The following is a 144179-nucleotide window of genomic DNA, read 5'->3' on the forward strand; positions in this document are numbered from 1 at the left end:
AGACTAAGGCAAGTATAAACCTATGGGACTACATCAAATTAAAAAGCTTCTTCACAGCAAAATAAACCACTACCCAAATCAAGAGACCCCTCACAGAATGGGAGAAGATCTTTACATACCATACATCAGATAAGAGTTTAATAACCAACATATATAAAGAGCTTACCAGACTCAACAGCAAGACAACAAATAACCCCATCCAAAAATGGGGGGAGGAATTGGACAGAATATTCACCACAGAAGAGATCCAAAAGGCCGAGAAACACATGAAAAAATGCTCCAAGTCTCTGATTGTCAGAGAAATGCAAATCAAGACAACAATGAGATATCACTTCACTCCTGTGAGAATGTCACACATCAGAAAAGGTAACATCAGCAAATGCTGGAGAGGGTGTGGGGTCAAAGGAACCCTCCTACACTGCTGGTGGGAATGTCAATTGATCCAACCTCTGTGGAGAACAGTCTGGAGAACTCTCAGAAGGCTAGAAATGGACCTACCCTATGACCCTGCAATTCCCCTCCTGGGGATATATCCTAAGGAACCCAACACATCCATCCAAAAAGATCTGTGTACACATATGTTCTTGGCAGCACAATTTGTAATAGCCAAAACCTGGAAGCAACCCAGGTGTCCAACAACAGATGAGTGGCTGAGCAAGTTGTGGTATATATACACAATGGAATACTACTCAGCTGTAAAAAATGGGGACTTCACCGTTTTCAGCCGATCTTGGATGGACCTTGAAAAAATCATGTTGAGTGAAATAAGTCAGAAACAGAAGGATGAATATGGGATGATCTCACTCTCAGGCCGAAGTTGAAAAACAAGATTAGAAAAGAAAACACAAGTCGAACCTGAAATGGAATTGGAGTATTACACCAAAGTAAAAGACTCTGGGGTGGGTGGGTGGGTGGGGAGAATACAGGTCCATGAAAAATGATGAATGAAATAGTGGGGGTTGTATTGCTAAATGGGAATCTGGGGAATGTTATGCATGTAAAAAAAAAAAGAAGAAGAAGTAGAAACGCAAAGCAGAAATTGACTGAGTTTGGAGTATGGCACCAAAGTAAGAAAGCAGAAGTATACTAGAGTTTGCAGTGAGTACCTCCCTAATACTTCCTCTCCACTTTTCCAAGCTTTGGGTCCATGATTGCTCAACAATTTGTTTGGCTTTGTATGTTAACTCTCTTTTCAGTCACCAGGTTCCAGGTGTCATCAGGATGCCGGCCAGACTTCCCTGGATCGAAGACACCACCAATGTGTCCTGGAGCTCAGCTTCCCCAGAGACCCATCCTACTAGGGAAAGAGAGAGGCAGACTGGGAGTATGGACCGACTAGTCAACGCCCATGTTCAGCGAGGAAGCAATTACAGAAGCCAGACCTTCTACATTCTGCAACCCTCAACGACCCTGGGTCCATGCTCCCAGAGGGATAGAGAATGGGAAAGCTATCGGGGGAGGGGGTAGGATATGGAGATTGGGCGGTGGGAATTGTGTGGAGTTGTACCCCTCCTACCCTATGGTTTTGTTAATTAATCCTTTCTTAAATAAAAAATAAAAAATAAAAAATAAACATTAATTCCTCAATAAAGAAATAAAAAAATAATAAAGGACAGCAGCAACAAATGCTGGAGAGGCTGTAGGGACAAAGCAGCCCTTCTGCACAAAGGACATAAAAAAAAAATAAAATAAAATAAAAGTCCTGGACCAGATGGTTTTACAAATGAATTCTACAAAACTTTCAAAGAAGAACTAATACCTCTACTTTTAAAAGTCTTCCAGAAGATTGAAGACACTGGAATACTCCCTGCCAGCTTCTATGAAGCCAACATCACCCTGATACCAAAAGCAGACAGGGACACAACCAAAAAAGAAAACTACAGACCAATATCTCTGATGAACATAGATGCGAAAATATTGAACAAAATTCTAGCCAACCGGATACAGCAGTATATCAAAAAGATTGTTCATCATGACCAAGTGGGGTTTATCCCAGGCATGCAAGGTTGGTTTAATATACGTAAATCAATCAATGTGATCCACCACATCAACAAAAGCAAGACCAAAAACCACATGGTCATATCAATAGATGCAGAGAAAGCCTTTGACAAAATACAACATCCCTTTATGATCAAAACACTATAAAAAATGGGAATAGATGGAAAATTCCTGGAGATAGTGGAGTCTATATATAGCAAACCTACAGCCAACATCATACGCAATGGTGAAAAACTGGAAGCATTTCCACTCAGGTCAGGTACTAGACAGAGCTACCCACTATCACCATTACTATTCAACATAGTGTTGGAAGTTCTTGCCATAGCAATCAGGCAGGAGCAAGGAATTAAAGGGATACAAATTGGAAGAGAAGAAGTCAAACTCTCCTTATTTGCAGATGACATGATAGTATACATAGACAAACCTAAAGAATCCAGCAAGAAGCTTTTGGAAATCATCAGGTAATACAGTAAGGTGTCAGGCTATAAAATTAACATTCAAAAGTCAGTGGCATTCCTCTATGCAAACACTAAGTTAGAAGAAATTGAAATCCAGAAATCAATTCCTTTTACTATAGCAACAAAAACAATAAAATATCTAGGAGTAAATCTAGCGAAGGAAGTGAAAGACTGGTATACTGAAAATTATGAGTCACTACTCAAAGAAATTGAAAAAGACACAAAGAAGTGGAAAGATATTCCATGTTCATGGGTTGGAAGAATTAACATCATCAAAATGAATATATTACCCAGAGCCATCTACAAATTTAATGCTATCCCCATCAAGATCCCAAGCACATTTTTTAGGAGAATAGAAAAAATGCTACAAATGTTTATCTGGAACCAGAAAAGACCTAGAATTGCCAAAACAATCTTGAGAAAAAAGAACAGAACTGGAGGCATCACACTCCCAGATCTCAAACTGTATTATAGGGCCATTGTCATCAAAACTGCTTGGTACTGGAACATGAATAGACACACTGACCAGTGGAATAGAATTGAGAGCCCAGAAATGAGGCCCCACACCTATGGGCAGCTAATCTTTGACAAAGGTGCCCATAGTATTACATGGGGAAATCAGAGTCTCTTCAACAAATGGTGTTGGAAACAATGGGTTGACACATGCAGAAGAATGAAACTGAATCACTGTATTTCACCAAATACAAAAGTAAATTCCAAGTGGATCAAGGACTTGAATGTTAGACCACAAACTATCAGATACTTAGAGGAAAATATTGGCAGAACTCTTTACCACATAAATTTTAAAGACATTTTCAATGAAACGAATCCAATTACAAAGAAGACTAAGGCAAGTATAAACCTATGGGACTACATCAAGTTAAAAAGCTTCTTCACAGCAAAATAAACCACTACCCAAACCAAGAGACCCCTCACAGATTGGGAGAAGACCTTTACATGCCATACATCAGATAAGAGTTTAATAACCAACATATATAAAGAGCTTGCCAGACTCAACAACAAGACAACAAATAACCCCATCCAAAAATGGGGGGAGGACTTGGACAGAATATTCACCACAGAAGAGATCCAAAAGGCCGAGAAACACGTAAAAATGCTCCAAGTCTCTGTCAGAGAAATGCAAATCAAGACAACAATGAGATATCACTTCATTCCTGTGAGAATGTCATACATCAGAAAAGGTAACAGCAGCAAATGCTGGAGAGGGTGTGGGGTCAAAGGAACCCTCCTACACTGCTGGTGGGAATGCAAATTGGTCCAATCTCTGTGGAGAACAGTCTGGAGAACTCTCAGAAGGCTAGAAATGGACCTACCCTATGACCCTGCAATTCCCCTCCTGGGGATATATCCTAAGGAACCCAACACATCCATCCAAAAAGATCTGTGTACACATATGTTTTTGGCAACACAATTTGTAATAGCCAAAACCTGGAAACAACCCTGGTGTCCAACAACAGATGAGTGACTGAGCAAGTTGTGGTCTATATACACAATGGAATACTACTCAGCTGTAAAAAAAAAAACGGTGACTTCACCGTTTTCAACCAATCTTGGATGGACCTTGAAAAAATCATGTTGAGTGAATTAAGTCAGAAACAGAAGGATGAATATGGGATGATCTCACTCTCAGGCCGAAGTTGAAAAACAAGATTAGAAAAGAAAACACAAGTCGAACCTGAAATGGAATTGGAGTATTACACCAAAGAAAAAGACTCTGGGGTGGGTGGGTGGGGAGAATACAGGTCCATGAAAGATGATGAATGACATATTGGGGGTTATATTTTTAAATGGGAAACTGGGGAATGTTATGCATGTACGAACTATTGTATTTACTGTGGAATGTAAAACATTAATTCCCAAATAAAGAAATAAATTATTAAAAAAAGAAAGAAAAACAACAACAACAACAAAAAGAAGGATGAATATGGGATGATCTCACTCTCAGGCAGAAGTTGAAAAACAAGATCAGAAAAGAAAACACAAATAGAACCTGAAATGGAATTGGCATATTTCACCAAAGTAAAAGACTCTGGGGTGGGTGGGTGGGGAGAATACAGGTCCATGAAGGATGATAAATGACATAATGGGGGAGCTGGGCTGTAGCTCAGCGGGTTAAGTGCAGATGGCACAAAGCACAAGGACCGGCATAAAGATCCCAGTTCGAGCCCTGGCTCCCCACCTGCAGGGGAGTCGCTTCACAGGCGGTGAAGCAGGTCTGCAGGTGTCTATCTTTCTCTCCCCCTCTCTGTCTTTCCCTCCTCTCTCCATTTCTCTCTGTCCTATCGAACAACGACTACATCAATAACTACAACAATAAAACAACAAGGGCAACAAAAGGGAATAAATAAATAAATATAAAATAAAATTAAAAATAAAAAAATGACATAGTGGGGGCTGTATTGTTAAATGGGAAACTGGGGGATGTTATGCATGTACAAACTATTGTATTTACTATTGAATGTAAAACATTAATTCCCCAATAAAGAAATAAATTTTTTTAAAAAGTGGCTGCTGGGAGTGGTGGATTTGTAGTGCTGACACCATCACCTGGCCCCTTCTTCCATTTTCCTCACAGTTCAGATTCTGTGGGTCTGTTAGTTGTAGGATCTAATCAAGTTTGGGTATGTAATAATTGGATATAGGCTTTAAACCATTTTTTTTTACCAGTACAGTGTTCAGCTCTGGCTTATGGTGGTGTGGGGGATTAATCCTGGGACTCTGGAGCATCAAGCATGAGAGTCTCTTTGCATAACGATTATGCTATCTACCCTTACTGCTCAGGCCCTTGAGTTCTCAGACTTATAGTGGGTCATCAGTTATGGTGGATCCTACCTCATCCCAGGGGTGCAGGAGAAGTTTCAGTCACACAAAATGGTGCCCCAATTATTATGATCATTTAAGTACCTTATAGGCCTACATTGTATAGAACTTTTCCCCTTGTCTTTGAAATTCTTAGTCCCAGGGATGGGTAATGGTATACTCAGTTGAGCACACATATTACCATGTGAAAGGACCTGAGTTCAAGCCCCTGGTCCCCACCTGCTGTGGGAAAACTTCATGAACCGTGAAGAAGTGCTGCAGATGTCTCTTTTCTTCACTATTTTCCCTTCCCCTCTCAACTTCTCTCGGTCCTGACAAATAAATAAATAAGATTTCTCTTTAAAAAAAAATTCCTACTCCCCATCCTGGAATTCCTAGAACATTCTCTCTCTCTCTCTCTCTCTCTCTCTCTCTCCCTCTCTCTCTCTCTCTCTCATTTTTTACTTATTTACTTGTTGAATAGAGATAGAGAAAAATTAAGAGAGAAGAAGTAGATAGAGAGATACCTGCTTCATCACTTGAGAAGCTTTCCCATCTGCAGGTGGGGACTTGAACCCAGGTCCTTACACACTGTAACATGTGTACTCTACCAAGTGTGTTACCTCCTGGCCCCTCTGTCTGTATTTCTTCATGATCTCCTGCAAGACTGTGCTGCCTCTACTTATCTCAACTGGACTGTCATTGCCTGTGCCACTATGTCAAGCCACACTCTTACTGCCTTTGCTGCTTATTGTCTCCTGAAATGTCCACCTTCTTTTGCCCAGTGAGATCTTTGCTGACACAAGAGATGTATTATCCAGTTCAGTCTCTACTTTCATGTTCTCTAGTGAAATGACAGATCCTAGACAGAAACTAGGGCCTAAGATACTTTGTCTATGTTGGGTACTATGGGCAATTCTATGTTTTAAAGTAGAAGTGTTTAATAATCCTCTGTAATTAGACTTAGACTCAGTATAATCTTGGCAGCCTAGTAGTATGACCTAAGGATGGCATCATACATTCTTCAACTAAGTATCTATTGCTGAGCGTGGGTAGATAGTATAATGGTCATACAAAGGGACTATTGTGCTTAAGGCTACAAAGTTCTAGGTTCAGTCCCCAGAACCACCTGTACCACCTGCTGAGCAGTGCTCTGGTTAAAAAAAAAAGTACCCAGCTCCCCACCTGCAGGAGAGTCACTTCACAGGCGGTGAAGCAGGTCTGCAGGTGTCTATCTTTCTCTCCCCCTCTCTGTCTTCCCCTCCTCTCTCCATTTCTCTCTGTCCTATCCAACAACGACATCAATAACCACAACAATGTTAAACAACAAGGGCAACAAAAGGGAAGATAAATAAATAAATATAAAAAAAGAAAAAAAGTATCTATTGCTTAGCCCTAGACATCTTATCACCCCCACTTCACTACTCTCATCCTGCACCCTATCTATTCAAGTCACTATGCAAGAGGTAGTGAATGGGGACAGGGGGATCATATATACTTCCCTTTCCCCATTAAAATTAACTAAATTAAGAACAAATTGGTAATTTTGAAAAGATGTATCCCATTCCATCTTCTATTTTTAAATGTTTTATTAATTTTTTTTTTAGATAGAGACAGAGAGATATTGAGGGGGAAGGGGCAGAAAGGGAGGGAGAGAGGGAGGGTGAGAGAGGGAGAGAGAGAAAGAGAGAGACCTGAAGTACTGCTTCACCACTTGTGAAGCTTCCCAATCTGCAGGTGGGGACCAGGGGCTTGAACCTAGTTCCTTACATACTGTAACATGTATACTGTACTAGGTGTGCTACCTTCTATCCCCTCTGAATTCTATCTTTTAGTCTAATCTGGTAAGACGTTAACGTTATTGTCACTACTTGCTGAGCCTTACAATCTGTCAATATTTAAGTTTTACAATTTCTATTTTACTGTGTCTTTGTTTATGTTTGTATTTGTTCTTAGGGATCTACATAGGCTTTGTAATTTTAATTGTTTAAAACTATGTATTGTTATTTTTACTGAAATAGATATTAGAGGTTATATATTTATGAAAATATTTATCTAGGGATTAAACAAAGATTAGTCTACATCAATTTGTTAAATGTTTACATTTATACTTTAATTCACTTGGAATTTCTATGGAGTATACTCTCAAGGAGAATTAAATTTCTAAATTCTTTTCTTTTTTTTATTTAAGAAATGATTAATTTCTAAATTATTTTCTAAGTTTTCTAATGTTATGTAGTTAAGAATGATAAGAAATCTCACTTTCTGAGTTAAAAAATATTTTAAAAAATAGTTGAAAAATAAATGTTTATCTGGAACCAGAAAAGACCTAGAATTGCCAAAACAATCTTGAGAAGAAAGAACAGAACTGAAAGCATCATACTCCAAGATCTCAAATTGTATTATAGGGCCATGTAATCAAAACTGCATGGTACTGGAACAAGAATAGACATACTGACCAGTGGAATAGAATTGAGAACTCAGGGGAGTCAGGCGGTAGCACAGCAGGTTAAGTGCACATGGCATGAAGCGCAAGGACCGGTGGAAGGATCCCTGTTTGAGCCCCCGGCTCCCCACCTGCAGGGGAGTCACTTCACAAGTGGTGAAGTAGGTCTGCAGGTGTCTATCTTGCTCTCCCCCTCTCTGTCTTTCCCTCCTGTCTCCATTTCTCTCTGTCCTATCCAACAACAACAACATCAATAACAAAAACAAAAATTGCAACAATAAAACAACAAGGGCAACAAAAGGGAATAAATAAGTCTTAAAAAAATTTTAAAAAAAGAATTGAGAGCCCAGAAGTAAGCCCCCACACCTATGGGCAGCTAATCTTTGACAAAGGTGCCCAGACTATTAAAAGAAAAAAGAAAGCAGAGTCTCTTCAACAAATGGTGTTGGAAAAAATGGTTTGAAACATGCTGAAGAATGAAACTGAACCACTATATTTCACCAAATACAAAAGTAAATTCCAAGTGGACCAAGGACTTGAATGTTAGACCACAAACTATCAGATACTTAGAGGAAAATATTGGCAGAACTCTTTTCCGCATAAATTTTAAAGACATCTTCAATGAAACAAATTCAATCACAAAGAAGACTAAGGCAAGCATAAACCTATGGGACTACATCAAATTAAAAAGCTTCTGCACAGCTAAGGAAACTACTAACCAAACCAAGAGACCCCTCACAGAATGAGAGAAGATCTTTACATGCCATACATCAGATAAGAGGCTAATAACCAGAATATATAAAGAACTTGCAAATCTCAACAACAGGACAACAAATAGCCCCATCCATAAATGGGGGGAGGACATGGACAGAATATTCACCACAGAAGAGAACAAAAAGGCCTAGAAACACATGAAAAAAATACTCCAAGTCTCTGATTGTCTGAGAAATGCAAATTAAGACATCAATGAGATATCGGGATGCATTGGATCGACCTTCTCATGGTGCATCCCATGAGTACCCATTCATTGGGGAAACTGATGATCCTTCCTAGCCGACTGAATCCACATGGATCCCAGTCACTTTCAAAGCCAGCAACAAGCAGCTCCTGACAGTTTTCAACCTGACCTGTTGACTGGCTACGGAAGAAGGGCAAATGCTAGAAGAAGAATGAGATATCACTTCACTCCTGTGAGAATGTCAAACATCAGAAAAGGTAACAGCAGCAAATGCTAGAGAGGTTGTGGGGTCAAAGGAACCCTCCTGTACTGCTGGTGGGAATGTAAATTGGTCCAGCCTCTGTGGAGAACAGTCTGGAGAACTCTCAGAAGCTTAGAAATGGACCTACCCTATGAACCTGCAATTCTTCTCCTGGGGATATATCCTAAGGAACCCAACACACCCATCCAAAAAGATCTGTGTACACATATGTTCTTGGCAGCACAATTTGTAATAGCCAAAACCTGGAAGCAACTCAGGTGTCCAACAACAGATGAGTGGCTGAGCAAGTTGTGGCATATATACACAATGGAATACTACTCAGCTATCAAAAATGGTGACTTCACCATTTTCAGCCGATCTTGGATGGACCTTGAAAAATTCATGTTAAGTGAAATAAGTCAAAAACAGAAGGATGAATATAGGATGATCTCACTCTCAGGCCAAAGTTGAAAAACAAGATCAGAAGAGAAAACACAAGTAGAACCTGAACTAGAATTGGCATATTGCACCAAAGTAAAAGACTCTGGGGTGGGGGTGGGGGGAGTACTGGTCCAAAAGAATGATAAAGGACCTAGTGGGGGTTGTGTTATTATGTGGAAAACTGGGAAATTTTATGCATGTACACACTATTGTATATACTGTTGAATGCAAAACATCAATTCTCCAAGAAAAAAAAAGAAAAACTGTATATAAAATTTGCAAAAAGAGAGGGGCCAGGCAGTGGTGCACCCAGTTGAGGTCACACATTACAGTGCGCAAGGACCTGGGTACAAGCCCCTGGTCACCACTTGCAGGCGGAAAGCTTCACAAGTAGTGAGGTAGTGCTCTTTATTTCACTGAAACAAGTAAAAAAATTTTAATTGACCAAAAAGTATACTGCCAAAACATATAATTAAAATGAAGGACAATTATTCCTAAGACAACTCTGGTTGTAATTACCAAGCAAATAAAAGTTGACATTAACCTTGACTCCATTGAGAACCTAGCTATATTTCTTTCCCAGCTCAAGGCCAGACTTTGTAAATATACTGGCTTTTCCCTGAGCTCAGTAAAAGATAGTCATTCTTGTTAATGCATGGTATTAGTCAGTACTAAACATTAAATTAGAAAAAAAAAGACCTCAGATTTAAATGAAAGACCAAGTAAAAATAGCTTTCAAGGCTCTAACAACTGAGAGGAGGTTTATCAGAAAGGAGTATGTTATATAAAATGGATAGGGGTGGTCCAGGTGATAGTGAAGTGGATAAGGTATTGGACTCTCAAGCATGAGGTCCTGAGTTCAGTCCTTGGCAGCACATGTACCAGAGTTATGTCTGGCTCTTTCTATCTCTCCTCCTATCTTTCTCATTAACAGGTAAATAAAACATTAAAAATGGATAGGGACAGGGGATTGGCTCATTTAATGATGGCCATCATGCTATCTCATCACTTGGGGTCCAGTCCATCAAGGAACCCTAGAGTCCCTCATAGATATTATTGGTCTAAACCTCTTAGCCCTAGACCTCTGTTGTCACTGTTAACAGTCTGGTTCTTTTCATTCAGATTGCCTTCACCAGCCTTCTTATTTTATTTTATTTTATTTTATTTTATTTTATTTTATTTTATTTATAAAAAAGAAAACATTGACAAAACCATAGGGTAAGAGGGGTACAACTCCACACAATTCCCACCACCAGAACTCCATATCCCATCCCCTCCACTGATAGCTTTCCTATTCTTTAACCCTCTGTGAGTATGGACCCAGGGTCATTGTGGGATGAAGAAGGTGGAAGGTCTGGTTCCTGTAATTGCTTCCCTGCTGAACATGGGTGTTGACAGGTCAATCTGTACTCCCAGCCTGCCTCTCTCTTTCCCTGGTGGGGCGGGGCTCTGGGGAATTGAAGCTCTAGGACATATTGGTGGGGTTGTCTGTCCAGGGAAATCTGGTTGTCTGTCCAGGGAAATCTGGAACCTGGTGGCTGAAAAGAGAGTTAACATATAAAGCCAAACAAATTGTTGACTAATCATGAACCTAAAGGCTGGAATAGTGCAGATGAAGTGTTGGGGGGGTCCTCCATTTTGTAGATAGCTAGTAGACATATTTTAGTTATATTCCAAAGAGCCTGTGGCTATACTAGTTTTTTTTTCCCTGAGCCTTAAATCTGAAATGCAGGTGGATTCAAGTTATTGTATGGTGAGATGATTTCATGGCTGCATAAAGGAACAGAAAGCTGGATCAGGGAAGAGAATAGCTCCCTAATATGGGAAGGGTGTATAGATATTATTGACTGTAAACCCCATCGATTTGGTGTGATCTGGAGCCCATATTCAGCTTAGGAGCCTATATGACCTCTGCATCCCTCTAGATCTGAGCTCACATTCTGTGGTCATGAGTAGGAACATTCCAAGCTGCCCCAATATCGATCCATCTTCCTCAGACGTAGCATAGAGTATGTTGTCCATCCTCCGAGGATGGAACATTCTCTACCGTTGTTGATCCAAGTTGAGGGCAAGGTCCTATGGGGGGGTCAACAAAGGGGTCTTTTTTGTTGTTCCTGATAAAGATGACCTGTAACAATGGAGAGAGGGATTTATTCCAGGTCTAGTCCCACCATGTCTGTTTGGGAATCTCAGGACTTCCTGAATAGGGCCGCAGCTGATAGGGTGACCTGATAATGACTAAAGAGTCTTCATTAAAGTATGCCAGTATCTTGCCCTTATTCAGCTTTTGCAGTCCTTGCTTTGATAAGGTTAGCTTTGGAGTGAGTTAGGGAAGTATAATAGGAAGTAGGTGAGGAGGGTATCTAAGTCTAAGTAGACACTATTTCATTATAAACTTTATACTGACTCACTGCAGACTGTTGTGTAATTTTGCTTTCAGGTATATATTTTGCCTTAAATTATGGATACATGTGGACATATGCTCTATCTCACGGGACCTGATCTATATCTAGGTTTGGGGACTTTGTTAGCAAGTGAACCACCTGAAATGGAATTAGAGAATCCTATGAAAGGAAAGGTCTCACCTGAGTAATGAGGCTGAAGGGTTGACATTCCACGCCTGATGTCTCTGGACACAGTCTGAAGTGAAGGATGCTGAGGTGGTACTCATTGCATTGATTAGGTTGGGATTGGTGGATGCAATCTCATTTGGTATGAATTGAGAGAAGCATGCAGGTTAGTGAGCCCCATCCTAGAGGTTCCAGGACTGGGGGAAATATAGGCTCTATAGAGGAAGCAGGAGGTTCCTGCTGTCTTTGGGTTTAAGAAGGCAATACATAGTTGTTGCTGTAATCACATTGTTTGGCAATTGGGTTAACTTTGAACTATCCCTTTATCAGGATTTGCTGTATCATACACAATATCATAAAAATTTATGTCCTTTGACATTTGTATATAGCTGTGCCACCACATCAGCCTTCTTATAGACAGTCTCTCTTTGCTATAAGTAGTGACAAACTGGGTCACTAGGAGGAAGGTTTACTCACTCTCTTAAGGGAAATAAAGTCCATTTTTCACTTGTCCAGGGGAGAGTGGTCCTGCTACTTGAATAGCATGAAATGTCCTCAGCTGTGACCATGGAGTGTGAAATTAGATAAACATGGACCTGGAAATCATACAGGCTCCTGTGCTAAATATTAATATTCACAAGCCTCAGGTCATATTTGATACAGCAAAAGATAATTATTTAAAATTTTTTATTTTCTTTATTTTATATACTTGATAGAGATAGCCAGAAATTGAGAGGGAAGGGGGTGGTAGAGAGCGAGAGGCAGAGAGACACCTGCAACACTGCTTCACCACTTGTAAAGCTTTCCCCCTTTCTCAGAGCTTCCAGAAGGAATCAATTCTATTGGCACCTTGCAGTCAGTCTTTTAGCTTCTAAACTGTGAAGGAATGAATGTCTGCTATTTCAAATTTGTGGCTATTTGTATGATGCTCCTAGGAATTCAGTGTAGCGCTTCACCTGGTTTCCTCTAATGTCTATATTTTATTGATGTTTCATTTATAAAAACTAAGAAAACAACAGTAGAATAGTATATTAAATAAACTCTAGTCTTTATTTGACATTCTGAAATTTTTCCCTAGCAGCATTTTTTTCTGTTTCAGAAACCAATGTACAACACTATATTAAATTTAATTATCATGTTTTCTAGTCAAAAAAAAAAAAAAGCATTCCCCCTACAGGTGGGGACTGGGAGCTCGAACCCAGGTTCTTGAGCATTGTAATGTGCGCTCAGCCAGGTGTGCCACCACCAGCCCCCCCCCCTTTTTGAGATATGGGAGCCACTCTCTCTGCCACTTAATTAATTATTTAAAAAACATTTATTTATTTCCTTTTTGTTGGCCTTTTTGTTTTTTATTGTTGTTGTAGTTATCATTGATGTCGTCGTTATTGGATAGGACAGAGAGAAATAGAGAGAGGAGAAGAAGACAGAGAGGGGGAGAGAAAGATAGACACCTGAAGACCTGCTTCACCGCCTGTGAAGCGACTCCCCTGCAGGTGGGGAGCTGGGGGCTCGAACTGGGATCCTTATGCCAGTCCTTGCGCTTTGTGCCACATGCGCTTAAGCCGCTGAGCTACCACCCAACTCCCCCGAATTACTTTTTTATATTAAGACTTACTTAATAAAACTTTATTTAAAAAAACTTATTTAAGTTTTTAAAATTATTTATTGGATAGAGACAAAGAAATAGAAGGAAGGGGAGATAGATGATAGATAGATAGATAGATAGATAGATAGATAGATAGATAGATAGACCTACAGCACTACTTTACCAGTTGAGAAGCTTCCCTCTCCCTGCAGGTGGGGACTGGGGATTTGAACTTGGGTCCTCGCACATTGTAACATGTGTGTTCAACCAGATGAACCACCATGTGGCCCCTATTTATTATCTTTGTTTATTGGATAGAGACAGCCAGAAATCGAGAGGGTAGGGGAGATAGAGAGGGAGAGAGTAAGAGAGACGCCTGCAGACGTGCTTCACCACTTGCAAAGCTTTCCCTCTACAGGTGGGGACTGGGGGCTCGAACCCAGATCCTTGAGCACTGTAACATGTGCGCTCCACCAGGTGCACCACCACCAGGTCCCCCCCCTTTTTTTGAGATATGGGAGCCACTCTCTCTGCCATAAGCCAGCTCTCAGGTTCCATTTTTCTACTCTTGCAACCTCCTCACAGGAGTATGAGAATTTCACTCATTCACTTCCATGCTACAAAGCAAAAAGTCTGATGCTATAAAACTGGATAGCATTAGATATACTAACTGCAGCTCAAAAGGACACTTGCAACATTATCAATACGGAATATTTTGTATATACACCAGGTTATTCCTAAAAAGAAGGTCTCCTTCTTTTTACAAGGTATACACTCACAGGTACAAGCAATTAATAGCCCTAGAAATTTTGATTCTGAATAGTTTCAATCCTTGTGAGACTGGAGGAAAAATAGATTATGGTAGGGAAAGTTATTAACCATATTAGTGGTCACTGTATTACTAGGAAGTATGTTTTGATATTTGTTTCCATTCTGCTTAAAATTATATTTTCATTAATTAACAAATTTGTCTATTCCCAAAGGGTCACAGGCTCCTTATGCCCATGGATATGGATTAAAAATGAGAGGGACAGAATATCCCATTCCATTATAATTAATCCCTTATGTTTGGATTATAATTTGTTTCCTTTTTGCCTATCTACTAGTTGTAGATTCCCAGAAGATACTATGCCAGTGCTAATCATCACCAAATGACCGTGTCAGTTAGCTAATCTTCAACCAAAAGGAATGCCAAGGCCTCAACATAGAGGCAATTACCTAGGAACATGTTAAAGTATCTACAGTTTTGGATCAACCAGACCACATTTCCATATTCAGGAGGAAGTAGCCATGGAAGTTAGACCTTCATCCTTTATCATCCCAAAGTGAATTTGATCTACAATACTGGGTGGGGGTGGGGGCTATAAGGCACAGATTAAAAGGGATAGATCCAAGGGAAAATGGATGAATTCTCCTTCCCCGAGGCTGACATTGCAAACTTGTCTGTGAGCAGGGCTTGAATGTGGAATGTAGAGGTATGCTACTACTAACTGCAGGCCAGGCATCCTCCCCCAGAAACAAAATAACTCATGGGGAACCCATACTGCCTGGGTACCTTGCCTCTGAGCAGGGCAACAGATATCATGTTATCATTATACTGCCTATGTAAGAGTCATTAGTTATTGTGTGTCTACTCTATAGCTTCAGAAGAGAACTTTTTAAAAAATTTGTTTATTTAAAAAAGGAGACATTAACAAAACCGTAGGATAGGAGGGCTACAACTCCACACAATTCGCACCACCAGATCTCTATATCCCATCCCCTCCCCTGATAGCTTTCCCATTCTTTATCCCTCTGGGAGTATGGACCCAAGGTCATTGTGGGTTGCAGAAGGTGGAAGTTCTGGCTTTTATAATTGCTCCAAGCTGAACATGGGCGTTGACAGGTCGATCCATACTCCCAGCCTGCCTCTCTCTTTCCCGAGTAGGGTGGGTCTCTGGGAAAGTGGAGCTCCAGGACACACTGGTGGGGTCGTCTGTCCAGGGAAGTCTGGTCGGCATCATGCTGGCTGGAATCTGGAATCTGGTGGCTGAAAAGAGAGTTAACATACAAAGCCAAACAAATTGTTGAACAATTATGGACCTAAAGACTCACCACTCTAAGCTAACTTTTTCAGATAGAAAGACAGTGATAGAGAAGCGGAGTGGAGTGGAGGATACCACAGCACCAAATGCAGTGAGGCCAGGCTCAAATGTGGTTGGCACACATGGTAAAGTAGGTGCACTTTCCAAGTGAGCTATTTTTCCAGGCCTATAGTGTCTTTTATAGTTTTTATATAGGGCCTGGGATGGTATATAATGGCTATAATGAAGACGTTTATGCCTGAGGTTTCGAGGTCCATGGTTCAAACCCTATCACCACCATAAGCCAGAGCTGAGCAGTGTTCTGGTTAAAAACAAACAGTTTTTGAGAGTGTTCAGTTCATTTATTCTTTTTTTATATTTTTATTTATTTTATTTTTGAGAGAGATGCAGAGAGAGAGAGACAGAAACACCAGAGCACTGCTCAGCTCTGGCTTATGGTGGTGCGGGGGACTGAACCTGGGACTTAGGAGCCTCAGGCATGAGAGTCTGTTTGCATAACCATTATGCTATTTCCCCAGCCCATTAGTTCATTTATTCTTAATAATCCTAGAAAACAAATTATTTTACTATACCCCTTTTACATAAAAGGAAATTGAGGCAGAACAGTTAAGTAACCTGACACAAATCATCCAGCTTATAGATAGAGCTGAGAGTCAAAAGCAGGCATAGTTCAAAGTCTATGCTGAAAAGTCAAGGTGTTAAACTGGTAGAATGTCAAAAGACTGGCTGTGTGGTAGAATACCTGGTTAAGTGCACGTGTTACCATGCACAAAGATCCCCATTCAATCTCCTGCTCCCTACCTGAAAAGACACCTCAGCTTCATGAGCAGTGAAGTAGTGCTGTAAGTCGGTCGGTCTCTCTCTCTCTCTCTCTCCCTGTCTCTCGTTCTCCTCTAGATTTCTCTCTGTCTCTATCCAATACAAGAGAAGGAAAACAAAAAGAAAGGAAAAAGTGACCACCAGAAGCAGAGGAGTCCTCACATAGGCATTGGGTCCCAGCAATAACCCTGGTACAATAAATATAAATATGAATGTCAAAGGACAAATGGGTTGAAGGTGCCAGGGAGAATGAGTACAGACAGAGGTGAACGAGACAAGAATCAACACACTGACCCAGAAGAAAACTAGAAAAAGAAGTTTAGCTTGAAAGAAAGCAGAAAGACCTGGACAGAATTCAAAACATTTGAAAAAGTGACAGAAGGTAGGGGCCAGGTGGTCATGCCAAGGTAAAGCATTTATGTTACCATGCCAAGGACCTGAATTAAAGCCTCTAGTCCCGTCCCCCACCTGCAGGAGGAAGCCTCATGACAGTGAAGCAGTGCTGCAGGTATCTGTCTCTCTCCCTATCTACCCTTCTCTATTGATTTCTGTCTGTCTTCATTCAATAAATAAGTTTAAAAAATTTTAAAAAGTGACAGAAGGGAGAAGACCTGAGATAAGTGGAGGAATATTATTCGAGTGAGAGATGTGCTGATTTTGGGGAAATAGAGAAGTCATTCCAGAGCATGAAAAATTAATAATATAACCTAACTAGAGGTAGTTAAAGTAGAGAGGGGTTAAATGTTCCTGGAGTTAAGCAATGGAGATATTATTAAACTGCACCCACAAGTTGTCCCAGAATTGTCACACACATTCCTAACCAACTATCTAATATGTTCCAGCACACAGTTACAGAATAAGGGAACGTTCTTGGCAGTCCACAACCCTGACATCTTGGGTGCTTACCTTCCAAGAGGGATAGAACCATGTCCACAAAGAAGCCAGGCTAGACAAAGGTACAAATGCAAAAGCCATTAGGCATAATTATCCATGCCAAATGTTCTTCAAAGCATAAAATTGGGTTCTTTTTTCATATTTTGTAACCCAAACTCATTAGATGAGAAAACATGACCTGAAGTATCATGAAACTATCTGTACTTTTCTATAGAATATTAATGTATAACTAAAAGTGATTCTTTAGACATTCCTCAGTGGGTATGTATATGGTTTCTTTCAAAAATAGAAAAAAATGTGAATTTCAAGACACATCTGACCCCAAGTTTGGGGGAGAAATAATAATGGACCTGTAAGGGTTGTGCAGAGACTTCAACAGGATAGTGACTAGGTGATTGTACCTTGAGTGGTTAGAGAAGGGAGGTGACAGTTAAGATTAGTTTTGAGTGACAAGAAAAGTAGGTATACAAAGATCAGAACTGGAACATTCCAATCAGAGGCAACAGTTAATACCAACTTGAGCACAAAGGGGCCACTGTGGTTGGAGCCTACTAGGTCCAATGCAGAGTGTTATAAAATGCTGAAAAGACATTATGTAGCTGAAAAAGGGTGAATCTGGTGTTAACTCCTTTGAAGAATATGGTGTAGTGACCATCAATATGGTGGTTATCAGGATGAGATTGGCAATATAGATTACCTGGGAAGGTTCTTGCTTTGCTAAGCATGTGACCTAGGTCTGAGATAGCTCAGATAGTACTTCTCTGTCTTTGTCTCAAATATTCTATCTGAAAAAAAGTCAGCTCATAGCAGTGAAACCCCCCACAATCACCAAACAAGACAAAGCAAGCAAACAAAAAGGAAGGTCCAGGGCACAGCTTTTCCTAAGTGGGAAAGACCATGGAAGAAATGCTTCAGACAGAATCACAGAGCTTACTGAAAAATGTAAACCAAAGTTGCCAGGGAGGTGGTCATGTGGCTAGAGCTTTGGATGTAAAATCTTGAAGTCCAGAGTTTAATCTCTAGCATTTTAATATATGCCAGAGTGGTGGAGCTCTGTTTTTTTATCTTTTTTCCTTCCTTCCATTCTCTTCTTTCTTCTCTTCTCCCTCCCTCCCTCCCACTAATAAATAAATCTTTGTGAAAAAAAAAAAGCAAATATAAATGAAGTTATAGCCTGAAGGTCTTAATTTGTAGGAAAGTGTAGAAATAAGTCAGAATGGATGAACTAAGTAGGGTGTTAGGTGGGATCAAGACTCTGATTGTAATGCTGGTTGAAATAAGTTCTAAAGGGATTGGGATGGTAGCTCAGCTATAGAGTGCAGGACTTACATACATGAGACCCTAGGTTAGTCCCTGGCAGCACCTATGGTGGAGCAGTGCTCTGCTCTCCCTCTCATTAATTTGTTTTCTTTTTATTTATTTTATTTTGATAGGACAAAGAGAAATTAAGAGGGGGGGGAAGATAGAGAGGGCGAGAAAAAGAGAGACACCTGCAGCACCACTTCAGCACTTGTTAAGTTTCCCTCCTGCAGGTAGGGACCAAGGCTTGATCCCCAATCTTTGGGCATGGTAGTGTGTGCGTTCAACAGGGTGTGCCACTCCCAGGACTTTTCTTTAAAAAAAAATACATTTGAAAAAAGGAAGGTATTCCTGAATGTTCAAAGACTTCGGTCTTAAATAGCAATCTCTGATTGAGGTTCATTGGGAAATGTGGGATCTGAGTTTTAGAGTTTAATATAGATTAGACACAGACAGGGGATAGCAGCAAATACTGAACTACTGGAAAATGTTTTTACTTGTTTACACCTCTATGGAGTTGTTCTTCTCAGCAGATCTATCTTACTCCTAGTAGCTCCTTTTTTGTGGTTCTCCACTACGATTCTTTCTGCCTTTTCTTTTCTCTGTGCCAGCTCTCTGAATCTTCAAATCTTTGAATTTCCATGCCCATATTCTAGAAATTGATTCTCCAGCCTTACCTTTGTCCATGTCTATGTTTTTGTAATAATCTCTTTTTCCTAATTCACTGTGTCCTCCGAGAAGGCACGGAACTTTTATTATTCCTCTAAGCATGTTAGCAGCCCCACACAGAACCTGGCATGTAGGCGTCTCTCAGATATGCTATGAGAAATATATTTATTTATTTTTAATTCTTTGGAATCCTGGGTAAAAGGTGCTTTTTAAAAAAAAAAAAAAACTCCCTGATGAAACTTATAGCCATACAATCACATATTAAACAACAAGAAAAAGCTCAAATGAACGACCTTACTGCACACCTCAAGGACTTAGAAGAAGAGGAACAAAGGAACCCTAAAACAACCAGAAGGACAGAAATCACTAAAATTAGAGCAGAAATAAACAAGATTGAAAATAAGAGAACCATACAAAAGATCAATGAAGCCAAATGTTGGTTCTTTGAAAGATTAAACAAAATTGACAAACCGCTAGCCAGACTCACCAAACAAAAAAGAGAGAAGACTGAAATTCATAGAATTGTAAACGATGGAGGAGATATCACAACTGACACCACAGAAATCCAGAAAATCATGCGAAACTTCTATGAAGAACTATATGCCACCAAGCTAGAGAATCTGGAAGAAATGGAACAATTCCTAGAAACATATGCCCTTCCAAAACTGAACCAAGAAGAACTACAAAACCTAAATGCACCAATCACAGACAAAGAAATAGAAGCCGTTATTAAGAATCTCCCCAACAACAAAAGTCCTGGACCAGATGGCTTCACAAACGAATTCTACAAAACTTTCAGGAAACAGTTAGTACTCATACTTCTTAAGCTTTTCCATTCTTCTACTTCTAGCGTTTGCCCTTCTTCCGTAGCCAGTCAACAGCGTCAGGTTGAGCCTGATGTAAAGTTTCGAGACCTCCTTTGAATCTGGAGAGGTGGCAGTCGTTGACCATGTGAGTCATAGTCTGTCTGGAGCCGCAGGGGCAGTTCAGGTCGTCTCTGGCTCCCCAGCGATGGAACATAGCGGCGCACTGGCCATGGCCTGTTCCATAGCGATTGAGGAGGGCCCAATCATAATGTGCTAGGTCAAAGCCGGGTTGACGCTTGCAGGGGTCTGTGATGAGGTGTTTGTTCTTTACCTCAGCTGACTGCCAACTCTGTTTCCAAGAGTCTGGAACAGAGAAGTTCAGTGTAGGCGTAGGGGACCAGATTGGGTGACGAGACGTCAAGCGTTGGACAGGGTGGGCAAAGATATCCGCGTATATTGGCAGGTCTGGTCGAGCGTAGACATGGGAAATGAACTTAGATGATGCAGCATCCCGACAATATCTGGCGGGGTGATGTTGCTAAGAACTGGCAGCCATGGAACCAGGGTGGAACGGTTGGTTCCAGAAATTATCCTCATGGAGGAATATAATTTGGAATCGACCAAGTGGACATGGGGGCTACGGAACCATCCTGGGGCACAGTATTCTGCAGTGGAATAGCATAATGCCAGAGAGGATGATCGTAGTGTGGAAGCGCTCGCGCCCCATGAGGAGCTGGCCAGTCTTGCAATGATGTTATTCCTCGCGCCCACCTTTGCTGCAGTTTTTATGAGATGTTCGTGAAATGACAGAGTGCAATCGAGAGTAACGCCAAGATAGACTGGTTGGGCTTCATGCCGGATTCTCGTATCGCCAAGCTGCACATTAAGCTCACGCGAGGCCGAGGCATGGTGTAGATGGAAAACAGATGATACCATTTTTGCAGTGCTAAGAATTAGTCGCCATTTTTTACAGTAATCAGGTATCAGAGACATGTCTTTCGTGAGTGTTTCCTCGAGGATGTCGAACTTGGATGCCTGAGTTGCACAGCAGATGTCATCGGCGTAGATGAACTTCCTTGAAGAAGTTTCTGGGAGGTCATTGATGTAAATATTAAATAGCGTAGGAGCCAGAACAGAGCCCTGGGGGAGGCCACTTGAGAAAAGTCTCCATCTGCTAGACTTGTCACCCAGATGCACCTGGAATCTTCTGTTTTGGAGAAGAAACGATATAGTGTTGGCCACCCATGGAGGCAGGCATCTTGAGATCTTGACTAGGAGACCACGGTGCCAGACCGTGTCATAGGCTGCTGTGAGATCAACAAAGACAGCACCCGTCTTTAAATTCTTCTGGAATCCATTTTCAATGTAAGTTGAGAGGGCCAGGGCTTGTTCGCAGGTAGATCTTCCTGGGTGGAAACCAGGTTGGGCGGGTGATAGGAATTTCTCTGTAAGATGAGAAATACGTGACAGAAGCAGCCTCTCAAGGAGTTTGTAACACATGGAGAGGAGAGAAATTGGTCTATAGCTGGCAGCCAGTGTTGGGTCTTTCTTTGGTTTCAAAACCGCTATGATCTTCGCACAACGCCAAACTTTGGGCATAGACTCAGATTCCAAGATGTGGGACAGGAATGAAGCGAGCCACTTCTTTGCTGCGGGACCCAGATTAAGAATGAGTTCTGGGGTGATGTTATCATAGCGAGCAGCTGTTCTCGGTTTAACCCTCTTCAAAGCGTCTTCCAGTTCAGACAGTGTAAAGGGAGAGAGTTTTGGAGATGGACAAGATAACCGGAGGTGGGATGACCACTCATGGGAAATTTCTCTTTTCCAGATTGGGTCTATCTTAGCATGTCCAACTTGAGTTAGGTGACTAGCCACTGAGTTTGGAGATACGGGAGGATGGGAGACGGGAGGGGGTTGGCTACCGGCACCCAGTCTGTGAAGAAGCTTCCAGGCCTTCCTACTTGAGTGGGTGAAGTTCAGACTTTCCGTGAGTTGTTGCCAGATACATTGGATCCAATGCATTGGGATGCATTGGATCGACCTTCCCGTGGTGCATCTCGTGAGTACCCATTCATTGGGGAAACTGACGATCCTTCCTAGCCGACTGAATCCATATGGATCCCAGTCACTTTCAAAGCCAGCTTTATCATAAGATTGAAGAAACAGGAATACTCCCTTTCACCTTGTATGAACCCAACATCACCCTGATACCAAAAGCAGATAGGGACACAACAAAAAAGGAAAACTACAGACCAATATCTCTGATGAACATAGATGCCAAAATATTAAACAAGATCTTGGCCAACCGGATACAGCAGCACATCAAAAAGATTGTTTATCACGACCAAGTGGGATTCATCCCAGGAATGCAAGGCTGGTTCAACATCCATAAGTCAATCAATGTCATTCACCACATCAATAAAAGCAAAGCCAAAAACCACATGATTATCTCATTATCATTATCATTATCTCTGCATCTCATTAGATGCAGAGAAAGCCTTTGACAAAATCCAACACCCATTCATGCTCAAAACTCTACAAAAAGTGGGAATAGATGGGAAATTCCTCAAGGTAGTGGAATCTATGTATATCAAACCTACAGCCAACATCATACTCGATGGACAGAAGCTGAAAGCATTCTTCCTCAGATCGGGGACTAGACAGGGCTGTCCACTGTCACCATTACTCTTCAACATAGTATTGGAAGTTCTTGCCATAGCAATCAGGCAAGAGAAAGAAATCAAAGGAATACAGATTGGAAGGGAAGAAGTCAAGCTCTCACTATTTGCAGATGATATGATAGTATACATAGAAAAACCTAAAGAATCCAGCAGAAAACTACTGGAAGTTATTAGGCAATATAGCAAGGTGTCAGGCTACAAAATCAATGTACAAAAATCAGTGGCATTTCTTTATAAAAACACTAAATCTGAAGAAGAAGACATCCAGAAATCACTCCCATTTACTGTTTCAGCAAAATCAATCAAATACCTAGGAATAAAGTTGACCAAAGAAGTGAAAGATTTGTATACTGAAAACTATGAGTTGCTACTCAAGGAAATAGAAACTGATACCAAGAAATGGAAAGATATCCCATGCTCATGGATTGGAAGAATAAATATCATCAAAATGAATATTCTCCCCAGAGCCATATACAAATTTAATGCAATACCCATCAAAGTTCCACCAAACTTCTTTAAGAGAATAGAACAAACACTACAGTCATTTATCTGGAACCTGAAAACACCTAGAATTGCCAAAACCATCTTGAGGAAAAGAAACAGAAATGGAGGCATCACACTCTCAGATCTCAAACTATATTATAAAGCCATCATCATCAAAACAGCATGGTACTGGAACAAAAATAGGCACACAGACCAGTGGAACAGAATTGAGAGCCCAGAAATAAATCCCCACACCTACGGACATCTAATATTTGATAAGGGGGCCCAAAGCATTAAATGGAAGAAGGAGGCTCTCTTCAATAAATGGTGCTGGGAAAACTGGGTTGAAACATGCAGAAGAACGAAATTGAGCCACTTTATCTCACCAGAAACAAAAATCAACTCCAAATGGATCAAAGACCTGGATGTCAGACCAGAAACAATCAAATACTTAGAGGAAAACATTGGTAAAACACTTTCCCACATACACCTCAAGGACATCTTTGATGAATCAAACCCAATTGCAAGGAAGACTAAAGCAGAAACAAACCAATGGGACTACATCAAATTGAAAAGCTTCTGCACATCCAAAGAAACTATTAAACAAACAAAGAGACCCCTCACGGAATGGGAGAAGATCTTCACATGCCATCAGACAAGAAACTAATCACCAAAATATATAAAGAGCTCAGCAAACTTAGCAACAAAAAAGCAAATGACCCCATCCAAAAATGGGCAGAGGATATGAACAAAACATTCACCTCAGAGGAGATCCAAAAGGCTAACAAACATATGAAAAACTGCTCTAGGTCACTGATTGTCAGAGAAATGCAAATGAAGACAACACAGAGATACCACCTCAATCCTGTAAGAATGGCATACATCAAAAAGGACAGCAGCAACAAATGCTGGCGAGGATGTGGGGACAGAGGAACCCTTTTGCATTGCTGGTGGGAATGTAAATTGGTCCAGCCTCTGTGGAAAGAAGTCTGGAAAACTCTCACAAGGCTAGACATGGACCTTCCATATGATCCAGTAATTCCTCTCCTGGGGTTATACCCCAAGGACTCCATAACACCCAAACAAAAAGAGGTGTGTACTCCTATGTTCATAGCAGCACAATTCATAATAGCTAAAACCTGGAAGCAACCCAGGTGCCCAACAACAGATGAGTGGCTGAGAAAGCTGTGGTATATATACACAATGGAATACTATACAGCTATCAAGAACAATGAACCCACCTTCTCTGACCCAACTTGGACAGAGCTAGAAGGAATTATGTTAAGTGAGCTAAGTCAGAAAGATAAAGATGAGTATGGGATGATCCCACTCATCAACAGAAGTTGAGAAAGAAGATCTGAAAGGGAAATTAAAAGCAGGACCTGACCAAATTGTAAGTAGGGCACCAATGTAAAAACCCTGTGGTGAGGGGTAGACATGCAGCTTCCTGGGCCAGTGGGGGGTGGAGGTGGGTGGGTGGGATGGGACACAGTCTTTTGGTGGTGGCAATGGTGTTTATGTACACTCCTAGTAAAGTGTAGCCATATAAATCACTAGTTAATTAATATGAGAGGGGGAAAATTAATTGTATGTCTCGAAGTTTTTAAAACACAGACTGAGTCTTTTTAATATATAGGCTATGTATTTGATATGCGGACTCTCTCAAAAGCCTAGACCAAGTAGATTAGAAGCTTCCAATAGCACAGCTATATACATGATACTGGGTACTGTACAGCAAACCATAACAAAGGGACTTTTCAAAGTTAACCCAATCAACAAATAATGTGATGATAATATTAACTATTGATTGTCTTTTTGAACCCTAAGACAGCAGGAACCTCACATCTTCACTACAGAGCCCCTACTTCCCCCAGTCCTGGAACCCTTGGATAGGGCCCACTTTCCCATATGCATCTCCCAATCCAAACCAAATAATATTGCATCCGCCGACCACAACCTAACCAAAGCAACGATTGCCACCTCAACATGCTTCACCTCAGACTGTATCCAGAGACTTCACGTGTGGAATGACAACCCTTCAGCTTCATTACTCGGGTGAGACCTTTCCTTTAATAGTACACTATAATTTCATCTCAGGTAGTTCACTTTCTAAGAAAGTCCCATAACCTAGATATACACCAGTTTCTGTGAGAGAGAGCTTATGTGCACACGTATCCATAAACTACTGCAAAATATATACCTGAAAGCAGGATTACACTAGAGTTTGCAGTGAGTACCTCCCCAACACTTCCTCTCCACTATTCCAAGCTTGGGATCCATGATTGCTCAACAAATTGTTTGGCTTCATATGTTAACTCTCTTTTCAATCACCAGGTTCCAGATGCCACCAGGATGCTGTCTAGGCTTCCCTGGATTGAAGACCCCACCAATGTGTCCTGGAGCTCAGCTTCCCCAGAGACACACCCTACTAGGGAAAGAGAGAGGCAGACTGGGGGTATGGACCGACCAGTCAACGCCCATGTTCAGCGGGGAAGCAATTACAGAAGCCAGACCTTCTACCTTCTGCAACCCTCAACGACCCTGGGTCCATGCTCCCAGAGGGATAGAGAATGGGAAAGCTACCATGGGAGGGGGTGGGTTATGGGGATTGGGTGGTGGGAATTGTGTGGAGTTGTACCCCTCCTACCTTATGCTTTTGTTCACTAATCCTTTCATAAATAAAAAATTTAAAAATAAAAAAAAATAATATATAGGCTGTGTAATTGATATGTGGACTCTCTCAAAAGCCTAGACCAAGTAGATCAGAAGCAACCAATGGCACAGCTACATACAAGATACTGGGTTCTGTACAGCAAACCCTAACAAAAGGACTTTTCAAAGTTAACCCAATTACCAAATAATGTGATGATAACATTAACTATCCATTGTCTTTTTGAACCCTAAGACAGCAGGAACCTCACATCTCCACTATAGAGCCTATATTTTCCCCAGTCCTGGAACCTTAAGATAGGGCCCAATTTCCCACATGCCTCTCCCAATCCATATCAAATAATATTGCAGCTGCAGATCGCAACCTAATCAACACAACGATTGCCACCTCAACATGCTTCAGCTCAGACTATGTCCAGAGACTTCACGTGTGGAATGACAACCTTTCAGCTTCATTACTTGGGTGAGACCTTTCCTTTCATCGTATTCTCTAATTCCATCTCAGGTGGTTCACTTTCTAACAAAGTCCCAAAACCCAGATATACACCAGTTTCTGTGAGTGAGAGCATATGTTCACACGTATCCATAAAGTACTGCAACATATATACCTGAAAGCAGAAGTACACTAGAGTTTCAGTGAGTAACCCCCCAACACTTCCTCTCCACTATTCCAACCTTTGGGTCCATGATTGCTCAACAATTTGTTTGGCTTTGTATATTAACTCTCTTTTCAGCCACCAGGTTCCAGATGCCATCAGGATGCCGGCCAGGCTTCCCTGGACTGAAGACCCCACCAATATGTCCTGGAGCTCAGCTTCCCCAGAGACCCACCCTCCTAGGGAAAGAGAGAGGCAGACTGGGAGTATGGACCGACCAGTCAACGTCCATGTTCAGCGGGGAAGCAATTACAGAAGCCAGACCTCCACTTTCTGCAACCCACAATGACCCTGGGTCCATGCTCCCAGAGGGATAGAGAATGGGAAAGCTATCAGGGGAGGGGATGGGATATGGAGATTGGGTGGTGGGAATTGTGTGGAGTTGTATCCCTCCTACCCTATGGTTTTGTTAATTAATCCTTTCTTAAATAAAAAAATAAATTTAAAATAAATAAGTAAATATTTATTTTTTTAAAAAAACCTCCCTGATGGGAGTCAGCGGTAGCACAGAGGGTTAAGCGCACGTGGCGCAAAGCCCAAGGACCTGCGGAAAGATCCCGGTTCTAGCCCCTGGCTGCCCACCTGCAGGGGAGTCGCTTCACAAGCGGTGAGGCAGGTCTGCAGATGTCTGTCTTTCTCTTCCCCTCTCTGTTCTCCCCTTCTCTCTCCATTTCTCTCTGTCCTATCCAACAACGACATCAACAACAATAAGAACTACAACAATAAAACAACAAGGGCAACAAAAGGAAATAAATATTTAAAAAAAATTTTTTTAATATCCCTGCTTCCTTCCACCCTAATCCCCCACTTTGCCAGTTGGCCACTTGCCCAAAGACCGGATAGAGAGGGCGGTGGGTGGAGTGGTATTGTGCTGCAGCTATTGGTTACTTCCCTCTTGGTGAAATCATTCTCGCCTTTGTCCTCTTGGTAGGGGAAACAAGCGGTAGGCTCCGACCCCTGCTTCTCGCGCTGCGACCCGCCCACCTCTCTTCGGCCCCGCCTCTGACTCCATCTCAGCCAATGAAGAAGCGCCGACAGGCTTCCCATTAGACTTACTGGGAAAAGATGGCCGCCGCGTGTAAAAGTGTGAAGGTAGTGGGGCTTATTTTTGCAGCTTGCATTGTTGCACTGGCTGCGACGGCGCAGCTGTAATACTAGGGGGACGAGTTTGGCGCTGGGAGAAAGACTCATGTCTTATCCAGGCCAGATACAAAGGCGGTTGGGCTCGGGAGGTGAAGGTCAACTCTCAGGCACACTTGATGTGCAGCGTGACTGGTCTGGCTGCCTGGGTGGGGGAAGGAGAGCGGATATATCCAGAGACGAGAGCAGGCACACCAAAGTAGGGTCACCTTTCGGGGTGATCTGGAGATTCATTGGAGAAAGGGCTAATGAACAGGCTGATGAAAGGGGGGTGTTCTGCAGTGTAACGTCTGACTGTGCCCCTCTTTACAGGGCCTGGTCGCTATAATAACAGGAGGAGCCTCAGGTCTAGGTCTGGCCACCGCAGAGCGACTGGTGGGGCAAGGAGCCACTGCTGTACTTCTGGACCTGCCTAACTCAGATGGGGAGGCCCAGGCCAAGAAGTTAGGGAAGAATTGTGCCTTCGCCCCAACTGATGTGAGTTCACCTTTCCTCTCCCAGAGTGTGTTTAAGGTCACAGACATCTGCCTGGAAACCCATGAGGCTCAATGCCATAATAGTGACAGCTATATAGGCCGTGGACCCATCTCCTTCTCCCTTTAGTTTGAGGCTACAGGCACAATGGTAGTGAGCATTCTCTTAACACCAATGCGGTAGGATGGAATAAAATTGGACATGTCAGAATCCTTGAGTGTTGTGGTTTGAAAAAAAAATTTTGCCCTGTAATTTTGTATTTATACATTGAACAATTTTTATTTATTTACTTTTATTTATTTATTGGATAGGAACAGAGAGAAATAGAGGAGGGGGAGGGGTCGGGCATGGGGCAGTAGTGCAGAGGGTTAAGTGGATGTGGCATGAAGCGCAAGGACTAGCTTAAGGACCCCGGTTCGAGCCCCTGGCACCCCACCTGCAGGGGAGTCGCTTCGCAAGTGGTGAAGCAGGTCTACAGGTGTCTGTCCTCCTCTCCTCTCTCGATTTCTCTCTGTCCTATCCAACAACATCATCAATGCAACAATAACAACAAGGGCAACAAGATGGGGAAAAATGGCCTCTAGGAGCAGTGGGTTCGCAGTGCAGGCAGCAGTAACCCTGGAGGCAGAGAGAGAGAGGAGGGGGACATAGTGATGGAGAGAGACAGAGAGATACCTGCAGCCCTGTTTCACCACTTGTGAAGCTTTCCCTCTGCAGGTGGGGACCAAGGGCTTGAACCTGAGTCCTTGTGCACTGTAATGTGTGCGTTTAACCAGGTGTGCCACTGCCTGGCCCCCATTGAACCATTTTTCATGAAACAAACTATAGAAATTAAAACTTGACAGAATTATCTTTGCAGTTGGGGGCACAGAGTGTTAATCTTCCTATAACTTTTCAAAACACTGTTCTGATCCATACCAATTGATTATCGCCAGGGAAATGTGACTTTATCAACAGGATGTAGATTTGAAAAATGTTGAAACACTGCCATGCAGAACCCAGTATACCTTTGCCCTACTCTAGAGTTTTCTCTTTGTCTCTCCTTTGTTTACATAGTTCTGTTGTAACTCAAAAGACTACACCTGCCCACCTGCCCTCTCCTCTAGATTCTCCCCCTTTCTCTGTGTATTATCCACTTCTCTCTTTGAAGGTGACTTCAGAGAAAGAAGTGCAAGCAGCCCTCAATTTAGCAAAAACAAAGTTTGGCCGTGTGGATGTGGCAATCAACTGTGCTGGCATTGCAGTGGCCATCAGGACGTACAACTCAAAGAGGAACCAGGCTCACACCTTGGAGGACTTCCAGCGAGTTCTCAATGTAAGACCTTGGAGGTTCTGTAGGGATAGGAGTAAGATGTGTCTGGCTGTGGGTACCCCTAGAGTTTTTAGGAGACAAAAAGGCTGCTTCTGTCTCGTTTTACACTATGGGTTTACTTTCCCTACAGGTGAATCTTTTAGGTACCTTCAACGTGATCCGCCTGGCGGCTGGTGAGATGGGCCAAAATGAACCAGACCAAGGAGGCCAACGTGGGGTCATCATCAATACTGCTAGTGTGGCTGCCTTTGAGGGCCAGGTGTGTGGGCAGGGATAAAGGCTTTTGTCTTCTCAGTGACTTCTTGGGGCCCTCCCACATATGACTTCTACTTCTTCTCCAGGTTGGACAAGCTGCATACTCTGCTTCCAAAGGGGGCATAGTGGGCATGACACTGCCTATTGCTCGAGATCTGGCTCCCATGGGCATCCGAGTAATGACCATTGCTCCAGGTAGACACATATGCTCCTTGCCACACTTGGGGTCAGATGAGGGTCTGTGGGTGATTGAGAGGGGGAAGTGTTTACCACCTTCTGTCTTGGGACCATAGGGAAGCACCACAAAGTAGAGCTAAGTTGGAGTGGAGGGGGACTGGGTAAACATGATAGCAAAGGTAGACCTCTGACTCTTGCTGTCTTGTTTAGGTCTATTTGGCACCCCACTGCTAACCACTCTCCCAGAGAAAGTACGAAACTTCCTGGCCAGCCAAGTGCCCTTCCCTAGCCGACTGGGTGACCCTTCTGAATATGCTCATCTGGTACAGGCCATCATTGAGAACCCATTCATCAATGGAGAGGTCATCCGGCTAGATGGGGCCATTCGCCTGCAACCTTGAAGGGGGAAGGCAGAAGAACACTGCCTTTCCTATCCATGAGGAAGTGCAATAGCTATCTTGTAACTTGGTTCACTAGTCACTCACTGTGCCTAATAAAGTTTTTATTTCTCACAAGGAGTGCTGTGTGCTGGAGAAACTGGCATTGGGAAGAAAGGTGACTGGGTGAAGACTGAGAGGGTTGGATGCTTATATCCCGGGGGTGGAGTGGGAAAGGCAACACACCTCATACCTTTTGTGTCCTAATACAACACGTGGCCTTGATTTTAGTGAATAGCTTTATTACCTAGGGTGAAAGATAGGGATACCAGCTTAGCTCTCTCCTACAACGGAATGGGAATTCAGTGTTTGCTTCTCTTAATTCCTCTGTGAGTTTGATGGGGTGAAAGGAGAGATGACCATCCTGGCCTAGCGGCTGCTGGTGTTAAACTGTAAGAAATACTGGGCCGTAGGCTGATTGGTATAGATGATTGAATTCAGATAATTCTGACTGTAAAAGAAATTCAGAGGCTTCAGCTGATCAGCTTTCCCTTTTCCTGATCCTCCCCACCCTTCGCCACCCTCCTCTGGAATTAATTCCCACTACCAATCCACAGAACTCACTGAGCTTTTTGTTCATGAGCCAGCTGCTGGTTGAAGGAGCCCAGGCCCCTCTGAAATTCAGCACATAGTTCCTTTTCCTGCTCTTCTAGCTCCATCGCTGCCTTCGTCAAGCACATGGCCTGGTTTTCCCACTCTGTATTCAGTGCTTTTTCAGACTGGCGTTGTATCTCCTTTTCATGGCGTTGTACCTCCTGGGTTTTTCTGATGGCAGCTCTCTGCTCTGGAGTCATGCCCTTCCAGCAATAGGGCAAGACTCGGTGAGGATCTATAGGGTGTTGAGCAACCTTGGGGTTCTCAGTCAGTAGGTCACTCGTGACCTGCTTCTGGATCTCCTTGGTGTTGGCCTCCTGCTCACGCTTATGCTTGTGCTGCTGCCTCGCAGTTGTCTCAGCTGCCTGTTGGGGCCCCCAAATAATCATGCTTGGGTGTACAACCCCAGAGGACTCCCGGTCAAGATGGGAGAGATAATACGGCCCTGTTCTCCTCCATCTCGAGAAGAGATAAAAAAGATACATCCTTTGGAGGACCTAAGGTTGGGGAGAGGGGTTGGATGGGCAGTGATTTCCCCTGCTCTCTGGAAGTCCTTAGATTCAGAGGTTGTGGGAAGGAGTGCCACATTCTGTTCCCAAGTAATCCTAAGTCTGGATATGGGGAGAGGTATCTGCTCTAAGAGGGCCTTTCAGTGAGGAGGGAAGTCCTCAGGTGGATGAGAGGGCTGGTGTTGATAAGAGAAGGGTTATGAAGGAAAAGAGGTGACTTAAGGTTTCCTCAGAATTTGGTTCAAGGGCTTGAGGAGAGCCCAGTATAATGGGCGACTCAGGTTATACCTTGGCTTTGTTGGCATTGGCCATAGCAACCATCATAGCCACACGGCAGGACTCTTCCAGCTTGGCTAGCTGGGTAGCTCGCATCTCCATGGCTAGGCGCAGCTTGTCATTGAGAAGATCTACATAGAAATATGACCAGGATACTATTTATCTCCTGCCTTCCTTGTTCACTTAGTAATTTGTCCAAGTTGTGTGTCTGTGTCTGTTTTTTTTTTCCTTTGGAGGGGGGCATAATACCCTAATTGTAGGGGTGTGGGATAAGCTGTAACAGATGCATACAAGGTATTATGAAAGTTTTGGGTGGGGGAGTGAAGTTTCCTGGAGGGGTGTATCTTTGAATTAGGTTATGTACACAGGTAGAAAGCCATGGACATTCAGACATAGGTTATAGCATGAACAATACTGTTATTTTGTAATCCAGCTATAATATAATCTATTTTAGTATTTGTAGAGCATTCCTTGGTTCATCTCTCTTGCTGCCCTCCAGTCTTTGTTCACACATGACTAACTGCCCTCTGAAAGACCCTTAAGCTTGGCAGCCTACCTGCTTCCTGTCCTGATTTATTTCTCTCAATATTTGCCACACCATTCAGTAGACACTACATTTTGTTTAGTTATTTTGTGTTGTCTCTTTCTTTCTTCCCTAGAGGGTGACGTTTCTAAAGGAAGGATTTTTTTTTTTTTGGTCTGTTTTATTCACTAATTCACCATTCACTAAATGAACTCCTACAGTTTTAATGCCCCCTTTTCTTTATAGTGAGATATAACTAGAGTTGTTGGGTCTTTGTTAGCCTACTGCTTTCTTCATGCTCAGAACTCCCTGTTTCTATGATGCAAAAAAAGCTTTCTGACGCATTATATATTGTTTTTTAGTATATGTGCTGCCGAAGCGAGCACGACACATTATTTTGATGTCATACGTTTCAGGGACACTGGGGAAATTTGTGAGTTTGTGTTTCAGAAGCAAATACCCTTGAAGAAGTTGCAACCAGGGAGTCAGGTGGTAGGGAGTCAGATGGTAGCGCAGCGGGTGAAGTGCACGTGGCGCGAAGCACAAGGAATGGCTTAAGGATCCTGGTTTGAGTCCCCAGCTCCCCACTTGTAGGAGGGTCACTTCACAAGCAGTGAAGCAGGTCTGCAGATGTCTATCTTTCTCTCCCCCTCCTCTCTCCATTTCTCTCTGCCCTAACAATTACAACGTCAATAACAATAACTACAACAATAAAAAACAAGGGAAAAATAAAGTTTTTTTTTTTAAAAAGAAGTTGCAGCCACCAGATAACTTAATCCAGACTACTGTTGATGCCAAAAGCTGATTGCACAGATGTTCCCTTTCTTCCTCCCTGAAAAATTCCCTACTCTGTTCCCTGACCCTATGAAACACCTTGTCTTTGTTTTCCAGTTATAACAGATTTAAGAGACCCTATGTCCTTACTTCAGTCAATTCTAAACAATTAAGCTATTTCCTTGGCCGAAATGATTTGTATCTTCTCTTACTTGCAGTGAATTTCTAGAAGACTTGGTTATTTGTAGACTCCTAGAAGACAGGCTATCTGTCCTGCTCATTTTGGTTGACAATGATTTATTAAATTCCTTTTTTTTCCCCCGGAGCATTGATTAGCTCTGGTTTATGATGGTGTGGGGAATTAAACATATCTGTTTGCCTAACCATTATGCTATCTACCCCCCTTTTTACTAAATTCCTTACACTGTGGCTGAGACTGTAGTAGACAACTGGGATACACAGTTGAAATGACAGACGTGGTTCATCTTCAGCTAGCTGACACTTTGTAGAGAAGACATAATGCCACACATACTTTCATGATTAGTCACGTTCATGGTATGTAGAACAACAAAAGAGGGATAATTTGAATGGTAAGCAGTATGTGTAGGTAAGAAATATCTCTTGCCCTTCAAGAGCTTACTTGGATGGAAGAGAAAAATCTGGCTAGATGTAGTAACAGAGTAACAGTAGCTACTGGTCACTGAGCTCTGAAGCATGTGGTGTTTTACATAGAATGAATCATTCCATTTTCATATAAGTTATACATGGTATGGACTCATACTCCCATTTCATTTTGATTAATTATGTTTCTTTTTTAATTTTATTATTTGATAGAGACAGCCAGATATCAAGAAGGGAGAGAGAGAGAGGAAGAGAGGCAGAGACACCTGCAGTAATGTCTCACCACCTGCAAAGCTTTCCCCCTGCAAGTGGGTACTGGGGGCTTGAACCTGGTTCATCGCACATTGTAAAATGTGCTCTCTACCAGGTGTGCCACCACTGAGCCCCAATTCATTATGTTTCTTATTGCCACCAGGGTTACTTCTGGGGCTCGATACCTATCTGCATGATGAGTCCACTGCTCCTGGAAGCTGTTTTTGTTTTGTTTTGTTTGTTTGTTTGTTTGTCTTGGTGTGTGTGATAAGATAGAAATTGAGAGGGGAGGGGAAGATATAGAGGAAGAGAGAGAGATACCTGCAACACTGTTCCACTGCTCATGAAGCTAACTTCCCTTCCCTCCCCCTGCAGGTGGGGACTGGGGGCTTGAACAGAGTGTGTCACCTTCCCACCCTCCTATATACCCCTGTTTTAGAGATGAGCAAAATGAAGTACAGAGAAGAATATTAGTTTGTCCAAACCAGCTAGCAAGTGACAGAGCTGTTAAGTGTGTCTGGGACCAGTGGCCACAATGGCAGCTACTAAAGGAGGTGAGGAAGTAAGTAAATAAGTAAGTAAGTAAGTAAGTAAGTAAGTATATGGTCTGTTCAGTCTCACTTTTTAGCCTCCACCCTAGGGGTAACTGAGTGTCCCCAACACAGTTCTGACCTCATAAGTGCTGTACCCATCACAGGACAGCTTCTTACTACCTACTCCTCATGTCTTTCAGCCTGAAGAGCTTGGCTTGCTTACCTGCAGACTTCTCATCATTTCTGGCTTGCTGTTGTTCCTGCACCTGCCTGTCCAGGTTGTACCGAAACTGCTCCTGTTGCATTTTCAGGAATGTGGTCCTATCCAGGTCTTCTCCAGCGAAGCACTGAAGACTGGCAGGACCACAGCGGAGATCGTTGTCACCTAGACGGGCTGGATATTCTTTCTGCAACTGATTAGGGTCCCAAATGTCAAACTCACGCCTGTTTTTGAGCTGCTGTTTCTGCTCTCGATATTCTTGGACTTTCTTAGCCAGACGGCGTGTCCGTTCTGCCTGTTCCTTTTCTAGCATCTGGGCTACCAGATCATAATGCACCTGGGTGGTACCTGGGGTGGGGGGAGAGGGTGGGGCATGGAGAATGCACCAATGGAGGGTCAAAATCCACTTAATATGGCTTCTGCTCCCAAGTCCTTCTGGTTTGTGCCATCACATCCCAGATCTCAGGTCCCACCCTAAAGTAGAACTACCCCACCTCAACCCACTCAGCCCCTTATTTTCCCTTTTGGCTGCCCCTGCTCTTGGACTTTTACCATGAGCTGCCTCCTTGTTCCGCTCTGTTGCCTCCCGAAGCTTTCGCTCTTCCACTTGCTTATTCAAGGCTTCAACATCCACCTGATCTCAAAGAAACGAGTTAGGTCAGGATAGGAGTCCAGCAGGGACCTGGAGTGCTTTCACAGAAACTGCTTTTGAATGTTCTCCTTCAGATCCCTTATGCCTACTGAATAATGTTCCACTATCTGAGCTTTGTTTGTAAGTCTCTCAATGATCTAGCTTCTAGTTCCTTTTCCAAGCTCATTTCAGTGCCCTCTCCCTCTTTTCTTTTCTTTTCTTTTCTTTTCTTTTCTTTTCTTTTCTTTTCTTCTCTTTTTCTTCCTCTCCTTCTCTGTCTTCTTCTCTTCTTCCTTTTTTTCCTCCAGGGTAATTGCTGGGGCTTGATGCCAGCATTATGAATCCATGGCTCCTGTCAGCTATTTTTCCCCCATTTTTTTTAATTGGACAGGACAGAGAGAAATTAAAAGGGGGGAGGAGACTGAGAAGGGGAGAGAAAGACAAGACACCTGCACATCTGCTTCACCACTTGTGAAGCTTCCCCCCTGCCGAGGGCTCGAACCCAGATCCTTGTTTGAGTCCTTGTGCTTGGTACTATGTGCACTTAACTGGGTGTGCCACCACTAGTTCCGCCTCTCCCCATTTCTTATACTTGGCTGTTCTACGCTTACAGTTCCCTGTACATCTTAGGTTGTAACTGAGAGCCTTTCATCCAGCTGCTCCCTCTACCTGAAAAATCCTTTTCTTCCCCTCTGCCCATATTTCTATTTGTTCCTAAACCCCAACTCAGGCTCACCTTCCTAATCCCTCAGACAGGCTACTGCTCCCATTGACTCTAAGACCCATTGTACACTGTTATACTGAAGTTCTCCTTTATTGATTGTCTCCTCCATTAGACTGTGAGCATGTTACTGATAAGACTGACATTAGGGGAGTTGGGCAGTAGTGCAGCAGATTAAGTGCATGTGGCGCAAAGCGCAAGGACCGGCGTAAGGATCCTGATTCAAGCCCCCAGCTCCCCACCTGCAGGGGAGTCGCTTCACAGGCAGTGAAGCAGGTCTACAGGTGTCTGTCTTTCTCTCCCCCCTCTCTGTCTTCCCCTCCTCTCTCCATTTCTCTCTGTCCTATCCAACAATGACGGTATCAATAACAACAACAATAATAACTATAACAACAATAAAAAAAAACAAGGGCAACACAAGGGAAAATAAATAAATATTAAAAAAAAGACTGACATTAGATCTGCTTTGTACCCTTCCCTATTGCCCAACCCTGTGTTTGGCACAGAGCAGGCCCTGAGGAAATGCTTGCCACCTGCATCTTAATTATATCACTCAGTCACTTAATCACCTACTTACTTGGTCAGGCACTGTGTTCTATTTTTCAGAGCTGCCATCATATCCTAATACTCATCTCAACATTTCCTTTATTTAGCCTCAATTTATAAAGAAGGAACCTGGAGGGCCAGGAAGTAGTGCAGTGGGTTAAGAGCACATGGCATGAAGCACAAGGACCGGTAGTAGGATTCCGGTTCAAGCCCCCAGCTCCCCACCTGCAGGGGGTTCGCTTCCCAAGCGGTGAAGCAGGTCTGCAGGTGTCTATCTTTCTCTCCCCCTCTCTGTCTTCCCCATATCTCTCAATATCTCTCTGTCTTATCCAACAACAACAACAGCAATAACAACAATGACAGCAACAAGGGCAACAAAGTAGAGAAAATGGCCTCTGGGAGCAGTGAATTCTTAGTGCAGGCACCAAACCTCAGCAATAACCCTGGAGGCAAAATAAATAAATAAATAAAATAACAATAACAATAAAGGAACCTGGAGTTTAGAGAAATCAAGTGACTTATCCAAAGCCACACATATAATAAATATCACACATGGCTCTTGAGCAAGGGTATGATGTGTCATTTCCAGAATACCATGTTGTATTCATTCTCCCCCCATCCATTTCACTCAGCAACCTTTCTTTCTTTCTTTCTTTCTTTCTTTCTTTCTTCCTTCCTTCCTTCCTTCCTTCCTTCCTTCCTTCCTTCTTTCTTTCTTTCTTTCTTTCTTTACCAGAGTACTGTTCAGCTCTGGCTTATAGTGGTGCAGGGGATTGAACCTGGGACTCTGGAGCCTCAGGCATGAGAGTCTCTTTGCATAACCATTATGCTATCTACTCTCTGCCCAGCAGCCTATTTTTCTTAAACTATCAACATATTATTTTTAAAATATTTATTTATTTATTTATTCCCCTTTTGTTGCCCTTGTCTTATTGTTGTCATTATTGTTGTTACTGAGGTTGTTGCTGGATAGGACAGAGAGAAATGGAGAGAGGAGGGGAAGACAGAAAGAGGGAGAGAAAGATAGACACCTGCAGACCTGCTTCACTGCTTGTGAAGCAACTCCCCTTCAGGTGGGGAGCCGGGGGCTCAAACTGGGATCCTTACGCAGGTTCTTGTGCTTTACACCACCTGCGCTTAACCTGCTGTGCTGCCGCTCAACTCCCAACATACTACTTTTATTTTTAAAATATTTTAATTTATTAATAATTGGATAGAGACAGAGAGAAATTGAGAAGGGAAGGGGAGATAGAAAGAGAGAGAGAGAGAAACAGAAAGGCACCTGCAGCCCTGCTTCACTACTCCTGAAGCTTTCCCCCTAAAGGTGGAGACCAGGGGCTTGAACCTGGGTCCTTGCACACTATAATGTGAGCGCTTAACCAGGTGCACCACTGCCTGGCCCCTATTATCTTTATTTTTATTGTAATTTATTTAAAAGGTCTTCAAATGGCACAAAAGGGAATATTGCTTAGTGAAGAGTGTCAGTCCTTTCTATCTCTGCCTCTCACCCAGTTAACAGTTTTCAATGCAATATTCCAGAAACACTATAGGCATATGCAATACTAATCATTCCTTAGACACATTTGACTCCATGTTTTTTGTCTCCAGAGAGCCAGGTCACTTGGCCCAGAGCTGAGGAGGATCAACCAACTCCTATTCCCCCAGCCATATCCCCTACCTACACTCCTAGCTCCCTTCCCAGACCCTTCCCACACACTGGTGACCAATGCCTTTTCCCCTTCTCCTTTCTTTATGCCCCAGGGCCACTCAAATCAGGGAGGAGGTTGTAAAGGGCACTGCTGTGTTCTTTTCCAGAATGCAAGAGTGAGGTGGGTCCTGAACCTGAGAAAGTCCTCACTGCCTACTCACCCCCATAACTCGGGTCCGAACATTGAAGAATCGGGCCTGTCGGTCCTTTTCTCGATTTCTTCTAGCTTGGATGGCTGCAACTTCCTTGGGATCTACTGATAGATCTGTCTTGTACATCTGGAACAATAGTGAGGCGGGAATAAAAAAATCATTGTTGACCATCGTTCTTGGTTATCCTCCTACCTCATTTCTTTCTCCTCATTGCATTTTTTAAAAATATATATTTAAAATCTTTATTGATTTAGTGGATAGAGACAGGCAGAAATCAAGAGGGAAGGGGGTGATAGAGAGAGAGAGAGAGAGAGAGACACCTACAGCACTGCTTCACCAATCGTGAAGCTTTCCCCCTGCAGGTGGGGATGGGGGACTCAAACCTGGGTCCTTGCGTACTGTAACATGTACACTCAAGCAGGTGTGCCACCACCCAGCCCCTACTCCCCCATTGCATTTTACCATGTATTGATCCCTACTGATTTTTACTTCCTCATATATTTCATATCTATGTCCTGCATCTCCGCAGTCACTACCGTAATTCAGGCCACATTATCTGGTGCCTGATAACATTTCCAGGCCTCCTTTGCTCCAATGTTACTCTCTCTAGTTCTTTCTCCGCACTGGCAACCAGAGAGATTTTTCTGAAAGTAAATTTGACCATGACATACCTGAGCTTAGAACTTTTAAATATAGCTTTAAAAACAAATGGCTCCCCAGTGTTGACAAGATAAAGCCTCCACCCACCCACCCACTCTCACCACTAGATTTATAAGGATCTTCAAGACCTGACTTCTCACATTTCCAAGCCTCACTCATTCATAATACCCACATTTTCACATTATACACTGTTTGGTCTTCACTATTTCAGGAAACAGGACCACTATTTCCCTTTTACTTTTTTTTAAATCTTTATTTATTGGCTACAGACAGCCAGAAATCAAGAGGGAAGGGAGTGACAGAGAGGGAGAGAGACAGACACCTGCAGCACTGCTTCATCACTCGCAAAGCTTTCCCCCACAGGTGGGAACCAGGGGCTCGAACCCGGGTCCTTGTGCATTGTAATACATGTGCTCAACCAGGTGTGCCACCACCCTCCCCTTCCCTTTTACTTTTTTTTTTAATTTATTTTCCCTTTTGTTGCCCTTGTTGACTTTTTATTGCTGTTGTAGTTATCATTGTTGTTATTGATGTCGTTGTTGTTGGATAGGACAGAGAGAAATGGAGAGAGGAGGGGAAGACAGAGAGGGGGAGAGAAAGACACCTGCAGACCTGCTTCATCGCCTGTGAAGCGACTACCCTGCAGGTGGGGAGCCGGGGGCTTGAACTGGGATCCTTACGCCGGTCCTTGCACTTTGCACCACAGGTGCTTAACCCGCTGCGCTACCGCCTGACTCCCTCCCTTTTACTTTTATAACATAGATTAGAGGGCTTAAATTTACTTGTTTTTCCTCCACATTTTGGAATATGCACGTCTGGCACATGAGTTAGTGAAAGCCATAGCCAAAAAACCACTTTGTAAACATAAATCTTATCCTGTCTCTTCCTTGCTCAAAATCCAGGCACACTAATGTCTTCTAAAAGTCCTCTAACAGGACAACTGCTATGGCCTCGGGACATTTATACATAGTGTTCCTTTGTTCCTTTGTCTGGAGCAATATCCCATAGCTAGTTATGATCCTTTTTAAAAGTCATTTTTGTGACTGTGAAATAATACATACAGAAGAAAAAAATATATATATAGATATATAGACATATGGAATCATGATAAAATACATGAGTCAATTTTCCACCATAATGGAACATGATCAATATTATTGGAGTGCTCATGTTCTTTGTCCTTCATTCTTTTTGTTGTTGTTGTTACTGGGGTTTCACTGCTCACTACTCAGGGTTGACTTTTTCAGATAGAGACAGAGGAGGAGAACGAGAGATAGCACAGCAACTGGAGCTCCCCCTAATGCAACAGGGACTGGGCTTGACCTTGGGTCGTGCTCATAATAAAGCAGATGCCTTCCCAGGTGAGCTGTTTTGCTGGTCCTCTTCTCCCTCATTCTTAGCCTGAGGAAATCACTATCTAGAATGTTACTCTTCCCTTACTAATAAGTATTAGGATAACTCTTTCTCAATGTGTGTATTTACATAAAGATTTTTTTTTTTGGTCTGGGAACTTTTGTAGCGTTTCTGTCAATGCAATCAATGGAGGTTGGACTCGAATCTATGTCATGCACTTGGCAAAGCAGCACACTATCCAAATGAGTTATTTCACCACATTATTTAATGTGTGTGTGTGTGTGTGTGTGTGTGTGAGAGAGAGAGAGAGAGAGAGAGAGAAGAGCCACACAGTGGAATTCCTGTGCCCTACCCACTGAGTGATTTCCCTAGCTGCACCTTTGGTCAGTTTATTTTTTGAATGTATTTTATTTATTTATTTATTTATTTATTACCAGAGCACTGCTGAGCTCTAGTTTATGGTGGTGTGGGGATTGAACGTGGGAATTTAGAGCCGCAAGCATGAGAGTCTCTTTGCATAATCATTATGCTATTTACCCATCCCCTTTGGTCATTTTATACCTCAAAGCCTGATCTTGTTTCTTCCAGTTGAAGTTCAATTATGGCTTCTTTACTAAATTACACAAACCAGGCTTTCTCACCTTCCTTGATTTATCTTTAAAACTTTTTGGTCTTCAAACGTTATTTAAAAAAAACAACAACAATAGAATGGCTATGGCAACAGTCAGGCTTGTTCTGTGTCCAGCTCTAAGCACAACATCCCAGTTTACCCATTCCATCTGTCACCACAAATATAAAATCACTGAAGGGAAAAATTTGACAAGTATTTAAAGCTTCTTGAATTCTAAGGTCATGGCCTTAGTAATGAGCAAGTATAAGTTGATGGAGGATGTGGGACTGGAGAGGAATAGATGGGAAACAGATTAGGGAAAGGGACAGAAGAGAAAAAGAGGCAACAGTAAGGAGGGCAACAGGTTGACAGATGTAGAAAACAGAGCTGACAAAGTGGAAAGTAATGAAGCAGAGGGCGATGGAGAGGAGTACATGGGATGGAGAAAAGTATAGACCTAGAGAACACTAGTTTACGGGCCCAGAGATTCATACAGAATGTTTTTCTACTCCATCTCACTCCATTTTCAATTCTACACCACCCAAAGCAAGGTGTTCCCTTTGGCCCCTGTTCCGCCTTCTCCTAGTCCTCTGCTGTTCCTTGGGGTCCTTCTGATTCACGCCCCTATTTTTGTTTGAGCCTTCCAGCCGACCTAAACGCAGTCAAGTTCCCACCTTTTTGCACTGTAGGGCATAACCCTACTGCGCCTTCTGACACGTCTCAGAAGTGTGGGCTCCGGACACTCGCTTCTTCCGATCCGCAAAGTCGCTGTGTCCTAGGCGCACCACCAACTCGAAGACTCATAGGGCTTCGAATGGGGAGGTTTACGTTGCTAGGCAACAAGAAGGAGCCGGGCCCAAACCTCCTTCCTTACTCCGCACCCTGGCAACCTAACAACTACGCCTCCTGGCCGCGCGAAAGCCCCGCCCCTAATTCCCTCCCCGCTCGCGCCGGAAGTTAGAAATCCCACTCGGCCTGGACTTATTCTCGCGAGATTTGTCAATTGCCCATCTTGCTCTGCGCTGTTTCCCGCGCGTGTAACCCCTGTTTCCAGGCGTACGGCGCGGCCTTTGGTACCGCGGCCGGCGCCCCTGTCGTCATGGGTTTCCTGAAACTAATTGAGATCGAGAACTTTAAGTCCTACAAGGGGCGACAGATTATCGGACCATTTCAGAGGTTCACCGCCATCATTGGACCCAATGGCTCTGGTGAGATATGCCGGGTTGTGGCCTTGCGCCCATCCTGGTCTGGACCCCCCTGTCCGATAGTGAAGTAGTATACCCCAGCCTGTGCTAACTGCAATGTCGCTAACCCCAACGGGCCCCATGCCCCCTTATGGGGGTTCCGATCGAACCCGCTTTTCCTGCTCAGGTGCTCTGACTGGCGTCTCATTTTCAGGTGTCAGTTGTCTACAGTTTGCGCGGCCCCAGCAGGAACCCGAATAGTATGGGCCAAATTGTACGTTACCCCGCCCACTGTCCCCCTGGCGCCAAAAGTGGCGCTTAGGAGCTGGCTGCCAGCCACCTGCTGTGCACTTCCCCGCTGGCATCGCCCTATTTTCACCTTTCAAAAGCTGAGGGTCTATTACTGGTCCTCTTAACTTATGGTCCGAATCGGTACACTTCTGGCTCAGCCCAGCACCCCCTTCCCCGCCTTGCATTGGTACGCTCTAATTCCTCTTTCTCAAAACTCCTCGGGAAGCGGCACTTTTAAATTTCAGACTCTGGTCTCCAAAAGTGCTTGGGGGGTCCGGACGAATTAGTGTTTAGTGTTGTATAAGGAGTTGGAAACGGGAAGGATCGAGTCACCCATGCTCTCAGTTAACTTTCATTTCAGAAGGGGGGAAACTTTCATAATGCAGTTGGAGAAAATAAGCTGATTTTCGGCTGTGATACGTTTTGTGCAGGAAATCAAACTAGTAGATGTGATAGAGTGACATGGGTGACATCTGTATTGTATATTTGAAAGTTGTGAAGTGTAGATCATGAGAATTTTCATCAGGAGAAAAAATTGTGACTGAGGTGATGGATGCTAACTAGACTTACTGTGGTGACTATTCCGCTGTCAAATCATGGTGTACACGTTAAACTACTAATGTATCAGTTATGTCTCAGTACAACTGGTGGAAATTTGGGAGAGGAGAGGCCTGTTTAATTAAGACCTCACTCATTTCTGGGCTCCTAATCTAAACGAAGCATCATAGAGTCCTCCCTACCCCCACGAGGTGTCTGTTGAGAATTTTGCTATTTCCCCACCTCAGAGCTGTTCTACTTGTATCGTTTCCTACCTGCGTGGGACTGTCATTGCTGTCTAGCTCTTGCTGAGATGCTCCCCAGAGTCTTTTCTGAATTTGGATGTCTTTAAGCAGGGTTTCTCCATGGCAACAGAGTTTGACATTTCCAGTAAAATAGTTCTTTTCTGCATAGGAGGTCTTGCATTGTAGAATGTTTAATGGCATATTTGGCACTTAGTCACTAGATGATACTGTTACCCCCATCTGAGGTTGATGCTTGAGGTTCCACTACTTTCTTAGTAAAAGGCGAAAGATTTATACAATCTGAAGAGACGCCAGAGTATACTGTAGCTTCCTAGTATCCTGGTGTAGTGGCTCCTGTAGGAGAGTTACAGTGTATCTCTTGGCATTCAAATCCCTCAGCATGAATAGATTTGTATACCCAGGTATTCTCCCAAAGTCCCTTAATTTCCTCTCGTTAAAAGTAATAATAATAATAATAATAGGGAGTCGGGCGGTAGCGCTGCGGGCTAAGCACACATGGCGCGAAGCATAAGGACCAGCGTAAGGATCCCGGTTCGAGCCCCGACACCCCACCTGCAAGGGAGTCGCTTCAGAGGCAGTGAAGCAGGTCTGCAGGTTTCTATCTTTCTCTTCCCTATCTGTCTTCCCCTCCTCTCTCCATTTCTCTCTGTCCTATCCAACAATGATGACATCAATAACAACAATAACGCGGAGGATAGATAGCATAATGGTTATGCTACAGACTCTCATGCCTGAGGCTCCAAAGTCCCAGGTTCAATCCCCCGCACCACCATAAGCCAGAGCTGAACAGTGCTCTGGTTAAAAAACAAACAAAAAAACTACAATAACAATAAATAAGGGCAACAAAAGGGAAAATAAAATATAATTTAAAATAATAATAATAATAATTTACCCATTTACCTCTTTTAACAGAGAAAATGGCATCACTCTTGTGCATACTGCTTGCTGGACTACCTGCAGGGCACTCCACCCATTCATCGTTTTGTTGTTGCCACCAGGCTTATTACTGGAGCTTGGAGCCTGCATGATGAATTCATTTGCTCCGGGTGGCCATTTTCTCCTCCTCTTCCATTTCCTCCTCCTCCTCTTTTTCTTCTTTTTTCCTTTTCTTTGATTGGACAGAGAAATTAAGGGTGGGTGGGGAGAGAATGGGAGAGAGAGACATCTATGGCACTGTTTCACTGCTCTCGAAGCTTTCCCTCTACATGTGAGGCCTAGGAGTTTGAACCTGGTTCTTGTATATAGTAATGCGTGCTCTACCACGTACGCCACCACCCAGCCTCACCACCTCTTATTAAATGCCCACATCTACAAGACAGCCCTTGATTTCCCTCAGCGAATTGCTATTATTCTCTGGCACACAGTATATACTTGGTACATGGTAATGTTTATTTTCTTGTTGTGCTTATTGTGTGCGCTTATTGGTAGGACTCAGTTCATGCTGTGAGAATGTTTATAATATTTAATGTGTATGAGTAGGGAGATCCAACTGTGAGATTCAGTTACCGTTCTGGAGGGCAATGGGGCAAATCCAGAGGTTGAAAACGTCTCTGAAAGGCTAACTAGTCTGTGTGATGTCCTAGTCCTACTGTGATGAGGGAGACAAAGCTAAGAGTCCAGTTAGGTCAGGACTGCCATTTACTGAGCACCTTTAACTCTAGGTACATTTTTTTTTTTTTACCAGAGCACTGCTCTGGCTTATGGTGGTGGAGGGAATTGAACATGGGAATTTGGAGCCTCAGGCATGAGAGTCTGCATAACCATTATGCTATCTACCCTTGCCCGTCTAGGTACATTATTTATTGAGACCCTTTGCAGTTAAATTCTCACAGTCATCCTAGGAGTGATCTTCAGTTTACAGATGAAGCATGCAGAGTTAGGACCATATGCACCCTGATTCTCAGAGCCTGGGTTGAAACTCATGTCTACTGAACTTTAATCCTGTGTTCAAACACCTCAATAAAGAAACATGTGCCGAATGTTGCTTTAGATGTTTTAACTGTGAGTCTTGGTGTTTTGTTTTGTTTTTAACTGTCTAGGTAAAGGTCAGCTAAGAAATAGTGGAATTAAGATTGAGAACCTGGACTACTGGATCAGAGCCCCAATTTTTAAAATTAATTAATTAGTTAATTAATTTATTTATACCAGGGCACTGCTCAGCTCTATCTTTTTGTTTTTATTTATTTTTATTTAATTACTTAATTTATTTATAAAAAGGAAACATTGACAAAACCATAGGATAAGAGGGGTATAACTCCACACAATTCCCACTACCTGAACTCCGTATCCCATCCCCTCCCCTGATAGCTTTCCTATTTCTTTAGCACTCTGGGAGTATGGACTCAAGGTCATTGTGGGATGAAGGCGGAAGGTCTGGCTTCTGTAATTGCTTCCCCACTGAACATGGGTGTTGACAGGTGGATCCATACTCCCAGCCTGTCTCTCTCTTTCCCTAGTGGGGTGGGGCTCTGGGGAAGCGGAGCTCCAGGACATATTGGTGGGGTTGGTTGTCTGTCCAGGGAAGTCTGGTTGGCATCATGCTAGCATCTGGAACCTGGTGGCTGAAAAGAGAGTTAGCTTACCAAAGCCAAACAAATTGTTGACCAATCATGAACCTAAAGGCTGGAGTAGTGCAGATGAAGAGTTGGGGGGTCCTCCATTTTGTAGATAGCTAGTAGGCATATTTTAGTTATATTCCAAAGGGCCTGTGGCTATACTAGTTTTTAATTTTTAAAATTTTTTTATGGTGGTGTGGGGGATTGAACCTGGGACTTGGGAGCCTCAGGCATGAGTCTCTTTGCATAATTATGCTATCTACCCCACCCCCAAGTTGTAATATTTAAAAAATCTGTATTATTTAACATTATTTCATATAAGAGAGAGTTTCAAATGGAAAAACCAGTCAGAGTACCTCTCTAGTATATGCAAAACCAGGGATCAAACCAAGAGCTTCCATTGTGCAAGTCCTATACTCTGCCATTTGAACTCCACCCCCCCAGCCTCCCACCCCAAGCTTTTAATCACTATTTTGTACTACTTCCAGGGAAGAACCTGGGCTGCCATTTTTATAAGTGGGAAAAGAGGTGTCAGAAATCAGGTCCTCAGTTGAAGGTTACATAACATGTACTGGAGAATCTTGAGATGGTATTTATAGAGATTAAACTGTTCCCCAACCTCCTGTCTCAGTCTAAAAATTTAAAAGGTGTTTTTTTCCTGAGTGTAAATGAAGTACAAACTGATTCCATTACTGAAAAGATTCTTAATTGTAAAAAAAAACCACATTTAAATAGCTAATATATACACATGATATATATTTTAATATTCCAAGGGATATATAGTAAAAAGAAGGTGCTTTCCTTTCTCCTACCTTTAATCTACCTTCCCTGACTCAGTTTCTTTTTGAAAGTGACCACTGTTAATATTGTACATTTTTTCCTATGCCTTTCCCTGTCCCCAAGCGTGTCTCTCTCTCTCTCTGTGTGTGAGAGAGATCAAAAGATCAGAGTAATGTTCAGTTTTTGTTGCGCTGGAGACGAACCCAGGGCATTCACTTTACTATTAAGCCACTTTCTTGGTGCTTCCCAAGTTTGTAAGCATACATATATGTGCTTTACATAAATATTTGAGAATATATCATAAGCTTCATAACATCTTCTCTATAGACTTCAGTGTTCATTTCCTAAAATCATCATTCTATATTACCAGGGTACTACTGTCACACTAAGAAAGTAAACTTCCAAGACTGAGGAGCTAGCATAGTGGTTATGCAAAGGACTTTCATGCCTGAGGCTCCTAGGTCCCCAGTTCAGTTCCTGGCAATACCATAAGCCAGTGCTGAACAGTACTTTGGTAAAACAAGAAAAAGAAATTAAATTCCTTTTGTCATTTTATAGCCATGTTTCCCTAATTGCTCCCCAGAATGTCTTTTTTTAAAATGTATATAATGTGTTTGATGTGAAACCAATTAAAGTGAGTGTACTGCCTCTGCTTATGATTTAAAGTAGCATAAAGCAGTATCATGTTTCTGAAGTGGTTCTCCTAACCTCCCCATTCCTTTCCTTTCCTCTCCCCTCCCCTCCCCTCCCCTCCCCTCCCCTCCCCTCCCCACCCCTCCCCTCCCCTCCCCTCCCCTCCCCTCCCCTCCCCTCCCCTCCCCTCCCCTCCCCTCCCCTCCCCTCCTCTCCTCTCCTCTCCTCTCCTCTCCTCTCCTCTCCTCTCCTCTCCTCTCCTCTCCTTTCCTTTTCTTTTCCCTTTGTTATTTCTGAGCCTCCACTGCTCTGGGCTAACTTTTTAGATAAAAAGAGGGAGACAGAAATAGAAAGAGGGAGGGAAAGAAACCACCCAGCACCTAAATTTCCTTCAGTATGGTAGGAACCAGGCTCGAACCTGGGTAGTGCACATGTCCTAATTTCCTCCTTCCTTCCTTTTAAAATTTTATCTATTTATTATCTTTATTTATTGGATAGAGATATCCAGAAATTGAGAGGGTAGAGAGAGGTAGGGAGAAAAAGAGAAAGAGACACCTGCAGTACTACTTCACCACTTGCAAAGGTTTCCCCCTGCAGGTGAGGATCAGGGGATCGAACCCGGGTCCTTGTACATTGTGCACTTAACTAGGTATGCCACAACCCAGCCCATTTATTTATTTGTTTATATTCATTAATGATGGAGAGGAGAGAGAACCAGAAAATCTCTCTGGCATATGTGATGCTGGGAATTGAATTCAGAACATCATACTTACAATTACTTTATCCACTTCACTGCCTGACCCTTCTTAGATACTGACCTTTTTGAAAAGACCAGACTAGTTGTTATATAGCACATGCACCTTCTTTGTTATGTGAAGAGGTTATTTACCATCTTCCTCTACTTTATTTTTTGTAAAGTAGAAGGTATGTTCTCTCCCTCCCAGCCCTTCTCCTATTTACCAGAGTACAGCTCAGTTGTTAGAGGGATTGAACCCGGGACCTCAGAGACTGAGATATGAGTCTATTTGTATAACCATTATGCTATCTCCCCTGCCCAGAAAGTAGGTTCTGAAGCAAGGGTGGGGAGTCTGTTTGTTTGTTTTTTTTTGCTTGTCTGTTTTGCTAAGTGCCGTTTGGATATTGTATGACGTGGCTTTGGGCCATATACAAGTGTCAACTTAAAATTTTGCACTTAATGTTGCTATGGAAAAAAAAAGCTTTTTGGAGGCTGGGAGGTGATGCACCTGGTTAAGTGCACATAGTATGGAAGCACAAGGATCCTGATTTGAGCCCTCAGCTCCCCACCTGCAGTAGGGATGCTTCATGAGCAGTGAAGCAGGTCTACAAGTGTATATCTGTCTCTCTCTCTTTTTAAAAGTTTTTTTTTAAAGACTTTATTTATTAATTAATGAGAAAGATAGGAGAAGAGAGAAATAACCAGACATCACTCTGGTACATGTGCTGCCAGGGATTGACCGCAGGACCTCATGCTTGAGAATCCAGTGCTTTATCCACTACGCCACCTTCCAGACCACTCTGTCTTTCTCTCTTATCTTCCTCTCCTCTTGCAATTTCTCTCTGTACTATCCAATAAAATGGAACAAATGACAGCCAGGAACAGTGGATTCATAGTGCTAGCACCGAGCCCCAGCGATAACCCTGGAGAAAACAAAAAGCGGTTTTTTTTTTTTTGGGGGGGTGGGAGATGAACTTTTATAGTCATTTAATTTTTTTGGTTGTTGTTGTTGTTACTGAACTAGGGAAAACCCCTAGATTTATTGAATTTTCAGTCCTGTCTGCAGTTGCCTTGACAGGGCCAAACCAAGTGATTTTTGTGGGTTGTATACAGCCTGTGGGCCGGATGTTCCCCATCCCTGTTCTAAAGACTTGTCTGAATGAAGGTTGAATTATTTTGATAGAAACTTTTAATATGATGATGATGATATGTGCTTCATATTGTACCACAGTAGAAATAGGTCTCTTTTACAAATTGGTAAAATGCATAAGTGATACCATCTTAACAGTTGGTCTTTTAGTGTACAGTTTGGCGGTAAGTATATTCACACTGGTGTGCAGCTGCTTTCTTAAACTTTTTTCATTTTACAGAACTGAAACTATACTCATTAAAGAACAACTCATCCCGTCCCCCATTTTTTTTAACTTGGTTGAAATCAAACTATTGATCTGTTGATTTTTTTTTAATATGAAGGTTTGTATCTTCCTTGTGGACATTTCATTAAAGGCTACAGAACAATCTATTATGTGAAAATACCATTTCTTTAGATGGGTACTAATTTTTTGTTTGTTTTGTTTTTTGACCAGAACACTGCTCAATTTTGTCTGTTAGTGTTGCCAGGGATTGAACCAGGGACCTCTTACATGCACGTCCTGTGTGCCATCACTGGCCTATCTTCACAGTCCCCAAAGTGTACTAATTTTTGGCTGCTAAGGAACTGTCTTTTTCTCTTGCTCTTTTTGTTTTCTTTTTGATCTTTCCTTCCTTCTTTCCTTTTCTCTCTTTCTGTCTCCATTTCACAGAGTCCAAACTTAATATAATTTCACCACTCTGAGGCCATTTTTTCCCACTCAGATAGAGAGGGGGAGACACCACACTACTGGAGCTTTCCCTGGTGCCATAGTTCATCTCTTGTTTTGCTGGGGCTCAAACATGGGCCATGGCAAGTTATGCACACAGCCTGATGAGCTATCTTCTGAGGGGGCAATTTTCTTTCTTTTTTTTAAAGATTTTATTTATTTATTAATGAGAAAGATAGTGGAGAGAGAGAGAGAAAGGAAGAACCAGATATCACTCTGGTACATGTGCTGCCGGGATTGAACTCAGGACTTCATGCTTGAGAGTCTAGTGCCTTAGCCACTGCACCACCTCCTGGACCACAAGGGGGCAATTTTCTTAAGCCTTAGGGCTTTGGTTGTTCCCAATGTTTATGTGGGGGCAAAGCAGTATATTTTTTCTACCATTAGTCTGAGCTGTGATTGCCATGGAAACATTTCTGTTCCCCCCCAAAAATTATTAATTTATTACAAGAGAGGGAATATTTCACATAAAACAGGAGAGAGACAGAGACAGAGACAAACCAGCCAGGTGCCACTCTGGTGCTTGAGTTGCCAGGGATCAAACTAGAAAACTCAGATATATAAATCCAATGTTCTACTGGAACATTTCAATGTTTCCCTAGCAGCTATTCCTTTATTCCCTTTCTTCTTTCCTCCTTCCTGACTCTCTTTTCTCTGCTTTGTTCCTTCCTTCCTTAGGTAAGTCAAATCTTATGGATGCTATCAGCTTTGTGTTGGGTGAAAAAACCAGCAACCTGCGGGTAAAGACCTTGAGGGACCTGATCCATGGAGCTCCTGTGGGCAAGCCAGCTGCCAACCGGGCCTTTGTCAGCATGGTCTACTCTGAGGAGGGTGCTGAGGATCGCACTTTTGCCCGTGTCATTGTTGGTAGGTGAGATTGGCCAGGTTTTCTTTGGGTGCTGAGAGGTGGAGAGACTCATGCATTGTCTTTTTTTTTTATTAGTAGTATACTTTTTATTAGTGATTTAATGATGTCTTACAATCATTCATTGCTTTGTAGGTGGTTCCTCTGAGTACAAGATCAACAACAAAGTGGTTCAGCTACATGAATACAGTGAGGAATTAGAGAAATTGGGCATTCTCATCAAAGCTCGTAACTTCCTCGTCTTTCAGGTGGGCATTAAAAAAGTAATGTTAATGTCTTCTCCATCTCTATCTTCTTCACCTCACCCACAAAATGATGTGACAGCTCTCTTACTGCCTTTCCTGAAGTCCAGTGTATCCCATAGGCTCATCTTAGAAGAATACAAATCAGTTTGTTTTATCTCATTTTAATATTCTAGTGATTTCTTGTTACCTTTTGATGTGCCTCTCACATAGTAGTCTCTGCTTCACTGAGGATTTGCTAGATGTGCACATACTCTCAATCCTGTTCCCAGACCTAATAACTCAATGGCTGTGGGTTGGGACCCAGCAAATTGTGTTACCATGTTCTCCAAGTTGTTATAATCACACTAAAGTCTGATAACCATTGCCTAAGCATAGAATTCAAACTCCTGCTGTGCAGGAAATGCCATCCTTTGGTCCTTGCCTTACTGTTCTCATCTGCCAGTATCCTTTCTCTCTTGCCTAATCTCCCTGTACTCTTGTGTGGTTAAACCACGTACAGATACCCAAGTTCATCTGCTTTATTTGACTTGCTGCCCTTTTCATATTAATTTTCCTCTACGTGGAATTATGTACTTACTTTCTTGGTTGTTCTTCCCTATTTGACATACTCAGCTATTCCTTTTGGGATGATTTCCTAGGTAGACAAACGTACCAGTCTTTTGCTTCTAAGCTTTATTGTTTCTTTTTTTCTGTTGTTACTGTGTGTAACAAATGGGGTTGTCTTTGCTTTTGCCTCTTTTACTCTCAATGTGCCAGGGAATGTGTCTTCAAAGCCTAGTGTGAAATATGACACTGCATGACGGGAAGGAGGCTAGTCAGATTTTCTGAATGAATGGGTGGGACTGGGTGCAGAGAATTGGGCTGGTTAGGGTCTAATTTGGATGAGTGTTTTGATCTTTATATTAGGGTGCTGTAGAATCTATTGCTATGAAGAATCCCAAAGAGAGAACAGCTCTGTTTGAAGAGATCAGTCGTTCTGGGGAACTGGCCCAGGAATATGACAAGCGAAAGAAGGAAATGGTCAAAGCTGAGGAGGACACACAGTTTAATTATCATCGCAAAAAAAACATCGCAGCTGAACGCAAGGAGGCTAAACAGGAGAAAGAAGAGGTAGGCGGCTAGGTTACCTCTGGACTTTGAAGGGTCAGGGATGGAGGGGCTTCCTTGCTGATGCACCCCTGCATACCTCTATTTCCACAGGCTGACCGCTACCAGCGCCTAAAGGATGAGGTAGTCCGAGCTCAAGTACAGCTACAGCTTTTTAAGCTTTATCATAATGAAGTAGAAATCGAGAAGCTCAATAAGGAACTGGCCTCAAAGAACAAGGAAATTGAGAAGGACAAGAAACGTATGGACAAGGTAGAGGATGAACTGAAGGAGAAGAAGAAGGAGCTAGGCAAAATGATGCGGGAGCAGCAGCAGATTGAGAAAGAGATCAAGTAAGCTGGGTCTATGCCTGCAGTTTGTGGGAAAATGAGAGGCTTTATTATTCTTTACTGTTTTTGTCCGTAGAGCACAGTCACTATACTTCTTTCTCTGTTTTTTCTTGGACTTCTTTTTTTATCAATTTCTTTTTTTAAATATTTATTTATTTTGGATAGAGACAGAGAAGTTGAGAGGGAAGGGGAGACTAAGAGGGAGAGACACAGAGATACCAGCAACCCTGCTTCATCACTTGTGAAGCTACCCCCTGCAGGTGGAGACTGGAGGCTTGAACCCAGCCAGGTCCTTGCCCACCGTAACGTGCGCTCAACCAAGTGAGCCACCACCTGGCCCGATCTTGGGCTTCTTTTGATCAGAACCAAGCATATTACTTGTTATTGAGAGAAAGGAAGTGAGAGAACCAGTGCATCACTCTGGCACTTGAGATGATGGGGGTTAAACGGGGGACCTCATACTTTGGGGTCTTGTACTTTATCTACTGTGTCAACTTCTAGGTTCTATCTTACTTTTTTTTGCCACCAGGGTTATTAGGGCTCAGTGCCTGGATGGTACCACCATTCCTGGTGGTCATTTTTCTTCATAGAAAGTTAAAGACAGAAGAGATAGGAGAGATACCTGCAGCACTGCTTCACTACTCACGAAGCTCCCCTGCCCCCACAGGTGGGGATTGGGTCCTTGCACATTGTAATTTATTTTATTATTGTTTGTTTTGCTTGTTGCATATGAAAGAGAATTACAGAGAGAAAGAGGGAGACATGTGCACATGGATGCAGAGAGGCCAGAGCACCACTCTGGTACATACAGTGCTAGGGATTAAACCAGGAATCTCATACATGTGAGGCTGATACTCTGCTAGTTTAGCTATTTCCCCAGGACTTTACGTGTATTTTAGATAGCGTACTTAAGTATTTAAACTCAAAAGTACTTAGATTCTCAAAAGAAAGAAGAAACTTTGAAGGGACAGTGGCCTTTTTTCACACTGGAGTGACCAGGAATTCTTTCCTTGAAGAAGAAACTGGAGCTTTAACAGCAGGAATTTGTAAACATTAAATCAGACAAGGGGCAGCTAACTGAAAGTAAATGTCCTTGGGAGTTGTTACTCAGGGGCCTGACTTGGTCAGGATAAGGTAGGGGTACTTTGCCATATTTAATGGCTGCAATTCCAGACTCCAGCCACCAGTTCCAGATTAGTCAAACTGTCCCTTTTTGTGAGGCTCTATGGGGCCTCCATTGCTATTTTAGGCAATTCCCTGAGACTGGTTTGGGGACTCAAACCCCACTTTATTTGGGTAAACAGCCTGTGTCGCTTTGCGGAGGCGGGACGCGGAGGAGAGAGGAAAAGAAGGTCCAGTGCGGAGAGGGAACACAATTCTTTTTTTTTTAAAATATTTATTTATTTATTTCCTTTTATTGCCCTTATTGTTTTTTATTGTTGTAGTTATTATTCTTGTTGTTATTGATGTCGTTGTTGTTAGATAGGACAGAGAGAAATGGAGAGAGGAGGGGAAGACAGGGGGGAGAGAAAGAGAGACACCTGCAGACCTGCTTCACAGCCCGTGAATCGACTCCCCTGCAGGTGGGGACCCGGGGGCTCGAACCCGGATCCTTAATACTGGTCATTGCACTTTGCGCCACCTGCGCTTAACCCGCTGTGCTACCGCCCGACTCCCGGGAACACAATTCTTTATTCGTGCAGGCACCTCAGAGTTGGGTGAGAGCGCAGTGGTTCGGAGCACGTGGAGGTAGCAAAAATGGCCGCCTCCCGGACCACCCTTTTCTGTGTCTAACCACTGAGGTGAAAACCAGGCAAGAGGGGCGAGGGGCAGAAGGAGAAGGGCTTTATAGAGCAACTACCAGGAGTGACGTGTCAGGACAGGATTGGTTGAAAAAGAGAATGTCGTGGGAAGTGGCAGAGCCTGAGGGCAAAGACTGCATCTGCATAATTCCCCAGCAAGCCTGGAAGCTCTCCCTTCTACAGTGCCAACTGGTTTTCCCCTTCTTTGCCAAAAGGGAGAAGGACTCAGAGCTGAACCAAAAGCGGCCTCAGTACATCAAAGCCAAGGAAAATACCTCCCACAAAATCAAGAAGCTAGAAGCAGCCAAGAAGTCCCTCCAGAATGCTCAGAAGCATTATAAGAAGCGTAAAGGTGACATGGATGAACTTGAAAAGGAGATGCTATCAGTAGAAAAAGCTCGGCAAGAGTTTGAGGAACGGATGGAAGAAGAGAGTCAGAGTCAGGGCAGAGATCTGACACTGGAGGAGAATCAGGTTAGCTCTAGGAGGACTGGGGGTGGGGTCAATGTGGAGAAAACACTGAGCTGACATGTATTGACTTGGTCATCTCTGTCCTCCTTCCCTGTTGCTAATATAGGTGAAGAAATACCACCGGCTGAAAGAAGAGGCAAGCAAGAGAGCAGCAACCCTAGCCCAAGAGCTAGAGAAGTTCAATCGTGATCAGAAAGCAGACCAAGACCGGTTAGATCTGGAAGAGAGGAAGAAAGTGGAGACAGAGGTAGACATGTGTTAAATGATTGGGGTTGGCGGTATGCAGTGGGTTAAGTGCACATGGCACAAAGGGCAAGGACCGGCGTAAGGATCCTGGTTTGAGTGCCCAGCACCCCACCTGTAGGTGAAGCAGGTCTGCAGGTGTCTATCTTTCTCTCCCCCCTCTGTCTTCCCCTCCTCTCTCCATTTCTCTCTGTCCTATCTAACAACGACAGCAATAACAATAGTAATAACAAAAAGGGCAACAGAAATGGGGAAAAAATTGTCCTCCATGAGCAGTGGATTCGTAGTGTGGGCACCGAGCCCCAGCAATAACCCTGGAGGCAAAAAAAAAAAAAAAAAAGAACAGAGAGAGAGAGAGTTTAGGGATGATGATTCAGAGAAATGGAAGTAGTTGTCTTAAAAATAATGACGATGGCTAACATCTGTCGAGCATTTGCTGTTTGCTAAGCACCATGTTTTTACATGTATTCACTCATTTAATTATTTATTTTCCAAATAAGGAAACTACAGCACAGAGGTGAAGTAATTTGCTGAAGGTGGCAGAATTAGGGTATGAATTGGGGAACTCTTAACTGTAAACCTCACACACTCTTTTGTGTCAGGGGATGTGACTCGGTGGTTGTGAGCCCCCAGGTTCTATTCCCCTACACAGTGTATGAGAGTGGCACTTAAGTCTCTCTCATGAAATAAATCATACGAATAATTAAAACTCACAGTTTTGTCAAGAATACTGTTGTACAGCCTGGGGGATGGTTCAGCAGGTGGCACACTGGACTTGCGGGCATGAAAACCCAGGTTCAGAGTCATTGTCACTGTATATACCAGACTAGTGCTTTGGTATCTCTATCTCATAAAATAATTAAATCTTTAGTAAAATAGTAACAATAATAGTAAATAGTGATAGTTTCCCAAGAGCCCAGTGGTCCAGATATTCTAAGCATTGTTTGTTTGTTTATTTGTTTTTACTGGCACACTGCTCAGCTCTGGCTTATGGCAGGGCAGGGGATTGGACCTGCACTTTTGGAGCTTCAGACGTGAAAGCCTCTTTGCATAGTCATCATGCTATCCTTCATGCTCATTTTAAGCATTTAAAATTATTTATTTGGGGGCCGGGCAATGGCATACCTGGTTAAACAGATGTTACCATGCACAGGAACCCAAGTTTGAGCCCCCCTCCCCACCTGCAGGGGAAATGCTTTATGAGCGATGAAGTAGTTGTGCAGGTATCTCTTGGTTTTCTCTCTCTCCCTTCCCCTCTAAACTTCTCTTTGTCCTATCCAATAAAAAAAGATAGAAAAAGAAAAAGGAAGGAAGGAAAGAAGGGGGGGAGGAAGGGCCTCTGGGAGTGGTGAATTCATAGTGCTGGCACCAAGCTCCAGCAATAACCGTGGTGGCAGAAAAAAATTATTTCTTTATTTTTACCAGAACACTGTTCAATCCTGGCTTATGGTGGTGTGGGTGATTGAACCTGGGACCTTGGAGCCTTGGGCATGAAAATCATTGTATAACTATTATGCTATTTACCTCACCCTTAAGATATTGCATAGACATTAATTTTAATAGTTACCCCATGTTGAGAAATTAATGTGTGTGTGTGTGGGGGGTGTAGTGCAGGTTATGAGCATTTTACATATGCTAAAGTAGGTGCAGAAAGACTCTTAAAAATCTTCCCTTTGGGAGCCAGGTGGTGGCATACCTGGTTGACCACATATGCTATAGTGCATTGGCCCCCACATACAGAGTGAAAGCATCACAAGTGGCGAAGCAGTGCTGCAGATGTCTCTCCTCCTCTTCCCATCCCCTCTCACTTCCTCTCTATCTCTACTGAAATAAATAAATAATAAAAATCCCTTCACTTTGCCTTGGCTTATGTCTTTTTTGATTGGTGAAGAAACTGTCACATGGGAGCTTGGAGACCCCCCTATCAGTTAGTAGAATCACAGTGATCACTGCCTGTGTGTCTACTTTTCTTGGGCTTCCTGCAGTAGTGACAGGCTGTCCTAGAACATCGGGCTGTTGGATGAATTGAGAGAGAGACAGAGAGAGAGAGAGAGAGAGAGAGAGAGAGTATGTGTGTGTGTGTGCACGCGCGCACGTGCGTGTGCGTGTGCAGTGGGAGATGTAAGCTAATGGAGTTTAACTAATGTTCAACTCTTGGTGACAAAATGTAATTTTTTTCCCCTCTAGGCAAAGATCAAGCAAAAGTTACGAGAGATAGAGGAGAATCAGAAGCGAATTGAGAAACTAGAGGAATACATCACAACTAGCAAGTATGTCACCCTGCACCCTTCCCTCTTCTAGTGTGTTTTGGTAAATAACCCTCCCTCCATTCCTGCCCTTTCAGACAGGACCCTCAGAGTCCCTCCCACCCCTAAGAATATTTTTCTGACCAGTCAGGAACTCTTGTGTTCCCTAACTCTGTAGGCAGTCCCTGGAGGAGCAGAAGAAGCTAGAGGGGGAGCTCACAGAAGAGGTAGAGATGGCCAAGCGTCGTATTGATGAGATCAATAAAGAACTCAACCAGGTAATGGAGCAACTGGGAGATGCCCGCATCGATCGCCAGGAAAGTAGCCGACAACAACGAAAGGCAGAGATTATGGAAAGCATCAAGCGCCTGTACCCTGGCTCTGTGGTAAGAGTGGCTAGAAAACTCATTTCTTCCTTTATTTTTAAGAAATTAGCAATTTTTATATTTTATTTATTTATTATTTTTTTATTGGATAAAGACCAAGAAATTGGAGGGGTAGGGGAGAGAGAGAGACAGAGGCTTCCCCATCCCTGTAGGTGGAGACCAGGGGCTTGAACATGAATTCTTGTGGATTATAGCATGCATGTGTACTCTCCCAGGTTCACTACCACCCACCCCCAAGATTTGTTTCTTGGGTATTTACTTTCACACTAGTGTGTCTGAGGATAGATTTGTGACAGGACAGGGGGGTTGAACCCAGGTCCTTGCACATGGCAGTGTTTGTGCTCAACTGGGTGTGCCACCACTGGGCCCTAACTCTTTGTGTTCTTTTTATCACACTAGTACATCTTTAAAGTTTTGTCTTGCTCTGCCTACTCCTTTGTGTAAAGACCTTTAGAAGAGGGAAAGGCCTTGGCAATGAACTTTCCTGTGAAGTACCTATAGGCTTTCATATGACTTATTTTGGCATCTCCCAACCAACCTGTTGGCACAGAGGGACATTCTAGGCTTTATCAAACCTTTTGACCTCTTGAAACGAATCTTGACTTTTCACGTACATTAAGTATTATCCCTCTGGCTATAACCCTGTCCCTGGGCTCAACTTCCATTTGTTTCCACAGAATCTCTTGAGATTTTGTTTGACCAGAGTGTTGTTCAGCTTTGGTTATTGGTGGTATCAAAGAATGGACCTGGGACCTCTCTCATGCAAGTCCTGTGTGCTACCACTGAGTATCTCCCCCACTCTGATCTCTCCAGATACTGTTGAAATTCTTACCTTTTTATCATTTTTGTTTGTTTGTTTGTTTTTTGCCACAGGGTTATCACTGGAGCATGGTGCCTGCACCACTCCACTTCTCTCAGCAGCCATTTTCCTCCTCCTCTAGATAGAGGGAGGGAGGGAGGGAGAGAGAGATGGATACCACAACACCATCCTGAAGCTTCCTTCCTGCTAAGGCTTCCATGTGGTGGCTAGTATCTCATGTGTGCATAATAACATATGCACTCTACTGCATAAACCATCTCCTGGCTCCCTTATCTGATTGTTCTTAGGGAGCTATGGCTGGTTTGGTATGACGTGGATTAGAAAAAAATTTTTGTTGTTGAGTGCTTGTGAGAATTTGATATAATATGTGTAAGATGTCTGGCATAATGCCTGGAGAGGAAATGGTTTGTGAAATGGGAAAAGTAAGGTTTAGAAAGATGATTTTAGAGTCAGATTTGACAGTCTAATGTCCCTATTACTGTGGTGCTATAGTAGACTTTTCTTCCATAGTGAAGTGTTTCAGATAGATTCTGTCATAGTCTCCTTTCCAGTACGGATGGAAATTGGGGTTTCTGAGCCAGTTCCCAAAAGCTTCTTGCTTCAGTTTTCTCTTCTAATTATTCAGTATGGCCGCCTTATTGACCTCTGCCAACCTACACAAAAGAAGTACCAGATTGCAGTCACCAAGGTTTTGGGCAAAAATATGGATGCCATTATTGTGGACTCAGAGAAGACAGGCCGGGACTGTATCCAGTATATCAAGGAGCAGCGTGGGGAACCTGAGACCTTCTTGCCTCTTGACTACCTGGAGGTGAGAGGGGTGGTGTGACGGAGTCAGGACAGTATGAATGTGCCCCTCTCCCTAGCCTTCCATGCTTTGCCATTTTGCTTATATGCACAGGTGAAACCTACCGATGAGAAACTACGGGAGCTGAAGGGGGCTAAACTGGTGATTGATGTGATTCGTTATGAGCCACCTCACATCAAAAAGGCCCTACAGTATGCTTGTGGCAATGCCCTTGTCTGTGACAATGTAGAAGATGCACGCCGCATTGCCTTTGGAGGCCATCAGCGCCACAAGGTATGAATTCCTTTGCCCAGATTGGGGCTGACTGACTTAGTATTGATGATGATTCTTCTGTTCAGTTATTTCTCCTCTCCTTTATTTTTTCTCTCTTTTCCTTACTATGTACAGACAGTGGCGCTAGATGGGACCCTCTTCCAGAAGTCAGGAGTGATATCTGGTGGGGCCAGTGACCTGAAGGCCAAGGCAAGGCGCTGGGATGAGAAGGCAGTAGACAAATTGAAAGAAAAGAAAGAGCGGTTGACAGAGGAACTGAAAGTAAGCTTCAGGCAGTACTCTTCCTAAGAATAGGGGTCCTAAGTTCAGGCCACCTGCCTTCTTACTATGTGACCGTCCTTTTTTCTACTTCAGGAGCAGATGAAGGCAAAGCGGAAAGAAGCAGAGCTGCGTCAAGTGCAGTCTCAGGCTCATGGACTGCAGATGCGGCTCAAGTACTCACAGAGTGACTTAGAACAGACCAAGACAAGACATCTAGCCCTGAATTTGCAGGTGGGGTTGGGCTTCAGTTCTGTCTTCCAAAGATCATCTATACATTCCTAGCTTAGGTTTCTCTGGGGATGAGGGACTTGTCTGTTTTCCTCTCTACTAGCTTGTCTCAGGGAACCAATCACACATCATCGCCAGCCAGGTGTCAGACGTTAGCTCTGTATGACATTAAGCAAGTCACTTGACCTCTCATTTTTTTTCCTTTTTATTTATTTATAAAATGGGAGTTAGAATAGTACCTGCTTTCTAGGGTCATTGCAAAGATGTGATGAGTAAATACATGCAAAGTGCTTAGACTAAGTCCTTAAATCCAGTAAGTGCTCAGTAAATGTTAGGTGCTATTATTAGCATGATTCATTCATTCAACAAATATTTGAGCTTCTTATGAAAGTGAGTTACAGCTGTTTTTAGTTCCTGTGGTTGGGGGTACCCTTCTAGATGTATTACAAGATTCATTCCCGTATTGTCCTGGCATATGTGTGTAGGTAATATATTTACATATGTGTGTATATATGTTATGTATAAAATGTTACTGTTTTTAAAAGTCATGGTTCTAAATTCCATATTCAATACTTACAAGTTCAGCCATTCCAGGCCACTATTCATTAAGATAGACTAAGGGGGAAAGAGACCACACTGGAGCTTCCTCCCATATGGTACCAGGACTTGAACCTGGGTCATGTGCATGGCAAGGCATGCACCCTACCTGGCAAACTACCTCTCAAGCCCAGTAAATGATAATGTTAACTATGTGCTCAGCACTTCGGGTTGAAATTGACCAAATTTGGAGGAAGCCATATGATGGTTTTAAGTGAGAGTTGTGAACACTTGATTGGGACAGTACAAAGTCAGATTCTCTCAGGCTGTGAAGAGCTAACTCTTTTCCTCCAAGGAGCTTAGTTTCTTTTGCCTTTGAAACCTATTCTGTAGGAGAAGTCCAAACTGGAGAGTGAGCTAGCCAACTTTGGGCCTCGCATCAATGATATCAAGAGGATCATTCAGAGCCGAGAGAGGGAAATGAAAGATTTGAAGGAGAAGATGAACCAGGTGAGTAAGAGATAAGCCATGTTGACATGCACATAAGGGCAGGGTTGGGACTGCTAGCAGGGATTTGATCCAAAGGACCTGTCGTCCCCGCCCCCTGCCATCACCCCACCCCTTTGCTTCTCTCTGCAGGTAGAAGATGAAGTGTTTGAAGAGTTTTGTCGGGAGATTGGGGTGCGCAATATCCGGGAGTTTGAGGAAGAGAAGGTGAAACGGCAGAATGAAATTGCCAAGAAGCGGTAGGTAGAAAGAAGACTGAGAGATCTTTCAGCTCCCAACTTGGCATCCTAGGAAGTCAAATGCCATTATAAGGCATTTGAGTGATGAGACTTCATCATAGTTTCCCGGAAAGAAAAGTGATATTAGAGAGAAGTGTGGCTGGCATGTTATATGGCTAAGAATTCCAGTTTAAGTTGTTTACCTGTGTTAAAATCCCAGCTGCACGACTTATTATCTTGACCCTTCAAATTTCCTTACCTGAGCAATAGAATGATATGATGCCTTTTTCATGGCTTTGTTGGATGGATCAGGGGAAGTATTCCTTGAAAAGTACTTTGCATAATATTTAGCACCTACTGAGTGAATGTTTGCTTTTTTCTTTTAATTTTCCTGATGAACAGTGTGGAGGCAAGAGGAACGAAATTCTTGGTTGGAAGAATAGTAAGAACAAAACAGCAGTGTTTCTTTTCCCTTCTTTAGTTTACTCATTCCTTCAACAAAAGTGCACTGCATAGTTCTGACTTACTGTGGTACAGGGGATTGAACCTATGACTTCAGAGCCTTAGGCATACAAGGGTTTTTGTGTAACCATCATGCTATCTCCTGCTCCACAAACTTTTTTGTTATTGCTGTTGCAAAGGCTTCACTCTCTGAGGCAACTTTTTCAGATAGAAAGAGAATGACAGAGAGGCTGGCAAAATAGCTCACCTCGATAGTGTGCTTGCTTTGTCATGCACACAGGCTAGGTTAAAACCCAGCTTCCACCATACTGGAGGAAACTTCAGTACTGTGTTGATTTTCCCATTATTTCTCTGTCTTTGTTTATCCACTTTTATTTTTACTTATTTGTTTTTACTTATTTTTTTGGTTGCCACCAAGATTATTGCTGGGGTTTAGTGCCTGTAAAATAATCCACACTCCTGGGTCCTAGTGCAAAATATTGGGTACACTACCACTAGGTCACCATTCTATCTCTTTCTTTATATCTATTAAAGTCACCCTGGAGCGCTGAATCCCTAGCAGTGACACAAAGGAAAAGAAAGAGTGACAGAAGAGAAGAAGAGTGGTAAAGGCATCATAGTACTGAAGCTTCTACTGGTGTAGTGAGGGCTGGGCTCAACCCTGGCAGTGCAGGCACCTTGCCAGTTAAGCTGTCTTGTTGCCCCTCAACAAATCTTTATCGGGTAACTATGTTGTGCCATGTTGTCCTGTGCTATGTACTAGAGAAGGTGGGAGATGAGAATAAGGCAGATGAGCATGATACATCCCCTCTGAAGGAGGTTATTCCTTGGACCCTACCTCAGTCAGTTCATATATAACTTACCAAACATACAGGTAATGTTTATTTGCTTCCTGTTCTCATACCAGGCACAATGGATATGGAATTGATTCAGAGATTGTCCCTGTCCTCAGGAAGTAATAGAGACAAATAGATAAACAATTTCAGAGTACTGTGGTGGATGTCGCTCTTGAGATAGATAGCAAGTAATGAGGAAATATTAAGGAAACTGCAAATCAATAAAGAGGAAAAAGAAAATAAGAGGGAGGCCTAGAAAAATGGACAGAGCATGTGATTTGCATTTCATAGAAAGGGGAACTTGAATAGCTAGCATCAATGTGAATTGATGTTTAGTCTTGTTCCTAATAGAGAACTACAGATCTAAACCATATAGAAGTATTTGTTGAAAACCAAAGCTTTAGAAGCACCATGACCTAGCAGAGGCACTCTGGATATTTGAGATCCCACTGGGGTCCAAAAGGGACACATTAAGCATGGTTCATATTGGCTAATTTGTGGTAGCAGGATGTTGGTGGTAATATAGATGATTATCACTAGGCAAGTATTAGTTAAATGTGATGAATACACAGGCTATAGAATACTGTTTAGTAGTTCAAAACAAGAACTATATTTACAGATAGTAAAATGAATAAATTTCTAGTACCACACATCCTTGTCAATTTAAAAACAATGACATTTTATAAGGATCTGCATTTTTTTAATGTTACCATTTTTTTTTATTTTTATTATCTTTATTTATTGGACACAGATAGCCAGAATTGAAAGTGGGAACTAGAGAGGGGGTAAAGACAGAGAGATACTTGCAGCCCTGCTTTACCACTCACAAAGCTTTCCCCCTGCAGGTGGGGAACAGGGGCTTGAACCCAAGTCCTTATGCACTCAACCAGGCGTACCACCACCTGGCCCCTGGATCTGCATTTCTCCCTCCCTCCCTCCCTCCCTCCCTCCCTCCCTCCCTTCCTTCCTTTCTTTTTTTCTTTCTCTCTCTCTCTCTCTCTCTCTCTCTCTGTGTTTCTCTCACTCTCTCTTTCTTTCTTCCCTTTTTTTTGCCCTTGTTGTTTTATTGTTGTAGTTATTATTGTTGTTATTGATGTCATTGGGTTTGAGAGAGGAGGGAAAGACAGAGAGAGGGAGAGAAAGATAGACCTGCTTCACTGCTTGTCAAGTGATTCCCCTGCAGGTGGGGAGTCGGGGGCTCGAACTGGGATCCTCATGTAGTCCTTGCACTTTGTGCCACCTGCATCCTTATGTAGTCCTTGCACTTTGTGCCACCTGTGCTAAACCCGCTGCGCTACCACCCGACTCCCTGGATCTGCATTTTTTAAAAATTTTATTTATTTATTTTCCCTTTTTGTTGCCCTTGTTGTCTTGTTGTTGTAGTTATTATTGTTGTTATTGATGCCGTCGTTGTTAGATAGGACAGAGAGAAATGGAGAGAGGAGGGGAAGACAGAGAGGGGGAGAGAAAGATAGACACCTGCAGACCTGCTTCACCGCCTGTGGAGCAACTCCCCTGCAGGTGGGGAGCCAGGGGCTGGAACTGGGATCCTTACTCCGGTCCTTGCACTTTGCACCACATGCGCTTAACCTGCTGCGCTACCGCCTGACTCCCGGATCTGCATTTCTAAGGCTGTATATGTATGTGAATGTGTTAGAGATATGCTGGAGTACATGCTCACTATATGGAAGATGGAATCAAAGTTTGAACCAGAAGGAAGAATCTTGATCAGATAACAGTTGTATAACTTTGTTAAGGGCTGCAAAATAGCTCACCTGGTTCAAGCCCAGTCTCTACCACATTGGAGGAAGCTTTTGTACTGTGGTGACTTTCCCCCTCCCTGTTCGTCTGTCTCTGTCTGCAGGAAAAGAAAATTATTCCAGAGTGGTGAATCCTCGGCAATGACTAAACAAAAAGTGTGTGTGTGTATGTGTGTGTGTGTGTGTGTGATGACTATATCCCTGAAATCTTAAAATTTTGTTAAAAAAATTAAGTCACTAATAAATTAATATAAAAATGCATGCTATGAACTATGAAGTACAATTAATTTTGTATCAAAATAGGGGTACAACAAAGTGTAATAGAGACTAAAAACTATTCACAGCCATCAGGAAAGGTTTTACAGAATGAGGAATGATGATCTGGAGACCTATAGAGTGAGTAGGATTTAACCAGCTGGGCAGCAGACAAAAGAAGGGAGTTCCAAGCAGTGATAACAGCATGCTTGGAGGTGTTAGAGAGCACGCCTCGTTCAGGAAACTAAGTGGTTTTGAATGTCTGAAGCATAAAAATGGGGTCAGGAGGAAGGCGGAGGTGGTGGAGAGGTCAGCAGGGGCCATATCACAGAGGGTTTTATGAGTCATGCTTATGAGATTGAACTTAAAATTGCATATCTTAAAATTATAGCATTAATTACATTCCATTTGGATTATAGTGACTAATATGTTTAAGCTGTTAATATATCTGGCAGCATCTTTCACACCAATATGTGTGAGAGGGGCAAGTAAAGTGGGGGATAATTAGAAGTTAGTCCTGCTTGGCCTGCTAGTATGCTGGTTATATACTCTTTGCATTTCTGAAGAGATGGGGGGTGGTGGTGGAGAGGAGAGCAGAATCTAGTATTGTCTCCATGTTTCAAACTATTTAAGCTCTGCCCCTTGGAGCTTCTAGAATCTTAATGGCAATAATAGGCAATAGGAAAAAGTAATTGGAAATAGTCAGAAGTCCATACATAGTAACAGTGATGACTCTATCCAGAATTTATTTGGTATTTGCTGTGTGCCAGGCATGATTCTCAAGGACTTTGTGGTAATTAACTTGTTAGATTAATTAAAAAAAAAATCTCTTAATAGCTCTGAACTAAGTACTACTACCATTTTATAGATGAGGAAACTGAAACCTGTCTATGGCTAACTTGTCCAAGATTATACTGTTAGCAAATGGCAGACAATCTGTCAGCTAATAGTTCTCTTAACTCAACCACATTATTTTGAACTGAAGCCCTAGGAGGATTCCAGGTTTTGTTGGAAGATCTGGTTTGACCCTTATTGCAGCCTCACATGTGCCTTTTACTAGCTGTGTGACGCAGGGCAAGTTCATTGACAGCTTGGCCCAAGTTTCTTCATTAATAAAGTTAGATAATAATGTCTACTTGTGGAGTGGTTGACTCGAGGAATAGAAGTAATACATGTCTGAAGAGACATACTAATTAGGAATTGTAGCTGTATGGATTCAGGTAGGCCTTTTTATGCCTACTACTACGAAAGCTCTGGAGACCTCCAGTGTTGAAAGAGGGATTACTATGCAATTTACTTACTTATTTTGCCTCCAGGGTTATCACTGGGGTTCGGTGCCTGCATTATGAATACATTGTTCTTAGAGGCCATCTTTTCCTCCCCCATTTTTTGTTGTTGGATAGAACAGAGAGAAATTAAGAGAGGAAGGGAAGACAGAGAGGGGGAGAGAATGATAGACACCTGCAGACCTGTTTCACAGCTTGTGAAGCGAGCCTCCCTCACCCCTTGCAGGTGGAGGAGCTGGGGGCTTGAACCAGGATCCTTGCGCCAGTCCTTGCACATTGTACTATGTGTGCCCTCTTACCATGAAATTTATCCAAGTCTCCCCATGCTATATTCACAAAGCTGGGGTGAGGAACTTAGTTTTTGATTTTTATTTTATTTATTAAAGACAAATAGAGAAGGGAGGGGAGATAGAGGGGGAAATAGAGAGACACCTACAGCCCTACTTTACCACTCATGAAGCTTTTCCCCTGCAGGTGTGTGGGTACCAGGGGCTTGAGCCGGGGTCCTTGTACACTGTAATGCATGTACAATGTAATGCATGCACCACTGCTTGGCACCTAGGAATTTAAGTTTTAACTTAACCAGATGCACCACTGCTTGGCTTCCTAGGAACTTAAGTTTTCTAACTTCAGGGAATAGTCCTCTCTCAATGATTGTTAATGAGAGAGGGAGGGAGGAAACCAGAGTATTGCTCTGACACATGAGATGTTGTGAATTAAACTTGGGATCTCATGCTTGCAAGTTACCTACTGAGCTTCTTCCGGGCCAACAAGTGTGTGTGTGTGTGTGTGTGTGTGTGTGTGTGTGTGTGTGTGTGTGTGTAATATTTTACAAGATCATAACATTATAGCAGTATAGTTCCACACTACACCCACCACTACAGTTCTGTGTCTTCTTCCCATTCCACCCCTTTGATCCCTCACCAAGGATAAACACCGTAGTTTTCATGAAGTCCTAGTGAAGCTTTGTCTACTTTTTTTTTAACAATTTCTTTTTCTTTTTTTTTTGTAGGTTTTTAAATTTTATTTAATTTTATTTTTATTTATTTATTTATTTTTTAATTTTTTTTATTTAAGAAAGGATTAATTAACAAAACCATAGGGTAGGAGGGGTACAACTCCACACAATTCCCACCGCCCAATCTCCATATCCCACCCCCTCCCCAGTAGCTTTCCCATTCTCCATCCCTCTGGGAGCATGGACCCAGGGTCATTGAGGGTTGCAGAAGGTAGAAGGTCTGGCTTCTGTAATTGCTTCCCCGCTGAACATGGGCGTTGACTGGTCGGTCCATACTCCCAGTCTGCCTCTCTCTTTCCCTAGTAGGGTGTGTCTCTGGGGAAGCGGAGCTCTAGGACACATTGGTGGGGTCTTCAATCCAGGGAAGCCTGGCTAGCATCCTGATGGTATCTGGAACCTGGTGACTGAAAAGAGAGTTAACATACAAAGCCAAACAAATTGTTGAGCAATCATGGACCCAAAGCTTGGAATAGTGGAGAGGAAGTGTTAGGGGGGTACTCACTGCAAACTCTAGTATACTTCTGCTTTCTTACTTTGGTGCCATACTCCAAACTCAGTCAATTTCTTTTTTTTTTTTTTATTTTATTATTTTTTTTTTAAGAAAGGATTAATTAACAAAACCATAGGGTAGGAGGGGTACAACTCCACACAATTCCCACCACCCAATCTCCATATCCCACCCCCTCCCCCGATAGCTTTCCCATTCTCTATCCCTCTGGGAGCATGGACCCAGGGTCATTGAGGGTTGCAGAAGGTAGAAGGTCTGGCTTCTGTAATTGCTTCCCCGCTGAACATGGGCGTTGACTGGTCGGTCCATACTCCCAGTCTGCCTCTCTCTTTCCCTAGTAGGGTGTGTCTCTTGGGAAGCTGAGCTCCAGGACACATTGGTGGGGTCTTCAATCCAGGGAAGCCTGGCCAGCATCCTGATGGCATCTGGAACCTGGTGACTGAAAAGAGAGTTAACATACAAAGCCAAACAAATTGTTGAGCAATCATGGACCCAAAGCTTGGAATAGTGGAGAGGAAGTGTTAGGGGGGTACTCACTGCAAACTCTAGTATACTTCTGCTTTCTTACTTTGGTGCCATACTCCAAACTCAGTCAATTTCTGCTTTGCGTTTCTACTTCTTCTTTTTTTTTTTTTACATGTATAACATTCCCCAGATTCCCATTTAACAATACAACCCCCACTATTTCATTCATCATTTTTCATGGACCTGTATTCTCCCCACCCACCCACCCACCCCCGAGTCTTTTACTTTGGTGTAATACTCCAATTCTATTTCAGGGTCAACTTGTGTTTTCTTTTCTAATCTTGTTTTTCAACTTCGGCCTGAGAGTGAGATCATCCCATATTCATCCTTCTGTTTCTTTTTATTTTTATTTTTTATTTTTTTTATTTAAGAAAGGATTAATTAACAAAACCATAGGGTAGGAGAGGTACAACTCCACACAATTCCCACCGCCCAATCTCCATATCCCACCCCCTCCCCAGTAGCTTTCCCATTCTCTATCCCTCTGGGAGCATGGACCCAGGGTCGTTGAGGGTTGCAGAAGGTAGAAGGTCTGGCTTCTGTAATTGCTTCCCCGCTGAACATGAGCGTTGACTGGTCGGTCCATACTCCCAGTCTGCCTCTCTCTTTCCCTAGTAGGGTGTGTCTCTGGAGAAGCTGAGCTCCAGGACACATTGGTGGGGTCTTCAATCCAGGGTTTTTTTGTTTTTTTTTTTTAACAATTTCTGAGCTAGGAACACAGCATAATGCTTATGCAAAAATGACTTCCATGCCTGAGGCACTAAATGTCCCAGGTTCAGTCCTCAGCACTACCATTAAGCAGAGCTGAGCACTGCTCTGGAAAACAAAAACAATATGATTTTGTGTTTTTTAGTTGCACATATGAGCAAAACCATCTAGTAGTCTTTCAGATAAATGTAGGTCATTTGGTAGCATATATGCACCATAACAATAAGAGAGTTTGAACACACACAAAATCCTGCAGGATAAAACTCCTTGATTTTATTTCTTCATCCCTCCATATTCCTTTTAAAATGCAGTGCCAGGGAGTGGGTGGGATGTAGCACCATTATTATGCAAATGAGACCCAGGCCCAAGATTCCATGGGACAGTTTTTACTAGTATTTTTAAAAATTTTTATTTATAAAATGGAAATATTGACAAGACTATAGGATAAGAGGGGTACAATTCCATACAATTCCCACCCCCAGAACTTTGTATCCAATCTTCTCCCTTGATAGCTTTTCTATTCTTTATCCCTGTGGGACTCTGGACCCAGGATCATTATGGGGTGCAGAAGGTGGGAGGTCTGGCTTCTGTATTTGCTTCCCAGCTGAACATGGGCGTTGACAGGTTGATCCATACTCCCAGCCTGTCTCTCTCTTTCCCTAGTCCGGAAGGGCTCTGGGGAGGCAGGGCTCCAGGACATATTGGTGGGGTCATCTGCCCAGGCATGCCAGGTTGGTGTCACGGTATCAATCTGGAACCTGGTGGCTGAAAAAGAGTTACGATATAAATTGTTGACTAATCATGAACATAATGGCAAGAATATTGCAGATGAAGATTTGGGGTCTCCATTTTGAAAAAAAAGCTATCTGTTTTAGGTATATTCCAAGGAGCCCATGACTTTACTAGTTTTTGCCTGAGCCTGACAGCTAATATGCAGGTAGACCCAAGTTATTGTCTGGGCAGATGGTATCATAGTTGGAAGAAGGACTAGAAAGCTGGATCAGGGAAGAGAGTAGCTTCCAAATATGGGGAAAGTATATAAATATTGTTAACTGTAAACCCCATCAATTTGATCAAGGGCCCATATTCAACACAGGAACCTCTGCATCCCTGTAGGTCTGAGCTCACATTCTGTGGTCATGGCTGGGAACATTCCAGGCTGCACTAATTTCAGGGCCCATCTTCCTTGGGTAGTAGGTAGAGTATGTTGTCCAACCTCCCTTTGGAGAATGGAAGAGCCCCTACCATTGTTGATCCACATTGAGGGCAAGGTCCTGTAGGGGCCCACAGAGCGGTCCATTATGTTGTTCCTGATGGAGATGATCAGTGACAGGGAGAAAGGTGAAAAGGGATCTGTTACAGGTCTAGGCCCATCATGTCTGTGAGAATCCCAGGACTCCTTGACTAGAGCCCCAGGTGATGGGGTGTCCTAGTAGTGACTAAAGAGTCATCATTAGAATATGTCAGTCTCGGGAGTCGGGCGGTAGCGCAGCAGGTTAAGCGCATGTGGCACAGAATGCAAGGACTGGTGTAAGGATCCCGGTTCGAGCCCCAGGCTCCCCACTGCAGGGGAGTCGCTTCACAGGCGGTGAAGCAGATCTGCAGGTGTCTATCTTTCTCTTCCCCCTCTGTCTTCCCCTCCTGTCTCCATTTCTCTCTGTCCTATCTCACAATGACGACATCAATAACAACAACAGTAGTAACTACAACAACAATAAAAAGACAAGGGCAACAAAAGGGAAAATAAATAAATAAAAAATTAAAAAAAAAAGAATATGCCAGACTGTTGCCCTTATTCAGCTTTTGTAGTCCTTACATTGTCTGACATGGTTAGCTTTGGAGTGATTGGGGGACGTGTAATAGGAGGTAGGTGAGGAGGTTATCTAGGTCTAAATAGAGACTAATTCATCAGGTACTTTATGATGTTGCTTTAGGTCTTTCTACTTGCTTGCTACATTTATCGACTCACTGCAAACTATTGTGCCCTTTTGCTTTAAAGTATATGTTTTTCCCTAATATATGGATACGTGTACATATGCCCTAGCTCATGGGCCTTGGTCTATATCTAGGTTTTGAGGTTTGTTAAGAAGTGTATCACCCAAAATGGAATTAAGGAGTCCTATGAGCTAGGAAAGGTCTCACCACAGTAATGAAGCTTAAGAGTTGACATTCCACATCTGACCTCTCAAGATACTGGATTGGGATCAGCAGATGCAGTATCAGTGGGTATGACTTGACAGAAGCATGCAGGAAAGTGAGCCATACCCTCGGACAGTTTTATATGGACTCAGCCAAGCCAGTTAGTCTCCTGGACTTATTCTCCTTTCTCTTCACAGATTGGAGTTTGAGAATCAGAAGACTCGCTTGGGTATCCAGCTGGATTTTGAAAAGAACCAACTGAAGGAGGACCAGGATAAAGTACATATGTGGGAGCAGACAGTGAAAAAGGATGAAAATGAGATAGAAAAGCTTAAGAAGGTAAGGAAGGAGAAAATGCAAAGACAAGTCTTAAAACCTGGGAGGAAAAATTGGAAGCAGTGTGACCAGATAATAACCATAATTCTCATCAAAATAAGGGAAGTATAAGTGTGACAGAAAATGAGCAAGTGGAACACACAATTCAAGAAGACATCCAGACAGCCATAAACACACAAATGTAAATATAACATTCCGATGTAATAATTTTTCTATGACATTATTCAAGATTTTTTAAAGATAATGCTTAATACTTGGCCATGGTGCTTAAGTCCAGTATTCTTATGTCACGTGGCCATATCTGCTTAGGGTGTTTGAATACACATATCCCTCCTTCTAACTCAGTAAGTTTTAAGAAGATCCAAAAATGTTGGCATAGTTATGGTCACAAAAGTTGGTATTTATTATAGTCACTATTGCTCCATATTGAAAAATTATAATGCTCCCCAAGGATTAGAAAATTAGGCTATGCATACAAGTCTTTGTGCATTTTAGTGGTCCTCAGATTTTAGTAACACACTCACCCTTTAAAAAGGCAATATCTGGGAGTCGGGCATTAGCGCAGTGGGTTAAGCGCACGTGGCGCTAAGTGCAATGACCCGCTTAAGGATCCCGGTCTGAGCCCCCGGCTCCCCACCTGCAGGGGAGTCACTTCACAGGTGGTGAAGTAGGTCTGCAGGTGTCTATCTTTCTCTCCCCCCCATCTTCCCCTCCTCTCTCCATTTCTCTCTGTTCTAACAAAGACATCAACTATAACAACAACAACAACAAAAACAATGGCAACAAAAGAGAAAATAAATAAATATAAAGAAATTTTTTTTAAAAAAGGCAATATCCAAAATCTCCATTATTAGTTATCATTGATATTGCTTATATACAGGTATTTATACTTGGACCACTTAGCCAAAAAGCCAAGACAAAGTAGTAAACTAAATTTTATAGTTAACCACTTTAATTCAGCACAGCAGATTATGGTGTTTTGTTGAAACCGAGTGTCTTTTCATAATTTTCTTGTGTTGCCAATTTGTCTCATCTTTGAGTCAAACACACATGTGTCACCAGGTATTGTCTGAAGATTCATTTTTCTTACACCCATTCTCTTTGTTTTGATAGCGATTTTGTTTTACTAGTGATTAAATATTTATTACAAAATTATAATGGGTATAATTCCACACTGTTCCCATCAACAGAGTTCTGTATCCCCATTCCCTCCATTGGAAGCTACAGCAGTTTTCCCAACGTTGGGGATAATGGGTCAACTACTATTTCCACAACTATCTGTCTATATTTGTATATATTTGTCCATTCTTTTCCAAGGTCCTGTCTTCATTTTCCTTTCCAAGTCACACCTACACCTGTTACTACTTCCAAATGTCCTTTCTTTTTTCCTTCTCTTTCTCTCAGTCTTGATGGAATTGGAGTTCAGAACACTCTGGTCATCTTCCTCTAACATTTCTCCCCCTCTGGGGGTATGGACCAGAATTCTTTATGGGATGCAGAAGGTGGGAGTTCTAGCTCTGTAGTAGCTTCTCCACTGGACATGGACTTTGGCAGGTCAATCCATACCCCCCCAGTCTGTTTCTATCTTTCCCTAGTGGGGTAGGGCTCTGGAGAGGTGAGGTTCCAGGACACATTGGTGAGGTCGTCTGCCCAGGGAAGTCAGGATGGAATCATGATAGCATCTGCAACTGGATGGCTTAAATGTAGTAGGATACCAAGTAGGACAATTTATTTAATAAGCAGGAACCAAAAAGTAAGAATAGAACAGATGGGAATAAGGGTCTTAGGGTGGAAAGAAGTCAGGAAGTCTATTTTAGGTATCTTCCTAGGGGCCTATAACTTTAATAATTCTTGCTTGAGCTTGATAGCTAACCTGCAGGTGAACTGTTGTCTGGGAAGATGTTGTCAGAGTTGAGAATAGGGCTACAAAGTTGAATTAGGGCAGAGAGTAGCTTCCAAACTTGAAGAAAGTATATAATACAGTTAACTGTTTACGCCATCAATCTGATCCAGGGCATATTTAGCATAGAGCCTATGTAACCTCTGGGCTCACAGTACATGGCCACATCTGGGAACATTGCAGGCTGCACTCATTTCAGGACCAGTGCTCCTCAAATGGCAGGGTAGGATGACCCAGCCTTCCTTCGGAGGCTACATTTTAGGGAGGACAAGTTCCTGCAGTGGGCTTATGCTGACTTTCTTGATGAAAGTGACCAGTGAGGTTGGAGAGAGGGATCTATTAGATGTCTAGGCCTTTTATATCTGTGGGAATCCAAGGATTACCTAACTAAGGCCCCAGATGATGGCCCTATACCCATTCTCCTTAAACTTCTGTGAAATTTGTTCCCTCCTGAGGTGATTTGTATTTCATTTAGTTTGAATGCATTATTTGATTTTTATGCCTGCCTGCATTGTTATGGTTTGTGTAGATTTTTTTCCATTAAATCATCATGATTGAAGAAGTCCTTTGGTGTCACTAGGATCTTAACTCACAGTCCTAGGTGAACATATAGATGATTCAGAGTCATGCATTTCTATGTCTTTGTGACTTTTTCTTTTTAAATTGTTTCTAAGGGTCTTTTTTATTTTAATTTTTATTAGTGATTTAATAATGATTTACAAAATTACAAAATTACAGATTTTACTAGATTTCTGTGGCCCCATCCACTTCTAGGGGAAACAATAGTAGTTCTACCAAAGTAACAGATCTATCACTTTATTTATCTATCTATTTAATCTATCTATCTATCTATCTATCTATCTAATCTATCATTTGTAGATGTATTTTTGCCCATTTTTATTCACTTCTATGTTCTGCCTTCACTTCCTTTCTAAATTATACCTATGCCTATTACTACTTTCAAGTGTCCTTCCTTTTTCCTCATCTCAGAGAAGTGAAACACTGCATGACTTCCTCTGTTTTCCAGATTCGCTTCTAAGGGTCTTTAAAAAATTATTAATGATTTAATATTGATTCACAAAATTATAAGATAACAGGGGTATAATTCCACATCTTTCCCATCAACAGAACATTCCTTCCACTGGAAACTGCATTAGCTCTCCCAAGGTCACAGATATGGGTTGACTATATATAGTTGTATTTTATTTTATTTTATTTTATTTTTGCCTTCAGGGATATCACTGGGGTTCGGTGCTTGGACTATGAATCCACTGCTCCTGGTGGCCATTTTTTTCCATTTTTGTTGTTGGATAGGACAGAGAAAAATTGAGAGAGGAGGGACAGAGAAAGATACCTGCAGACCTGCTTCACTGCTTGTGAAGTGACCCCTCCCTACTGCAGATGGAGAGCTGGGGGCTTAAACAAGGATCCTTGCGCCGGTCCTTGCCCTTTGTACTATGCACTTAACCTGGTGCTCTACTGCCTAGCCCCCACTAGATCTAGATCTAGATCTAGAGATAGATATATTCGCCCATTTTTTTGTATGGCCCTGCCTTCTAAGTCATGCCCACTCATTCTGAGTATCCTTCCTTTCCCCCACCACCTCTCTTCTCTCTTTGGGTCCTGATGGAATTGGAGTTCAGAACACTGTGGTCCTCTTCCTGTATCATGTACCCTCTGGAAGTATAGACCAAAATTGTTTTTGAGGTACAGTAAGTGGAAGGTCTGGCTTATGTAATTGCTTCTCTGCTGGACATGGGCATTGGCAGGTCACTCCATACCCCCAGCCTGTTTCTGTCTTTCCCTAGTAGGGTAGGTCTCTGGACAGTTAAGGTTCTAGGACATGTTGATGAGGTCATCTGGCGAGGGAGTCCAGAATGAAATTGTAGTAGCATCCACATCTTCGTGGCTGAAATGCAGTAAACCATGAAGCAGGACAAAATAGTTAATGGACAGGAACAATAAAGTAGGAATAGAGCCGATGGGAATAGGGATTTTAGGGTCGATAGAAGCTACAAAGTCTATTTTAGATATGTTCCTAGGGGCCCATGACTGTAGTGATTTTTTTTTTTTAGCTTTTTTTAAAAATTTTTTTCATTTATTTTTCCTTTTGTTACCCTTAATTTTTTATTGTTGTTGTAGTTATTATTATTGTTGTTATTGATGTCATCTTTGTTAGAAAGGACAGAGAATGGAGAGAGGAGGGGAAGACAAGGGGGAAAGAAAGATAGACGCCTGCAGGCCTGCTTCACCACCTGTGAAGTGACTCTCCTGCAGGTGGGGAGCTGGGGGCTTGAGCCTGGATCCTTACATTGGTCCTTGTGCTTAGGGCCACTGTGCTACCGCCCGACTCCCCTTTTTTGTTTTATTTCATTTTAGCTTTTTTTTTTTTTTATTTAAGAAAGGATTAATTAACAGAACCATAAGGTAGGAGGGGTACAACTCCACACAATTCCCACCACCCAATCTCCATAACCCACCCCCTCCCCTGATAGCTTTCCCATTCTCTATCCCTCTGAGAGCATGGACCCAGGGTCATTGAGGGTTGCAGAAGGTAGAAGGTCTGGCTTCTGTAATTGCTTCCCCGCTGAACATGGGCGTTGACTGGTCGGTCCATACTCCCAGTCTGCCTCTCTCTTTCCCTAGTAGGGTGTGTCTCTGGAGAAGCTGAGCTCCAGGACACATTGGTGGGGTCTTCAATCCAGGGAAGCCTGGCCAGCATCCTGGTGGCATCTGGAACCTGGTGATTGAAAAGAGAGTTAACATACGAAGCCAGACAAATTGTTGAGCAATCATGGACCCAAAGCTTGGAATAGTGGAGAGGAAGTGATAGGGGGGTACTCACTGCAAACTCTAGTGTACTTCTGCGTTCAGGTATATATTTTGCAGTAGTTTATGGATACGTGTGAACATAAGCTCTCTATCACAGAAACTGGTGTATATCTAGGTTATGGGACTTTGTTAGAAAGTGAACCACCTGAGATGAAATTAGAGTGTACTATAAAAGGAAAGGTCTCACCCGAGTAATGAAGCTGAAGGGTTGTCATTCCACTCATGAAGTCTCTGGACACAGTCTGAGGTGAAGCATGTTGAGGTGGCAATTGTTGCGTTGTCATTTTAGCTTTTTTAAATTTTTATTTATAAAATGGAAATGTTGACAAGACTGTAGGATAGGAGGGCTACAATTCCCACCCCCTGAACTTTGTATCCAATCTTCTCCCTTGATAGCTTTCCTATTCTTTATCCCTGTGGGACTCTGGACCCAGGATCATTATGGGGTGCAGAAGGTGGGAGGTCTGGCTTCTGTAATTGCTTCCCAGCTGAAAATGGACGTTGACAGGTTGATCCATACTCCCAGCCTGTCTCTCTCTTTCCCTAGTCCGGAAGGGCTCTGGGGAGGCAGGGCTCCAGGACATATTGGTGGGGTCATCTGCCCAGGCATGTCAGGTTGGTGTCACGGTATCAATCTGGAACCTGGTGGCTGAAAAAGAGTTACGATATAAATTGTTGACTAATCATGAACATAATGGCAAGAATATTGCAGATGAAGATTTGGGGTCTCCATTTTGAAAAAAAAAGCTATCTGTTTTAGGTATATTCCAAGGAGCCCATGACTTTACTAGTTTTTGCCTGAGCCTGACAGCTAATATGCAGGTAGACCCAAGTTATTGTCTGGGCAGATGGTATCATAGTTGGAAGAAGGACTAGAAAGCTGGATCAGGGAAGAGAGTAGCTTCCAAATATGGGGAAAGTATATAAATATTGTTAACTGTAAACCCCATCAATTTGATCAAGGGCCCATATTCAACACAGGAACCTCTGCATCCCTGTAGATCTGAGCTCACATTCTGTGGTCATGGCTGGGAACATTCCAGGCTGCACTAATTTCAGGGCCCATCTTCCTTGGGTAGTAGGTAGAGTATGTTGTCCAACCTCCCTTTGGAGAATGGAAGAGCCCCTACCATTGTTGATCCACATTGAGGGCAAGGTCCTGTAGGGGCCCACAGAGCGGTCCATTATGTTGTTCCTGATGGAGATGATCAGTGACAGTGGTGAAAGGGATCTGTTACAGGTCTAGGCCCATCATGTCTGTGTAGGAATCCCAGGACTCCTTGACTAGAGCCCCGGGTGATGAGGTGTCCTGGTAATGGCTAAAGAGTCATCATTAAAGTATTCCTGTCTCTTGCCCTTACTCAGCTTTTGTAGTCCTTACTTTGTCTGACATGGTTAGCTTTGGAGTGATTGAGGGACGTGTAATAGGTAGGTGAGGAGTTTATTTAGGTCTACATAGAAACTGTTTTATTAGGTGATTTTTTGTTGTTGTTACAGGTGGACTGAAAATATTATCTAGAAGATGGTGTCAGAATTGAGAATAGGACTAGAAAGCTTCCATACTTGAAGAAAATAAATAAGTACTATAAACTACTTACCACATCAATCTGACCTGGGGCCCATATCTATTCATATTTAGCACAGGGGCCTGTATAACCTCAAGTCCCTGTCAGTCTGTGTTCGCATCCATGTTCATAGCTGGGAACATTCTAGGATGTACCCATTTTAGGACCAGGTTTCTTCAAGTGTCAGAGTAGGATGACCCAGCCTCCCTTCAGAGAGTGGAGCAGTCCTTACCATTGCTAGTTTATAGTGAGGGTACGGCCCTGAAGAAGCCTGCAAGAGGGCTTACGACGTACCTGATGTTGGTGACCAGTGATAGTGGAAAGGGGGATCTAGTAGAGGTCTAGGCCCATTGAATCAGTGGGAAATCCAAGGATTCCCTGACTGGGTCCCAGGTGTTGGGGTAGCCTGACAGTGACCAAGAAGGCCATCATTAAGTGAGTTAGTCTCTTGCCCATTTCCAGCTTTTGTAGGCCCTTTTCTACCTGACAAACTAAGGATCTTTTTAAATATATATAAAGGAAACACTGATAAAACCATAGGATAAGAGAGGTACAACTCTACACAGTTCCCACCACCAGAACTCCTTAACCATCCCCTCCCTTGATAGCTTTCCTATTCTTTAACCCTCTGGGAGTATGGATACAAGGTCATTGTGGGATGCAGAAGGTGGAAGGTCTGGCATCTGTAATTGCTTCCCCGCTGAACATGCACGTTGACAGGTCGATCCATACTCCCAGCCTGTCTCTCTCTTTCCCTAGTGGGGCGGGGTTCTGGGAAATCAGAGCTCCAGGACACATTGTTGGGGTTGTCTGTCCAGGGAAGTCTGGTTGACATCATGATACCTGGTGGCTGAAAAGAGAGTTAACATAGAAAGCCAAACAAGTTGTTGACTAATCATGAACCTAAAGGCTGGAGTAGTGCAGATGAAGAGTTGGGGTTGGGGGTCTCCGTTCTATAGGTTGCTAGTAGGCTAAGGGTCTTTTTAATTCTAATTTTTAAAAGATGGGAGAGAGCCAACCAGAGCATCACTCTAGCATATTGGCACTTGAACTTGGGCCCACAGACTTGCAAGATCTGTATTCTGTCATTACCTGTGCTGCTGTTGTTTTTGTTTTTGTTGTTATTATTATTATTTATTGACACACCAGAACACTGAGTGTTACCAGGTATAGGCCTGGGGCCCCAGGCATACAAGTCCATTGTTCTACTTGCTGAACAATCTCTTTGGATACTGAAATAATCTTATACTTAGTAAAAAGTTACAACAGTAGTATAAAAATGCACATGTACCTGTCATCAAAGCTAAGCACTCACTAGCATGTTGCCATTTTCCTTTTGTATTATCTATCACATATATATTATTTTTATAAGGCATATGAGACTAAATTGCAGATATGTCCCTTTTATGTGGCTTTAAGATCAAAATATTAACAAAACATTTTCTTGCTTAAAAATCAGAACATTGTAAATAAGACTACAGTCCCTTTTGAATGACCATTCTCAGTTCCAGCCCCAAGGAAACAGAGTTTCCCTGTGTAGGGGAAAGCCATTTAGTTTGTAGTCTTCTAGGGCTTGTAGCCATTCATTTAATCAATTACATAGCTACTCAAAAAATGTACAGTGTTGACATGGTTCTGTTTTATTAAACTTGATTTTTTTTTTTTACCATAGCAGTGTTCAGCTCTAGTTATGATAATGATGGTGTTGGGGACTGAATTTTGGACTTTGGACCCTCATGCATGAGAGTGCTGTCGACCTGCTGAAAACTTGTTATATTGCTCATGACAGTAGTTTATTTCCCCAAATTTTTCTTTCTCTTTTTTTCGTTTGATTTTGATAATATAGAGAGAAATTGAAAGGGAACGAGGAGAGAGGCGGGGGGGGGGGAGAATGAGAGGAGAGAGAGAGACTGAGACTCCTGTAGACAGACATGCTTCACCACTTGTGAAGTGTCCCTCCTGCGGGGCGGGGGGCGTCCTTGTGTTCTCAACCAGGTATGCCCCCGTCTACCCTCTCAGAATTTTTCTTTAATTTCTTCCTATTTAATTAATGAGAGCAACTAGTGTATCACCGGCGTATGTAATACTGAGGGTCAAACTTAGGGCTTCACACATATAAAGTCTATCACTGAGCCATCTCCCCAACCAGTAGTTTTGCTGTGGAACAGATGCTCAAATATAGTGTCAAGTCAGAATATGCCTCTTAAAATAGATTTATTTATCTACTTATGATACAGAGAGAACCAGAGCGTCACTCTGGTACACTGCAATGAAAGGGTTAAACTTGGGACTTCATGTTTATGAGTCCAGTGCTCTAGCCATTGTGCCACATCTCAGGCCAACAGAATATATATAATCACCACACCCCATCAGGGTAATTGTTGGGGCATGGTGTCTCTTTTGCTCCTGGTGGCTAGTTTTTCCTTTTTAGTGAATAAGACACAGAGAGATAGAGAGAGGGAGAAAGAAAAAGTGGAGCAGATACATCACATCACCACTCTACCTCTCCTGAAGTGTCCTGTGCAGACATTCCCATGTGATGGTGGTTGGGAAAGGAACCTGGGTCCTTGCATGTGTACACTACAGCGTGAGCTACCTTCCATGTCTCCATCTCAATGTAGTTTGAATTACAAATCAGTCTCAACTATCTAGTGCTATATATAATATTGAGATAAAATAGGCTAAAATGTCAATTGGTTATCTTTTGTTGGATTATAAGTGATTTTTTCCCCTTTGCTTTATACTTTTTCTGTAACGAACAACTTGTATAATAGGATGTGTGGGAATAGGCAGCCTAATAATTTAGAAGAAGAGAGACACTTGAGGGATGAGGGTTTAATGAAAGCAAAGCTCATTTAAGAGAGACTCCAATGAGCCATGTGGTATAAAGAGTGAGGGCAAGGTGAGATGGGGAATGTCTTTATCTCTTTTCCTGTTCCCCCACTGGGACTAGGAGGAGCAAAGACACATGAAGATCATAGATGAGACCATGGCCCAGCTACAGGACCTGAAGAATCAGCACCTGGCTAAGAAGTCAGAAGTGAATGACAAGAATCATGAGATGGAGGAGATTCGTAAGAAGCTAGGGGGTGCTAACAAGTAAGTGGAGGTTCAAGCCTGGGATTGGGGGAAGTAGGTAAAATGGGCAACCTGTCAGATTTGGGTCTCACCTAACTTCCTGGGTCTCCTTAGGGAAATGACCCATCTGCAGAAGGAGGTGACAGCCATTGAGACCAAACTTGAACAGAAGCGCAGTGACCGCCACAACCTGCTGCAGGCCTGCAAGATGCAGGACATCAAGTTGCCACTGTCTAAGGGCACAATGGATGATATTAGTCAGGAAGAGGTGAGTATTATGGTCTGGTGGTGGGAGTGATCTGTGAACAACACTCATCAGAGGTGGGTGGTGAAATTGGTAAGAGGAAGGAAGGAGGACAGTTGGGGGTTTGGGGTGGGTGGTACTAAAGGGATACAGAGGGAATGAGGAAGGATGTGGTCATGGAGGCAGATAAGATGGTGTGATGGAGAGGTTGACATCGTGGTACAATTGTTTATGTTAGATGATGGTGAGGGAGGTAAACCAGGAGATGAAAGCATTCAGTTAACTTTAGGGACTTCTGCTATGTTAGATGTAGTTGGGGATTAATCTTGGTAGTAGAAATTGAGGGATATTAATAAGATCAAGGAAAGACAAGTGGGGGGATCTGAAGGATGTAGTTGTAGGGAGGAAAGCTGGCCAGGAGAGGTTTGGATAAGAAACACCAGCAAAACAGAGGATACAAAGTTTAGTTATCAGAGAAGGACTCTAGCCAATAGAGAAGTCAAGACATTTTATCTACTTTAAAGTCAGGATTGGTAGTAAGGGGGTTAGGGAATTTTAACTGAAAGGAAGTTTGTAAATATCTTCAACCTGGATGTGTCTTGTCTTCCTCACTCTTCCCAAATAGCCTTTCAGTTTAATTCAGCAAAAATACTCTTTATTAGTGACTTAATAGTGATTTACATGAGTAATATACTAGGGGTCTTATAGTCAGTCACACCATTCCCACCGCCTAAGTAACAAAATATTTTGAAGACCAAAAAAATATGCCAGGTATCATGGCAGCATATGGCGTATCACCACTTAATCCTTTGTCCCACTTACAAACGTAGGAATATTAGATCTAATAATGTGACTTGCTCAGTTATTAGTCAGCAGTACAGCCCAATTTTCAGCATTCGTCTTTCTGCCTTCAAAGCCACTGCTCTTTTCTGCTTTCAAAGCTACTACTCTTTTCTGACATAAAGCAGTGAAAGCTGCAAAGGAAACTGAACGCTCCCCACTCCCACTCCCTCTTTGAAGAGTGCTCTCAGTCAGCCAGTCGATGGTTCCTTTAGACTCTCCCTCTTGCTGTTGCAGGGTAGCTCCCAGGGAGAGGACTCAGTGAGTGGTTCCCAACGAACATCGAACATTTATGCACGAGAAGCCCTCATTGAGATCGATTATGGTGACCTGTGTGAAGATCTAAAGGTGAGAACTAACTTGCCTAGGGAACAAGGGGTGATTGTGGACATCTTCCCAGTTGTCAGGAGAGAGAGAGAGAGAGTTAACCTATGGGTGAGAGATATGGGTAGAGAGGCTCTGGAGACCATATCTAGAAAAGTGAGAAAATGGATATGGATCAAGTTGTTATCTGAAGTCTTTGCCCAGTAAGCACACACAAATACAGGTATGTCTTCCACTCTCACCTTCAGTTGCCTCTGTTTCCATCCTTACCCTCAATTCCCAATTCACACCACATGTGCCCATGACTCGGCACGGACATACAGAGCATGGGCTCTCATACAGTGAATAGTTGACCATAGGTGTTCCTCTTTTTTTTTTAAATTTTTTATTTATAAAATGGAAATATTGACAAGACTACAGGATAAGCGGGGTACATTTCCACACAGTGCCCACCCCCCCCAGAACTCCATATGCAATCCCTTCCCTTGATAGCTTTCCTATTATTTATCCCCCTGGGAGCACGGACCCAGGATCATTGTGGGGTGCAGGAGGTGGAATGTCTGTCTATATAATTGCTTTCCCGCTGAACATGGGTGTTGGCAGGTCGATCCATACTCCCAGCCTGTCTCTCTTTCCCTAGTGGGGCAGGAATCTTGGTAGGCGGGGCTCTCAGACACATGGTGGGGCCTTGAGAGACAGTGTATGGGGAAGAGTTTGAAATGAAAAGTAGAGATGCTTGGGATCATTGCTATGGGCAGGACCTTGTAGGAGATGCTGAACTGGGGAAGAGAAAATCTGCCTTTTGTATGGGAATAGGCTGCTACCTACTTTGGCATCTCTGGAGGCCTGGGCATGGGTACTTTGGCCCTTCTTGATGTTGCTGGCCCTGGGGTTTACAGGATGCCCAGGCTGAGGAGGAGATCAAGCAGGAGATGAACACACTACAGCAGAAATTGAATGAGCAGCAGAGTGTGCTCCAGCGCATTGCTGCTCCCAACATGAAGGCCATGGAAAAGCTCGAAAGTGTCCGAGACAAGTTCCAGGAGACCTCAGATGGTAAGATGAAGACAGGAGTCTAGAGATATGTCAAGGGCCTGAATGAGCTGCTCCTGCTAGAGCCATCTTATTGGGATCTCCATCCATGCTTCTTCCTTTGCACTACATAATTACCCTACTAGATATAGAAGATTGTGGGCTTACCTTCCCTGGGCCCCTCCTCAGGTGTTCTCTCCCTCTGTGGGATGTCTTGTACTGTGCATTATTATTTGTAGATCATCTTTGCCAGAACACACTCCTTGGCTTTAGCATAGTCTAGGCTCTGAGGGAACACCTGTTTTTTTTCCCCTTGTGACAGAGTTTGAGGCCGCTCGAAAGCGAGCAAAGAAGGCAAAGCAGGCATTTGAACAGATCAAGAAGGAACGCTTTGACCGTTTCAATGCTTGTTTTGAATCGGTGGCCACCAACATTGATGAGATCTACAAAGCCCTGTCCCGTAACAGCAGTGCTCAGGTAGGCTGGAGCTTCTTTCCAAGTCAACCCCTACCACCTGCTGTCATCGTTCATATAGATTTCCTGTTCCTATTACCATGCAGACCTGAACCTCAATTCAGACCTAGATTCTGACCCATCTGCCTTTCTCCTAGGCATTCCTGGGCCCTGAGAACCCTGAAGAGCCCTACTTGGATGGCATCAATTACAATTGTGTTGCTCCTGGCAAACGCTTCCGGCCTATGGACAACTTGTCAGGCGGGGAGAAAACAGTGGCGGCTCTGGCCCTACTCTTTGCCATCCATAGGTAAGGCTGTGTCCCTCAGGGCAGTTGGCAGAGAAACTGAATTAGGTTGCTCTGGGGCACAAGGATACGTGGAGATAAATATTTTATGCAGGAATCTGAATTGCAGTTCTGTTTCCCAATCTATTACAGCAGATCTGGCCTTGATTTCCTGGACTTATCTTTCTCATTCACCCTCATTCATGCAGCATGTTCTCACTGGTTCCTGCATGTATTCAGTCCCACCACCAGGCTTTTGCTCATGTGGTTGCTGACTAATAAGCCCTTTCTGTGCAAATCCAGTTTGACAATCATCTCTTTATCTCATTCCTCTAGAAGGCCCACTTTGACCTATGTCCTGATCTTCCCTTCCTGAATGCCAGTAGTATTAGAATCTGACCCACATTTAGTGCTTGATTGTCCAGTAACATGCAGCATTTCTTGAAGGCTGCACTGTACCAGGGCCTGTTGGGTGACAGGTGTGCTAGGGATACAGATGAATCAAACATTCTCTGTCCTCGGGTCTTAGAGTCTTATAGAAACCAGGTATGGAAATACACAGTGGGTTTAGTGTCATAACTAGGTGAACTTGAGTGGTGTGGATACGCTTAAGGTGGACCCTAATCTGGGGTGGGCTGTGGGTGGCTGGAAAGACTTTCAAGGGAAGATAGCCCTTGAGCAGAAGATGCAATAGATTTAGCTATGGGGGCCAGCAAGCATTCCACATAGAGGTGGCATGCATAGAGATGTGATTGGAGTATGGAGTGGGTGGGATTGACCTTCGGCCAGAGCCTAGGACAACTTAAATTCCTATCTAGTCTGGAGATTCCAGAGAGGACCGTGTCTTCTGGTTCTACAAGATCCTGGATCTAGAACTGGATGCAGAGGAAGGTTCACGTGTTTACAGGGACTCAGGCAACATTACGACCTGGGTTTCTTAATTTCTGATGATATGGAGAGGAAAATTGTCTTGTGTGATGGACTCTGGGGCTGTGCCCCACCTTGATGGCCCTTCCCACCCTGATCAGTGTCAGCTCACTTACTGGTTCCCTCCCAGCTACAAGCCAGCCCCCTTCTTCGTCCTGGATGAGATTGATGCTGCCCTGGATAACACCAACATTGGCAAGGTGGGTGCAAGGAAAGTGGGGCCCGGGAGGGAGGCCCCCAGGTTGGGGCTGGGTTTCAGGGAACAACTACTGAGTGTGCCCTTGCTGTTCCTGCTGCCTGCTCTCTGTGCCCAGGAAGCTGAGCTCTGGGCCTTCCAGGCCATGCGAGTTGCTATCCTTTCATCTTTTCTCGCCTCCACCCACCACCCCCTAGACTACCTGTCCCTCCTTTGTCTCTGGTTCTAACTGGAACATGCAAAGGAGTGTTAGGGTTTCAGCCCTTCTGAGTGCTTGGCGGCCCCTCCTACAGGTGGCAAATTACATCAAGGAGCAGTCGACTTGCAACTTCCAGGCCATTGTCATATCTCTCAAGGAGGAGTTCTACACCAAGGCTGAGAGCCTCATTGGAGTCTACCCTGAGGTAGGGCAGGCCTGGTTCAGGAGCCAGCCCCATTTCCTGTCTGATACCCCAGGGCAGGAAGGGAAGGCTGCAGTGAAGAGGGGAATGGGGTGGGGGAGCATAGGGTCATAGGGTCTCAGGTCCTGAATGACCATCTGGACTATTAGAGCCCTGCCCTGGAGTCTTAGCCAGTCCAGCTGAGCAGTGCTATTGCATTTGGGGGACAAGTAGAAAGGTCAGGCAGACACGAGAAAGTAGGGAAAAGGAGAATAAAGAGATAAGCAGGGAGAAAAGGCACACGGGACTAAGCACAACCTCTCACTCAGAGAGAACAGTTGCCTGGGCTTTGGGTAGGTATGTAGGGAGGAGGGTTTGAGGAACCCCCCAACACCCCTGACCTGGGGTGCTAGACCCCTCTTAATTCTCTCCTTACAATTTTATTTTTCTTTTTCTCCCTCCTCCTTTAGCAAGGGGACTGTGTGATCAGCAAAGTCCTGACCTTCGACCTCACCAAGTACCCAGATGCCAACCCCAACCCCAATGAGCAGTAGCAGTAGTTTTCCCCTCCTGCCCTGTCTGGATCCTTAAACTACCCCTCTCCCAGTCTCTGGATATTTGACTCCCAGCCTTCCCCGTCTCCTATCCCTGTTTGGTATACTAATGGAATTTAGGCACTGCTTATCAAGCATGAAGAGGAACAGAAGTGATGTTAGATCTGGAGCAAAAAATCCTGAGCTACAGGGAGCATCCTGACTTCTGGAAGGTGCTGAGCTGAACTGAACTGAACAGGGCCATCTAACACCCTGCTACACCCCCTCCCCCACCTTTAACCTCTCCCCCATCTTCCATAATCATGGGTCCCTTTGGGTCCCCTTGCATTTTGCTTGTGTGTGGGTATGTATGTGTGTATATGTGTGTGTGCGTGTGTTTGAAAAGTAATAAAGATATTGGAGACCCATTTTAGAAGGAACCTAGGTGAATTTGATTCCAAGAGAGTATAGTATGACAATTCCCCCACAGCTGGGCAAAGGTATTCAGGATTTCATAGGAGGCAGACAGTCATGTAAAATCACCCTCATTTACTCATTTATGTACTCATCAAATATACTGAACACCCTGCATTTTTCAGTCAGTGCTAGAAATATAAAACAGAATCAGTCATGATCGCTGGCCTCCTAAGTAGATTCAGTATGGGTTGTGATTAGCTGAATGCCATATGTATAGATACTTTGAATTTGAGAAGATTACCTCTAGGCTTCCTGGAGAAGGTCACATTTGAGCTGAACCATAACAAATTAGTAGGATTTGGTTGGGCACTAGGAGCAGAAACTGGGCTCTAGGAACAGGCAGTTGTGGGATTGAGATCCATTCTTACCACTTACTAGCATTTGACATTGGGCAAGTTATTTGACCTTTCTGTGCCTCGGTTTCCTCATCTACAAAAATGGGGCTAATAATACTACCTACCTCATAGGATTTAATGATGTCAAACTCCTCACTGGCAGCCTTATCCCTGCTCAGAACCCAATAGGGACCTACTGCATGGAATATAAGCCTTCTCCTACCTGGACCCCCTAAGGAATTCCCAACCAGGGAGATGCAGAATGCCTTGGTTATTGGGAAAGTTCCAGTGCTCTTAATGGGATTTGCCTATTAACTGGAAGAACTTCTCACCAACCCCACATAGTAGCCAAATGCCTGGGCACCAAGCTGGGTTGTGAGAAAGTAAAGGAGCAGTAGCTTGGGCCACATCTCAGGCAAATGCATGTAACATTCTTTTTGGGAACTCGCTGTATTAGCTGCAGGGGCCATGCAAACCCTGCTGCTATGAAGTCAATCTTTGCTTTTTCACATACACTCTCAGGATTTTACTCAATCCCAAGGTATATACTGCACAAGAATGACACTCTTTTTAAGAAATTGATTGTTAAAAATGAACTAACTTCATTTTGATTACCCTTCTCCTACCCACTCCTAATTGTGTTACATTGTACACACCTAGACCAAGTCACGAGCTTATTGAAAATACTGTATAGTTTTAGTGCAGACAGTATATGGAATCATCTGCAATTTGCTGTCAACAATATTTTGAAGACCTATGCATGTTGGTAGATTAGATTCACTCTTGTAATTGCTATGTACACTTCCATCATAGGATTCTACTACATTTTATTTACATATTTCTCTTGTGACAGACAGTAAGTCTTTTCAGTTTTTGCTATGACAAAATACAGGAACACTGTGTGTGTGCATGAGTATAAGTTTACGTAGGGTTAATTTCTAGAAGTTGAATTCGAGTCAGGATATTCTCTTTCTGCATGTAATATGTATATGTATACTAATAGATACTTCCAACTTGCTCTCCTGTACTACTATTTTTTTCCGAGGTTCTTAAGTCTTAACATTATTTCTGTTTTAGTTTCAGTCAAACTAATGACACCTGTGAATCCACAGGTTTGATGCACTAATTATGTATTTTTCTAATACATAGTAAAAAGGCATAACTTTCAAAACGAGAAATTTTGTCCATATGTAACCAAAGATGTAACATACCACAGTGGTATGTGTGCTATAGTTTAAGAAATGCTGGTATATACAGAAAAGCACAATTGGGGGTCACCCTGGTCCAAACCATGTCTGTAGTAATTTGAACTCTTTACTTCACCTCTCAGAAACTCAATTTCCTTACGTAGAAAAGGAGACAGTATACATCCACCTGTGGTGTCATATTTGTTGCATAGATCATAACAGCTCTTTAAAGGCAGTGGCTACTTTTCTTCACACTTATAGATGAGGAAACTGAGTTCCAGGAAGGTTAAGTGACCCAGCTACTAGATGATAACAAGGTTTGAATCCAGACTCTGATTCAGTCTTGTGCTTTCTCCACTGTGAAGGAGTGGTTATCAGCCTTGCTTTTGCACCAGCGAATCACTTGTGAAATCTTTTGTCTTTCCTTCTTAGACATCAAAGCAATATATACACAGATTAAGAGGAAAATAATACAGAAGGGCTTATAATGAAAAATAATTCCATGCTACACCCCAAGTCCAAAAAATATGGGGCTCCTTGTCCTGACCCTGGCCCTGCCCCTAGAAATGTAATTCAGTAGATATGGATAATAATCTGTATAACTCTTCCCTTCCGTACAGCCATTAGATACCTTGAACTCAGGCCTGGAGCTCAGGAACACGAGTGCTACAAAAGACTTTAAGTTCTGAAAATCCGAGGGGTAAGGTGATTTGCCCATGACCCTGTTGTTCAGTGGCAGAACCTAGACTTCAGTTTGTATCTCCTTTGTGTTTGCCTTTTGTTCCACACTGCCTGGTGTCAATTCAAGGCAACACATGCATAATGAAAGCTGTACTCGGGAGAGCAAGCACCATTGTGTTTGCATGAGCACGCTGGATTTGAATAGAATTTGCAGGGCTTGTCAGAGGACACTAGTTGTTTCCCTTATATTATCTTTATTTTTATTGGATAGAGACAGCCAGAAATTGAGAGGAATGAGGAGATCAGGAGAGAGACAGAAAGACACCTGCAGCCCTGCTTCACCACTCGTGAAGCTTTCCCTCTGCAGATGGGGAGAAGGGACTTGAACCTATGACTTTGTACACTGTAACATGTACGTTTAACCAGGTGCACCACCACCCATCCCCTCCCTCCATATTACAAACCACATAATACTGGTCTAGGAAGTCAAAGACTACTCCCCCAACAGTGTCTACTTTTAAGTGTACACCTGACTCAGAATCACACTATTCTGCACCAGAGGCACCAGTCAAATATCCTGCCTTTGAGTAGTGAGCTCACTGTCCAATGGGCCAGGAACTTCATAAAATAGCCATTGATCATACATATAAAATGATCAGTAGTGTGCTCTGACAGGAACGCCAAAGAAGGAGGGACATTTAGCTTAAGTAGAATCTCAGATAAGTCATCGTACCTGATTGTCTAGGAGGTGACACTTAAGCTGAGTCTTGAGAAGCTGGTAGAAACTAGCCAGTAGAAGAAGTAGAAATTCCCAGGTAGTGCAAACAGCATGCACAAAGACCTAAAGACATGAAATAGTAAAAACAGTTCAGAAGTTAAAGCATCAAGTTTGGGAGTGGGAGGTGGGTAGGTGGGGACTATGTTGATGGCAGTAAAACTGAAGCTAGAGAGGTCAGGAATCATTGGAAAAGGGTTGTAAGAGTTTGCCTACAGAGTTCAGAATTGCCTTGTGGGGCAGTAGTTCTGAAACACTATACACAAGAAACGTGACGCATACTAGGCTCTGATCTAAAAAAAAAATCAATCAATTTTCACAACTCAAACGAGACTTTGTTTCAGTACATGACATTAGGGTATAGCCAAGTTTGAGAACTATCCTGAGGGCAGGTGGGGAACCCTGAAGCAGATTTCAGCAAGGTAGACTTGCTCACAAGAATTTAGTAATTTCCTTTCTGGCCAGGCAGTGTGGAAATGGATTAGATGCTCATGCAGTATGCTTGTGGGCATGAAGTTTCCCTGTTCTACTTCTCACTATAATATTTATTTGTTTTTTGGTCTCTGATTAAGTTAAGCTGTACTGCAGATGTTAGCCTGGGGTTATTTTGGCTAGCAAAAAAAAATCAGGTATCCAGTAAATTGTTTTTGAATATATGAATGACTGCATTTGTGAGAGAGAAAAGGGAGAAAGGGAGAGTAGTTAGGAAACTTCAAAAGACCGCAAGGCCTGCTTTAGGGCAAGGATAGTAAGGATGGAATGGAGGCAATAGGGTGTGATAAATGATGAACTGGATTTGGTGATTGGTTTGATGTGGAGAGTGACTGAGGACAGAATGAGTACCCACTAGTAGCCAAGATTCCTACCCTACCCCAATTGTTCTTTGGTCTTATCCATCTAAACCAGAATCCAGCACACATACACACCCCAGCAGCTGGAATTCCTTAAGTGATTTAAACATTCTCTGTGTGGTGTCTCCCCTCGCCTTCATTCATTCATTTTGTGTTCAGTGAAGCTCTTCCAAGCCAGGATCTTACTCCCTCTTTCCTACCTCAAGAGATATTAGTGAGGGCTTCCCCAGGTAAAAATTATTACACATCCCTTATATAGTACTATATAAGATGAGAAGCCCAGATGCCAGACCTTTAAGGGAACTTACAGACTGTACCCAACCTCTTCTTGAAACCCTAAAGGGGAAGGACCTTGCCTAATGTCCCACTACTAGGAAGCATTGAAACCAGATTCCCTTTCTGTATTGCCCTAAGACCTTTGACGTCTCATCTCAGATCAGAACAGGTACTTGTGGCCAGGGAGAGATTGGGACTTATTTTGAGCATTGAAGATTGATGAACTGGACAGGCCAAACCACAAGCTTGACAGTTATACTGTCCCATTCTGGAAGCCCTCAACAAACCTCTTATACCCATAGTCTCCATAGGGTTTTCTCAAGCATGAGTTGCCATGCTCTGTACCATGTGACCTCGATCCTGACCACAGTTGGTTAGGTTGGGACAGTATCTAAAACTCAGTCACAGCCAATCTGGGCTTGCCCAACAGCCTATTAAGTGAACTGATAGAAGACCACCTCATAGGAATGATCTGGGTCAGATGGCAAATCACACCCCTTTTAGGGAGGCTTTCAGAAGTGTACAAGCAGCGTTAAAAGTGAGTCAGAAGTGAATTAAGGGCACCAGAAACTAGCAATAGCAGGGAGAAAGCTGCAGGAGCCATGAAACCGGTTTCGTGAGATCATGGGGCCATCAGGCAACAGAAGCCATGAAGCAGCAATACAGTGGGCCAAAAGGAGACAGAAGCCATGAAGCAATAGGAGCCACGATGTAGCAAAAACCAGGAAGAACAGAAATGAGAGCAAACCCTAAGTCTGAGATCCATGAAGCAGCAGAAGGCTTGAGTAGACAAGATCTCCAGAGTAGCTAGAATCATGTGACAGCAACGCCATAAGAAAAAGAACAGCAGGAATGACAAAGTGCAGCAGTGACAACAGAAGCCTAGAGCCAGGAACTTGTGGGGTCCAGGGGTCCTGGAAGATCCTTGGCTATCGAGGAAGTAGAAAGAAGGTAGTCAATAGCAGTAGGAAGATATATATACCAAAAAGTTGAGTCACCATTTTGAGAAGCACTAGTGAAGGGGAGCAACATACTTGCAGCTTAAAGAATGACAAGATATGCCAGACTCTAGAACTGCTTTGGATCATAAACTGGTTTCCAAGTTTCTGTTCTTCCGTGAGGCTGCCTATGTAGCTGTTTTTTGTCTTCCTTATTTCCCTGTGAATGCTTCAATAAATCTCCATCCTAACCTGTATGTGTGTGTGTGTCTGTTCCTTAAAATCAAAAAGAGATTACATTACTGTGCTAGGTGGTGGGGAAGCAGGGTCTTTCAGGTGGGTTGGAACCAACACACAGGTAAAAACTCACCCATTCTCAAACTCTCACTGGCATTTTTTTGGGGGGGATGGGGGAGATAGGCCACAGCCCCAAAACTTCCTTCAGTGCAATGGGCGTGGACCTGGCTCTAACAAGGGTCATGCACATGGCAAACCAGCACACTGTCCAAGCTGAGCTCTTGCTCGCCTCTCACTGGCAATTTTTGTCACTTTTCATTTATTTATAGGCTTATTTCACTCGTTGATTCCATTTATAACTTATTCATGTGTAATTTACTCATCCATCCCCCAATATAGACATTCATTTTATTTTTCATTATTTCACTCATCACTTTTCTATCTGTTCAATTCACAGCTTTACTTTGAGTTTCAGCTGTATGTCAGACGTTGTGCTAGCTTCTGGGAATAAGATAGACTCCCTGAACTCCTGGGAATTAACTTACATTTTAATTGGGCAACTCATTTAACCAAAGTCTAGATGAGGCAGAGCAAGAATACAGAAGTGTTGGATGGTTCTTTTTGGGTGGGACTTGGAAACCTTTATGATGATGGGGGGAATTTAAATCAAGTCAAAAGAAGAGCTGATGTTTACCATGTGGAGGGGAACAGAGGAACCATCTAGGCAAAGTTATGTGAAGAATGTGAAAATGGGTAGATTTGGGGATATAGGAGAGCTGTGTATTGTACCATACAGTGGAAAAAGGGGACCCAAGTAGTTTTGTGAACAATGGGTAATTATAGAAGGGTTTGAAACAAAATGAATGATACAGCCAGGCATACTAAGAAGTTCATTGTGATGAGCATATAATGTTTGGTATAATGTACAGGAAGAAATTACATATCATTAAATGTGTAAAGACAGGAATCTCAGGAGAGAGTTCTTCTAGGGGACTAAAGAAGATGAGGGGGAATTTGAGCTGAACCTTTAAGAACAGGGATGATTCCAACTGGTGGAGATGAAGTGCTTTTCAAGGCCAGAGATACATGAAAACCAGCAAGAGGTTTTCTATAAATATGCCAAATTTGGGTTAACAAATATTCAGAATTAAGCAGGGCTACACAAGAAGAAGGAAAGGAGCCACTGTAAGGTTTCCTGAAGTGTTTATTCTGCTGTAGTAGACTTGTAGAGACAGATTTTGAGGGGTTGCATGGTGGATGGGAGTTAACTTTTATTTTTTGCATGTGCTTTTAAATTTTGATTTTAAATGCTCCTCTTTTTTTTTTTTTTTAACAGTAATGGATAATGTAACCCAGGACCTTGCACATGCATAGCACCATTGAGTGCTCTGCTCAGCTTTCTGTTTATATACTTTTATTTTTTTAATTGTTTTTTTTTAAGTTTTTTTTATTCCCTTTTGTTGCCTTTGTTGTTTTATTGTTGTAGTTATTATTGTTGTTGTCGTTGTTGGATAGGACAGAGAAAAATGGAGAGAGGAGGGGAAGACAGAGAGGAGAGAAAGATAGACACCTGCAGACCTGCTTCACTGCCTGTGAAGCGACTCCCCTGCAGGTGGGGAGCCGGGGTTCGAACTTGTCCTTTGTGCCACCTGCGCTTAATCCGCTGCGCTACAGCCCGACTCCCTGTTTATATACTTTTAAAATATTTCTTTATGAGAGGAAGAGAGTCCATTCAAGGCATCATTCTGGCATATGCATTCCAGGGGATCGCATTCAGTATCCCATACTTGCATGTCCTATGCTTTTTCATTGTTCCACCTCCTGAGGTGCTAGTCTTCGGTTTTTTTGTTTTGAGAGAGGGAGGGACAGAAACAAACAAACAAACAAAACCCGGCAATGCTCCAAAATACATGGTGTTCCCCCAGTGCTGTTCATGGTGTTCCCACCTGGGTCTGGAGCCCAGGGCCTCATGCTTAGTAAGGCATGTGCTCTACTGGGTGAGTTGTCTCCCAACCCCAATACATGCTTACTTTAAAATAGAAGCAGTGCATGTAAACACCAATAAGCTCAAATCAGTCCAAAAGAACATCAAAAGCAAGAGTGTTTTGTCCCACACATCTGCACCTGTACTGACTTTCAGCACTCTTACTTTTTTGTTGCCATATCTACGACAGTATATAACCACTGATCTTCCACTTACACCAAGTTCAACTCCTGTTCTTCATGCTTCTAATATAACTTGTTGCCTCTATTTACTTTCCCTCTCTATTCACCCTTTTATTTATTTTTAATATATATATTTTTTTATTTTAATGAGAGAGATACAGAGAGAAAGACAGAAAAACCAGAGTGCTGGTTAGCTCTGTTAGTTGGTGGTTCTGGTTATTGAACCTGGGACCTCAGAGCCTCAGGCATGAAAGTCTTTTTGCATAATCATTATGCTATCTCCCCAACCCCATTTGCCATTTTTATTTAACGAATTTATTTCTTATTCCTTGGACTAGAGACACTATTTATTTTTCCCCCTGTCTGCCGCAGGTTTTTATTTATTTTAAATATTTATTTTATTCTCTTTTGTTGTCCTTGTTTTATTGTTGTAGTTATTATTGTCATCGTTGTTGAATAGGACAGAGAAAGATGGAGAGAGGAGGGGAAGACAGAGGGGGGGAGAGAAAGACCGCCTGTGAAGCGACTCCCCTGCAGGTGGAGAGTCGGGCTCAAACCGGGATCCTTACGCTCGTTGTCCTGCTTTGCACCACCTGCGCTTAATCTGCTGTGCTACCACCTGACTTCCGAGATACTATTTCTTGACCAGTGTTTTGCTAAGTGAGAATATAGTTTCCTTTTATCCTCTTTCCCATCAACCTCCCAGCTTGCCATCTGATCTTTTATACTGTTAGTTTTTAACACTGTAGTTTGTTTTTTAATCATGATTAATTTTGCCTGTGTGTGTTATTTATAGTTTGATAGTTTTGAGTTTTAAAGTTGAACAGCCATATGAATATGACTTTAATTAGTTTATTGCAGAAGAAATCAATACATGTTATTTATGTCCTTATAGCAGTTTTTCATTTTTCTGAAATTTACAATTTTCCTTTCACTATTTTACGTGATCATATTTCCTACATTTTCTTTTCAAAATTGCCTTCTTTCCTTCCTCCCTCCCTCCCTCCCTTCTTTCCTTCCTTCCTTCCTTCCTTCCTTCCTTCCTTCCTTCCTTCCTTCCTTCCTTCCTTCCTTCCATTGTCACCAGGATTATTGTTGGGGCCCAGTGCCTGCATGATGAATTCACCACACCCAGTGGCCTTTTTTTTTATTTGATAGGATAGAAAAAATGAAAGGGGGAAGATAGTTGGAGAGAAAAACAGAGACCACTGAAACCCGACTTAACTGTTCCTGAAACCTACCCCCTGGGGAACAGAGTTTGTACCCAGGTCTTTATGTACAGTAATGTGTGTGCTCAATTGGGTGCCACCTCCCACCCCCCTCTTCAAATATTCTATTGCATCAAATATTCCATCAAGTTCCCTTTTCCTTCAAGAGACCATTTTTCTGGAGTAACTTCATCCCTTTTTCTCAAATTTGGACTACGTGCTCTCTAGTCCTGATACCTGACTGATAACCTTGTGACTTTATTGCTTCCCTTGGCTGTACCCACTGTTTACTGGTTCCTGGGGTTTTAATTTTATTTTTTTCCACCGTTTTGGTAATGTGTATGCTCTGTAACTTTTTCAGAAAGACTGTGTGGGAGGCAGACTTCCTTGAGTCTTTGCATGACTGAAAATATCTCTATTATATATACCCTTGCCCTTGACTATAAAGTTTTGAGGTCCAACATTTTTAATAAGTCTGATATCAGTCTGAATCTCATTGCTTTATAGATAACTTTCTCCATCTTTTTCTTCTTTCCTGACACTTCAATGGCATGTTAAATTATTTGTTATGACCTCACAGATTATTTCTTCCAGTCTCTTCTCTACTTCCTCAATTGGGTGATTTTTTAAAAAAATTCTTTATTGGGGATTAATGTTTTACATTCGACAATAAAAACTTTGTACATGCATAACATTTCTCAGTTTTCCACATAGCAATACAACCCCCACTAGGTCCTTTGTCATCCTTTTTGGACCTGTACTCTCCTCCCCACCCACCCCAGAGTCTTTAACTTTGGTGCAATACACCAACTCCAGTTCAGGTTCTACTTGTGTTTTTTATTTTTTTCAACTTCTGCCTGATAGTGATATCATCCAGTATGCATCCTTCTGTTTCAGACTTATTTCACTTAACAGGATTTCCTCAAGCTCCATCCAAGATGGGCTGAAAACGTTGAAGTCATTGTTTTTAGTAGCCGAGTAGTATTCCATTGTGTGTATATTACCACAACTTGCTTAGCCACTCATCTGTTGTTGGACACCTGGATTGCTTCCAGGTTTTGGCTATTATAAATTGTACTACTAAGAACATAGGTATACACAAATCTTTTGGATAGGTGTGTTGGGTTCCTTAGGATATATCCTGAGGAGAGGAATTTCAGGATCATAGGGTAGGTCCATTTCTAGCCTTCTGAAAGTTCTCTAGACTGCTCTCCACAGAGGTTGGACCAATTTACATTCCCACTAGCAATGAAAGAGGGTTCCTCTGACCCCACAGCCTCTCCAGCATTTGTTGCTGCTACCTTTTCTGATGTATGACATTCTCAAAGGAGTGAAGTGATATCTCATTGTTGTCTTTATTTGCATTTCTCTGATAATCAAAGACTTAGAGCATTTTTTTTCATGTGTTTCTTGGCCTTTTGGATCTCTTCTGTGATGAATATTCTGTCCATGCCTCTCCCCATTTTTGGATGGGGTCATTTGTTTTCTTGTTTTTGAGTTTGGAAAGCTCTTTATATATTTTAGTTATTAAAATCTTGTCTGATATATGGCATGTGAAGATGTTCTCCCATTCTGTGAGGGGTCTCTTGGTTTGGGTAGTGGTTTCTTTTGTTGTTCAGAAGCTTTTTAATTTGATGTCGTCCCATAGGTTTATACTTGCCTTAGTCTTCTTTGTAATTGAATTCATATCATTGAAGATATCTTTAAATTTTATGCAGAAAAGAGTTCTGCCAATATTTTCTTCTAAGTATCTGATAGTTTGTGGTCTAACATCCAAGTCCTTGATCCACTTGGAATTTACTTTTGTACTTGGTGAAATATAGTGGTTCAGTTTCATTCTTCTGCATGTTTCAACCCATTTTTTCCAACACTATTTGTTGAAGAGACTCTGCTTCCTTTTTTCTTTTAATAGTCTGGGCACCTTTGTCAAAGATTAGATGTCCATAGGTGTGGGGGCTTACTACTGGGCTCTCAATTCTATTCCACTGGTCAGTGTCTATTCATGTTCCAGTACCAAGCAGTTTTGATTACATGGCTCTATAGTACAATTTGAGATCTGGGAGTGTGACACCTCCAGTTTTGTTCTTTCTTCTCAAGATTGTTTTGGCAGTTCTAGATCTTTTCTGGTTCCAGATAAGCATTTGTAACATTTGTTCTATTCTCCTAAAAATGTGCTTGGGATCTTGATGGGGATAGCATTAAATTTGTATATGGGTCCAGGTAGTATATTCATTTTAATGGTATTAATTCTTCCAACCAAGGAACATGGGATGTTTTTCCACTTCTTTGTGTCTTTTTCTATTTCCTTGAGTAGTGGCTCATAATTTTCAGTATATAAGTCTTTCACTTCTTTGGTTAGGTTTATTTCTAGATATTTTATTGTTTTTCTTGCTATACTAAAAGGAATTGATTTCTGGATTTTATCTTCTTCTAACTTAGTGTTTGCATAGAGGAATGCCACTGACTTTTGTATGTTAATTCTGTAGCCTGACACCTTACTGTATTGCCCAATGATTTCCAAAAGCTTCTTTCTAGATTCTTTAGGTTTTTCTATGTATACTATCATGTCATCTGCAAACAGGGAGAGTTTGACTTCTTCTCTTCCAATCTGTATCCCTTTAGTTCCTTGGTCCTGCCTGATTGCTATGGAAAGAACTTCCAACACTATGTTGAATAGTAATGGTGATAGTGGGCAGCCCTGTCTAGTACCTGATCTGAGTGAAATGCTTCCAGTTTTTCACCATTGAGTATGATGTTGGCTGTAGGTTTACTATATATAGACTTCACTATTGAGGAATTTTCCATCTATTCCCATTTTCTGTAGCATTTTGGTCATAAAGGGATGTTGGATTTTGTCAAAGGTTTTCTCTGCATCTATTGATATGACCATGTGGTTTTGGTTTCACTTTTATTGATGTGGTGGATCATGTTGATTTATTTATGTATATTAAACCAACCTTGCATGCCTGGAATAAATTCCACTTGGTCTTGATGAACAATCTTTTTAATATACTGCTGTAACTGGTTGGCTAGAATTTTGTTCAATATTTTCTCATCTATGTTCATCAGAGATATTGGTCTGTAGTTTTCTTTTTTGGTTGTGTCCCTGTCTGCTTTTGGTATCAGAGTGATGTTGGCTTCATAGAAGCTGGAAGGGAGTATTCCTGTGTCTTCAATCTTCTGGAAGACTTTTAAAAGTAGAGGCATTAACTCTTCCTTGAAGGTTTTGTAGAATTCATTTATAAAACTATCTGGTCCAGGACTTTTATTCTTGGGAAGGTTTTTGCTAATTGTTTCAATGTCGTTAGCTGTGATGATGGGCCTGTTCATATTATCTAGTTCCTCTTTATTTAATTTTGTAAGTTGGTAGCTATCTAGGAAATTGTCCATTTCTTCCAGGTTCTCTAGCTTGGTGGCATATAGTTGTTCATAGAAGCCTCGCATGATATGTTGAATTTCTGTGGTGTCTGTTGTGATATCTCCTCTTTCATTTATGATCCAATTTATTTGGGTCTTCTCCCTTTTTTGTTTTGTGAGTCTGGCTAAAGGTTTGTCGATTTTGTTCACTCTTTCAAAGAACCAACATTTACTTTCATTGATCTTTTATATGGTTTTCTTATTTTCAATGTAATTTATTTATGCCCTTACTTTAGTGATTTCAGTCCTTCTGGTTGCTTTGGGGTTCCTTTGTTCTTCTTCTTCTAGGTCTTTAAGGTGTGCAGTCAGGTTGCTTATTTGCACTTTTTCTTGTTTCCTAATGTTCGCTTGTATGGCTGTGAACTTCCCTCTCAGTACTGCCTTAGCTGTGTCCCAAATATTTTGATAGCTTGTGTCTTTATTTTCATTAAACTCTCGAAACATTTTGATTTCTTTCTTTATTTCCTCTTTGACCCAGTAGTTGTTAAGTAGTGTACTGTTCAGCTGCCACATCTTGGGACTATTACTAGTCTTTTGTTTGTTGTTAAGTGTTAGTTTAATTCTGCTGTGGTCTGAGAAGACACTTGGGACGATTTTGATGCACTTGAATTTTCTGATGCTGTCTTTGTGGCTTAACATATGGTCTATCCTTGAGAATGACCCATGTAGACTTGAGTAAAATGTGTATCCCAGTTTCTTAGGGTGAATGATTCTGAAAATGTCCAATAGTTCTAGTTTTTCTATCTCCTCATTTAGCTCCCTCATTTCTATATTGATTTTCTGCCTGGATGATCTGTCAAGTTGAGCAAGTGGGGTGTGAAGTCCCCTACTATTATGGTGTTGCTGTTGATATATTGCTGTAGCTCTTTCAGTAGATGTTTGATGTATTTCGATGGCTTTTCATTGGGTGCACAGATGTTAATAATTGTTAAGTCCTCTTGATTGATCCTCTGAGCATTAAGTAGTTTCCATCCTGTATTTTTTTATTTTATTTATTTTAAAGTCTACCGTGTCAGATATGAGAATAGCTGTTCCTCCTCTTTTTTGTGGGCCATTGGCTTATATGATAGTTTTCCATCCTTTCACTTTGAGTCTGTGTTTGTCTTGTTGAGTTAGATGGGTTTCCTGCAGACAGCATATGGTTGGGTTGTGTTTTCTGATCCATCTTCCTACTCTGTGCCTTTTAACAGTTGAATTCAGGCCATTGACATTTATTGATATCATAGATTTAAGATATTTTAATGTCATTATTGTAGATTTTTAGAATGTTCTGATATATGCCCTATTTATGGTGGTCTGTCTGTCTATAGGAGACCTTTCAGAACTTCTTTCAAGGCAGCCTTGGTGATAGTTGATTATTTCTTTTTTAAAATATTTATTTATTTATTCCCTTTTGTTGCCCTTGTTGTTTTCTTGTTGTAATTGATGTTGTTGATGTTAGGACAGAGAGAAATGGAGAGAGGAGGGGAAGACAGAGATGAGGAGAGAAAGATAAGACACCTACAGACCTGCTTCACTACCTGTGAAGTGACTCCCCTGCAGGTGGGGAGCCAGGGGCTCAAACTGGGATCCTTACGCCGGTCCTTGAGCTTCGTGCCACGTGCGCTTAGCCCGCTGCACTACCACCTGACTCCCGATAGTTGATCATTTCAACTGTTGCTTGTCTGAGAAGGCTTTTATGCCTCCATCTAGTCTGAATGACAGTCTAGCGGGATACAGTATTCTTGGTTGAAAGCCTTTCTCATTGAGCACTCAATAGATATCTAGCCATTCTCTTCTGGCCTGTAGTGTTTGTGTGGAGAAGTCTGCTGCTAATCTTACAGGTTTTCCTCTGTAGGTGACTCTTTGTTTTTCTCTTGCAGCCTTCAGGATCCTTTCTTTATCCTTATTCCTTTCCATTCTAAATATGAAGTGTCTTGGTGTCTTTAAGTCTGGGTTAATCTTTAAGTCTGGGTTAATTTTATTTGGGACCCTTCAGGCTTCTTGAACCTTTATGTCTTTGATGTTGTCTAGACTAGAGAAGTTCTCAACTATTGTGTCCTGAACAGTGCTTTCTTCCCCTCCTTCTCTTTCTTCCTCTGGTAAACCAATAATGTGTATATTATTTCTTTTGAAGTTATCTCATATGTCTCTGTTGTTTTGAGTATCTCTTAATCTCTTTGAGATCTCTTACTTTTTTAATTGTCTCTAATTTGTCCTCAATCTTGCTAATTCTGTCTTCAGCCTCATTGATTCTATTCTCTCTCCCCTCTACTGTTTTCTGCAGTTCATCACTTTTTAAAAATTTTTAAAGAATTTATTTATTTATTAATGAGAAAGATAAAAGGAGAGGGAAATAACCAGACATCACATGTGCTGCTGGGGATTGAACTTGGGATCTCATGCTTGAGAGTCCAATGTATTACCACTTTGCCACCTCTCGGACCATAGTTCATCAATTTTGTTACCCTGTTCTGATACTGTTTTAGCTTGTTCGGCTAGTTGTGTTCTTAGCTCAGCTATTTCAACTTTGAGCTCTCTAATAACCTTGAGATAATTAGTGTTTTCTTCCAGAGTCTCATTTGTTGTTTCTGCGTTTCTGATGACAGTTCTTTCAAACTCTTTACTCACTCCTGTGACTATTTCCTTAACTAGTGTTTGGATGTTGACCTCCTTATTTTGTGCTTTAACCTTTGGGGGGCTTTTAGCTGGACTCTTGTCCTAGTTCATTTCTCCAATATTTCTTCCTGTTGGTTTAACCATTCTAAATAGTATGTTATGAGATCCCTCTCTCAGTACTTTTCAAATTACTGCTCACTCTTGCCTGGATGGACTTGTGTCTAAGTAAGGTACTTAGAGAGTTCATAATTTTTTCAATATTATTTCAATCCCTGAGTTGAAGCACAGTGGCTGTTAAAGCCTCTTTTGTTCTTTTTCTTCCCTGTAGGCTATGGGAGCCTCAGGGATTTTTTATTATTGTTTTATAATATTGTTTATTTATTTATTTTCCTTTTTGGTGTCCTTGTTTTTTATCACTGTTGTAGTTACTGTTATTGTTATTGATGTTGTTGCCGGATAGGACAGAGAGAAATGGAGAAAGGAGGGGAAGATAGAGGGGGTAGAAAAAGATAGACCTGCAGACTTGCTTCACCGCTTGTGAAGTGACCCTTCTGTAGGTGGGGAACCAGGGGCTCGTACTGGGATTCTTCTTTTTTTTTTTTTTTAAGAAAGGAGACATTAACAAAACCATAGGATAAGAGGGGTACAGTTCCACACAATTCCCATCACCCAATCTCCATATCCCATCCCCTCCCCTGATAGCTTTCCCATTCTCTATCCCTCTGGGAGCATGGACCTAGGGTCGTTGAGGGTTGCAGAAGGTAGAAGGTCTGGCTTCTGTAATTGCTTCCCCACTGAACATGGGCGTTGACTGGTCAGTCCATACTCCCAGTCTGCCTCTCTCTTTCCCTAGTAGGGTGGGTCTCTGGGGAAGTGGAGCTCCAGTACACATTGATGGGGTTGTCTGTCCAGGGAAGTCTGGTCTGCATCATGCTGGCATCTGGAACCTGGTGGCTGAAAAGAGAGTTAACATACAAAGCCAAACAAATTGTTGAACGACCATGAACCTAAAGACTGGAATAGTGCAGATGTCGTTATTGTTGGATAGGACAGAGAGAAACCAAGAGAGGAGGGGAAGACAGAGAGGGGGAGAGAGGGATAGACACCTGCAGACCCGCTTCACCACTTGTGAAGCGACTCCCCTGCAGGTGGGGAGCCAGAGGCTGGAACCGGGATCCTTATGGCAGTCCTTGTGCTTCGCGCCATGTGCGCTTAACCTGCTGTGCTATTCTTTATATCTTCTATTTCTTTGCTAATAGTCATTATTTTTAATTCATTTTCAAGCATGTTTCTAATTGTATATCAAAGCATTTTAATAACAGTTCCTTAAAATCCCTTGCCAGGCAATCTTTTGACTGAAATGATTGACTTTTAGTCCTGACCTGGACTCCCACTTATCAATGTGGGATGATAATGAGGGAGAGTGATGCATCATGACCCTTCTCACTAGCCTGGTTCATGAAGCCCCTTACACACAGGGACCTGGGTCTCTCAGAGCAGAGTTTACACTATGAGTCAACTTAAATCTGATCTGTGTTTTAGTCGCCAATGCCAGTGACCATGAATCTTCCCAACATTGCTCTCTTCCAGTCCAGGGCTAAGTTGGGCCCCCACAAAAAGGCCAGCTAGGGGCCTGAGGAGAGGGACAGTCCTGCTGTTGTCACCACAAATCTCTCTCTCTCTCTTTTAAATATATTTATTATCAAAGACAGAGAAATTGAGAAGGAAAAGGAAATAGGGAAGAGAGACAGAGAGACACCTGCAGCCCTGCTTTACCATTCATGAATCTTTCCCCCTGCATGTGGAGACTAGGGGCTTGAACTTGGGTCCTTGCACACTGTTATGTGAGCACTTAACCAGGTGCACCACTGCCTGGCCCCACCAAAGATCTCTTATGGCTTTGTTGCTTGACATTCCATTATTGGTAAGCTGAAAAGTTGTAAGGCAAAAGAACATTGGCCACAATCAATGATATTTTGTACAATTATATCTCCACTGTTTGGAAATCTATGTTCATTCCAGTCGACACTGTACAAAGGACTGTTGTCTATACTGTGTGTATGTATTGTTCCAGCCGTTTACTGAGTATTCAGTACAGATTCCACATATTTTCCTTTGCTTTGTTGAAGTTGACTGTGAGTCAGTGATAATGATAAACTCATTAAAGATTTGAAAATTAAAAAAAAAAACCCTTCCTGGGTAAACTGAACATCTCTGTCATGTTAAAATATAATATGTATCAAGTTGAGGTTTTCTTGGCTCTTTATTTATTTAGAGAGGCAGAGAAATTTTGAAAGAAGGGGGAGATAGGAAAGGAGAGAGACTTGCAGTACTGCTTCACCATTCAGGAAGTTTTCTCTTTTCTTAGGTGAAACTAGAGGCTTGAACCTAGGTCCTTGCTCATGGTAACATGCATTCTACTGGATGCACGCAGTTCTTGGTTTGATGAGTGATTTTCTGTGGAAACCTGGCTGTGTTGGGATATGTATTATGAAACTCTGTATCTTATTTAACTCTTTTGTTTAATTTATCTCCTCAGACATTATTCAGGCAGTTAAAGGAGAAATAGTGCCTTGTACTGCTGGGTGGACATACAAATCCAGGATCCCTACTTAGTCTCCTTTAATATTCTAGGGGAAGTTTTCTTTATTCCTGGGCAGAGAGATGTTGCTTCTCTGGTGCTGAGTTCACCAGAAAGTTTGCCATCTGTGTATCTGTCAAAGATTTCATAATACATAAATCTAGACTTTAAATATATGGTTTATAATATCCCAGGATTTTAGCTGTACTCAGGTGAGAATATGGAAAAGTATTCCTGCCCTCCCTCCTTTTAGTTATTTTTTATTTTATTTATTTATTCTGCCACCAGGGTTTTCACTGGGGCTTGGTACCTGCACAATGACTCTATCATTCTCAGTGGTCATTGACCCCCTTTTTCTTTGATAGAGGGTGAGAAACAGAGGTAGGGAGAGCAGGGGAAATATCTGCAGCACTATTCCACCACTTCTAGGTCTTCTTCCCTCTTGCAAGTGGAAATCAGGGGCTTGAACCCTACTCTATGCTCTACTGAGTACACTACCACCATCTGACCTCTAGCTTTTTTTTTTTAAATTGAGGTAATGTTAGTTTATAAGATTTATGTTTTAATAGTACATTTCACAACACAGCACCAAAATTTCATCCAATGTGATGGGAACTAGGCTTAAACTGGGGATGGACACACACACACACACACACACACACACACACACGCTAAAGTGCATTATCCAGGGGAGCTATTTTTCTGACCCAGTAGATATTTTATTTTTCTTTTTTGTCTTTTTTATTTTACTTGTTTATTCCCTTTTGTTGCCCTTGTTGTTTTGTTGTTGTATTTATTATTGTTGTCATCGTTGTTGGATAGGACAGAGAGAAATGGAGAGAGGAAGGGAAGACAGAGAGGGGAGAGAAAGATAGACACCTGCAGACCTGCTTCACTGCCTGTGAAGCGACTCCCCTGCAGGTGGGGAGCCGAGGGCTCGAACCTGGATCCTTATGCCGGTCCTTGTGCTTCACGCCATGTGCGCTTAACCCATTGGGCTACCTCCCGACTCCCAGTTTTGTTTTTTTTGTCTCCAGGTTTATCACTGGAGGTCAGTACCAGACAGCCACTCCTCCCTCACTCCCTCCCTTCGCCCTCCCTCCCTTCCTTCCTTCCTTCCTCCCTCCCTTCCTTCCTTCCTTCCTTCCTTCCTTCCTTCCTTCCTTCCTTCCTTCCTTATTTTTCTCTCTCTTTCTGATAGAGACAGAGAGAAGAGAAAATGAAAAACACCAGCACTCCTCTACCACTCATGAAGATTCTACCCTGCATGTGGAGACAAGGATTAGAACATGGGTCTTCACATGTAGTAGTGTGTGCATTCTACTGCTACCACCCAGACCCTCAATAGTTATTTTCTAAATTATATTCTTGGTCTTCTGAAGTTTCACAATTATGTGCTTAAGTTTAGGGGTTTATAATATACATTGTTCAGGTCATTGGCTAGGTCCCTTCATTTTGAAGTTCTTTAACTCGGGAAAATTCTGTTTTTTGACATGTCTGTTCTGTTTTAATTTTTCTTTCCTAAAACTTCTTAAACATGGGTGTTATACCTTCTGAACTGATCTTTTGTATTTGTATACTCTCTTCCATTTTTTTCTCTCTTCCTAATTTTCCCTCTCTTTCATTTTTACTTACTTCCTGGGAGAATATTTAGCCTTATTTTCTAACTCTTCTATTGCATTTATTGTCATTTTGATAACTGCACTAATTTTCCCCAAATATCCATATATATTCTTTTTTCTTTCTTTTTTTCTTTCTTTATTAAGAGCCTGTTCTTGTTGAATAGATACACTGCTAGCTTGGATCTCTGGGAGAATAATAGAGGTGATTTTCCATTTCCTTTTTAAAAAATATTTGTTTCCTTTGAGGATTATTTTTCCTGCCTGTTTGCTTAGTTTGTTTTTTTTTTAATTTCAGTTATTTTTTTCAGGTTCCTGATGATACACATCGTTATTCACTCATATTTAAGAAAATAGCAGGGTCCAGTGAAATAGTTCATTTGAATAATGCTCTGCTTTGCCTGGCCCCCTCTGCACTGAAGGAAACTTTGTTGCCATGGAGAGTCTCTCTCTCCCTCCCTCCCTCCCTCCCTCCCTCCCTTCCTCCCTCCCCTCTTTCTCCTTTCTTCCTCTGTGTCTCTATATAAAAAATAAAGGATAAGAATATAGCAATAAAGATCTGATTTGGATGTACTGTGTTTAAGGGACAAGAGTAGGAAATTGGTAACTTTCCTTTAGGATAATTGGAGGAAAACCCAACTGCCCTGATGCAAAATCCATGAATGCCAGAATTTACTCTTTTTTTCTTTGAGGTTGTTCAGTTTTCTAAGATAAGAACTCTTTGTTTTTTTTCCCCTAATGAGTTGAAACCTGGCTTCTGTGCATTGTGCAAAAGGGGGATGGGTTGATGGTTCTACATATATAGCCTTCTTCTTATTCTCCCTGTTTTTAGCCTCATATCTTACTCCTACTTTATATCACAACTGGCATGGTCTGGGAAGATTGCCCAATGGTTATGCAAAAGACTTTCATCCCTGAAACTCCAAGGCCCCAGGTTTAATCCCAGATACCACCATAAACCAGAGCTGAGGAATACTCCAGTAAAAGAATAAATCAAATCAATTTTATAATATGTCATAGCATTGTTAAGACCCAAGCTATCCCAGGCTTCTACAGAGAAAGATTAGCTCCTCCTTTGGTGTCATGACTTCCATGCACACTCCAGGCTGCAGCTTCCTCCACCATGCTTCACCAGCCACCATTTCTTCATTGACTTCCTATATTTTGGAAATGTGTTGAAATCTCTTTTTTGCTGATGAACCTGCTCTCATTTTCTTCATCATTGTGTTTTTATGCTTTTTTCTTTTATTCCTTTACTATCATTTTAGCAGGGTCTCAGGTGAGAGTGGAGAAAAACACATGGTAAGTCCTACCATCTTCATCTGGATATCTACTACTTGTAACTTAATTTTTCTGGTAATTATCTTCATCTCTCTAAAAAATACACAGATTTTTCTGTTTACCAACTTATTTGCCACTTTTAGACATTATTTGTTGACTTCCTACTATTTTTACCACCCAACTGCCTTTGTCTCATGCCCCAAATATAGCCATATCATTAATTACATGTCTTCTATTTCTTACTTTATACCTTTAAATAATCTTATGTTCCTATTTTCTATCTTCTGACTTCTGTTATTTGTACTTTTATATTAACAAGTATAATAATATTTATAGTCTGTTTTTTAACCTTAATTAACTTATCCACATATTGCTGACAGGTCATTCTAAAATTTTAATGTCAACAAAAATGTTTGTGTTATTATGATGGTATGAATATTATTCCATAAAGATCCAATTCGTCTACTACAATCACATTTTTTAACAATCCCTTCCAGAGTTTTGAATTGCCTTTCTTTCTATTTTTCCCCCTTGGTTGGTCAAACTTTTCTCCTCAAGTTGTTCCAACATTCTCAAGGAAAGTATAAAATCATCTGAATCCCCTTTTTCCCCAGATACCTTCCTCCTGGAGCCCTCCTTCTGGAGTCTTCCTGGAGTCTTCCTTCTTCCTGCTCCAATTTGGACTGATTGCTCTGTAGGCCTACAACACAACAGTCAACCTGGGACGTGGACGTCCCTTCATTACTCTTCTGGGTTGGACCCAATCTCTTTTTGACCCCTTATGTCTTTTTCTTTTCTTAGTTTACTCCTCCCCCATTGAAAAAACAACTATGAAAATTGGGTGAGATTGACCTCATCACCAGCTCTAGATATAGTCCTTTATTGGTATAAACTAATCTGAGTAATCTCACCCCCCCACCCCCACCTGTGATGTTCAGGGATGATCCAGTCACTCAGAGACTGAGGACTTTTGTTAAAATTTCAAGGGAAGAGGTGGCCTGTTTTTCTTTGGATATGAACAAAGAAGCATGTAGTCTCATCATTGATATTAGCCATCTTGTGAACATGCAAAAGGTCTAGCAGAGGATGGAGCTGACAAATGGAAGAGGAAGAACCAAGAGAATCACAAAAAAATGGAACCATATTCCTGATCATACTATGTGGGAAGCCTGTCTTGCTTATAGACTTCTCAGTTAACTGATCCAATAAATCACAGTTGTTATTTAAGCCAGTTTGAGTCTTTATTTTGTTGGCATCAGAAAATATTCAGAGTTATTTGCCTGTCTCAAATAAATAATCAGGGATAAATGAACTGATTTTAATCATATAAGGTTCTATTAGGGGGAAGCCATTATTTTTTAATAAGTATAGGATGAAGGCTATATGTGGATGATGTACAAGCCAAAGAGTGAACATTTATGGCTCTAAGGCTGCTGATTTGGCTAAATCTTGATCCTGTTTTGGAAGACTCTTCTCCCGCTGTATGTATCTTGAAAGGTAAGCCTCCTAGTATGAAACTAAAGGTGATTAGAGACTTCCTTTTCCTGCCCACCAGGCAGCAGAGGCTAAATGTTCCTGGCTTTGAATTCAGAGTCAGCCACCAAAAGTAGGTTAAAAAAAAAAAGATACAAAGTTAGTGGGTAGATTATAGATTAGGATCATATAATTGCAATGTGCAAAACTGAAAGGAGATTAACAATTAGGTTGTAAATTTAGAAGAATAAAAAGATCATAAATGAAAGATGGCCAAAGGATGTGAAAGTTGTTATCAGAAGGAGAATCTAATACATGAAACTTGACTATAAAGATATTTTAAACTTAACAATTATAGAAATGAAATTTTAGATAACGAGAAATCACTGCAGGGCTGGCGATGTAGACAATCAGATATTATCAAGTCCTGGTGAGAATGTGAAGAAAAGGAAAACTGGGTGGAACTGAGAACTGGTGTAGGTATTCCTCAACTTTAAGTATGTATGTCCAGAAATCATGATCTTGCGTGAATACAGTCTAGAGAAACTTTCATGAGGGTCATTGATGAAATAGAGCTCATGTGTATGTGGTCTGGTGTAGCATTTTTAAAAATTTTATTTATTTATTTAAAAAAGGAGACATTAACAAAACCATAGGATAAGAGGGGTACAATTTCGCACAATTCCCACCACCAGAACTCTGTATCCCCTCCCCTCCCCTGATAGCTTTCCCATTCTTTATCCCTGTGGGAGTATGGGTTTTTACTTTGGTGCCCTACTCCATGGTGTAGAATTATTTGTGGCAGTGAAGAAGTGGAAGCAACCCAGGTGTATATATGGGTTGGATAAGCAAACTAATCTGTTCATAGAATGGATAGATAAAATAATATGATAGCTTTAGAATTATATATTAATGTTTTCCTCTGAAATTTGAAGGTATTGCTTTTATTTTAAAATGATTTTTTATGAAAGATCAGAGCACTGCTCAGTTCTGATTTATGACAGCCACAGGGATTGAACTGTGATCTTCTGGCATGCAAGACCTCTGCTCTAATGCAATGAACTATCTCCATGGCCCAGTGTAATTTTTTTTAGTAATGCAATGAACTATCTCCATGGCCCAGTGTAATTTCTTTTAGCATGTACTGCTGATGTTTAAAATTTGAGGACTACAGTGACCTGAGAGGTGTCACTGTGGATAATGCATCAGACTCATGCATGAGGTTCTGAGTTTGACTTCTGACATTATGTATGACAGTAATGTCATAGTTCATGTCTCTCTCTCTCCCCCCCCACCTTTCTCTCACAAGTAAATCTTCAAAAAATTTAAAGTAGAGCTGGAGAGATAGCATCATGGTTATGCAAAAGACTTTCATGCTTGAGATTTGGAAGTCCCACATTCATTCAATCCCCAGTTCCACCATAAGCCAGAGCTGAGCAGTGCTCGCATTGGTCTCTCACTCTTTCTTCTTTTTTTCCTTTTTCTTTTATCTTTTTTTTATTTATAAAATGGAAACACTGACAAGATCATAGGATAAAAGGGGTACAATTCCACACAATTCCTGCCGCCGAACTCCAGATCCCATTCCCTCCCCTGATAGCTATTTCCTATTCTTTTTTTAAATTTTATTTATAAAGTGGAAATACTGACAAAAACCATAGGATAAGAGGGGTACAACTCCACACAATTTCCACCACCAGAACTCCGTATCCCATACCATCCCCTGATGATTTTCCTATTCTTGTTTTTTTATACTTATTTTCCCTTTTGTTGCCCTTTTTAAAATTGTTGTTATAGTTATTATTGTTGTTGTTATTGATGCCGTCGTTGTTAGATAGGACTGAGAGAAATGGAGAGAGGAGGGAAGACAGAGAAGGGAGAGAAAGACACCTGAAGACCTGCTTCACCACCTGTGAAGGGACCCCCCTGCAGGTAGGGAGGTGGGGAGCTGGGGGCTCAAACCAGGATCCTTATGCTGGTCCTTGTGCTTCGAGTCACATGTACTTAACCCAATGTGCTACTGCTTGACTCCCCAGCTTTCCTATTCTTTATCCCTCTGGGAGTATGGACCCAGGAGGTCTGGCTTCTGTAATTGGTTCCCCGCTAAATATGGGCAGTGACAGGTCAATCCATACTCCCAGCCTGTCTCTTTTTCCCTAGTGGGGCAGAGATCTAGGGAAGAAGGGCTCCAGGACACATTGGTGGGATCATCTGCCCAGGGAAGTCCAGTTGGCATCATGTTAACATCTGGAACCTGGTGGCTGAAAAAAGTTAACATATAAAGCCAAACAAATTGTTGACTAATCATGAACCTAAAGACTGGAATAGTGCAGATGAAGAGTTGGGGGAGTCTCCGTTTTGTAGATAGTGAGTGGGCCTATTTTAGCTATATTTCAAAGGGCCCATGACCATACTAATTTTTTTTTCTTCTGAGCCTGACATGTGATATGCAGGTGGAGACAAGTTATTGTCTGGGGAGATGATGTCATGGCTGGATAAAGGACCAGAAAGCAGGTTCAGGGAAGAGAGTAGCTGCCAAATATGGGAAAGATGTATAAATATTGTTGACTATAAACCCCATCGATTTGATGTGATCTGGGGCCCATATTCAGCTTCGGAGCCTATGTGAACTCTGCATCCCTGTAGATCTAAGCTCACTCTCTTTCTCTCCCCTTCTTTCTGTATCTCTCTCATTAAAATACAATTGATATTTATTTTTTAATATTTATTTTCCTTTTTGTTGCCCTTGTTTTATTGTTGTAGTTATTGTTGTTCTTGATGTCATCGTTGTTGGATAGAACAGAGAGAAATGGAGAGAGGAGGGGAAGACAGAGAGGGGAAGAGAAAGATAGACACCTGCAGACCTGCTTCACTGCCTGTGAAGCAACTCCCCTGCAGGTGGGGAGCCCCGGGCTCGAACCGGGATTCTTACACCGGTACTTGCACTTTGCGCCACGTGCGCTTAACCCGCTGCGCTACCACCAACTCCTAGTAAATATTTAAAAAAATTAAAGTGGGAGGTCTATAAAACTCAACAGCAAATAAAAAAAAAATCTCCATAAAAAGATGGGGAGAACTGAACTTGACCAAAGAAGACTGGTAAGTGGCCAAAAGGCCCATGAAAAAAAATGCTCACTATCACTTACTAACGGGTAAGTGAAAACCAAGATAAAAATAAACTACTGGGAGTCGGGCAGTAGCACAGCAGGTTAAGTGTAGGTGGCGCAAAGCACAAGGGCCATCCCGATTCAAGCCCCTGGCTCCCCACCTGCAGGGAAGTTGCTTCACAGATGGTGAAGTAGGTCTGCAGGTGTCTATCTTTCTCTCCCCCTCTCTGTCTTCCCCTCCTCTCTACATTTCTCTCTGTCCTATCCAACAACGAAGACATCAATAACAACAACAAGCACAACAATAAAAAAAAGGGCAACAAAAAGGGAAAATGAATAAATAAATACTAAAAAAAGAATAAACTACTAACTTCACATCTATTAAGAATGGTGTATTAAAAAGGCCTGAAACAAATGCTAGTGAAAGTATGAAGAAAAAGGAACCCTGTTAATGGGAATATGAACTGTTCCAGTTCCTATGGAAAACAGTATGGAGAATTCTCAAAATATTTAATATTTATCTACTATATGATCCAGCATTTCCACTCCTAGGTAGCTATCCAAAGGATACAAAAACACTGATCTGAAAAGATAATATGTACACCCATGTTCATTACTCACCATTTACAGTATGACTTGGTATGGAATCAAGTCAGTGCCCATTCCACAGATGAAGGGATATGATACATACATGTAATTGGATGCTACTTAGCTATGAGGAAAGATGAGGAGGAAAGTTGATGTAGCCTTTTTTTTTTTCTTATGCCTCCAAGGTTATTGCTGGGGTTCGGTGCCTGCACTACAAATCTAATGTTCCTGGCGGCCATTTTTTCCCCATTGTTATTGTTGTTGTTGTTGGATAGAACAGACAGAAATCTAGAGAGGAAGGGAAGACAGAGTGGGGGAGAGAAAGACACCTGCAGACCTGCTTCACCGCGTGTGAAGTGACCCTTCTGCAGGTGGGGAACTAGGGGCTCGGACTGGGATCCTTATACCCGTCCTTGTGCTTCGCACTCTGTGTGCTTAACCCGCTGCACAACTGCCGGCCCTGATGTAGCCTTTTGCTACAACATGGATAAAACTGGAGGGAGTCTTGCTAAAGCAAAACGAGATAAAGGGAGAAAAACTAACACCAGGTGATTTTACTTACATGTGTGGTATAAAGAGCCAAAGCAAGAGAATAGTGTCAAAACAAACCCTGATTTCTGAAGTTATGAAAAGGTATTGGCACCTTTGGTGATGGGTGTGGTATGATAACATATACTTTAAAGAGGCATGAAATTTTAACCCTAAAACGTGCAGTCTTAATTAAAGAAGTTATGGAATACTACTCTGCAATCAAAGTTGATACTGTGTCCTTGAAAACAAAATAGATGGAACTGGAGATCATTATGCCTAGCAAAATCAATAAAGAGGTGAAAAATTAACATATGGTTTCACTTATGTAGAATTTAGAGAACACATAAACTTACAGAAAAAAAAACCCACAAACAAACAGTAAGGAAACTGTTTTTAAGACTTTGTGAGGGGCCAGGCAGTGGCACACCTTGTTAAGCACTCACATTACAGTGCTCAAGGACCCAGGTTAAAGCCCCCGGTAAATTTAGAAGAATAAAAAGATGGTAAATGAAAGATGGGCAAAGGATATGAAAAGATGTTAACAGAAGGAGAATCTAATATAAGGGGAGACTTGAATATAAAGATGTTTTAAACATTTTTTCCCTGCGTGCAGGGGGGACACTTCATAAGTGGTAAAGGAAGATTGCAGGTGTCACTCTGTCTCTCTCCCTGTCTCCTCTGCCCTCTCAATTTCTCTCTGTCTCTATCCAATAATAAAAATAAATAAAATTGGGAGTCGGGCTGTAGCGCAGCGGGTTAAGCGCAGGTGGCGCTAAGCACAAGGACCCGCATAAGGATCCTGGTTCAAGCCCTGGCTCTCCACCTGCAGGAGTGTCGCTTCACAAGCGGTAAAACAGGTCTGCAGGTGTCTATCTTTCTCTCCCTCTCTCTGTCTTTCCCCTCCCCTCTCCATTTCTCTCTGTCCTATCCAACAACAACAACAACAATAATAACTATAACAATAAAACAACAAGGGCAACAAAAGGGAATAAATAAAAATAAATATTAAAAATATTTAAAATAAATAAATAAATAAAATTTTAAAAAAACTTTGTGAGAACTATGGTGGTTAAAATTGGGAAGGTGAGGATATAAAATTTTGGTGGTGGAACTATACCCTGTAATCTTATAATTTTACAAACCACTTAATAGTGGTTTCACAAAGGAAAAAGTAACGGGGGAAAAATGAAGTCTTATAAACCAATATCTAAATTTTTAAAAAATTGGATGCTAATATTCTCATTCTTTGTTAGTAAACTACTTTTTTCTTTCTCTGGAACTTGGTTTTTTTCATACATATGTTTTGAAATATCTCAGTGATGTTCCCAGAAGTGTGTCCTTTCCTCATCTATGTTGTTGGACACTTGTGGTTGGATCCTTTCAATTTGAAGATTCATGGCCTTTTCTTCTGAGAAATCACTTGCTTTCATTGCTAAGATCTCTTTTGTTTTATTTGTTCTCTTATCAAGATATCAGTTGGATTTTGGATATCCTAGATTATTTTCTTTTTAATAAGAGTGTATATTAACACCATTCCCACCACCACAGGTCTGTGTCCCTCCTTCTCCCTCTCCCCCACCCCCCAGTTAATCTGAACATCTACCCTCACCCTCCACCCAGAGATTTTTACTTTGGTGCCATACTCCAAACTCAGATTCTGCTTTGGGTTTCCCTTTCTGTTCTTCTATATCAAAATCTGGATATTTTATTTTAAGTTTTGATATTTTCCATTTGTTTATTTTTTTTCATGCATTCTGGGCCATTTTCTTGACTTTGCCTCTATTGGACTTTTTGTTTTGGCAGTCATTTTTAATTTCTACGGATGCATTCTTATTCTCCAGAGGTGCCTTTTTCACAACACTCTTTAAAAAATGGATGCAATGTTTTCTATTTATTTATTTATTTTAAAAAGGAGACATTAACAAAACTGTAGGATAGGAGGGGTACAACTCCACACAATTCCCACCACCAGATCTCTGTATCCCATCCCCTCCTCTGATAGCTTTCCCATTCTTTATCCCTCTGGGAGTATGGACCCAAGGTCATTGTGGGTTGCAGAAGGTGGAAGAGACCCACCCTACTAGGGAAAGAGAGAGGCAGACTGGGAGTATGGACTGACCATCAACGCCCATGTTCAGCGGGAAAGCAATTACAGAAGCCAGACCTTCCACCTTCTGCAATGCTTTCTTATCTTAATAGAACTTTACTAGAGTCTTTAGGATAACAGAAAGGAAATTTGTAACTGAATACCTAACATTACCTTTCCAAAAGAATAACCACACATGCCCCCTTGAGAAGGGGTACTTACTGACTGTCCGTTTTCTTAGTCCATTAAACTGATGTCTTGTATGGATAAGATAAAGTTCCTAGGTAGAGTTAAGATCTCTAGCTCTGGGATTCGGGTGGTGGTGCAGCCGGTTAAGTGCACATGGCACAAAGCACAAGGACCAGCATAAGGATCCCAGTTCAAGCCCCTGGATCCCCAACTGCAGGGGAGTCACTTCACAAAGTGGTGAAGCAGGTCTGCAGGTGTCTTTCTCTCCCCCTTTCTGTCTTCCCCTCCTCTCTCCATTTCTCTCTGTCCTATCCAACAACAACGACATCAATAACCACAATGATGTTAAACAAGGGCAACAAAAGTAACACAAAAATATAAATAAATAAATAAATAAATAAATCTCTAGCTCTCATTTGATGTCAGAGACAGAAGTTCACTGGTGTTTATACTCCAAGGCCAACTATATTTCCTGCTCCATCATAATACTTCATAAATTATTTTTGTTTCTGGGAAACTCTCACAACTGTTTGACGCAGTAGTGACCTAGTCACCATATCCCACACAAGGCAATTATAATAGATGGCAGTGCATTGTTCTTAGTCTTAAATAACAATATTGGTACTGAAAACAACTACCCACTCTAAATCCTGTTAACAGACTTCTCTCTGCCAGTTCAAACTGAATAGCTCCTGTAAGCAGAGGCCTAGACAAAATAAAATATGTACACCCCTTTCTCACAGAGTAAGTTTAAGGGACTGTCCATTTCAGAGTTTATGATAAAAACTTAGCTCAGTGAAAACATGATATTCTTAGAATGCACATCAATTATGTCGACACTTTATCAGACTAGATAAACTTACTCTGTGCCAGGCACTTGAATTACTGTTATTTCATAAAGAAAGAAAGTGGGGCTCTCAGGTGTCACTTTCCCAGGGTCACAGAGCTAATAAATGACAGGGGGAAAATGCAGCAACAAGTCAGAGAAATAGCTCACTGGGTAGGGCACAGGTTTGTGTGACCAGGATTTGAACCCTAGCATCCCATGAGATATGTCATGACACTGGGAGGAAGCACCAGTGTTGTATTCTCTCTCTCTCTCTCTCTCTCTAGCAGTGAAAAAACACATGTGCAAGGTTCCAGCTCCACCAAAAAGAGATTGCACAGTGCTGTATTGATTCTCACCAGCTACTTCCCAATTAATGGCGAAAGCTCAGTTTTCTATAAAGTCGGCATGTAGACACATGAGATAGCTTAGACTAAATTAGGAATTATATTAAGTGAGATAAGCCAAAAGGATGAATATGGGATGATCTCACCCATGGACAGAAGTTGAGAACTAAGAACATAAAGAGAAAACAGAAAACAGAACTTGGTGTATTGCACAAAAGTAAAGGACTCAGGAATGGGGGAGGAGGATGGCTTTCAGGTCCTGGTACATGATGGTGGAGGAGGACCTAGCAGCGGTGATGGTGGTGGTGATGTTGAGAATGTTCTGCAGAAAACTGAGAAATTTTACACACGTACCAATAACTGTATTTACTGTAAGCCATTAATCTCTCCAATAAAATATATAATTTATCAATTTTTATTTTATTTTATTTATTTATTTTTACTGGTCCTGCTTTCCTCCACCTTCTCCTTTCTTAACTCTCTCTCTCTCATTAGCAAGCAAATATATATATATATATATATATATATTTTATTGGGGAATTAATGTTTTACATTCAACAGTAAATACAACAGTTTGTACATGCATAACATTCCCCAGTTGCCCATTTAACAATACAACCCCCCACTATGTCATTTATCATCCTTTATGGACCTGTATTCTCCCCACCCACCCACCCCAGAGTCTTTTACTTTGGTGCGATATGCCAATTACATTTCAGGTTCTAATTGTATTTTCGTTTCTGATCTTGTTTTTCAACTTCTGCCTGAGAGTGAGATGATCCCATATTCATCCTTCTGTTTCTGACTTATTTCATCAAATTTTATTTTTTTAAATGTTTATTTTATCTATTTATTCCCTTTTGTTGCCCTTGTTGTTTTATTGTTGTAGTTATTGTTGTTGTTATTGATGTCGTCGTTGTTGGATAGGACAGAGAGAAATGGAGAGAGGAGAGGAAGACAGAGAGGGGGGAGAGAAAGACAGACACCTGCAGACCTGCTTCACCACTTGTGAAGTGACTCCCCTGCAGGTAGGGAGCCGGGGGCTTGAACTGGGATCCTTATGCCCATCTTTGTGCTTTGTGCCACCTGCGCTAAACATGACTCCCAAATTTTATTTGTTTATCAAGGTATTAGTTTCACATAGTTTTAAAAAATGCTAAGGAGCTCACAAGAAACCCCAGCATCATTCTTTCAAACTCCTTCCCACTGCAAGTCCTCACACCTACAGATATCTAATTTTTGACAAGGGGGCCCAACTATTAAATGAAGAAAGGAGAGTTTCTCCAACAAATGGTATTGGAAAAATTGCATTGAAATGTGCAGAAGAGTAAAACTGAACCACTACATTTCACCACATACAAAAGTGAACTCTAAATGGATCAAGGACTTAGAAGTTATACCAGAAACTATCAAATACTTAATGGGAAATATTGGCAGAACCCTTTTCCATCTGAATTTCATAGGTATCTTCAATGACACAAGTTCAATTACAAAGAAAACAAAACCAAAAATAAATCAATGGGACATCAAATTGAAAAGCTTCTGCACAGCAAAAGAAACCACCACCCAAACAAAAAGACTCCTCATAGAATGGGAGAAGATCTCTATATGCCATACATTAAACAAAAGGCTAATAACCAAAATATATAAAGAGCTCACCAAACTCAGCCCCCCAAAAAAATCCAAGAATGGGGAAAGGATATAAACAGAATATTCACCAAAGAAGATATCCAAAAGTCTAACAAACATATGAAAACATGTTCCAAGTAATTAATTGTCAGAGAAATGTAAATAAAGACAACAATGAGCTACCACTTCGCTTTTGTGAGAATGTCATACATCAGAAAGGATAGTAACAAATGCTGGAGAGGGTGTGGGGACAAAGGAACCCTCCTGCACTGCTGTTGGGAATATAAAAGTAAAAAAATGTCTGGAGAACTCTCAGAAGGCTAGAAATGGACCTACCCTATGACCCTGCAATTCCTGTCCTAGGGATATATCCTAAGGAACCAAATACACCCATACAAAAAGATCTGTGTAAGGCCGGGTGGTGGTGCACCTGGTTGAGCACACACATTACAATGCGCAAAGACCTGGGTTCAAGCCCCCATTCCTCACCAGCAGGCGGAAAGTTTCACAAGTGGTGAAACAGTACTGCAGGTGTTTCTCTGTCTCTCTCCATCTTAATATCCCCTTAACTTTTAATTTCTCTCTGTGTCTATCCAAAATGAATAAATCAATAAATATTTTTGAAAATAACAAAAACATCTGTGTATACCTATGTTCATAGAAGTACAGGTGTTCAAGAGCAGATGAGTGGATAAGAAAGATGTTGTATACATACACAATGGAATACTTCTCAGATTTAAAAAATTGTGAATTCACTTTCTTCACCTCATCTTGGATGGAGCTTGAATGAATCATGTTGAGATAAGCCATAAAGAGAAGGTTAAATATGGGATGATCTCTTATAGACAGAGGTTGAGAAATAAGAACAGAAAGGAGAAACACAAAGTAGAACTTGGACTGTATTTGGTGTATTGTACCAAAGTAAAGGACTCTGGGGTTGGAAAGGAGAACAGGGGGCTTTCACCTGGTGCATGATGGTGTAGGAAGATCTAGGCTGGCAGTGAGAGTGTTTTGCAGAAAACTGATAAATTTTACACATATACCAATAGTTGTATTTACTGTAAACCATTAATCCCCCCAGTTAAAGAAAAAAAATTAGAAGAACCTGACTCTTTGATGGCCACAGTTCTGTTAACATCCTGAGAAGTGAAAGAACAGATGAAGCCCAGTGTTAGTTCACTTTTTATGTTACTTGAGACTGAAAAGGTTTAAAAGAAGGACAGCTTGGTTTCTCCATAATATACTTCCACTACTATGTGTCTACTATTAATTTGAGATGTTATCTCTCTCTTCTTTTGTCACGCTCAGGATTCTAATGCTTTCTATGGAGTCTTTTACAAATCTAAGGTAGAGACAGAGAAGAAATACTGAAGCACCCTGGCATGCATGCTGCTTCCATGTGATGCCAGCTGCTTGAACCTGAGTCCTTACACATGGTGTGAACAGTTTGCTCTACTGGGTGAGCTATCTCCAAGTCCTAGACTTTATCTCTTAACATCTCATTATCATACAACAGGATAGCATCCCTGTCCCCTCCTCTACATATCCCTATTTTCTCCTCCATTCTTCCAATGTTTGTCTAATTCCTAGTAAGTCAGAGCCAAGAAATGTACTGTAATTAATTACCTCTTGTTTTGGTTGCCATTTTGTATGTGTGCTGCTGAATTTGATAATTGTTTGGTAGTTTTTTTCACTTGAAAAGTTGAAATTTTAGGGTCTGGGCAGTGCTGAATCTGGTGAGGACCTGGGTTGAAGTCCACGGTCTCTACCTGCAGTGGAACAGTGCTGCAGGTGTCTCTTTTCTCTCTCTCTTTCTCTGTCTCTACAAATGAAAGGATGGAAAGAAGGAAGGGAAGGAGAGAGCGAGAGAGAGAAAGAGAGAGAGAGAGAGAGAAAGGAAAAAAAAACCATAGATACCAGCAACACTGGAATTGTATAGGCACCAAGCCCTAGTGATAACCCTGGTGACAGAAAATAAAAATATAATAAAAGTATATTTTTTTCACTTGTCAAGCCTTATTTTTTCCCATCCACCTCATAAGCTTGTCCATAAACCTATTACCTTATTTTCCATAAATGTTCAAGCCTCTCAGCTTATTGATTTAAGTAGCATTCAATAAAAAGTTTATTGGTTGGGCTGGGGGTAGATAAAATATTGGTTATGCAAAGAGACTCTCATGCCGGAGGCTCCAAAAGTACCAGGTTCAACCCTCCCACTATAAGCCAGATCTGAATAGTGATCTAGCTAAAAAAAAAAAACAAAGTTTATTGGTTGGGAGCCTGTATAAGAAACAAGGGTTTGTCAGGTTCACTAACCTTCCCTTTAAGGTGACTGAATGGGTCAGCTGGAGAACTGGGGCTGTTTGATTTCTTTGGAGGAACTTTTGTATATGGTTTGAGTGTAGGTAGTTGACACTTGGGATTTCTACCTGTGAGTGCAAGGAAGGGTAAAGGGAGGGTGAGGGAGTCAACTGACAGGACTCTATGCTTTTATTCTCTGCCAGTGGGGCTCCATATTCTCTCTTCCCCACTATCACAATACTGTTTCTGCACCCATGACTCACAATGATTTTGCAGGTAGAATAGCGTACTCTCAGATAATCTTTTGTGTGTGGACTGTACCTCCAGCTTTCCTGCTCCTGTTTTCTCAGTTACTCACTTTCCAGCCTCTTCCTGATCTCCAAAAATTGTTGCACTCTTTCCCTCACTTATAGGACCTCTTCCAGTTTCCTTCCTTCCTTCCTTCCTTCCTTCCTTTCTTTCTTTCTTTCTTTCTTTCTTTCTTTCTTTCTTTCTTTTTTCTTCATTTCTTATTACCACCAGGGTTATTGCTGTGGCTTGGTGCCAGCATTATGAATCACCTGCTCCTAGCAGCCATTTTTTTCTTTCTACTTTCTTTGCTAGGATAGAGAGAAATTGAGAGGGGCAGGGGAGATAAAGAGGGAGAGAGAAAGATAGACTTATGCAGACCTACTTCACGCAGGTGGGGAGCAGGGGCATGAACCTAAGTCCTTGCACATGGCAATGTGTACTCAACAGGGTGTACCACCAACTGACCATTTTCAGTTTTCCTTAACGATATAGAGTTTATACATTTGTCTCTTTTACTCTTATTATTATATGGAGGTCTCAGGAGTTAGAGAAGGAAGATGTGTTCCATCTTCTTGGATGGAAGTTAGAATCAGAATTTTCAACTGTTCCAGATTATTTGGGCACGCCCTAAGTGTATAGACTAACAGTTGTGAAGCACTGGCAGTAAAAAAGAGACTATGTTTGAGAAACTCATGAATCTGAGTTTGAATTTTGACTGTCTGAACTTACTGAAATCACATACATAGACTTAAATTTTCTTCTCTACAAAACAGGGATAGTAATATCTGATAGAATTTTGGACATATCCCTACAGATATTGTATGTAAAGCATCCAAAACAACACTAGACAGGCAGTAGGTGCTGGAAGACTAGGGGTGATCACTCTGCAATGGGAGCAAGTGGGAGATATGAGTGGAAAGATTTGAATCAGGTCTTAGAAGGGCCTCAAGTGCCAGGACTTATTTTTGTGACACTGAGGAGCCTTGGCAGACTTCTGAGCAGGATTGTGGCTTGATCACAAGGAATTTGGCAGATTGTTCCCTCAGTCTGGTGTGAGGAGAGAACAAGAAGCCCTTGGCCCAGCAGCACTTGGGTTAAAATCTTCGTCTGCATCTGAGTTATTTGTAACTCGTTGTCATGGTAACGCGTTTGGCAATCTAGCCAGTGCTGCAAGCTCCTGACAGTAGGGAGGGGAGGGCAGTGGGAGAAGATGGAAGATTTGGAAGTGGGGAGTCAGATGTGACCAGCACCTCACCTTCCTCCGATTTGTCTCAAGCTGGAGAAGGGGGTGAGTCTCTGCTGGGAGAATCGCTGGACACTGGAGGCTCTGCTCAATCTCCTGACTTGCAGGGTGTAAAAAGAGACCCAGAGCAACCCAGCAGCTGGCTCAAGGCCACACAGAAAGTTGGAAGTACAGATAAGACTAGATATGTTTATATGGACCCAGGAAGCATGACAAACCTGGAGAGGACACCTGGAGACATGTCTCCACCAACACATACTTAACTTTCATTGTTGTTGTTTATATGGGAAACCTAGGAGTCAGAATGGGTTAGAACTAACTCAGGGTTGCACAGCAACTCAGATACTGAGTTGAGCCCAGAGGCTCTGGGTTTCTTGGACCTGGTGCTTCCTGAGGGCATGAAAGTCCAGGTACAAGATTCAGGGAGCCCCTCAATGCTGACTGTCAAGATAGGACCTCCCAGGCTAGGACTGATTTGACCAGCTTGGTCACTGAACTCCTCAAATCCAGCACAGATGTGTCACATCTCCCCTCCCCTTCCCCCACACCTCCTCCTTCTGCAAGTGTAGCTTCCAGTTGGCAGTGGCAATGTTGTTGCACAAATGACAGCCCAGTCCCACCTCACCAGAGTCCAAGCACACCTGCCACATACCCCCCCTTACACTGTGCGCACAGGGCCAAGTACTGCCTGGACATGCTTTAGCGTGATTCATTCCTCACAGCTATCATTCTGTCTCCCAGTTTTGTGGGTGGAAACCTAAAGGACCAGAGGAAGCAAAGTGATGGCCAAGGTCACAGCCTGAAACTCTCCTCCTCTGTAAAGGTGTTTTGCCCATATTCTCTCCCACACTGATTCCTCAGCCCCCAGAGTTGCTCCCCCACCGTTGTCTTTGTTGTGACCACCCCTTGACATTTGTGCAACACATTTAATCTGTGTTCTGTGCTCTCTGTGTAGCGCCAACTCCCCTTCTCTCCTCACCAGTCCCTCACCAAGCCCAACTGACTCTCCTTTCTCTCTTTCAAGTCCACCTTTCCTCATTGCTAGCCACTCCCTTGTTTCAGTCTTAACATTCCTCACAGGAGTGACCTCAAGTCTCCTCCTTGGCTGCCAGCTTCCAGACAGACCATCTTCAACCACCTGCTTCACACAAAGACCAAACACTGTTTTCTTCCATGATGCTTCATCTGTCCACAAAAATGAAAATTCTAGCTGCTTATTTGGCAGTCATGCCATCCATATTTCTAGCTCCCATCAAACCTCTCATTCCTCATCTCTTGCTACCCTTGGCTGCACATACTATGCTGTAGCTACCGAGCTAATTGCAGATACCTCCCTAAAATTCCCCCGTGTTGTCTGGTATCTCTGCAAAATCTTCTGCATGAAAGGTCCTTCACGGCTCCTCTAACCTGCTGAACTTGACCTAAGTGTCGTTTCATCCAAGCAGCCTACCTGGATTGCCAAGCTGGTTTGCATCCTGTCCTCTGGTCCCCCAGAGCCCTCTGGGGTCTCTACTGTCACTGTTCTGTGTGATATTGATGCCTGGTATTCTCTTTCTGCAGATTTGAAGCTCCCTGAGGACAAGAACTCTGTCTCCAGCGAAGCCCAGCACTGGCCATCCCCAGAGAAAGGGCCAGCTACTGTTCAGGAGCATGGATTGTTGAGTGAGTATTGAAATTTAAGTTCATCTCTATGGTTATGCACTCTTTCCCGAAAGGGTTTACATGATACCACTTGTTGCCTGTCCTGGGATGTGGCTTCTCAAGGAGAGATATGACTTAGATCAGCTGTTGTAAGGAGAGGTCAAATCAGCCAAATTCCAAAGTGTGGTGGCAGAGAAGTGTGTGATGTGGGACAGAAAGTGAGGTAGGTACTACTATTTCCCTCTCACACTTTTCAGTAGGGACACCCAGGCACACAGAGTTTGGGAGACTTGGCAAAAACACTCAGTTGAGTAAAGCCACTCCAAGTCTGACCCAACTCCAATGCATTTACCACATTGTCCCTGCCTCTCTCGACATTCCCTTTGGACAACAGGTTTGTGACAGTTAGTGGTGGAATTCATGTCTTGAACCTGAGTCTTAGAGAAACAATTTTAGAGGTCAAAGACAAAGAAAAAAATCATCTTCCAAATATCTACTATGATTTTTGTGCTCAGGGAGCACCCAAAAGGATCAGGGAAGGGAGTCTCCTACATTCTTTCAAAAGAAAAGACAGTGTGGGAGTCGGGCTGTAGTGCAGCCGGTTAAGCGCAGGTGGCGCAAAGCACAAGGACCTGCATAAGGATCCCGGTTCGAACCCCGGCTCCCCACCTGCAGGGTAGTCGCTTCACAGGCGGTGAAGCAGGTCTGCAGGTGTGTCTATCTTTCTCTCCTCCTCTCTGTCTTCCCCTCCTCTCTCCATTTCTCTCTGTCCTATCCAACAACAACAACAACAATAATAACTACAACAATAAAACAACAAGGGCAACAAAAGGGAATAAATAAATAAAATAAATATTTTTTAAAAAAGAAAAGACAATGTAGGGAGTCGGTCAGTAGTGCAATGGGTTAAGCGAACGTGGCACAAAGCACAAGGATGGGCATAAGGATCCCGGTTCGAGCCCCCAGCTCCCCAACTGTAGGGGAGTCACTTCACAAGCTGTGAAGCAGGTCTGCAGCTGTCTATCTTTCTCTCCCCCTCTGTCTTCCCTTCCTCTCTCCATTTCTCTCTGTCCTATCCAACAACGACATCAACAATAGTAAGAACTACAACAGTGAAACAACAAAGGCAACAAGAGGAAAGAAATAAATATAAAATTTTTTTAAAAAAAAGACAATGTCACTGGTAAATAGTGGAGTCATGCAGGCACTGAGCCTTTATGTATATAGATGTATTTTTTTTTTTTACCAGAGCACTATTCAGCTCTGGCTTATGGTGGTACAGGGTATTAAACCTGGGACTTTGGAGCCTCAGGCATGAGAGTCTGTTTGCATAACCATTATGTTATCTACCCTCTGCCTGGTAATATATTTTCATTAATGAAAATTCCTGGGGGATATTTCACATCCTACCACTCAAGCACAAGCAATGTTAGCATCCTGACACACTTAAGCTTTACTCTAGGCTCAAAAAGTGTTTGAATAGGAGGGGAAGTGACTCAGCATGTATGAATAGGGCAGGAAATGCTATTCATTTTTATTTATTTCCTTTCCTTTTTTTTCCTGCTAGGTTTATCCCTGGGGCTCCATACTTGCACAGTTCTACCACTCCTGGTGGACTCATTTTCTTTTTCTTTATTTCTTTCAGATAGAGAGTAAAGGGCAGAGAGGAACAGATACAAAGAGAAGGAGGAGAGGCATCACAGTACTGTTCCACAGCTTTGAAACTTCCTTTTTCGGAGGTGCTTCCAAGTGGTGACCAGGGACTTAAATTTAGGTTCCCAAACAAGATTAAGTGTGTGCTTTTCCAGGTGAATTATCCCCTGGTCCTAGGAACTGCTATTGTCATATAAGACACAATAGATTTTTTTTAAATGGCAATAAAAGGCAGAAATGGTACTATATAATGATAAAAATCAAAAGACAAATGTATCCAACATGAGTGCATTCAAGTGTACACAAGTACTAATTGACTTCAAGAGGTACATTGATAGAACCACAATAATAGTAGGGGACCTTGAGACACCACTTATGGTGAAGGGCTTCATCCACACAAAAACTCAACAAAGAAATAATGATCTTCTGACTTTGCAAAACTTTATACTTGCTTACTTTTAGACTCCAGTTAAAAGAAAGAAAGCGCTTTAAGACTTACTTTCCTAATGTGACTATCAGAGGGATGTGGGGAGGGAAGTAGCTGGAGGGTCCTAATTGGTGTGGTAAAATAACAACTTAAGGACTGCAAAAGCTGAATAAGGGCAAGAGACTGACATACTTTAATAATGACTCTTTAGTCACTATCAGGCCATTCTATCAACTGGGGCCCTAACTGGGGAGTCTTGAGATTCCCAAACAAGTATGATGGGACTAGACCTCGAATAAATCCCTCTCTCCATTGTTACTGGTCATTTCTATCAGGAACAACGCAACAGACCCCTTTGTGGGCCCCCCATAGGACTTTGCCCTCAACTTGGATCAACAATGGTAGAGAATGTTCCAGCCTCTGAAGGGAGGATGAACAACATACTCTATGCTACACCTGAGGAAGATAGGTCCTTATTGGGGCAGCATGGAATGTTCCTACTCATGACCACAGAATGTGAGCTCAGATCTAGAGGGATACAGAGGTCACATAGGCTTCTAAGCTGATTATGGGCCCCAGATCACATCAAATTGATGGGGTTTACAGTCAATAATATCTATACACCCTTCCCATATTAGGGAGCTACTCTCTCCCCTGATCCAGCTTTCTGGTCCATGACATCATCTCCCCAGACAATAACTTGGATCTACCTGCATTTCAGATTTAAGGTTCAGGGGAAAAAAGAAAAAGGAAAAAAAAACCACACTAGTATAGCCAGAGGACCTTTGGAATATAACTAAAATATGCCTACTAGCTGTTTACAAAATGGAGGACCCTCCAACTCTTCATCTGCACTACTCCAGCCCTTAGGACCATGATTGGTCAACAATTTGTTTGGCTTTGTATGCTAACTCTCTTGTCAACCACCAGGTTCTAGCATGATGCCAACCAGACTTCCCTGGACAGACAACCCCACCAGTATGTCCTGGAGCTCCGCTTCCCCAGAGCCCTTCCCCACTAGGGAAAGAGAGAGACATGCTGGGAGTATGGATCGACCTGTCAACACCCATGTTCAGTGGGGAAGCAACTACAGAAGCCAGAGCTTCAACCTTCTGCATCCCGCAATGACCTTGGGTCCATACTCCAAGAGCGCTAAAGAATAGGAAAGCTATCAGGGAAGGGGACAGGATACAGAGTTCTGGTGGTGGGAATTGTGTGAAGTTGTGCCCCTCTTATCCTATGGTTTAGTCAGTGTTTCCTTTTTATAAATAAAAAATATAAAAAAAACAAGTTTAGAGGTGGGTGAGGTGAGTACTTACTATACACATACATTTAATTTTTTTAATATTTATTTATTTCCTTTTGTTGTCCTTGTTATTTTATTGTTGTAGTGATTGTTGTTGTTGTTGATGTTGTTGTTGTTGGATAGGACAGAGAGAAATGGAGAGAGGAGGGGAAGACAGAGAGGGGTAGAAAGATAGACACCTGCAGACCTGCTTCACAGCTTGTGAAGCGACTCCCCTGCCGGTGGGGAGCCTGGGGCTTGAACCAGGATCCTTACTCTGGTCCTTGCGCTTAGCATCATGTGCGCTTAACCCACTGCGCTACCGCTGGACTCCCCACATACATTTTTATAGATGTAAGTCTATACTCTTTAACGAAGGGTAATGAAAGAAGTGGTAGCCTTAAATGAAGCAATAGATGAGATGGGCTTGATAGATATATAACAGAAAGTCCTATCCCACAAGAAATAAACATGCATTCTTCTCAAGTGCACAAGAATATTCTTCAGGATTTACCATATGCTGCCACACAAAAGCAGTCTTAATAGAAATAGAAAATAACATAAAATAGAAATAACATAAAAAAGTCTTTTCTGATCACAAGGCTAGAAATCAACAACAAAAACAAGTACACTAAGCAATATGCTTCTGGATAATACTTGTGTTGATGAAGAAATCAAAAGAGAAATAAATTATCTTATAAATACTGAAAATGAAGAGATGGGCTATCTGATCCTCTGAGATGCAGCAAAAAGCACTACTAAGAGAGAGGTTTACAACAATATAGGCCCACATTAACAAAGAATTTTCTCAAATAAACAACCAAACATTACACCTGAAGTGAGTGGAAAAGAAGCAACAGACAGACTCAAAAGTCATCACAAGGACAGAAATAATAAAAATCAGAACAGAAATAAATGAAGTAGAAACCAAAATAATGTTTAAGAAGATCAATGAAAACAAGAACCACCTCTTAGAATGTATAAAGTAAATCATTCACAAACTTACTAAGAAAAAAAAAGAATGACATCAAAATAAAAAAAAAATGGAAAAAAGTGACATTACAATTGATACTGCAGACATACAAGGGATCGTAAGAGAACATTATGAACATCTATATGCAAACATGTTGGACAACCTAGAACATATTCTTAGTGTCATACAGTCTCCCCACAATGAACCAAGAACAGCAAGATAACTGGAACAATCCAATACAAGTGCAGCAATGAAAAATCCTTTAGGGGGACAGGCGGTGATGCACCCAGTTAAGCGCATATATTACCATGCACAAGGATTCAGGTTCCAGCCCGAGCTCCCCACCTGCAGGGGAATTGCTTCACAAGCTGTGAAACAGGTCTGCAGGTGTCTATCTCTCACCCTTTCTGTCTTCCCCTCCTCTCTCTATTTCTCTCTGTCCTATCTAACAATGATGACATCAGTAACAACAACAATAGTAACTACAACAATAAAACAACAAGGGCAACAAAAAGGGAATAAATAAATAAATAAACTTAAAAAAAAAAAAAGATTTGCCCTACTGTCTGAATAGAGACTGTGTCATCTTAGTCTACCATTACAGGAGGACTGATTCTGTAATGTGTTCAGTCTAGAATATTCCCAGCTGTGACCATGGACTATGATCTCAGACTGACAGGGACTCAGAGTTCATACAATCTCCTGTGCTAAATATAAATATACATGGGTGGGGGGAGGGCAGGTGGTGGCGCACCTGGTGAAGCACTCACATTACAATGCACAAGGACCCAGATTCAAGCCCCTGGTTCCCCAGCTGCAGGGGGGAAGCTTCACAAGTGGTGAAGCAGGTCTGCAGATGTCTCTCTGTCTCTCTCCCCCTCTATCTCCTGCTCCCCTCTCAATTTCTCTGTCTTTATCCAATTATAAATAAATAGACATATATATATATATGTATATATATATTTCAAGTTTGGGAGCCACTGTCTGCCTTAACCTAGTTTTCGAATTTTACACTCTTGATACCATCCTCCCAGACAATATTTCTAGTCTACCTTCATGTTAGCGGTAGTTATCAAGCTCAGCCAAAGATTACTAAAGTCCTGGGCTCCTAGGAACATGCCCAAAATAGATATACTAACCTCCCCACTCCCTGGAGTCCCTACTCTCATTGGCTTTATTCCTGCTCCTTTGGTCCCTGTTTAATAAACATTTTGTCCTGCTTTATATCTTACTGCATTTCAGCCACTAAGTTCTAGGTGCTACTATGATTCCATCCTGACCTCCCTAAGCATATGACAACACCAACATGTCTAAGACCCTTACCTCTCCAGAGCCCTACCCTAGTAGGGAAAGGTATAGTCAGTCTGGGGGTATGGGTTTACCATCCAATGCTTATGTCCAGCAGAGAAGCAATTACAGAAGCCAGAACTATTTCCTTCTGCACCCCGAAAAGAATTTTGGTCCATACTTCTAGAGGGGGAAATGTTAGGGTATGAGGATCAGAGTGCTCTGAACCCTAGTTCCACAGGGACCTGGAACTTTTGTTACCAGGAACCTTTATTTTTTGCACCATAACTGACAAGGAAGAGATTCTGAATAACACTTGAGGAAGCCAGGGCCTGTTTTGCTTATCTGAAGAGGACAGAGGAAAAAAGGAAGAACAACCATGGGAAGATTTCACTCCTAAGTGGAATACAGAGAATTGAAATACATGAACTTGAAACACACACACACACACACACACACACACACACACACACACTTATAACCTTGCAAATCACTAATAAAACAAAACAAAAATCTCATGACCATAACAATAGATGGTGAAAAATATTTGACAAGATTAAACACCCACTTGTCATAAATATCTCTAATAATTAGGAATAGAAGGAACATTCCTCAATATAATAAACGTCATATGTGACAGACTTATGACTAGCATCTTAATCATGTTCTTTCCCCTCAAGAACTGGAACTGGACGAGATGTCCACTTTAAGCATTGCTATTTTTTTATTTTTTATTATTTGTAATTTAATATTGATTTATAAAATTACAAGATAACAGGGGTACAACTCCACACCCTTCCCACCACCAGAGTTCTGAATACCCAATCCCTCCATTGTAAGCTTCAACAGTTCTCCTAAGGTTGTAGATATAGGTTAACTATTATTTCTACAAATATCTGCCTATATTTGTATACATTTGCCCATTTTTAAGGCTTCATCTTCTCTTCCTTTACAAGTCACACATACACCTATTACTATATCCAAACACCCTCTTATCCCCCTTTTCCCTCTTCTCTCCTGGGTCCTGATTGAGTTGGATCTCAGAACCCTCCGGTCATCTTCCTCTTATCATTTATTCCCCCACTGAGAATATGGATCTAAGTTATTTTTGGGGTGCAGAAGGTGGGAGGTCTGCTCTTGTAATTGATTCTCCTCTGGACATGGGCATGCGTAGGTCAATTGATACCCACCGTCTGCTTCTATCTTTTCTTAGTGGAGTAGGGCTCTGAAGAGATGAGGTTCCAGGACACCTTGGTGAGGTTGTCTGCCCAGGGAAGTCAGGATGGAATCATGATGGCATCTGCAACTTGGTGGCTGAAGGTGGCAAGATATAAAAGATATAAAACTTTTTAATGGCTGAATAGTATTTTTGAAATATTTTATTTATTTACTTATTTGGATAGAGACAGAATTTGACAGAGCAGTGGGGTGATAGAAAGGGAGAGAGACAGAGAGACACCTGCAGCTCTGCTTTGCTGTTTGCAAAGCTTTTCCCCTGCAGATGGGGATGAGGGGCTTGAACCCAGGTCCCTGTGCATTATAGCATGTGCTCTCAACTGGGTATGCCACCACCTGGTCCCTTGAGTAGTATATTGAGTATGCATTCATAGGTTATTTATCTGTTGATGTGCATTTAGGTTGATTCCATATTTCGGTAATTGTTAATAGTGAAGTTATTAAAGTATGGATGTATGTATCATTTCAAATTAGTGTTTCCATGTTCTTTGAGCACATGCCTAGAGTGAAATTTCAAGATCTTAAAGCATTTGCTTTTTTTTTTTTTTAATGCCACCAAGGTTAAGGGTTGTTACTGGGGCTCGGTGTTGGCACAGCTCCTGGAGGACATTATTTTTATTTCTTTCTATTTTGTTTTGATAAGACAGAGAGAAATTAAGAGGGGTGGGAGATATAGAAGGAGAGAGAAAGAGAGATATCTGAAGACTTGTTTCATGAAGCCTTCCCCTTAAAGTGGGGAGCAGGGACTCGAACCTGAATCCTTGTGCTTAGTAACGTATGCATTTAACCAGGTGTGCCACCGCCTGGCTCCCAGAATTTCTGTTTTTTAATGAATCATCATAGTGTTTTTATAGGGGCTGCACTCATTTGCAATCTCACCAGCAGGAGTTACCTTTTATTCATTTCCTTAACAACACTTGTTGTTTTCAATCTTTTTTATGTAGGCTATTACCACTGGTGTGAGGTGGTATTTCATTGTGGCATCAACTTGCATTTATCCAGTAAGTCTTGTTGAGTATTTCTTCATATGTCTGTGGGTCATCTGTATGTAATATGTCCATTCTGATCTTTTGTCCACTTTAATTTGGGTTGTTTGTTTTTGCTTCACCACTCCAGGTTCGCTTTCATAGAAAGAGACAAGAAACACCACAGCACTGAAGCTAGCCCCTGCCCTGTGAGGGCAGGATCAGGGGATTGAACAGGGCAGCATAAGCAAGCATGCTATAAGGTGAACTATCTCATTGGTCTTTTTTTAACTCTGTGAAAACTGTAGTGGTCTCTGTAGTGAGTTGTACACACACGCGTACACATGTGTGAAACTATAAAATTTCAAAAAGTGACAATATTGTAAATCAATAATTAAAAAATAAATTGAGCTCATGCTGTATATTCAGTTACATACTGCCACTTCCTACATAAACATTTTCTCACTTGAATTGTTTAAAGCATAATTTAGATGACTACAAAATTTTCCACTGAGTGGATGTATTTATGGAATTCCTTTCTGCATGACTTTAATCATTCTTTTTAGGACTTTTCTTTCTTTAGAATTGTTTGGCCAGGTTTTACTTTAGTGTTTTATTTTGGTAGCTATCAAAAAGAATGATTTTGTGGCATGGGGAGATAGCATAGTGGTTATGCAAAAAAGACTTCCATGTGTGAGTCTCTGAGGTACCAGGTTTGATCCCTAGCACCATCATAAGCCAGAGTTGAACAGTGTTCTGGAATTTTTAAAAAATATGATTTTATCTGAGAGATATTAGGAAAAGCCTGTTCAAAAAAAAACTAGTATAGTCACAGACCCTTTGGAATATAACTAAAATATTCCTGCTAGCTGTCTACAAAGTAGAGACCCCCCCCAACTCTTCATCTGCACTCTTCAAGCTTTTAGGTTCATGATTAATCAACAATTTGTTTGGCTTTATGTGTTAACTTTCTTTTCAGCCACCAGGTTCCAGATGCTAGCATGATGCCAACCAGACTTCGCTGGACAGACAACCCCACCAATGTGTCCTGGAGCCCCGATTCCCCAGAGACCCATTAGGGAAAGAGAGAGGCAGGCTGGGAGTATGGATCGACCTGTCAACGCCCATGTTCAGTGGGGAAGCAATTACAGAAGCCAGACCTTCCACTTTCTGCACCCCATAATAACCTTGGGTCCCTACTCCCACAAAGATAAAGAAAGCTATCAGCAGAGGGGATGGGATACAGAGTTCTGGTGGTGGGAATTGTGTGGAGTTGTACCCCTATTATCCTATGGTTTTGTCAGTGTTTCCTTTTTATAAATACAAAAATAAGAAAATAATCGTATTTGAGGTGAATTATGGGTATGTTAACTATGTGTCAAACATACAAAGGATAAAGGCTTCAAATGTACAAACACCTGAACAGTGAATATTAAGTCTGTGTCTTACCTCTGACCCTGAGGTCCCCAGTTCACCACTGGGCAGCTTCACTGTTTGCACTTCCTTGCATGCTCCTTGTGTGGATAGTCTAAGCCTACACAAGCACATGTATGTAGCTATGTTTTTGTTTTTAATAGCTTTACTGAGATGTAATTCACATACTCTAAATTTTACCCACTTACGGGAATCAGGTGGTAGCGCAGAGGGTAAAGCACACGTGGCACAAAGCGCAAGGACCGGCATAATGATCCCGGTTCCAGCCCCCGGCTCCACACCTGCAGGGGAGTCGCTTCACAGGTGGTGAAGCAGGTCTGCAGGTGTCTATTTTTCTCTCCCCCTCTCTGTCTTCCCCTCCTCTCTCCGTTTCTCTCTGTCCTATCTAACAACGACAACAGCAATAACAACAACAATAATAAATACAACAATAATAAAAAACAAGGGCAACAAAATGGAAAATAAATAATTTTTAAAAATTACCCATTTACAGTGCATTTTCAATGACTGTTGGTATATCCATAGGGTTGTGCAACCATCACTACAATCATTTATTACCCTCCATATGAACTCCATGCTCCTTAGTTATCACCCAATTTCTCTATCCACCCATACCTAGGTAATCTCTAATTTACTTTATATTAATACAGCTTTTCCTATTCTAAGCATTTCATATAAATTGGATCATAAAGTCTATGCCCCACTTCTGATTTGTTTAACTTAGCATTAAGTGTTTTTTTAAAAAATATTTTGTGTGCCTCCAGGGTTATTGTTGGGGCTGGATGCCTGCACAATGAATCCACTGCTCCTGGAGGCCATTTTCCCCATTTTGTTATTCTTGTTGTTATTGTACAGGACAGAGTGAAATCAAGAGACGAAGGGAAGACAGACACCTGCAGACCTGCTTCGCCACCCATGAAACGACCCCTCACCCCTACAGGTGGGGATCCAGGGACTTGAACCTGGTCCTTGTGCTTCATGCCATGGCCTCCAGACCCCTAGCATAAGTGTTTTTTCCCCATGGTTTTATTAAGACATAATTTCCTGATACATTGTGAATTAACTAAAGTTCAAAGTTTCCATTAGGGTTGTGCATGCTGTGAGATTTTGTTTTTTAGTTTGCTGCCAGGACTTTGTTGGGACTTGGTGCCTGTGTGATTCCATCTCTTCAAGTGAACCCTTTTTCTTTTTAACCACACACACACACACACGCACACACAGAGAAAGAGAGAGAAAGGGAGACAGAGAAAAGAGAAGAGGAGAGGAGAGGAGAGGAGAGGAGAGGAGAGGAGAAGAGAGGGGAGGGGAGGGGAGGGGAGGAGAGGAGAGGAGAGGAGAGGAGAGGGGAGGGGAGGGGAGGAGAGGAGAGGAGAGGGGAAGGGAGGGGAGGGAGGGGAGGAGAGGGGAGGAGAGGAGAGAGAGAGAGAAGCACCATGGCACAGAAGCATGCTCCAATGTGATGAGAGAAACACAAACTGATGAAGAACTACTTCACTACTTGGGAAGCTTCCCCCACATGCATGGTGCTCTATATGCTTGTGGTTAACTTGGGTTCTAGTGCATGTTAAATTGTGGACTCTACTGCATTAGCTATCTTCCACCCTCTATTATGTGGGTTTTCACAACTGTATAGTGGCATATACCCACCATTATAATAGCTCACAGAGTAGTTCATTGCACTAAAATCCCTTGTTTTACTCATTCCTTCCTTCCTCTATGTCCCCAAATCCCTGGCAATCATTTGGAAACCTTAATTATTTACTATTTTTATTTTTTTCATTTTATTAGTGGCTTAACAGTGTTTTACATAATTACACAATTTCAGGGGCATAATTTCATACCCAAATCTGATCTGTGTAAAATACCACACTATGTAATTTTTTCCCTTTTATTGGGGGGGGGGGTTACTGCTTTACAGTACAGTTGTTGACACATGAGTAAAATGTCCTATTTCACCATGATAGGTATCTGCAAAATATTTTCACCCACAACTTGGGTTCTTTTACACCATCATGCTCCAGGACCCCAAACACCCACTCCAACCATGTGCCTACCCTTCTTCCACAGAGTTATAAACCTAGCCTGTTTTACTTTGTGTTTCCATTTCTGTTGTTACTTCTCAAGTTCTGCCTTCAAGTGAAATCATCTCATATCTATCCTTCTCTTTCTGGCTTATCTCACTTCACATGATTTCTTCAGATTCCATCCAAGATGAGGTGAAGATGGTAATTTCATCATTTTTCAAAGCTGAGCAGTATTCCATTATGTATATATACCACTTTATTAGCCACTGATATATTTTTGGATACCTAGGTTGCTTCCGAGTTCCAGCTATTACAAATTATGTTGCTGTGAATATTTGAATACATAGATTTCTTTGGGTGGGTGTGTTTGATTCCTTATGATATATCCTCAGGAGATGACTTGCTGGATCACAGCTATTTCTATTTCTAGCTTTTTGAGAGTCTTCTAGACTGCTCTCCATAGGTTTTGAAGCAATTTACATTTCCAATAGCAGTATAGAAGGGTTCCTTTGCCCCCACAATCTCTCCAATATATGTTGTTACTGCCCTTCCTAATATATGACATTCAATAAGAGTTAAGTGGTTTCTCATTGTTATCTTTACTTGAGCATTTTTTTCCTAAGGAGCTTCCACATTGTGGTCTATGATGCTTTCAACTGGGTAAGGCCCTGGTTCAAACTTCTGCACCAGAGTAAGGCATACATTCTATCAGCTAAGCTGTCTCTGAACCTTGTAGTTATAATTATTCCATGTTTTTTGATGAATAGAATTCTATTGTCTGAATAGTATCCCATTTATGAATTTACTACAGTTTAATTATTATTATTTTAAAATCTTTGATCACTTTACTGAGGAAGCGTTGATTTAGAGAATTGTTGTTTTCACAGGGCTATGGTTTCACTTCTCCCCAAAGTAGGAATCAGCATACCTCACCTTCAGTATATTTATTTACCTGTATATTGAAAGACATTCTGTTTGCTTCCAATTTTGTCAAATATTAATAAAACTGTTATAAACATTTATGTATAAGGCTGTGTATGAACATAAGCTTTTTGTTACATTTATTTATTTATTTTCCCTTTTGTTGCTCTTGTTGTTTTATTGTTGTTCTCGTTGTTGTTGGATAGGACAGAGAGAAATGGAGAGAGTAGGGGAAAACAGAGAGGGGGAGAGAAAGACAGACACCTGCAGACCTGCTTCACCGCCTGTGAAGCAACTCCCCTGTAGATGGGGAGCTGGGTCTGGAACCAGGATCCTTAAGCCAGTCCTTGCGCTCTGTGCCACATGCGCTTAACCCGCCAAGTTACTGCCCGACTCGACTCCCAAACATAAGCTTTTATCTCATTTGGACAAAGACTATGGAGTGTAAGTACTGGATCATGATGTAAGATTATGTTGACGTTTTTAAGAATCTCTCTATGTTCCAAAGTGACTATAGCATTTTACACTCCATGTTGTTCCACATTCTCACCAGCCTTTGATCTTATCAGTACTATCCACACTTACAGGTGAATGGAATTATCTTGATGTCATTTTATTTATTTGTTTGTTTATTTATTTTGAACAGGGAGATACTTTATTACACCGGCGGAATCTAGCAGGCTCCTGCCACGCATGACAGATTCTTGATGTCATTTTAAATTGCGATTCTTAGTTATTGAACACCTTACCATCTGCTTATTTAACATCTGTGTATCTTTTTTGATGTTTGCTGAGGTCTTTTGCTTATTTTTAAATGAGATTGTCTTCTCATTGTTGAATTATAAGAGTTCCTTGTATATTTAGACACAAGTCTTCATTAACTATGTATTTTGGAAGTATTTCCATCCCTTCTATTGCTGTGAGGATCCAGGGTTTGAACCCAGACTGTGCACATGACAAAGCTGGCTCCTTTCCAGGTAAGCAATCTTGACAGCCTGTTTTTGGTAGATTTATATCTAAACGGTTACTTTTCTGAGCTAATGTAGGTAGCATTGTGTTTATTCTAATTGTTCCTGTGGATGGAAAGGTGACTCAGAAAGTGGAGTACAGAAATACCATGCATGAGGTCCCAAGTACTTTTTTTTTCATTGTAATGAAGAAATGTTATTTTCTGAGACTGCTTTCACAGAGATGAAATTTTATATCTACCCAGAGTTGATCGAGGCCCTAGTTTTCATTTTAGCATTGCCTATATCATTTCATCCCTAGCATTGCATATATCAGAATAATGTGTTTTTTCCACTGTTAAGCTCGCCTTTCCTTTCGAAATTGACAAGTATGTTGTGAAGAGTTACATTCAAATAATGTAAATATCCTCTTATCCCTCATACTTTTATCTATCAGTTTTAATATTCACTAATGATTGTCGTCTGAAACAAATATAGGGTCATGGTTGCCAATTTGTACAGTTGATCTTTCAGTATAAGGGATAACTTCCTATTTCCCTACATATTTTTATGTATGTCATGAACTTATAGCTATTTATTTCATTTAAAGGGGTTTAGCCCATTAATATAATTATTTGGTATTGATACTCCCCATATTTGGTCAGCAGGAGGTCTTTTCTGCAGTTCTTTGTTACTAGGTTCCATAAGATGCTCCAGACCCATTTTATATTATTTTATTATTTTTGAGCACTTCTTTGTTATCTGTCTCCATAAGATGCTCTAGTGCTATTTTGTTATTATACCTTCTCTGTCCCAGCCATGGTACTACCCTTCCACAAGAGCCTCTAGTTTTTATTTTTGGCAAGGATTTATTTATTAACATGAGTTAGAGAGATATGAGGTACTCAGTATCAAGAATCAAACTCAGGACCTCGTACCTCAGGCATAAAAGTCCAATAATATACCCAATTGTGCAACCTCCTGATTTTTTTTTTTTTTTTAGTAGAGAATAGCATTTGGAAACAGATTTGGGCACTGGGTAGTATGGTTATCTTCTAAGAGTTTGCTTCTTTATTTTGGGCAGATAGCTAAAAAACATATCACTGACAACCAAATATTCTTTGTTGAAAATCTTGGGAAATGGTCACTATCTGCTCATGAAAGTATTAGTAGTTGTATATTGCTGTCTTTTGAAAACACAGAAATTCATGGGAAGTAGGACTAAATATGAGTAGCAATAAAGCTACTTTAGAACAGTTGAAACAATGGCAGTCAATAACTTCTTTAAGCTTTATTTATTTTTATAAGAGAAGAGAAAGCTCTGGCTCTGTTCTAAATGCAGTATGTTCAGTTCTGGCATACAGTGCTGCCAGGGTCCACAGGCATGTATGTCCTATGCTCTACTGGGCTGAGCTATTTTCCACCCTACTAGTAGCTTCCACCTAGCAAGAATTCACTGAATTCCAGATAGTAAACTGGGAGCTTTACAAACTTTTTTTTTTTTTTTTTTTTTGCCTCTAGGGTTACTGCTGGGTCTCAGTGCCTGAACTACGAATCCACTGCTCCTGGGGGCCATTTTTTCCATTTTGTTGCCCTTTTTGTTGGTACTATTGCTGTTGTTTGATAGAACAGGGAGAAATAGAGAGGAAGGGAATACAGAGAGGGGGAGAGAAAGATAGACAACTGCAGACCTGCTTCACTGCTTGAGAAACGGACTCCCTGCAAGTGGGGAGTCGGGGGCTCTAACCCGGATCCTTACACAGGTCCTTACACTTCATGCTATGTGCACTTAACCCATCTGGTAAAATAGCTCACTTGAATAGTGTATCTGCTTTACCATGCATACAAACCAGGTTTAAGCCCAACCCTCATCACATTGGAGCATGCTTCTGTGCCATGGTGCCTCTCTCTCTTCCTTTCCCTTCCCTTCCCTTCCCTTCCCTTCCCTTCCCTTCCCTTCCCTTCCCTTCCCTTCCCTTCCCTTCCCTTCCCTTCCCTTCCCTTCCCTTCCCTTTCTCCTTCTCTCTCTCCCCCCCCTCTTCCAGTCTGGAGTGGTGAAGTACTGGTGAGGACAAAATTTTTAAAAAGTAGCTCAGATTGGTGATATTATGCATGCACGAGACCTTGGTTCTGTAAAAATAAATAAGCAGATCAATAAACATCTGGTTCCTGGATGGGCAGACTCAGTATTTATAAAGGTGATAACATTTCTCAAATCAATTTATAAACTTGATGCAACCCAGATTATTTAAAATGTATGTTGGAGTTCTAAATTATATTCCTTTAGAATGATAAACATTTGGAAGTATTCAGGAAAAAGCTTCAAAAGAAGAATAATGACTTATTGAAATACATTATAATGCTAAAGAAATTAAAACATACAAGTACTGGTCCGAAAATGGCAACAGGATCAAGGAATATGATAGAGAGTCAGGAAAAAGTTGGTATATAGAAAATTTAATATGTTGAAAGATGATCTTTTAATTCATTGTTCAAAAATGGATTTTGCAGTCAATGATGTTGAGACATTTGCCTTGGCAAAAAGAAAGCTGGATACCTTATTTGTTGCACCTATAAATTGCAGATGTCTCAAAAATGCAAGTGCTTAAAAACCACTCATACTTTATTCATTATAATAAAAAACTTAAGAAACAGCACAAATGCACACCAATACTTGAATGCATAAACAAAATATTGTACAATAAGATATTAGCACTAGAAAGAAATGAATTAAAAAGGAATTTAGCATAAAGAGATTATCCTGGATAAGGGTGAAGTCAAAATTATGGCAAGGAATGGATGAAAATCAGAGAAGATGTGACCATAGACACAGAGATCAGAGACAAAAAGAGAGTTGAAGATGCAGGCGGGGCCATGAGTCAAGAAATGCAAGTGGCCTTTAAGAGACTGAAAATACAAGATAATAGTCTACAGCCATACCACCCTGAACACACCCAATCTTGCCTGATCTTAGAAGCTAAGGAGGGTAAGACCTGATGAGTACTTGGATGGGAAAATACAAGATAATGAATTCTCATCTGTAGTCTCTAAAAGAGATTGCAGGTTTTGAATCTAGTCCCATTAAACATATTTCAGACTTACGAGCTCCAAAACTGGAAGGGTATGCATGTGTGTCATTCAAAGTCACTAAGTTTGCTGTATTTTTTATAGCAGCAGTAAGACATCTAATGCATATGGTAAAGAGAGCAAATGATGTAAAAAGGTGTGCAATGAGTTGTATCGCCAGCACTTTGTCTTCATACCACTCTTCCCTATGGTGCCCTATAGAAAACCACTTGTGTTAACTTCGTGCTCACTCATACAATATTTCTTTATGCCAATATGAGAACACAGGATTTTTTGCTTTTTCCTTTCTTTTCTCTTATTAATGCGTTTTTGTTTATTGTATTTTAAGATTTTCACGTTGTTGGACAGGACAGAGAAATATGGAGAGAGAGGAGGGGAAGACAGAGAGGGAGAGAGAAAGACACCTGCAGACCTGCTTCACTGCCTGTGAAGCGACTCCCCTGCTAGTGGGGAGCCAGGGGCTCAAACCGGGATCCTTATGCCGGTCTTTGCTCTTTGCGCCATGTGTGCTTAACTCACTGCGCTACCGTCCGACTCCCTTTATTTTATTTTTTTATAGACAGAGAGAGAGAGAGAGAGAGAGAGAGACCACAGAATCTAAGCTTCCTTCAATGTGGTGGGGCCAGCTTCTTTCCTTTCTTACACAAAGGGTAACATTCTGTATACTTTTCTTTTCTTTTCTTTTCTTTTTTTTTGCCTCCAGGGTTATTGCTGGGGCTCAGTGCCTGCACCATAAATCCACTGGTCCTGGAGGCCATTTTCCCCCCTTTTGTTGCCCTTGTTGTAGCCTTGTTGTGGTCATTATTGTTGTTGATGTCGTTGTTGTTGGGTAAGACAGAAATGGAGAGAGAAGGGGAAGACAGAGAGGGGTAGAGAAAGACAGACACCTGCAGACCTGCTTCACCGCCTGTGAAGCGACTCTCCTGCAGGTGGGGAGCTGGGGGCTCAAACTGGGATCCTTAGACCAGTCCTTGCGCTTTGTGCCACGTGCACTTAACCCGCAGCTATCCCCCCCCCCCACTACCTCTCTATTACTTTTCTATCTCTTTCATTTTGTTTCTACATAACCAAGTGAAGCTAGGCAAATGTAACTGTATAAAAGTCTGGACCCTAGTAAATGACATTTATGTAGCATCAAAAGATAAACCTAGCAAAATATCTGCATTAACCATAAATAAAAATGAAGAACTACATTTCCACTAATATGAAATTAGTCGAGTAAGTTATGTTGTTTTCCAGTAGTAGGATACTACTCAGTCACTCAAACACATACAAAGGCAGGGAAGAAATGTTATACTGCCTCTGTTGATCTCAACTAAATTGACACTACCTGTGCCACATGCCAAGTCATGCTGCTACAGCCTTTTTGTTGTAAACTGTCTTCAGAGATACTAATCCTGAGATGCCAACTGCTTTTGCCTGGTGAGATCTTTTATAACCCAAGGGACAACCCAATAACATTTCAGCTTGCATGTTTTCCAACAAAATTATCATTCCTAGTTATAGAGTGGGGCCTATGGTACTGTTCATGTCTCCATAAGTTAGGGGAAATTTTATACTTTAAAATAAAAATGCTTGCTAGTCCTCTTTGATTAGACTCAAACCTAATAAACTTCACAATCTAGTAGAATGGCTTAAAGAAGTTACCACAATTTTTTAAATCAAGTATTTATTACTTAAGCATAGACATCTTCCTCTCCTACCCCTACTTCACTTCCCTCTTTCACTCTAGCTATTCAGCTAACTAAGATTTATTTTATTATTTTTTTATACCAAAGTGCTGCTCACCTCTAGCTTATGGTGGTGCAGGGATTGAACCTGTGACTTTGGAACCTCAAGCATGAGAGTCTCTTTGCATAACCATTGTGCTAAGTCTTCCATCTTCTAATCTCTTCTGACAGAACATCATACTATTGTCATCACTTACTAATCTTTAGAAGAAACACTATATACAATTGGCCAGGAGATCTTCTGGATATATATATACATAAAAATAAAAATATTATAATAATATTATAATTATAATAAAATTTTATTATAATTATATATTATAATATATAATTATAATAAAAATAAAAATATTATATATATCAATCATTGTCTCTGTGACAACATTTATTAGAATCATCAAATAAGTAAATGAAAAAAAAATTGAGGTTACTTTAAACCTTACTAAAAACCTATGCCTCTTTTTTCCCCTCACTGAAGGCCAGACTCTGTAAACCTAATGCCAGCTTAGATATAATAAATAATATTCAAGGACTTAACAACTGGGGGAAAGCCTGACCTTGTCAGACAAAGAAGGAACCATAAAAACCAGAAGCTAGTTCATAGTGAAAGCACAGTCTTGAAGAAGCCTAAAAAAGGCTTATGATGATGTTCCCAGTGAGTCTGACCAGTGATGGTAGAGAGAGGCATCTGTTAGAGAGCACTAGACCCATATTATCTATGGAGAAATCCAAGGATTCTCTGTGTAGGACCCCAGGAGTTGGGGTGGCCTGATAATGGCCATAAAGGCCATCATCATTAAGTCATTTCTTTATCTGATGAGTTTAGACCTTCTCCAGATATGAAAGTGTTGAGTGTCACTTGTATCCAAATCAGTATTATTAGCATTATGGGATCTGGTCTCAAGTTAGGGAGGAAATAGACCTAGGATTTTCCTGGGGTCTTAGTTAGCCTCAAGTTTTCTTGCATTAACTTGTTTGATGGTTCATTCATTCTTTCTTTCTTTCTTTCTTTCTTTCTTTCTTTCTTTCTTTCTTTCTTTCTTTCTTTCTTTCTCTCTTTCTTTCAAAACTTCTGGGCTGGGCAGCGATCCCTGGCCCTTGGTGTGCCCTGGCACCTGAGAGGCCAGAGCACTGCCACTGGGCTGTTGCCCCCGATCATCTTCCCCACTCCCACACCCAGCTCTCTGAGGGTCCCCTAGAGTTTCCTGGGGTGCAGGCAGCAGGCAGAGAGAGAGAAGGGAAGGAAGAAAGCTGCCCGAGAGGGCAGCGATCCCGAGCCCTTGGCGCGCCCTGGCACATGAGAGGCCAGAGCGCTGCTACTTGGCTGTTGCCCCCGATGGTTCTCTCTCTATATATATATATATAATTTTTATTTATAAAATGGAAATACTGGCAAGACCGTAGGATAAGAGTGATACAATTCCACACAATTTCCACCACCAGAATTCCAAATCCCCTCCCCTCCCTTGATAGCTTTCCTATTCTCTTTTTTTTCAATTCTTGAGAATATTTGCTTTTATATTTTTAATTTCTTTATTGGGGGATTAATGTTTCACATCTGACAGTAAATACAATAGTTTGTACATGCATAACATTTCTCAATTTTCCACATAACAATACAACTCCCACTAGGTCCTCTGTCATCCTTTTTGGACCTGTACTCTCCCCCCACCACCCACCCCAAAGTCTTTTACTTTGGTGCAATACACCAACTCCAGTTCAGGTTCAACTTGTGTTTTCTCTTCTGATCTTGTTTTTCAACTTCTGCCTGAGAGCATTCCTATTCTTTAACTCTCTGGGAGTATGGACCCAGAATCATTATGGAGTGCAGAAAGTGGAAGGTCTGGCTTCTGTAATTGCTTCCCCACTGAACATGGGCATTGTTAGGTCAATCCATACTCCCAGCCTGTCTCTCTCTTTCTCAAGTGGTGCAGAGCTATCCCAAAGGACACAATACCATCTTTTTTATTGCTGAGTAGTATTCTGTTGAATATATATCTCATAGCTGTTTTCTCCAGTCATCTTTTGAAGGGCATTTTGAATATTTCCATGTTTTGGCTATTGTGAATAATTCATCTATGAATAGGGGGTGCATATATCCTTTCATATTAGTGTTATTATATCTTTCAGGTAAATACCTAGGAGTGGAATTACTGAATCATAGGTATTTCCTTTTGTATTTAAGAATTATCCATACTCCATAGTGGTTGCACCAGTTTGCATTACCACCAGCAGTGTAATACAGTTGCTATCTTTCCATATTCTCTCCAACATTTATCCTTTCCTGTTTGGTTGAAGAAGGTCATACTCACAGGTGTGAAGTGGAATCTCAGTGTGGTTTTAATTTGCATTTCTCTAGTGATGAGAGAACTGAAGTATTTCCATGTATGTCTGTGGCTATGTGTATCTCTTCTTTAAAGAACTATTAATATCTTTTTTATTGGATTGCTATTTTTCTTTTTCTTGAGCTGCACAAGTCCTTTGTAGATGTTGATGTCGACCACTTGACTGAAGTGTAGTGTGAAAGTATCTTCTTCCAGTTGCTAGGTTTCCTGTTTATCCTTATGTAATCTTCTTTTGATGTGTAGAAGCTTTTCAATTTGATATAGTCCCATTTGTTCAATCTTGTTTTGGGTTCCCTTGCCCATGTGGTGAATTCTCCAAATACATCTTTAATGTTAATGATATGAAATGTTTCACCGATTTATTCTTCTATGTATTTTATAGTTTCAGGTTTAATATCCAGATATTTGACCCATTTTGAGTTATTTTTGGTGTATGGTCTTAGTTGGTCTCCTTTCATTTTCCTACATGTGACTGTCCAGTTCTCCCAGCACCATTTTTTAAAAAATTAAAACATTTAAAAATATTTATTTGTTCCCTTTTGTTGCCCTTTTTTATGTCATCATTGTTGGATAGGACAGAGAGAAATGGAGAGAGGAGGGGAAGACAGAGAGGGAGAAAGATAGACACCCGAAGACCTGATTCACTGCCTATGAAGCGACTCCCCTGCAGGTGGGGAGCCGGGTACTAGAACCGGGATCCTTACTTACACTGGTCCTTTTGCTTTGTGCCACGTGCGCTTAACCTGCTGCACTACCGCCTGACTCCCCCTCCAGTACCATTTGTTAAAGAGACCTTCTTTTCCCCATTGGACAGTTTTGGCTTCTTTTTCATAAATAAGGTGCTTATACATGTTGAATTTAGTTCTGGGCTCTCCATCCTGTTCCATTGGCCCATTTGTCCATTTTTGCTCCAGTTCCACATTGTTTTAACTACTATTGCTTTGTAGTATAAACTGAACTCAGGAATTGTGATGCCTCCATTTTTCTTCTTCTTTTTTTTTTCCCCAGGAAATTTTTTACTATTCATGGGCTTTTTTTAATAGTTCCATTCCACATGAATTTTTGGATAAGTTGTTCAATTTCCTTTAAATATGTCATAGGGATTTTAATAGGGATTGCATTGAATCTACAGATTGCTTTTGGCAGATTGTCATTTTAATGATATTTATTCTTCAAGCTCAGGAACAGGGATGTTCTTCCATTTCTTTGTGTCATCCTCAATTTCTTTTAACAATGTCTTATAATTGTAATTGAAAAGGTCCTTCACCCACCTTGTTAAAATTATTCCTAGGTATTTAAACTTTTTGAGTTCTATTATAA

At 41.8% G+C, this 144179-nt stretch overlaps 3 protein-coding genes and 1 long non-coding RNA gene across 7 annotated transcripts; 3 read left to right on the forward strand and 1 right to left on the reverse strand.

Annotated features, from left to right (window-relative positions):
• The first annotated feature begins 27540 nt into the window (after positions 1–27540).
• On the forward strand, positions 27541–30451 carry HSD17B10 (hydroxysteroid 17-beta dehydrogenase 10). 2 transcript variants are annotated; one of them, XM_007530841.3, is made up of 6 exons: positions 27541–27670; positions 28031–28195; positions 29343–29507; positions 29635–29763; positions 29846–29954; positions 30147–30451. In XM_007530841.3, exons 1-6 carry the CDS (start codon positions 27644–27646, stop codon positions 30335–30337), a joined length of 786 nt encoding a protein of 261 aa, XP_007530903.1. In that variant the 5' UTR covers positions 27541–27643; the 3' UTR covers positions 30338–30451. The 2 variants fall into 2 exon arrangements, with proteins under 2 accessions (XP_007530903.1, XP_060039500.1); XM_060183517.1 differs by lacking the exon at positions 27541–27670 and adding an exon at positions 27753–27917.
• A 143-nt stretch (positions 30452–30594) lies between these two features.
• On the reverse strand, positions 30595–41954 carry RIBC1 (RIB43A domain with coiled-coils 1). The gene is made up of 7 exons (XM_007530843.2): positions 41731–41954; positions 38443–38559; positions 35228–35309; positions 34679–35023; positions 31765–31883; positions 30938–31332; positions 30595–30824 (listed from the first exon to the last, which is right to left on the reverse strand). The coding sequence occupies exons 2-7, from the start codon at positions 38557–38559 to the stop codon at positions 30743–30745; spliced, it is 1140 nt and encodes a 379-aa protein (XP_007530905.1). The 5' UTR covers positions 41731–41954; the 3' UTR covers positions 30595–30742.
• A 118-nt stretch (positions 41955–42072) lies between these two features.
• On the forward strand, positions 42073–88682 carry SMC1A (structural maintenance of chromosomes 1A). 3 transcript variants are annotated; one of them, XM_060183512.1, is made up of 25 exons: positions 42073–42264; positions 50576–50764; positions 50898–51010; positions 51914–52117; positions 52208–52446; positions 54461–54719; positions 54823–54963; positions 57147–57229; positions 57384–57591; positions 59037–59222; positions 59313–59492; positions 59607–59753; positions 59847–59984; positions 60912–61028; positions 61158–61264; positions 70938–71079; positions 80327–80472; positions 80566–80719; positions 81773–81883; positions 82759–82915; positions 83214–83368; positions 83503–83654; positions 84659–84757; positions 85047–85157; positions 85604–88682. In XM_060183512.1, the coding sequence occupies exons 1-25, from the start codon at positions 42156–42158 to the stop codon at positions 85617–85619; spliced, it is 3663 nt and encodes a 1220-aa protein (XP_060039495.1). In that variant the 5' UTR covers positions 42073–42155; the 3' UTR covers positions 85620–88682. The 3 variants fall into 3 exon arrangements, with proteins under 3 accessions (XP_060039495.1, XP_007530906.1, XP_060039496.1); XM_007530844.3 differs by having other exon boundaries at positions 84688–84757; XM_060183513.1 differs by lacking the exons at positions 50576–50764; positions 50898–51010 and having other exon boundaries at positions 42122–42264; positions 84688–84757.
• Positions 88683–122422: 33740 nt separating this feature from the next.
• Positions 122423–130782, forward strand: LOC132535796 (uncharacterized). The gene is made up of 2 exons (XR_009547506.1): positions 122423–122566; positions 130351–130782. It is a non-coding gene; the product is annotated as an uncharacterized LOC132535796 (long non-coding RNA).
• Positions 130783–144179: the final 13397 nt, after the last annotated feature.

Source organism: Erinaceus europaeus, chromosome X, assembly GCF_950295315.1.
Source record: "Erinaceus europaeus chromosome X, mEriEur2.1, whole genome shotgun sequence".
NCBI classification, from domain to species: domain Eukaryota; kingdom Metazoa; phylum Chordata; class Mammalia; order Eulipotyphla; family Erinaceidae; genus Erinaceus; species Erinaceus europaeus.

Bases quoted from the DNA above. Each gene is read 5' to 3' on its own strand.
- HSD17B10 (XM_060183517.1), top strand. From the start codon at position 27,768: ATGTCTTATCCAGGCCAGATACAAAGGCGGTTGGGCTCGGGAGGTGAA. The intron at 28,196-29,342 runs GTGAGTTCACCT...CTCTCTTTGAAG, and splicing joins GTGCCTTCGCCCCAACTGAT to GTGACTTCAGAGAAAGAAGT. The intron at 29,508-29,634 runs GTAAGACCTTGG...CTTTCCCTACAG, and splicing joins ACTTCCAGCGAGTTCTCAAT to GTGAATCTTTTAGGTACCTT.
- RIBC1 (XM_007530843.2), bottom strand. From the start codon at position 38,559: ATGTACAAGACAGATCTATCAGTAGATCCCAAGGAAGTTGCAGCCATC. The intron at 31,884-34,678 runs GTAAGCAAGCCA...ATTTCTATGTAG, and splicing joins AAATGATGAGAAGTCTGCAG to ATCTTCTCAATGACAAGCTG. The intron at 31,333-31,764 runs GTATAACCTGAG...GGGCCCCAACAG, and splicing joins CCAATGCCAACAAAGCCAAG to GCAGCTGAGACAACTGCGAG.
- SMC1A (XM_007530844.3), top strand. From the start codon at position 42,156: ATGGGTTTCCTGAAACTAATTGAGATCGAGAACTTTAAGTCCTACAAG. The intron at 54,964-57,146 runs GTAGACATGTGT...TTTCCCCTCTAG, and splicing joins GGAAGAAAGTGGAGACAGAG to GCAAAGATCAAGCAAAAGTT. The intron at 61,029-61,157 runs GTGAGTAAGAGA...TTCTCTCTGCAG, and splicing joins TGAAGGAGAAGATGAACCAG to GTAGAAGATGAAGTGTTTGA.